Source organism: Lissotriton vulgaris, chromosome 12 (assembly GCF_964263255.1).
Source record: "Lissotriton vulgaris chromosome 12, aLisVul1.2, whole genome shotgun sequence".
Classification (NCBI taxonomy): Eukaryota; Metazoa; Chordata; class Amphibia; order Caudata; family Salamandridae; genus Lissotriton; species Lissotriton vulgaris.
Window position 1 is genome coordinate 93,681,075 of NC_141700.1, and position 129,008 is coordinate 93,810,082.

The following is a 129,008-nucleotide window of genomic DNA, read 5'->3' on the forward strand; positions in this document are numbered from 1 at the left end:
TGATGGACATGGAAGTGGTATCCCGCCCAGAAAGCGACCACAATCCCCTGGTACTTAAATTAAGGCTACCGGGAACGAAGAGATTGGAAGGTCTTGGTTCCTCACGGACAGGGGATGTGTTTATGACTAATGATCGGAAACGGTTAAAATGGTCTAGTTATGTGGAGGATGAGACCTTACAGGAGAATGTCAACAATGTGGTTTTAAAAATGTTTAATGAAATGTTGTCAAATGATTTGCGGGGGGAAGCCCTGAAAACACTAATATGGTTATTGACCTGCACGAATGTTTTTTTTGATCAACTTAAGACGCTACTATCCATTCGGTGCAAGAAGGGAACTATTAAACCTAATGTCCCCCGCCAGAAATGGTACAATAAAAAGTGTAGGGAGGCCCATAGTAACCTTATTAAGGCAGTTAAATCCCGGAATATGGTTTTAGTTAAAGCAGCTAGATTGCAATACAGGAAAATACAGCGGGATTCCAAACGGGAGTGGGAGGATATGTATTGGTCGGACCTTTTAGATGCTTCCACCTCGAATAATCCGACCAAATTTTGGGATCTAGTAAAGTGGGGAAGGACCCAGATTCACGTACCCCCTCAAACCATGTCCCTCCCGAAGCTTGGGTGACTTTTTATTCGGCACAATTTAGTGTTGCGAACATTAACCCCCTATGCACATCGGGTGAGGCGCTTCTGCAATCCACCTGCGTGGAGAAACTTATTTTTTCCGAAACTGAAGTAGAACTGGCACTTGGCCTGACCCAGCGGGGGAAAGCGCCAGAGATGGATCTCATCCCTGCCGATCTGTTTAAAGGTAACCCCGCACTTTGGGTGCCCTATATAACTAAGATTGCAAATGCAATCGCCAAAGGAGCCAAAATTCCTAAGTCGTGGAAGGGGGCGGAGATACTGCCAATACATAAAAAAGGTGATAGGTCTAATCCGGGCAATTATCGCCCGATTAGCCTCATCGACTCAATTCAAAAAATCATTGCACGCATGGTTCTGGGCAGGGTCCAAGGTTGGATTGAACTAGAGGACATACTATCTCCTATGCAGGCGGGCTTCAGATCGGGAACAAGCACCATCGACCAGGTGTTCAGATTTTGTCTGATCTATTGGAAGGTGGTCCTGCTTGGCGGTGGTATTATCTTTGCAGCGTTCATCGATCTGAAGTCCGCCTTCGATCTAGTTCCAAGGGACAAATTGTGGGGTGTCTTGAGGGAATTAGGAATACCCTTGGAGCTACTTGATCTAATAGTTAAAATGCATGAAGACAACTATGCTAGGGTGAGGTGGGGTGGTCAGGGACAAGTGACGGAACCTTTTCTCATAACCCGAGGTGTCCGTCAGGGGTGTGTCCTGGCGCCTACACTCTTCCTCCTATTCATAGATCAGGTGGTCAGATTCTTTGCGGATACTCCGACTGATGCCCCTTTGCTGGCAGGGACAAGGTTCCCAATGCTCATCTTCGCCGATGACACTCTACTTCTCTCAAGAACACGTAGCGGACTACAGCGGGCGTTGGACCGCTTTGAGGAGTTCTGTGTCATTAACGATCTCAAGGTAAACGTGGGCAAAACCAAGTTCATGGTTCTGACAAGGAACCATCCTGTCCGGAGCTCTGCATGCATGAGTGGAGTCAACCTGGAACAAGTCGAGACCATGACATATTTGGGGGTTACTCTTGATCGTCAGTTGAGATGGAAAGATCAAGTCGTTGCCCAACAGCTTAAGCTTGCCCGACTTACTGGTTGCCTACTAAATGAGCAAAAGAGATCAATTACAAAACGTGTTACCCCAGCACTTAAGATTTATGACACCAAGATTAATTCAGCAATCTTATATGGTGCTGACCTCTGGGGATACATGGATCTCTCCAGTCTATTTAAAACTCAGTGTAAGTTTTTACGGAACTTGATAGGACTACCCCAATCGACCCCATCCATCCCCCTTTGTTTAGATCTGGGGTGTTCACCCATCAATGAGATGGCTAGATTTAGACTGGTTGCCTTTTGGAGGCGCATATGGACCTCTCCCGACCTAACCCTTTTTGCAAAGGGATTGGCTGAAGTCAAGTCAATTGGGGGTTCTGGGAGAATTCCATGGCTTTATACGGTAAAAAACATTCTAGTAGACATGGGATTGGAAGAGTTGTGGACATCTCCCAGCACCAGCGCCTTTCCCTCCAAACCGGAATTCAAGGCATTGTATTGGGCTTCGATCCGCCAAACGCGTGTTTCTGTCTCCAGCGCCTCTAGTCTCACGGGAAGGTTTCTGACCTTTAAGTTGGATCCCTCCTGTGAGTCATATTGGGATGTTATTACCAAACCGCTGGACAAGAAACTCTACCATCAGTTTCGGGTAGGAGCTTTGCCATTAAATACCTTCACATATAAGTGGACTCATGGTGCCACTGAATTCTGTAGATGGTGCCAGTGAGACTTGGCCCTTTCCCCCAAATTTTTCGCCTTTTATTTCCCTTTTAAATCAGAATGCCCTCATGGTAACAACAATGTATAGGCCTTGTGTAGTGAGGAAAGCCCTGTGTACTGTGAAACTGATGTTAAGATGCAGGTGTCTTATACCCCTAACATGGCTGCCACTGACCACTGCTGCTGCAGCGGGGTTTAGTGGGCGCATTCTAGTGGCTAGGGCCTGGCTGGAACCCTCCAAACAATGTATCAACTTAGCCTGCCAGCCTGCCCACAGGTAGAATGGTGGAACCTCCTAGAACCCCCTGGAACCTTCTGGAACAGGTAAGGTGACACCAACTGCCACTGCCAACTGTCAACTGGCACTGTATAAGGAAAGGAAGGTAAATTTTCCTGTCAGAGTGACTGAGGGAGCGCAGACCTGGGGGAGAACCTACGCAGGAGCTTTAGGCGGTGGGGCCTAGACAGGAGCCTATGACACTGGTAGAGACAGGGCCTAGGTGCTGCATATCAAGTGTTGAGGTGTCCTGAATTTGCCCTTCTGACCTGGCCCGGCGGAAGGGGAACCCCCGGTCTGCTTGAAGGGAACTGGCTGAGGAGATCTAACACCAGCCACAAACTTAACCCCCTTCAAGGAAACAAGAAACCAACTGAAACTTACAAGGGCGCAAGAAACATCACGCCAAGAAGAAACTAAGCCTCTATTTACAAGGGCGCAAGAAACATCACGCCAAGAAGAAACTAAGCCTCTATTTACAAGGGCGCAAGGAACCTAAAGCGCTAAGAAGAAGTTAAATCATCACAGGACTTTTGAAGAAGCAATCAGGTATTGGCGCTGTACTGACCCTGCGTTTACTGATGTCACCTGGGGTCTCTTTTGCTAACCTGCTACTGGGGTGTCACCTGTCCTGTATATCTAGCGCTGCCCTTGCTGACCCTGTGAAGAGCGCTGAAGTAATGGAGGGGGTTGCTGCCTTCTGAAGCGCTATATTTGCCTGAACTGCAGCACCCTGAACTGAATGTTATTAGACCTGCTGGTCTTGCCCCCACCTCGTGTGGGCCAAAGCGCTATAGCCCTGCACCCTGCTGTCTGTGAAGCGCTAGAATCCGGGGCGTGATTCCTGCCTGAAGCGCTATATTCTGTGGTGCCCTTCAGCAGCGCTACCTGGAATGAACTGTCTGCCGAGCGCTACCTCTGCTGTGAATTGCCTGCTATATCGTAGCGCTGTGAATCCTGAAAAGCGCTATCCCCCTGAAGCGCTGTGTCACCAAGAACTTCTGTGGCTCTAGAAGTTGCTGCCTTCTGAAGCACTGTACCTGCAGGGTGCTATTATCTAAACCTGATTGTCTGCTGAAGCGCTGTCCCCAGCATTGCCTGTGGCCAAGCGCTGTCATGTGAGGAACTGAGGTAGTGCCCAGGGAAGCGCTGTAATTTCACTCCAAGCGCTTTCTTGAATGTCCCATAGAAGCGCTGTAATTGTGCCTCCAAGCGCTCTCTTGTAGGCCCCAGAGGAACGCTGTATTTTTGACCTTAAGTGCTCACCTGTTGGCCCCTATGTGCCTCTAGTGACGTGGAGGCCATTAAGTTACTGTTTATGCCTGAGGACAGGCTTGCCATTCATTAACTGTTTGGGCCCTGGTTCCGGCGTAGGCCTAAAGACATACTGAGTTCACCTGCGATGGCTTAGCCCTGCACAGGGGAGTCCAAGGCATAGTAAAATGCTCATTGAGAATGCTTTACTGAATTGCTTATTGAAATGTTCACCTTAATTAACAGAAATGTTTTACTAGTCTAAAGCAAGGCCTGTGCTTGCTTAATGAGATGTTGCTCTCTAGCAATTAGTAATGTTCTATTTATAAGTTACTTAATGAAATGCCTATGCCTGATTCCTTCCCTGTAATGTTTACTCCTGATTAGGGGGATGTTACCTATGATTGGGGAAGAGTTTTGAAGTGGTTATTCCTGCTTGGAACCAGGATTATTCTGAACTATAGAAGTTTTATTACACCCCTGCCCCAGTGTTATAACCTCTACTTATTTACAGGATTACTCTTAGGTGCTGAAAGGTTTATGCCTGCTTAATGTAGGAATTGGAATGTTGATTCTGGCCTGGGGGTGGAAACGCCAACAGCTGCATAATGAACTGTGTCTGCTGACTAATGAAACATTTATTCATGTTGGTTGAAAGGTGGAGCACATGCCCACAGTTATGGAGTGAGGTGCTCCTTGCTTTAAAGAAATGTTTACATTTACTAAAAGGCTTTACATGCATAAACCAAGTCTTCTAAGCTCAGGCTTGCCTGTTAAAAATGGTTATCTCTGCCTTGAAGAGTTGTTAACTGTTGATTGCTGAGTAGGGGAACGTTAATGCTATAAGGATATAGCTACACTGCCTAATGAGATGTTTTATCCGCAGTGGCGTGTTTTTATTCCTGCCATAGAAGTTTCATTCCTGCCTAAGGAAATGGTTAATGAAATGTTTTACCTGTAAGCTCCTGATTAGTAGGGGAAAGGCCCTGCCTGTTCAGGCATCAGGTAATGGGATGGTGTGTTATGCCTAAAGAAATACTTTATGCCTAATGAAAGGTGTTGTCCTCATTTGAGGCAATGTTTACTCCTGCCCAGGGAAGGGTCTCATGCCCCTGCTATAACAGAGATCTACTTACACCTGCTCAATGTAGGGATTTCTACTTCCCTGATGGAATGTTGGTGTAGCCCTGATACAGTTAAACCTGCACAAGGGGATGGGTACCTAGATTGCAATGTTTTCTCCTAGTTAGTGCTGGCTAATGCAATGCTTATCTGGGCCCAATGAGAAGTTCTCCCAAAGGGATGCCCAACCTTGTTATATGGAATAATTATTCTTAATGAAATGTTTAATTCCTATTACAGGAGGAGAGTTACGTCCACATACTTTTGTGGCAAATGAAATGTTTCATATTTAAGGAAATGTTTGAACTACACTTAACGAATTGTTTATTCCTACAGCGGGGAGATGTTTCTGTTATGGAACTGTCCCTTTGTTTACCTGAGGAAATGGATATTGATGCTTAATGCAGTGTTGTTCTTATGACTTTGAGATGTATTCCTTTCATGTACTGACCAAGAAGCAAGGCGTAGGTCGGGCCTGTGTTCCACTAAAGATGTATTTAACTATCTATTGATCCAATATTTAATATTTATTGCAGAACGGATATTTATTCATCCAATATTGATTGCAAGTTTTGAGACACATGTATTTTAAATGAATTTATGATTTCCCTGATCCTGCTCTATCTATCTGATTATTTATCTTAATACAAATCACTTGTTTTTATACAAGCTCTGGAGTGGAGTCATTTATTGCGTGCCCAGGTTTCTGTCTCAGTGTGAGTGTGTGCTGCATGATCGCTTAACACATGTGCTTTCGGATGCCTACCCGCTCGTGCCATGCTACCCTAGGGGACTGGTGACCCCAGTTCCAACAGTGCCCATGTCACAAGGAAACCGAGGGCCATCTTTTGTTTGCCTGCCCTACTTATTTGGCACCGCAAACTAAATGGCTAAAACCCCTGTTCCAGCGTCTCCCTCTTAGAAAGTCTGCAGAGGCTATTTGGGTTTTAAGAACCAACCCCTCCCAGGTGATTGTGGTGAGCCTAGCTAAATTCTTAGGATGGGCCTGGATTATCAGGTCAAAACGCGGATAAACTCTTAGATTGAATCTCCGCTCTTCCCACTATAAGTCCAACCGTTTTCCTCCTTTAATAATATAGGATAATAATAATATATTCTGTATCTCGTATTGGGAACGGTTTTGCTCATTGGTATACTTCTTTTCAAATGTTATGAATTTTATAAAAAATCTTTATGCTTTGGACAGGTTTGTCTTTGCATTTTATGTAGTTTAATAATATTTTAATTCCAATTTCCTCTAAACGTGGTCTTGTTTGGTTTTGTTTTGTTTTGTTTTGCTCTGTTTAGCTTTATTTTATTTTGTTTAGTTATTGTACTAAGTTGATGCCGTGGTGTTCTTAAATTTTAACTATTACACAAGTACATTGTCAAGACTGTTTAAATATTTTAAAAATTTGTCATAATGTGTCTTTTATGATTGTTTTTAATCGAAATAAAGACTATAAACCTGAACCTGATTGGAACAAGATATCTTATAAAATCCACATCCAAAGCATATTCTTCCCAAAAAATGTTTCTTCTTTATTTCATATATATATATTTTTAATTATGATCTAGATCAAGGCACAGCCGACGCGTTTCGTCCTTATCGGAAGGACTTCTTCAGGGCGAGATGTCAGTTAATCTGGCATCATTGGTAAATAAATTGTAGGGTAAATCAAGAATGTAGCAGCCAGTTGCCTGCGTCCTTAATATGTTAGAGTAAAGAGAATTTTGATTAACACCCTTGATTTATTAGGGTGAAAGAAAAACGGGGAGTATAATAACTCGCAATAGGAATAATCCAAAGTCCCAGTCAGGGAGCTCGATGAAATATGACAAAAGGTTGCTCAATTACAACACCGACCGGAATCACTTGACATTTTCTTCATAAATGGAGAGCCATTTATGGCACATTTATGCCAGATTAACCTCGCCCTGAAGAAACCCTTCTGATAAGGACGAAACGTGTTTCTTGGTCCTGAGCTTCCAGGAGAAGAGATGACGCCCGAGGGAGGACGACATCGCGTGGCAAGTTAGAAGAATGGTACAAGCCAGCCGCCACTGCTGGAAACCTCTATTTGTACTTCTTGGAGTCTCCCAGACCTTTGTTTTGTTAGTGTATAAGTGCCTTTGTTGAAGGGGTGGAGCCTCTCCAGAATTAACCTGAAATGAGTCTCTTAGTTATGACAAGGGAAGAAGGCGATAAACATTTTAAGCTCTGTTTTAGTGTTGATATTTATTTAACACAGTGCACTGATGAGGCATGTCATGGAATTCACCACAAAGCACTACCCTATCTGAATTCCACCCCCTGAAACGAAGAAACACAATCGATCCCGGCTCCACCACGTGAACAAATTACTTTATCTCAATGAACCTCCTTTTCCTCCATCGCCACATTGGGTAGCGCCTGGAAATGCTCCAGTTCAGCATGTGCAATGTACAAAAACTAAAAACCTTGCATGGGTATTGCTCAGTTGAATGCAATGCTGCTCCACCTATAAAAACACCCAAGGCCACATATAGGGTGCACATACCAACTGCCTGGCCTCCTGGTGCACTCATGACATCGTCATCGGGGCGGGCCGCAGGGGCGTGAATGTTTCCCATTTCATGTTTAGGAACCATCACTTCTAATGAATGACCTCAAAACAGTGATTACACCTAAAAGTACTAAAGCACACCCTTTCGCATATTAGAAATTCACTTTTTGAATTTTGAAGAGTCTTTATCATATTTTTACATTGTGTTTGACGTGGCAAATATGTTGGGAAGTTGGCTCATGTAATGGCTCCCTCAGCCAAGCCTGGCCCTTGGCTCGGCTCCATATATTAATTAGATGGCTTGCCCTCTTTAACAGCACCATCTACCTTGTTCCACCATCTACCTTGTTTAGGTCGCAACTTCCAGACAAGTTGCTGGTAGCAAAAGAGCTATTGTCAGTTTACCAAGAACTCCATGATAGTGTCTGTGTTTTCCAGCTGTCTCTCTTGTGTGCTTCTTATCTTCACCCGCGCTCCCTGTTGCTCTCCCTCATCAATGTGCTTCTCTCCCCCCTGTGTTGCTCTCACCCCCTGGGGTGCTTCTCGCCCAGTGCCCATGTTGCTGTCAACCTCATGTGTTTCTTCACAGCGTTCTTTGTTGCTGTCTCCCTCCTGCGCCAACCACTCCAGTTGCTTTTCTTCAACGCGCTATGCTATTACCCTACTCGACTCCGCCACAGCAAATTACAGCTGTCCACCGCAAAAGTGCTTTTGCGCAATTACAATTTATTTTTATATTGGCAATCTTGGATCAGTCAATAAAAAAATAAAAGCTATTTGCACTTGTGTCATGCTGTAAGCGCCTGCATGCATGATGACACGTGCATGTGCCTAAGTGGAGAAGTGTGGCTCAATGATTAGAGCGGCGGACCCTGATGCAGAGGTCTAGCCCGGGACCAGGGTTCAATTCCCCGCCTCGGCGGGTCTTTGGCTCAAAATTCCACGGACCTGATCATTCTCGCCTCGGTGCCTATTACAATCATAGAGTCCCACTCTGCAACTCTGGACAGTAGCTTGCTTAATCTTCACACCGGCCCCCACAACGCTAAGGATGCCTGGCCTCCACCTTGGGGGTGCCCAGGAGTGGACGCCTCACAGGGAAAGCCAGGATGGGTTCCACAGCGGTATTAGTATAAGCGCCTTGAGACCCTTGCGGGTGAGTAGCGCGCTATACAAGTATCAATTTACATTTAATTTACATTTACAGAGTGACGGTGACGAGACTGCCAACAGCAGCTGCGTCACCACACTTGACAAAACAGCACTGGGAAAAAGCATGGATTTTATCAATGCTGTTTAGCATCACCAAAAAGCACTGACAAAGCCACTGGGTCCCAAGCAAAGGTTAGACCTAGTGGCTTTGCCAATGCTGTTTTTTTCTTTTTCCCCTCTCGTGATCCGTCCTCTTTCTTCCTCCACCCTGTCCCTCGCCCCTCTTAATGCCCCTCCTGCCCCAGCTTCAGTCCCTTTCCTCCCTCCTTTTTGCTTCACTTTTCTTCTCTCCCATCACTCTAGTCAGTTCCTGCTGCTCTCGCGGTCTCTCTTCATGCAGCAGTCCTTCCGAATCCATTTCTTCTCCGGCTTTCTTTCTGAGGTCTGATGGCCTCCTTTCCCCTTTCTCTGTCTCATCTCTTCCACCCTCGTTGCCTCCTTCCCCTCTCTTGCTTCTGCCCCACTCCTCTCCTGGCACCCTCCACTCTTCCCAATTCTCGCTCTTAATACACTACTCTCTTCTCATGCTGCTCAGCGTTTCTCCTGGTCCGGCTCCCTGTTCCTGTCCCATCTTCCTGCTTACCTCCCTTCTGTACCAGTACCTCACCCTCTGTTTCATTCATTCCTTCTCCTCCTCCTCTCCTCCTTTCCTTCTTTGTCTTTTCAACACTATCCAAGCCCTTTCTCCTTCCCACTGTCTCTTCTTCCCTCACTCTTATGCGCCCCTCTTCTCCCTCTCCTGCACCCCTCTTCTCCCTCTCCTGCACCCCTCTTCTCCCTCTCCTGCACCCCTCTCCTTCCTCTCCTGCACCCCTCTTCAGCCTCTCCTGCACCCCTCTTCTCCCTCTCCTGCACCCCTCTGCTCCCTCTCCTGCACCCCTCTTCTCCCTCTCCTGCACCCCTCTTCTCCCTCTCCTGCACCCCTCTCCTTCCTCTCCTGCACCCCTCTTCTCGTTCTTCATCGTCTCCCCTACACAATTCTCCCCTCTTTCTCCTTCCACCCCCTTTCCATTTCACTTCCCCTTTCCACTGCTCACTCGTCCCTTCCCAGCCTCCCTCTCTTTCAGATTTACTACCTCACTTCCTTTTCACACCCACACACACCCATGTCTTCCTCAGCACCACCTCCACAATGCCACCATGGTATGTACACCCAGTGTATTCAGAGTATGGAACACACGTGATTTCCCAGAATCCCCCTGTGTGCATCCCAGTGTGTAGAGAAATACGTGCAATTGTGTGTTTTGTGTGTCTGTGTGTGCGCGCATGTCAATGAACATGTTCATGTTTGTGAGTGAATGTGTGTGCATGTGAATGTGTGTTTACATGTGTGGGTATGTGGGTGGTGTGTGGTTGTTTTAAAAAAAGTGTACGATTGTGTGTCAGTGGGTGAAAGTAAGAATGTGTGTTTCTGTGCATATTGCATGTCTATGTGGATGTGCATGTGAGTGGGTATGTGTAAGTGTGTACATGGTTGTATTTATGTGTGTCTCAATCTGGATGTGTGGTTATATTTGTAGGTTTAAGTGCTTGTCAGTGTGGGTGGGTGAGACCATATGGTTGTGGCTGTGTGTGCGTAAAAGCGTGGTTAGGCCTCGTCACCAGCCGACTGGACTACGGCAACGCCCTCTACGCCGGTACCACCGCCAAGCTCCAGAAGAGACTCCAGCGGATCCAGAACGCCTCAGCCAGACTCATCCTCGACATCCCACGAACCAGCCACATCACCGGACATCTGAGAGACCTTCACTGGCTCCCCGTCAACAAGAGAATCACCTTCCGCCTCCTCACCCACGCACACAAAGCCCTACACGACCAGGGCCCGAGCTACCTCAACAGCCGGATCAACTTCTACGCACCCAAACGCCACCTCCGATCAGCCAACCACGCCCTCGCCGCCGTCCCCCGCATCCGAAGAGCGACTACGGGAGGAAGGTCCTTCTCCTACCTGGCCGCCAAGACCTGGAACTCCCTCCCGACCGACCTGCGCCTGACCCAAGACCACCTCTCCTTCAGGAAGAAGCTGAAGACCTGGCTGTTCGAGCAGTAGCGGCACCCGCCCCCCCCTCCCCCCCCCCCCCCCCAGCGCCTTGAGACCCTACGGGTTGGTAGCGCGCTCTACAAGTGTCACTGATTGATTGATTGATTGGTTGCATATTCACAAAAGCATACATTTCTAAAGCAGACATGCTGTTTCACCAGTATGTCAAACAGAACTGTCCCTAACACCAGCTCTTCCTTCACACCGCTGCATCTTCACCCTCATGATTCAGAGGCTCTCAGAAGAGAACTGATTCTCCAGCAGCAGGGGGGGGGCAGGGGGGTGAGGACAAGGAAGGGAGGGGGGTGTGTTCATGTTCATGTTCCCGCTCTATCTAAGCATCACGTTCCAACCGCCATGTTTTAGAAAGAGTCAGAATTGTATATGTTCAATTAAAAAAAATGTAATGAGTTTGTTTTGTCAGAGTTTTTTTGCTGATTGTGAAATTTGTGTAATTTGCTTTTGCATAATTATGTGAATTTTCGCCAGAATTATGCGAAATTAGCAAATGCAAACCTAGCATTTGGTGCATTATTTTTAGGGTGAAATGCGTATGTGAGGATGTATTTCGTCCTGAAAAATAGTGCAAAAATACAACACCACTGCGAGCCACAGCCGCTCGCTCTCTAATGTGTCCATTGTTCTTGTGCATTTGCAGTCAAAGTTGACCATAAACAGTGCATAGAGGCGTGCAATTAGTCTATGTGGCTCAATAGCAGAATTTCTGGCATTTTCTGTAACAAGAGTACCATGAAATTAGTGAACGTGTGCTAATTATGGCAGCGTAACGCAAATGTAGTCCAGGCCTCTTTTATTGAGATATTGTCACATTTAGCACTGTAAAGGGATTCTTCTTACCCATATCACGTCCTTTTTTTCTGACCATCTCTGGAAGGCTATAACTTTAGATCTTGGCTCTTTCTCTAATGTCTTCCCACGCCTGTCAGATGCCTTCTTCTCCGTTCTTCCACCTATTTCCACTTGCGGTGGAAGGCGGCCGCGCCAATGGTGGCGCTGTAGACGCATCTTCCGCTGGAGACCATGAACCTGGCGAACGAGATGCCACTAGAAATGGTTTCAGACCAACCTGACAATTGTGGGTTGCCAACCCGCCCAGGGCCAGTTCTAGGATTTTTGGGGCCCCGGGCGAAAGGGAACGTGCGAGGCATTTCTAATTTACATATGTGACACCTTCAGGGCTCCGGAAGCTGCTTTGTGCAGACTCCTCCTGGGCCGAAGCTCCCCTCTCTGCCACCTACAAGCACCTCTTTCAAAGTTCATATGGGCTGAAGGTGTGAGAATTGCTTGGGGACTGAGAATTAAAACTGTGCAGACTGTAAAGTGCTGACAATGGGTGTCCTGCATTATCTCTCAATGGGCAGCCAGACAGGAGGCCTACCTGCAAAATGTGTCTCCTTGCAACTGGCACAAAATGAAGTGTCTCCCTCCCCTAAGCCTTCCCACACCATCCCTGAGGGGCCCGGGGAGGGCCCCCCCCCCCCTGTAAGCCCAATGGCAAACAGACACCTTTCTTCAATGGGATCGGAAGAGGCAGAAGAGGTTTGGTGGTGTGTTGCACTGGTGCAGGGCCCGTGCTGGTGGGCTGAATGCGAAGCCCTGGGCAGCTGCCCATGCCTAGCGCCGGCCCTGAACCCGCCCACTTCTGGCTGTGTCGCTTCTGTGCTACACCGCCGTATAGACCATTCTCGTTACGCGGGCAGGCTCCAAGCAGCAGCAAGTCCTTTCCGCAGTCCTGCGATTTGTTTCCAACTCATCCAGTGCAGCCAGCCAAGGTATCCTGCCTCTGGCATCAGCCTCACTGCTTAGGAGCACAGAGCTCTTCCAGGCCAAAAGGTGAGTTCTGAATTAACCGTAAGCGCAAGCTCATAATTTAAAAAGAGTCGCAGCAGGGCCCAAATCAATTCACCCCCTCAGATTGAAAATTGTCCCAAATCTTTTGTAGAAAACCAATAATTCAAAATTGTATATTTTTTTCTAGGTGTTCAGTTCCATGACAAACACCTAGCAAAGCTGCACTGAATCCCTTGTTTCCTTGAGGGTGGCAAATGTCCCATCCTGTCAGATTGCTGTCATATGAGCTATAGCCAATCAGATTTTGCTGCAGGGCACGTTTTTCTCTAGCAGCTCAGGACTCGGATGCAAGGGATGAGCAGGCAGCCCCTCGCTTTTGAGCAGACGCGTAGCACTGGCCGTGCCCTCAGCCACATTACTGTGAACTAGGCTATGCTGAGATGCTGGGCTATTTCCGTAGTGAGATTTGTGAAAGGCGCAGAGCACTTTGCGTCCGATGCTCTCATTGGCTGGTAGCCAGGGCAGGGCTTTGAAGGTTTGATGTGCTGCTGCACGAGGTGATTAAGGTCCACCCTGACTTCCTTGTTTTGTGGCCTTGCAAAAGTGGCAATGACCATCTGGGGGGGGGGGGGGGGGGGGGCAGATTAGATGATTTTGTAGTCAAGATGGGACAAGACAAAGGCTCCGGGTGGTGCCACCATGACCATGAAAGAGTACTAAGGCTATTTAGGAAGATTAGAAATCAGGAGACTGGAATGTGAATGTGGCTGTTTACAAATTTGTGTTTATTCATTTATCGTTTAGACAGGACCTGTTCAAATAGGAAATTTACTCTCAAAATGGGGGACATTTCTCACTCTCTCGTCTTCCCTCCGCCCTTCACCTTCTTCCTCCCCCTTCCCTTCCCTCCCCTCCCTCTAGCTCCCCCTCCCCTAGCTCCTCCCTTCTCCTTTCCTCTCCTCAATGCACATCATGTCTGCTAGCTTGAGTAGGACATAGGCTGCGCGTTGGTTTTAGGTGAGGGCTTACACCTCTAGAATCATATCCTAGATGATTCAATGTCTGAATTATTGGGCATATTTTGCCCTGGTACAAGACATATGTCTTTGTACCACAGGCAGAATTTTCATGTTACTGTCGTTATGCCTGTCACTATCCCAACGCAAGTCACTCTTACCTTGCCCATCACTGAAAGGACAGTCTGTGCTTTTCACTGTCCCTTTTCAAATACTTATGCTGTCAATTGAGTGGGAATGTCCAACCGCTACGTATTAATCTTCGCCTGAGGTTCTGAATTTTAGGGTTTGCAGACAATCGCAACATCTGCAATAGAGCTAGGAATTTCACAGTCGGAGCAAGGTAGGAGCAAACCTATGTGGCATGGGAGGTCTAGACATCTGAAATTGTGTGGTATCTGACATATCGGGACACCATTGGCCAGATTTGGGTGTGCACGCCTGTCTTCAGCCGAGGTTCCTCCCACTTTGTGTGAGGGCCTAACCATATGAAATTGGATGAGGACCAAGATATCTGAAATGGGCATCCACACGTGATGGCCCTGTCAGACTTTCACTGAGTTGTGGCCTACAAGCCAGAAGTGGGGTGCGCCACTTATCCGGAACAGTGCCCCTACTTACTCAGAACTGAATGAAGGCCCACGTATCTGGAATTGAGCAGTATACATCTGGAATGTGCGAGGCCTTACTCATAGAATTTAATTCGAGTTTGCACATCTATCTTTGGTGACGACCTATAGATTTCGAAGAGGGGCATATTACAGTGCTGCGGGTGCTACCTGTTTGCGCTGGAAGAAGGGACCCCATATCTGAAATGAGATTACCTACTACATTTCGAAAGAGCAGCAAAGGCTTAAATATTCGCAACACATCCTGGAACAGGATTTTGGCAAAGGAAGTCGTCGCTGTGAATGCCTTCATCATTCTGCTTGTCACCGAAGCCATTTGTACACTTCTCGCCCGCCCCCAAAACAAAGAAACAAACAAACACACACAGGCACCCCCCACCTCCCCCACCCAAGCCCAATTAGCAGTGTGACTGCACGTATGTCTTATTTCACATCAGGCCCGTCTTCGTGAGAAGGCTAAAAGCGTGCGTCCCCGTTGGCGCCCTACGTCCCACGGGCGCACGGCTTATGATGTCATACGCAAGTAAAACTCGTGCAACATCCAAAATAATATATTAGGTAATCGTGCACTGCATTGAAGAAAGTGTGCACCTCATTTTCAATTCTTTATTTACCATTTTAAACAGATTTGAGAAGGCCTGGCGGTGTTCACTTTTAAGCAAAAAGAAACTCTTCAAAGCCATGTATTTGGCAAAGCCGTAATACCAGGGCCAGACTGGCCATAGTGGGTACAATAGTGGGCGTTTCCCTGGTACGCCGCTAGGGTAGGAGCCGTTTTTAGGTCGAGCTGGTGTTAGCGCGAAGCGTTGCGTCCAACGAAAGACCTTATGTTATCCACTTGCTGGGAATGTTGGACAGGGGAGGGGCACGCGCCGGGCCGTCGGCGATTTCATCGCATGTACGCGCACGTACAACCATGCGCCGTGCACATCTCCTGTCCCAGATTTCCAGCAAGTGGATTACACATACACAGACACACACACGCACTTGCACCCGCACACACACACACACACCCCGGGCACACACGGGGCTTACATACACACACAAATGCGCACACGCACACACACACACACCCCTCCCTCCCCCCTCCCCACCCCACTCACCGGGCACATGCGGGGCTTCCCTCCAGGGAAGGGGCGGGCACCGGCAATGTGCCTTTAGCCTCCTCCGCTTCTCTCCCCAGACTCATCGCGGCAGCAGTCCAGGGCCAGCAGCAGGCAGGGCTCTCCCTTAGCACGGGAGCCTCGCTGGGTCACAATCTTGCTCCCTTCTCTTCACAGGAGCGCGGGGTAGGCTCCCGTCTGCTTCCTGTCTGTGCTGGTGGACCCACCCTCAAGCAGGCAGTACCGCCTGGCTTCCTGTGACTCGCGCAACTATAGGCGCGCTGCTGGGGTGATTTTAGTACTCCGGAAAGGTGTCAGACTCCAAGTGCAGAGAGGACCCCACCTTCCACAGCCCTTCCAGCTTGTTGTAAAAGGTACTTGGAGATAATTGGCTGATAGCTTCATCTAAAAACCTCGAATAAAGTGTATTTGAAAGAAACAGTTACTAGTGAATAGCAGGATATCAGCGAAGTCGCGAAGAAGGCCCCCAGTCCAGGGACCGCGCGGCCATGTGTGGCTGCTGGCTCTTCAGCCAGTCCTGGTGGTGTAGGGGGAAGCCTTTGTTGTGGCATGGAGTAGTCTGTCTATGTTTCCCTTTGGACCTCAGAGTTGAAGGACAATGCTGGCATCGAACCCTGAGATGGCGACGCTGTTTTTATTTATCGCTGGTGGCGTCACGCTTGATGAGCACACGCCACCCATATAAGGGCGGAGTTTTGACATCCAATGAGTGCATCATGCCCCTGGGACCGTGGGACTTTACACTCATTGAAATGTACTCAGCTGCCTCTCCTGGGCTATGACGTGTGTCCACCAGCTGCCTGGAGGTGAAGCCAAAACAAACAGCAAAACCAAGCAAGATACTCAAAACGCGAGGGTGGCCAAATACGGGACTATGGGGGGCACCATTCATGCAAGTTTAAATGTGTGTTGGAGAGGCGGAGACATGCCTAGCAGTGGGTGGTGTGGGCATGGGTGGGTGACGGTTATGAGGCTTGAGAGCAAAAGCATATCCATCACCAGGGTTACCCGTGCCAACTACCTACACCAGGAGCTGGCACGTCACTCTGGGCTGTGTCAGAGCAGAGGCATTTGCCAAGTACATCCTGTAGATAGGTTTACACATGGAAACAGGATGACGCCCGCAGTCAGATCCGGAGATACGTTTGTCTCCCAGTAGATATTATGCGTCAGTCACCCACTAGATAAGTCTGAATGAATCATTGATTTGTGAATCGGGGGCTGTGGGCATTAGTGCTGGGGTGGAAACTCTTGTGATTAGAGGTATGCATCAGTGCGTAGAGGAATGCATGGATGGAAGCGAGTAACGCGAAAGAAATCCTCCCCCTTCACTTTGAACCAAATTTCTAATAGCACAGAAGGAGCGACCCCACGCGCCCCGACGAGAGTGGTGTGGGAATGGGAGATGGGCCTGAATCAATAGGGCCAAATGGTGAGTATGGCACCACCGTTTTCAAAGGGTTTAGGCCAAAAATTACAAGAATTTCACACAGTCCTGACTTATGAAAGAATTTGAAAAACAAAGGACTGCCTATGAAAGCTAACCTCCCCAAGAGACACAAGAAGGGTTCGCCATAATATTGTAAACAAGCATTTGCAATGCAATTGGTCTCGCATTTACGTGAGTTTCAGCTATTGGCGTTGTAAATGAGAATGCCTTTTCTTTATGTTTTCATTTTTGAAACATAAATAAAACGCATTGTCATTTACAATGCCAATAGCTCAAACTCGCTAAATGCGGGACCTATTGCATTGCAAATGCTTGTTGTTACCGGGGTCAGCAATATTGGCCCCCTGTAACAAAATCGGCCGAAACCGGCCTTCCCAAACTGCTCAGCAGCACTCCCCCCTCACCACAGCTGGGGTCGGATGAGCAGTTTGCCAGTGCCGGTTTCTGTTCCCAGTCCGGCCCTGAGTAATACTCAAAACAGGGCAAGCCACTGCCCATACCCACAGAGGCCCATGAAGAACAATAGAAGAGATTAGAGAGCACGTCCATGCTTCCAAAGTTATTTATGTGGTGGCAAAGCAACTCATTCCAACGCTAGCAGCCCGGCAAGCAACAAGCACGCGTTCCTGTGAAAGGAGACGAGCCTCTAAGTTCCAAGGTACACTTCCTCTGACACATTTCAAGGTGCCCTGCACCATGCACAACAGCTCTGTGGTTGGAGATCATGAATATCTGTGGAAACTGGCAACCAACTCCACAACCCTCTCATGGCCTAGGAGTACCCTCATAATCAGCAGGGAGCAGTTAGCTCGCTGAGCCACCCGACCTCCTTCATATAGGTTTTGAGCTCCTGGTAGTGGCGGGGCTGCCTTATCCTGCTCCAAAATGGCTGTTCTGAAGCGGCTCGTGTCTCCTGGAAGAGCTCTGATCCTGTGGTACATTGGTGTATCCATCTCCTAATTTCCGGATTTGACTAGTAGAGTCTGGAGGTCAAGCTGGGTGCGTCTTTCATCAAAATACAGTGTTGGGAGTGAGCGTGGACATGCAACCGTGTTACCTTTAACCCTAATGACCTCTGGCTGAAGTCTCCGACTGATGAGGTTGAGTTTGTATGAGTCTTCACTTTCTTAATGCCTTCATTCCCTAATTAGAGGGCAGTCCCAATCACATACAAAAGGCTTTGATGATAGCAGGGTGATGGCGCTAAGGGCTGACCGTGCTGGCCCCATCCTCTATTGTTGCACAGTAGACCTAGTTTTTTAAAACCCTGCTCACTGAGGGTGTAAAAGCTAACTATGTAGATAGACAATGATAGATGTTGTAATCCATAACAGAAGAGACTGATAATAAACAAGTAATAGTTTATTAAAGGAGTACAGAGATCAAGCAGTACGCCCACTGCAGGCAATCCAGATCTCTGACAAACTACAGTTAAGCAATAGAACCACTGTGTCATGGAACTCTAGACTAGCATTAGAAGATGCAAGACTTTAAAGGTACATGTATGCATATATATATACAAGACATTTAAAGCTACAGATATGCATATACAGGTATATACATATTCTTAAATATTATATTTAAGAATATAACAATAGAATGCCACAGGCCGTCCTTTGCTGCCCCCACCCTGGGCATGAAAGCAAAAGACACACAGATGATGGGCAGACTGCAGAGCAAATAAAAACATTCACCCGCAGTCAATAAATATGGCTTAAATCCATCGTTCTTTTGCTCACCATGGCACCCCAGTTCAGACCCAGCCATATGCAAATCAGTCAATCAATGTTCTTTTTGCATTTATCATCCCGAGTGGGACGGGTATGCCCAGACGTGGGTCCCATGCTCTCCATGCCACTGGAGTCAAGCTATCCTGGGTGATGAGGGCTAAAAGCCCGAAACCGGTCCTAGGATGCTTGTTTCCAGTCTAGTAAGGACCTGGCTTGGCAGTTCAGGCTGGACTGTTCCCAGGAGGCACAGGGTCACAACTGATTTGCATATGGCTGGGTCCAAACTGGAATGGCATGGTGAGCAGAAAAACAATGGATTTATGCCTAGATCTCTGTACTGGGTAAATGTATGACAGCGTTTAGCATTCTGTCCATCAATTGTTCTTTTCGCGTTTCCGACCCTGGGCGTGGCTGGGAGCATAGTGGGCGAGCCAAAAAATTAATAGGGCGAGCCGAGCCAAGGGTCTGGCTGGGCTCGAAGAGTCTGTACACGAGCTGAACCTTAAACATAGTTGGTATCTAAATCATAAAACAAGCATCATATGCCAATATGATAGTTTCGCTAAAATGTATTTAAACATTTTATTGTTTTAGACATGCAGAAACGTTTCACCTCATCTGATTAATTTTGTACAGTGCATATCTCGAAATCCAGTCTTGGAAGTTGCTCTTATATCTGATAATGAAGAAAAGGGAGTCTCTGTGAAATAATATATTCGCCTAGGATCACACAGTTTGGTCAGGGGAGGAATCAAAGATTGATTGCAGGTATTCTTGTTTCACATTATGCAGTTCACTCACTACATGGCTACTTCTTTCTCTCCTTTTTTAATGCCAAAGGCTTATGCTTTGTTTTTGATTCTTGGCACATAATGGAAGAGCGTGGGTGGCAGGCAGAAGTCACATCCAAGAGGTCTGGATTATTCAATTTTTCCCCTGTGAATGGCACCTTTTAAAAGTTATTCCTGTAGTGATAGTCCATTACAAAACCTTGCAATTAATGAATTTGATAGGTAACTTAATGTAACAATTATAGCCAATTAATTATATATACGTAGGGTAGAACTCACAGAGATGTTTTAGTACCGCTTTGCTGTTTACCTGGGCAGCAGAGGAGTGTTATGGAGACCTCTCCAGCCAATGGTGCAAAGACCCCTTCTTTATTCCAGTTACAGGTGACAGGATGGGTACAATCAGACTTTATCATGAGCTGTCATCTTCGGACTCTGGTCACCCTCCCTAGTATCAATGTGCACAGGACAGGCTTGCATCATATTCATAGGGTCTAAGCTTAGATCTTATGATAGCCCCCACCAGGTGCAGCCTTCTTACTGCTCCGCCCATACTCCAACTGACACTCCCCACCTCACAGGTGCCCAAGCATTCCATTGCATCATAATGCACTCCAACATTCCACACAGCACATTCATTCAGGTTGAGCAGCACCAGGGAAGATGCATAGTACAATAGCGGAACATGGTACGAGACCGCTCTTCATCAGGAATGAAGTCAGCAAATACATTCAACAAAGGAACCTCCTCTCCAGATTGGCACCTCGCCTCAAAACCCCTCAGTACAAGAGATAAACCATGGGTGCACATTCTCTGTTCAACAGCCAAATTATGGAACTCTTTACCCCCCAAACATAAGATCCACCGACAACCACCTTATCATCAGAAGAATACTCAAGAAGTGTCTTTTCCCCAAATAAGCACCATACGCAAACAGAAATATATAGCATATCCTTCTGTATATAAGTATTTATTTGTGCTATACATACGTACCTATATACATGTATTGCTTTGTATAAACATGTAGAATAGTTATGTTTTTAAAGCTCTAGATACTAGTTAGTTCTGCTTAACAAAGGCACATATTACTTATAGTTACATTATTCTATGTTTATCATGTATATAAGTGATTGCATAAATAAGTCAATCTTTTATCATAACTATTGATCTACAATAGGTTCACTATTGAATTACAGAAAAAGCAACACTTGAATGTCTGAACTTATTAAATGCAACTTTAATCTACATATATCACCTTCCTTATACATATATACCTTCCATGTACTTACGATATACCTTCTGTGTACTTATGTACCTTTATATGTATTACTTTGCTTCTAATTCAGCATACCCTATACTCACCCTATATCTCTCGCAATATAGCCTCTGCCCCCACTCTGACCCATCTCAAACCTCATTCCACTACTTTCTCCAATGCACTTCCCTATTTCTCACCCTATGCCTCTATCAGTATAGCCTCTACCTTCACTCTCCCATTCATCCCAAATCCCATTCCACTACTATGATCCCCAAAAGAACCTTTTTAGACTCTTCCCTCCTTGTATCATCTCATACCTCTTTTACTATTCAGATCTCCAAACCAAGCCTTTCTAATACCTTCCCTATGATTCTTCCCACTCCACCTCTCTTTTACTCATGCCAAACTCCCTCTTGTTGCTATGAACTGTAAAAAAACAACTTTCTAGACCCTTCCTTCTCCTATCCTTCCACTATTCCTTTTACAATCCAAATAACAGACTAGCATGTCCACCGCTCAAATCAAATGAATTTCATATTTCCCTACACTAATTCATCACTTATCCTTTTTGGGTTCCAGAATACCCTGCTGCTCGCCGAAAAGCGTTTCAACATCTCATCAGGGGAGCAAACGCTATATAAATGCCAACCCGCCCCTCTTCCATGCCTCCACTATCCTTTTCAATCCAAATAACAGACTAGCATGTCCACTACTCAAATTAATTTAATATTTCCCTATACTAATTCACCACTAATCCTTTTCTGGTTCCAGAGTAGCTTGCTACTCACTGAAAGCGCTTCAACGCCTTGTCTGGGTTAGTAAGTGTTATATAAATGCAACTACAATACAATACAATATTCTCCCTTTCAAATGAAAGAAGTGCAGGTACTCAGTACCGGATAGTGCCTGCCCATTTATCCTCCATTTAAGTTAGTGGAGGGGTGAGAAAATCATGAACCAGGGGCTGAGAGAGTTATATAGGCAGTGAAAGGCACTTCATTCCCAGTCATATGTCAGTCACTGGTATACTTGAAGGGACAGTGACCAGCACAGGCTGTCTCAGCAGTAATAGGCACAGACCAGTAACAGGCATAGGGATAGTGACAGACCTGTGTTCAGCAACATGAAGATTTTTCTCCTGGTACATAACCGTATGTCTTGTATCAGTGGCATCATAATTCGAATCGCCTAGAATATAATTTATATCGCCTAGCAATGCTGGACTCTAAAAACAGCAAGCTATTTACATGTATAGCACGAGATAGAAGGTCAGGGCACTCAAGGCCTGCACCAGTAAGTCTTACGTTTTGAGAAATCGGGCAGAGAGGGTAGTGCTGAAAGCTGAGAACTTGACCCTCCTAGTTCCCACTAATTTGGATGACCAAAAACACAAGATACACAGTAGCTCAGGACCTACCTGAAAAGTCAATGTGTAACAACAGAAATAATGCAGTGCAACATCTGGAATACTAATCAAACGTGAAATGATCTCCCAAATGAACGAATCAAGTCTTCAAATTCTTGTGAGAAATAATTTTCCTTTTTTATTTCTTTATGTGATATTTCTTCATCAAATTTTTTAATAAAAAATACAATGCGATGTTCATAGCCATAGCCGACGCGACGCGTTTTGTCCCCACAGGACTTTTTCAAGGCTATAAAAATGCATATATAAAATATACAGAACATATATTACTATTTATGTATAAGCAAAAGTACAATTGCTTTATATATATACAAAAACATTTACATTAAACACCACAAAGAAGAGAAAAAAAAAATTTGAAACACACATTGGGAAATAATCTTTAGATATTACAGCTAAGCAGCTATTTATATGTTTCTATCTAATCATTTATGGTTTATATAGGGACACTTCCAATAAGAGCTTGACTCTTAGAATTGGCGCTATTTCTCATTTTCTCTCCCTGCCTCCCTTCCCATGCATGTACTTCCGGGTGCGCAGGCGAAGGATGCGACCAGGCCTAGCTGCCATTGTCTAGTGAATGCAATAAAGCACCCTATTCCTCCAGTGAGCATAAAATAGTTTGTGCTGCCAGGCAATACCACAACCTTGTCTGCCTGGCTAGGGAATAGCAGTCCTGCTCTCCAGCTGAGCAAGCGCCCAGAATCTTCTGCTCCTAGCCAACGACTAATTACCACATTAGCCCCGGAGTTCAGTTGGCCTGTGTCTGGCACAGCCGCGGCCGGTAGTGGGAGTACTGGCCGGGCGGTGATGTGGGGAGGGGGAGGGGAAAGGTGGGGGTAGTAATGTATGGATTACGGAGTTTAACAGGTAAGTAAACATACAAATAAATAAAACAAATTTTGTTGCGCGTGCTGCATCGCATTTGGTGATGCAGTGCATGCAACGAAATTGGCTGCGGCCCGGCCGTGGTTGGTCTAGCAGCGCCTAGAAGTCTTAGTTTGCAGAAAAGGTTGTGACTCGTTAGGTGCTGTTTTGAAAGAATACCCTTTTTACACAGTTTTTGGAACTAAGTGACAAGGGACATTAAAACTATCCTCAACATGACCAGACGAGGTGCAATGAGGTTGTACACTACTATCTTCCTGAATGCCCAGAGGTATCATATGTAGATCAAGGAAGGCCAGATCCATGCCAGATTTTCAGGATAACCGTAGCAACATAGGTGAGTTCCATTGATATTCGTTGTATGTAAATGTTTGTTATATAGCTATGTACATTGAAAATATGATCTAGGTACAGCCCTCTTGGGCTTACGTTGGATGCCAATGGGCAAACTGCTCTTCCAAAACCGACCAAATTGATCACTCCCGAATATATTGTTAAAGCACCCTGCTGAAGTTCCACGAGCTACTTAGGAGCCGAAACCTACCCGCAGGAATGTCTAAAAAATATTTCTGTGCTTAAGACAGGACCCCCTTCCTGAAAGTTGGGGTCATCCCAGATTTTAGAAGGCTCCTCTAGTAGTAGGCGGGTTGAGATTGCTTCCGTTTCCTTCTAGTCTGGTGCTGTGTTTTTAGTGTTGGATGAAATGTTCAGATTCCAGAGCTTTCTCGACTCGGCTGAGTGTCCACAGCCCTGCAGTCAAGGCCGTTGTTTCAAATAGGTGGTGTGAAGGTTGAGGGGAGAAACAGTTTATCAGAGGTGATTCTTTTTTTTACATAGCACTAAAGAACATTGAATTCAATATTTTCAATTGTATAAATGGCATAATTTATTTTTGGGATACTTTGCAGATATGAAACTCTGTACAAAATGTATCAGGCCTTTTGCACTTGCCCCAAATTAAAAAATAAAGTAAAAGTCAAGTTGCTGGTACTTGAAAGAACATAAGACCTCCTTATGGACGTCAAAAAGGAAATGTCCGATTTTAAAGGAAAAAGTTTTGCCAAGCCTAACGTGCAAAAATGCTCCGTCCATTTGCCACTCTGTGGCAGCCCAAAGTACACCTTCATCCTCTGAGGCCAGCTGAGTCTCTGAAGGCGCGCGCCCCGCAGCAGACCCATTGATGCTGCCAACGCCTGGGCTTTCGAGCATCCTGTGGAAAGCGGGGAATAGAACAGAACCAACTTGATGAAGTCTGTTTTTGAGTCAAATCTCTGCAAAATAGTCCTGTTGCTTTGCCTTTATGGTCAAGCTGAGAGGGATGTGGGGATGTGAAGTGGAAATGGCATGGGGGTGCAAGAGCAATAAAACACATGCGTTCCCAGGGACTGGACAGAAAAGATTAACCCCTTCGCTGCGGCAGCTATTCCGCAGCAGCGCTAAGGGGGAGGCGGGGCCGCGCGGCGGTCCCGTGCTCGTGACGGAACCGCTCCGTCACGGCCCGCGGGTGAGCTGTGCTTGTGACGGAACGATTCCATCACGGCCCCGCCCGATCTTCTGAACGTCCAGCGCAGGCGCGGAATTCGTGCGGCGAGCGGGCCATGACGGAACCGTTCCATCACCAGCACAGCCCACCAGAGGCTCGTGACGGAACGGTTCCGTCACGAGCATGGGAGGGGTTAAATAAGTAGTTCCCTCATACGAGCCTGGAAGGATACAAGTAATCCAATCAAAAAGAAGGTACAGAAGATATGCTCCAGGGGAGGGACAAACACAAGAAGAGGAAGGAAAACCACTGAATAGAAAATAAGCAAATCTGACTGATGCGAAATCCAGCCAGTGACCAGCACCGGGCTTACCAGAAGGCCACTATAAATTTTGCTTTTGGCACAAAAGATCTTTGACAACACACTGTTAAAACTGTCTGTAGGTAAAGCCTAAAAATAGCAGTAAAAATAGAGAACAGTGAACATTTGGAAAGGGGCGACCTTTCGGTCCCCCCGAACGTATGGCGGAGTACCACGATCCCCCCGGGAAGCCATCTTGGGCGGGGGGCGAGTCTCGGCTGGTATGCCCGAAGCGGCGTAGCCGGGGCGCGCCTTTTCCCGCCCTGGAGGGGGCTGGCCTAGACACTGACGCGGCCGGGCCACGCCCTCGGGGCAGGCCGGGGCGGGTTTACGCCCGCCCTGAAGACGGATAAAAGGAGCAACAAGCCAAGGAAGCATCCTCTTGTTCCTGTGCTCTGAAGCTGCACCACCTCGCTGCACGTGAGCTCGAGACGGAACGAAGAGCCAATTTTGAGCGTTGTAATCTTTCTTGTTTGTTTTACAGATACTCTGTCGGAGAATGCCTAAGAAGGCGGGAAAGCGAATGACTACCGACCAGATGCTGCGTGTTCTCATGAAGGAGGTGACCGACCTAAAGAAGCGAATGGCGGAGAAAGACGAGGAAGGGGGGCCGAAACGTCCTCTGGCAGGAGCAGCTCCAGGAGGAAAAGGCAAGAGGCCCAGAAGGGGAGCAGCTGGGGGAGATGTCCCAGTTCCCTGTACCCCACTCGAAGCACCCACTCCTGTGCCGGAGGAAGGGAATCCGATTCCCGTGGTGGTCACCCCCGTGTCCGGGGAGGATATGCCGCCCGAGCTGGCAGCACAATTGGTAGCGTGGTTGGGTAAAGGTAGCAAGGGCGCCACGGCTGACGACGCGCAGGTGTTGATGAAGCAGCTGCGGGAAACAAGGGAAGCGACGAAGGCACCATCGCCGGCTGCGGCAGTAGAGAAACCACCTGGCTCAGGTCCAGTCGCAGATACAGCTTCCGGTTCAGGTAAGCGGCCATTGCCGATTGAGAGGGATGAGTCGGCACCCTCTCGAAGGGAAAAGTTGGGTCAACATGTCCCTCTGGCTATCAAAGAGAAGATATGGGCAGGGGAGTATATAAACATCTTCTCGTTGCTTACTGATCATTATGAGATGGAACATGTTAAGAGCCAGAAGGAGCTCATGCATCCGAGTGTTTGGCGCGCAAAGATGGCCGCCTTTAAGGTAAATGAAAACATTGGTAATTGGGGCAAAGCATGGGGGGTTTTTACATCCATCTTGGGTGAACGTAGGCCCGAATTGCTGCCCGAATTGCCGATTTATCAGTCACGGATCATGGGGTATTCAGTCTCTCACGAGGGCAATCATTGGTTTTGTTACGACAATATTTTCAGAAAGGCGAAAGAGCATGATAAAAACTTAACTTGGGATTGTTATGATTCTGTGTCCTGGTCCAAAATGGAGGATTCTGGTATGTTGAAGGTGCCTTTGGTAGGGAGTAACATTGGGGAATCTTCCCGCCAATATGCGGGGACGCCCTTTCGATCAGGTACGAGTAACGACAATCATTCGAGGCCAATCGGCAACGCAGGTAAAAGGGGGGTTTGTTGGAACTTTAACAGGGGGAAATGTACGAGGCCCCAGGGGTCATGCAAATTTAGGCACGAATGTGGGGGGTGTGGGCAATCATCCCATCCTGAGTCCATGTGCAGAGCCAAAACGGGTGATAACGGGGGTAGAGGAGGCGCCAAACAGGTCTGACATAGTCCGAGGGGCGCCTTTACCTACTCCGATTGATACCATGGCAATGATTCCCTGGCTCAGCGAATACCCGGATCACGCTTCCGCTGGGGTGTTGCGGAACGGATTTTCATATGGTTTCCGCATCCCAGTGGGGGAGTTTCAGGGTATAGCAAAATGTAAAAACCAGATATCAGTCTTACAGCATACGACCGTGGTACAGGAAAAGATCGGGAAGGAGGTGGCTCGAGGTCGAGTCGCCGGTCCATTTAATGTGCCACCAGTTGCTAACTTTGTTTGTTCCCCTTTGGGGGTGGTCCCCAAGAAGGACCCGGGTGAGTTTCGGCTGATACATAATTTATCAGCCCCACGTGGTCTTTCCGTAAACGATGCGATAGACCCGGAAGTGTGTTCGGTGCGGTACGCATCCTTCGATGAGGCCGTAGCCATATTGAATCGCCTGGGGCCCGGTGCGCTGATGGCAAAATCGGATATCGAGTCAGCGTTCCGGTTGCTCCCGGTACATCCAGACGATCAGCGTCTCCTTGGTTTCATGTTTCAGGGTCACTATTACATGGATAGGTGTATGCCGATGGGGTGCTCTATATCGTGTGCATATTTCGAAAAGTTCAGTTCCTTCCTGCAATGGGTCTTCACAAAGAAGACGGGGTTTCAACATGTTATGCATTATCTCGATGACTTTTTGTTTCTGGGGGCAGCCGGGGATCCTGAATGTGGACAGGCTTTGACTGCATTTTGTGTCTTGATGAACCAGTTTGGCGTGCCATTGGCACCAGGTAAGACTGTGGGTCCCTCGACTTGCCTCGAGTTTCTGGGGATCGAGCTCGATTCCGAAGAAGGTTGTTTTCGTTTACCAGGTGACAAAGTGTTAAGATTCAGGGCATCCCTGCAAATGTGTATAAGTGAGTCTAAGGTTAAGCTACATCAATTACAGCAATTGGTGGGACAGTTGAATTTTGCCCTAAGAGTTATACCGATGGCCCGCCCCTTTTCTCGCTCGATCGCTCAAGCCATGGTCGGCCTGAAGGAGGGTCATCATCGCACAAGGCTCTCGGCCGAGGTTCGCCAGGACATGCGCATTTGGTTGGCATTTCTGGCGGATTTCAATGGTCGAATTGTCTGGAACAAACCGGCCGTGTCCTCTGAGGAGCTGGGGCTGTGGACAGATTCGGCAGGGAGCATTGGTTTTGGTGCCATATTCGGCACTCAGTGGTCAGCACAAAAATGGCCGTCATGGTGGCATGATAGTGGTCTGACAAGTAACATTGCTTTCCTAGAACTTTTTCCCATTCTGGTGGCCCTGAGAACTTGGCCCGAGGGGTTCAGAGATCACTCTGTGGTATTTTGGTCTGATAACATGACCGTGGTTGAGTGTATCAATAGCCAGGCAGCACGATGCAAATGGATTCTGAGATTGCTCAAGGAGATTGTGTTATTGTGTATGCAATTGAATGTCCTATTTAAGGCAAGACATGTCCCGGGGGTGATGAACCAGGCGGCTGATGCGCTTTCTCGTTTTCGTATGCAGGCCTTCTGGGGTTTTCTGCCCACAGCGGACCCGGTGGCAGCACCCTTTCCCGAAGCTCTCTGGTCTCTCGGTGCCCCGAACTACAGAACCTCGTGGGAGAGAGTTTAGCACCCAGGACGAGGAAGGCATATGAAGGGGCGTTCCGTTCCTATTGGGCCTTTTTGGGGGCGGCTAGAGGGGAGCTTTGGGGCCAGGAGGAGTTGGTAGTGAAATTCCTGCTGTCTTTACGTCAGGCAGGCAAATCAGTGGCTACGGCCCAGAGGCATCGGGCCGCCATTTCCTTTGTGGCTAGGGCTCATGGGATCCAGGACCCGACAGCGTCTTTCGTTGTGCAAAAAGCGCTACGTGGGTGGCAACGCCTTGAGGGTCGCAGAGTAGATGAAAGGCGCCCGATAGGTTTGGATAGGTTGGCCCTGTTATTATCTAGACTCCCTGCAACATGTTCATCCCAGTATGAAACAGTGTTATTCCGAGCCGCTTTTACGCTGGCATTCCATGGGGCTATGCGGGTAAGCGAACTAGTGGCGAGGAACAAGCAGGATGTGATGGGGGGACTGTGCCAAGAGCACGTTCAGATCAGAGGGGAGACAATGACTGTCTCGTTCGTCAGGTCCAAGACCGACCAGGGTGTGATGGGTGATTGCATAATCATACAAAGGATCCCCGGGTCCTCCATGTGCCCGGTAAGTTGTGTAGAGGAATATTTAGCACAAAGGGTGGCATCATGGGGGGGGACCTTGTTAAGACACGCTGACGCCACCCCACTGATGAGGTTTCAGTTTCAGCGGGTGCTTGCGATGTCGATTACGGCTGCGGGCTTGAACCCGGGCGAGTTTGGGACCCATTCCTTTCGGATAGGGGCTGCTACAGAGGCTACAGCCAGGGGTCTGAATGTTGAACAAGTTAAACGTGTGGGGCGTTGGTCCTCCAATTGTTATAAGAGGTATGTGCGGTTGCACATGTTGTGAAGCTGTAATGATGTACTCACGCTTCTTGTTTTTGTTTGGTTTCAGTTGCGCAAGCCTACGAGGCGGGGCGGACTATGCAGTCGACCCAACACCGGGCCAGCGGTCAGACTTCACCGGCTGTGAAAAAGGAGGTGTGGGTCGTGGGCCACTCATATGTGAGGCGTGCCGCGGACGTATTCAAAGCAGGTGACATGATTCACGTGGCGGGGGAATACGGGTACAGTGTGTCCTTCTACGGAAAGGGCGGACTCTGTATTGACCAGTTTCAATCATTTTTTGAGGGTTTGCTAGGGCGGACAAGATCACCGCCGTCTATAGTCCTAGTACATCTTGGGGGCAATGATTTGGTCACCACTGGTAGACGACTTCTTCTTGAGGCGATGCTTTCCACTGTAAGTTGGTTGGCGAGGAGAGTTCCAGGGTGCACGATTGCATGGTCACATATGATCCCACGAAAAGTATGGCGGGGTGCTATTTCTGTTTCTGCTCTGAATCATTCAGTAAGAAAAATTAATAACAAAGTGAGTAGATTGTTCCGTTCCAATACACTGCATTCTATTTCGCATGGTTGTATTACTGGTGACAGTATGTATTTGGGGGATGGTGTTCATTTGTCCCGGGTGGGGAACGAGTTACTCATAGGAGACTGTATAGCTTGGCTAAAGACTTTAAGACATGACCTTTAGGTAGGAGTGTTGTGGGGGGTCCGGATAGCCGGTCAACTATCCGGCCTGTGGCGGTAAGGTCATGATCGGTGAGCACTAATTGGAAGATCCCTATGAGTGGGCGTCACCCATTACGGATGGGAGCGCTCGAGGGAGGTGGCCATTGGCCCCTCCAAGGGGAAGGCGGTCCCTTCTAAGGATGGGCCGCCGAAAGGAAAGGAAAGGCGGTCAAGGCCCCTTCCTGGGTAGGAGGGGCTACAGCCCCCTCCTGGAGAATTTCCCGGGGCCAGGACATCTGCGACGGCAGATGTGGTAAGTTGTGTGGGGTTTGGGGGGGGTCTACGCTACCTTCTAGATTCCTCACACGAGTCCTCGAACGACCTTTAAGTGGCGTCGAGTTTATTGGGGCCCCCGTCAAGTCAAGGGAAATTGGTAGTTGCACTCGAGGTACACCTCTGTGCGGTCGCCCCTCACAAGTGAGGGGGATATTTCTGGTTAGGGATCTTGACACCGGTTACGACCTTGCCGTTGGCCCTTAAACGTTAGGATGTACAATGTCAAAATTTCAAGTTAGATGTTTTGTAGGATGTTAGTTCGGCTAGGAGAACCTTTGTATTAGAGAATATGTTAAGGTTAGCCAAACATCGCAATGTGGTAATGAAATTGTACATAATATGAAACTGTTATTTTAATGTTTTAATTTTGTTTCATATTTTAATAAATACGGCCGGGAGGGTCACTCCCTCCCGTCTTCCAAAAGTTCAGAACTGTTTCCGGTTTCCCATCCTTGGGGATTGTGTTGAGAGGGGGTGGCGGGTATCTCAGCCATATGGAAAGGGGCGACCTTTCGGTCCCCCCGAACGTATGGCGGAGTACCACGATCCCCCCGGGAAGCCATCTTGGGCGGGGGGCGAGTCTCGGCTGGTATGCCCGAAGCGGCGTAGCCGGGGCGCGCCTTTTCCCGCCCTGGAGGGGGCTGGCCTAGACACTGACGCGGCCGGGCCACGCCCTCGGGGCAGGCCGGGGCGGGTTTACGCCCGCCCTGAAGACGGATAAAAGGAGCAACAAGCCAAGGAAGCATCCTCTTGTTCCTGTGCTCTGAAGCTGCACCACCTCGCTGCACGTGAGCTCGAGACGGAACGAAGAGCCAATTTTGACCCACCCACCAGCCCCTGAGGACAGCAAGTGGTTTTGAATAAAGTTTGATGTAGTAACTCTTTGGTTTGCAGGTCCGGATTATTATCGTGATGACTTTGAATATGCAATAAAGAAATAGTCACTTTGTGGTATGTTTTGCAAATAAAGTAATCCTGCTCTAGTGTTGATCAGTAGCATGTTTTAATAAAGTTGTGCTTTTAACTGTCTTTTAAGTAATTTAGTCATTTAGTTTAGAACTGTCGTATTTATTTTGGTCGGGCGGTAAGGTCATGATCGGTGAGCACTAATTGGAAGATCCCTATGAGTGGGCGTCACCCATTACGGATGGGAGCGCTCGAGGGAGGTGGCCATTGGCCCCTCCAAGGGGAAGGCGGTCCCTTCTAAGGATGGGCCGCCGAAAGGAAAGGAAAGGCGGTCAAGGCCCCTTCCTGGGTAGGAGGGGCTACAGCCCCCTCCTGGAGAATTTCCCGGGGCCAGGACATCTGCGACGGCAGATGTGGTAAGTTGTGTGGGGTTTGGGGGGGGGGGTCTACGCTACCTTCTAGATTCCTCACACGAGTCCTCGAACGACCTTTAAGTGGCGTCGAGTTTATTGGGGCCCCCGTCAAGTCAAGGGAAATTGGTAGTTGCACTCGAGGTACACCTCTGTGCGGTCGCCCCTCACAAGTGAGGGGGATATTTCTGGTTAGGGATCTTGACACCGGTTACGACCTTGCCGTTGGCCCCTAAACGTTAGGATGTACAATTTCAAAATTTCAAGTTAGATGTTTGTAGGATGTTAGTTCGGCTAGGAGAACCTTTGTATTAGAGAATATGTTAAGGTTAGCCAAACATCGCAATGTGGTAATGAAATTGTACATAATATGAAACTGTTATTTTAATGTTTTAATTTTGTTTCATATTTTAATAAATACGGCCGGGAGGGTCACTCCCTCCCGTCTTCCAAAAGTTCAGAACTGTTTCCGGTTTCCCATCCTTGGGGATTGTGTTGAGAGGGGGTGGCGGGTATCTCAGCCATATGGAATCTCTAACCGTAACTGTTGCAGAAATATTTGATTGAATTACGTTAGGATTCCGGTTCTGACATCTCTGATGGTGCCACCACTTTTCCTCAAAAGCACTGATTACAAGCGCCCAGAGAGCCTGGTGCTCTTTGTCGCACCCTATAAAATTGGCGACCCTGTGGTTCTGAATTTATCCGGTGCGATAAATTTCACCTAATGTGAATTTTTGAGGAATAACATGGATTTTGGTGCTTACCGCACGAAGATCCGCTGGTCGCGGTAAATGCTGTGCTACTTTCCCCAGTTAGATTCCAGCAGGTTTGATATGCCGAAATGTAATGACAAGTGCGGACTTTATTGCACCAGGTAATTTCCAGTTGCAGTAAGAATTCTGGCTCCTGGCAGACTGTGGTTGGTGCAGGGATTGGAAAACTCCAACCAACTCATAACCAGTTATGATCACTAGGCACAGGCTATTCTCTTTGGATATAAAGACAATGTTATCTTATGGAGACTTGGCACCATGTAGAGAACTGGTGCTGTCCTTGCTGCTGAAACTTTATAACACAGAATTTTATGGTCCATCACTGGGGACGCAAATGCTCGCTTCTGGAGGTGACGTTGTTATTGAAGGCGCAGTCCAGGCCATTTCTCCATGATATTTTGTTTTACTTTTCACTGTTGCTCATGAAGAAAGCCAAAGTCCTAAAATATGATATAAAAGTAAGTGTTCGTCCTGTTTTTTTGATCATGGTCGGAGTTTAGTGCTGGCTCCTCCGCTAAGGCAAAGGAGCGTCGCCCCACTGAGAAGGTCAAAAAGGTCAAAATAAATTGCTAACTCATTGCTGTTATTATCTTTTTATTTTTACATCCTTGCTCAGGTGGGGCGGGCTTGACTGCTCTGCTCACCGAGCAGGGCAGGGGAGGAATTGTTTGCCGACTCCTAGTGCGCATGACGCTTTGGCCGGTCCACTCATGTGGTCATACCGTAATGCGCACTTTGTATTATCTCCATGCAGGCTACATTACAGCCTGCATTGAGAACATGCCCAACCTCCAATTCTATGTCTGAGCGCCAATCCACAGCGCTCAGACCAGTCACAACGCTACATTACTGCATTGTGATTGGCTATCGGGAGGCTGGGAGCCGGTGCTTCCTGCTTCCTGCCCTGCGGGCAAAGAGGACCGAGAGAAGAAGGCGGTGGCCTCAGTGGTGGTGACAGATGGATAAGTGTAGTTTTATTTTCAACTCATCTCCCATAACCCCTCCTCCACGACCCGCCCTCCCTCTGCCAGTAAATACCAGCCGCCACTGCTGGAATGTCCCTTTTCTTCCTGGTTCATGGAGCCCTGGCTGAGTTAGGCATTCTGGGGGATGTTCCGCCATATTTCAGGCATTTTCCCGTCATGCCAAGGGGTTGCTAGTTGGCAGCATAAGCCCTTAGCTTTGGGTCTTGTGCAAAGGACATTTTTCCTTCCAACTCTGGCTCCTTCTTGAGTATGGAAGATGAGGAGGGAAATGGACAGTATCATTTGGGGTAAAAATACCCACTGTAAATCAGGCAGCGTGAAATTCTCTGAAGAAAGTTTGCTCTTCCTGACTTTAAATTAGGACATAGTCTGTGCTCTCATGTGTTCTTTAATAAAAGTGTTTTGTAAGTTTTTACATGTATTATTAATTAATAGTCTACCTGTCGAGGGAAACAGCCATTACAACGCAACTAAAACAACGCACTACCATTACAACTAAACTTTTACAACGTAGGATCCATTACAACGCATGCCATTACAACGCATGCCATTACAACGCAGCTGCTATTACAACGCATGCCATTACAACGCAGCTGCTATTACAACACATGCCATTGCAACGTAAGCATGGGTAAGTATTTAATAAAATTTTAACCCCTACACCATCCAACACTTACCCTACTATTACGCCCCCCTGGAATTAGAATAATAATTTTAACCCCAACACTATCCAACACTTACCGTACTATTACACCTCTCTGGAGTTACCATAGTAATTTTAACCCCTACACTATCCAACACTTACACTACTATTACATTCCCACTAATTAAAAAAAAAATACTTACGTTGTAATGGCATGTGTTGTAATAGCAGCTGCGTTGTAATGGCATGCGTTGTAATGGCATGTGTTGTAATGGATCCTACATTGTAAAAGTTTTGTTGTAATGGTATGCGTTGTGAATGTATGCGTTGTAACGTCATACACCCCCTGTCGAGTGTGTGAGGTGCAGGACTGGTCCTTCTTTCTACCTGGCTTCCTCCACTTTCAATTTTAATGTTAACTCTTACCTATGTAGTTTGCCTTCCGTGGTTACTTTTTGTTGGAACTTATTAGTGCCTCTTTTGCTCTTTGTCTCCCTTGTCTCAGTGCTGGTTGGCTGTTTATGTTAATGTTGCGATAAATATAGGTTTGCTTTTTCAGTTAGCTCTAGACTGTTAAGGACTTGAGAAATACAATTAAAAGGTAGAGGGTGCTTTATTGTATGTCTAAAGTCAGTTGTAATATATTATTTTTACAGAAAGCACATTTGTTGGGAGAAGATTTGAAGATTGGTGATGTACTTTCTTTCTCAGCTGTCAATACAGAAATTGGATTTCTTTTCTTTTTCACAGCAATGTAGATGTTGGCATCTTAGACCAAGATCTCTGTATAGGTGGAATGATCTTTATATAGGTTATTAAGGTACCTCTGTGTGTTATGAATATAGATAATGGGCTTATCTAAGTTGATGCAATACAGTATTGATAATTTCCTTCTTGAGGTAATTGTAACCAACACCTTGATCCCTTCTTGGACAAAATTCTAAATTGAAATATGTTGCAAACAATACGCAAAAAATGTTCAAGTGTTAAGAGTGATTACCTAAATATCCATAACTGTCAGTCTCTAACTCATTTGTTTTAAAACAAAAATTCGAGCCAAAGTCTCTTAAGTGCAGAAATTAGGTATATTCTAATATCTGGGCATGCTGCCCCTTGGAGTTAGCGAGGTGGTTTACTACTTCCTTGTTAAATTCCAATACTTTTGTTTCAGCATGTGAAGATTTCACTAAGGGTTGTTTTAATTTCAAACCCATATTGTTTTGCCCCCATATTATTTCGATCACATGCGGTAAACCTCCCAAGTCCCAAAAGATGACCTTGTCTTTTCAGAGAAGAGGACAACTGACAACTGTCTCTCACTCCTCTCCTGCAGAATTATACACTGATAGTTGGGAGTGTTATGAGTGGGATAAAACTGTCAAAGAATCTCTCATCTGCAGGTAGTAGATACAAAGCTCCCTCCCACACCCGGAAATAAGTATGCACACAATAGTTGGTACTTAACACTATTAGAAAAGTTGTATTCCACTATTCATCTACAAGTCATGTGTATTTGAATGACTGGAAGCATTATAAACAACTCATCAATATTCATACAAGTTAGGACAAAGGTCAAATTGACCCCAGCAATATTTTATAACACATCCACACCACATCAGTCTACCAAAGTTTTAACCAGCTGTCTAACAAAATGGTTGGCCAAGTTCTACACATTGTGGCAGTTCATGTAATCCTTCCTGCATGCCTCATTGTGCCTTCAGGCCTAAAATCGCAGCTCCATTTTTTTGCATCTCCTCCATCTCTTACTCGCCACTTCCATTGGCATTTTAAATACCTTTCTTAAGCATGGTGTTGTTTGGAGGAGGGAGGGGGTCACCAAAGCTCCGCTCCTACTTCAAAACACAAGATATTTAAGCAATGCTTCCTGTTCAACATATGTGGAAGCTCAGTGATACTTATTTCCTTCTTCCTAGGAGACTGTTCTCTGGTGTGCACACTGTTCATGTCAGCTGCGATGAGGCTACAAAGGGAGATGACCTTGTGTGTACAGACATTTTCCTTCTTTGATTTGTTAGCATAACTTACGAAAAACGTAGCAATTCAAGCACACGTTTTCACAGCTGGAGAAATTACAATCAAGCCTAGTTTCTAGACACTGTGCGTGCAACGCTCAATGCACTCCTTTTAAATACATGAACAATAATCATGTTAACATACAATCAGGCCTATATTGTTTGCTACTTGAAAAGTACATTTAGAAGCCTTGCCACAGCAGCCGCCTCTGCCACTTTTATTAATAATGTTTGGGATACTTGTAAAGCTGCCACAAAAATTAAAAAGGAGAAATCACAAATACATTTCATTATTGATGATAGAGTTTCCCAAACATTCTTGAGTTCAAATGTATATGTTTTGTTAAAGTTTATGAGGCTTTATACATCCCTGAATTTTTTTTTATAAGTCTGAGTTTTACTCCTAGTTTTGAAATATTGGAAGGAATTCTAATGTTGACCTGTCTTCAATGAATAATGATATATATTTCGTTTTGAGAGTCACAATGTTATTGGTGCTTCACTTTTTAGGCAAGGATCTCAGGTTAATGTGGTATTTTACTAGGACTTTTCAAAACTTGTAATACCAAAATTGATTGAATTACTTATTTCATAGTTGATAGTAAAGTGGAGAAGACGTTTCTTGAAGCCATGTTAAGTCTCTTTCCTAAGAAAGATTGAGATCTGACTTATTTTTAGAACTATTGTCCCAGTTCTTTAAGTTGGATTCTAAATTGTTTGCTAAAATTTTAGCTTTGAAATTATTGAAATGTATTCTTCATTTATTAAGCCTGATAAGTATAGCTTTGTTAAAAGGTATGTGATTCTGAAAAATGTTAGAACTTTCCCCACTCTAATACAACAATCTCATTGTCTCACGTCTACCTTTGTTGCAACCACTCTGTATTCTGAAAAGGCATTTGATTTGTTTGGTTGTTTTTTTTTGTCACAAGAGCTTCTCCGCGGTGTGGGACTGGTCCTAACTTTTTTAAAGATGATTTGTCTTCTTTATTATTGCCCTAAGGCATGGATTGTTGTTATTAGCATTACATGCCCTGTTTTATTTCTCTTCTTTTATGTGTTTCATCAATATATCACTTTCTGATAAGGATTAGATTTAATAATTCTATAAAGATTCTAAATGTATTGATGAAGACACAAAATTATCCGCATATGCTGATGAAGAAGTGTGGCTCACTGGTTAGAGGCGGCAGACCCTGAAGCAGAGGTCAGGCTCGGGACCAGGGTTCAATTCCCGACGCGGCAGGGTCTTGGGCTCAATGTCCGCGGACTCGATAATTCTCGCCTCGGTGCCTACTCTAATTATGGGTCCCACTCTGCAACTCTGGGCAATAGCTTGCTTAATCTCCACAACGGCCCCAACAACGCTAGGATGCCTGGCTTCACCTTGGGGGTGCCCAGGAGGGGGCATCTCACAGGGAAAGCCAGGAAGGGTTCCACAGCGGTATACAGCGCCAGGATGCCCCGAGATGGGGCGACAGTGCGCTTTACAAGTATACACACATACACACACAAGATGTGTCTGAGAAAGAAGTGCTTTTAGTTGTTTGGGTATACAAAATGATATTTCAAGCCAGAAGTTTTTATGTTAAACAAATTCTGTTATTGAGCAGTTTAATTTAAAGGTCTATCATAGAATAACACAAAACACACCCACACACACACATATATATATATATAAGAGGTGAAAAGAGAACGAGAGAAAAAAATCGAATTGAGACATTGATCCCCCCAAGAGAATCAAAACAAGAAATAACAGCAAAGGAACCAATCAGAATGATACTGACCTACTCGAAGGAAAGCCACAAAATAAGGAAAACACTACAAAAATACTGGCATGTCTTGCAAAAAGATCCGGACATAGGAAAGGAAGTGGGTCAATTTCCACAGATGACATTCAGGAAAGCCCCGTCACTGCGGGATAAATTGGTCAATAGCCACTTTGAAGGAAAAAAGAAAAAAAGCAATAACTGGCTGGATGAAAAGCGCAAAGGCTTTACGAAATGTAGCCAATGTAAAGCCTGCCAAGTAGGACGTAATTTATCAAAAATCAAGGATCCTAAAGGAAAAATCTTCATGGTGGAAGGGAATATCAATTGCAAAACAACACATGTGGTGTATTTATTACAATGTTTTTGTGGAAAAAGGTACATCGGAAGTACCATTTGTCCTCTACATAAAAGGATATTAGAGCATATCCGAGCGATTGACAATGGTGATCTAAGCTATGCCATGGCCAAACATATGTTAACTCATGAAAAGGAAAAAAGGACATGGAAGGATATGACTTATAGTGGACTAGCTACAGTACCTATAAAAGAAAGGGGTGGAAATAGACTGATGACCCTACGTCGTTTAGAATCAAGACTTATCATCCAATTTAAAGCCAAGATTCCTGGAGGGTTAAATGGAGACGAGGAACTTTATGTGCACCTATGATGAACTGTGACCAATCTTGGAAAATATTCTGGTTACTTAGTAAGATACTTGTGGGTCAAATATGTACAACCTGTACAAAAATTTAGAACATGGACACTGAGTCCTAAAAGCTGGATGAATACGTAGTATAACTCTACAAAGGCGCCTAGTTGACAATATATAAAGCTTGTGTATATGACCATGTATTCAAACTCACTTAGAGGTTATTTGGTAATGAATTGATAACATTTGAAACATTTGAAATATACACAATGCGTGGCAAAATGGGCATATTAAGGCCAAAATGTCTTAGTAAATCATAATAGCATTCATTTGTATTAACTCACTGAGAGGATATGAAATGCTTAGAAAAGCGAATTTGAATATAACATAGACAGGTGTACTGACCAATACCAGTGATTTAATGCAATATTTTTAACACTGTAAAAATGAAAGGATATAAATGGATAATGTAACTACCAGTACCATAATGGACCATGATAATGAGACTATGACTTCCTGGTATATAATGATGAAACTGAGGAGGGACAAATGTTTGTAACCATGATCAAGATCTGAAGATTGAAACGCGTTGGTTAGCATGCTGTAAAGGCATGCTGTTAAAATAAACCTGCTACATACAGAATCCTGGTGGAGTGCGAGTATAATTGTGTTGGTGATCATTTGTTTATAGGGAAAGCCCGTCCCTGAAACTCGCACCGGCTGTGAGAAAGCAGTGCTCTCTGTAACGGGAGTGAGTTGGTGGATAAATATATATATATATATATATATATATATATATATATATATATATATATATATATATATATATATATATCCGTATCTGATTTTCATTTTTCAATCTTTATTCGGTTTAAAAAACCTTGTAAGATACAATACATAAAAAATCACGGTACATCATTATAATACATAGCAATTAGCAACAGTGGGTAAAAAAATTTATCATCACATCTTATTTGTGCAAAATACGCAAAAATTATCCACGCCGGGATTGACTAGTTCCTGGTCGGTCCCCTTTCTATGAGGAACACTAACTAATTGTACACAAAGGTAAAACCATAAGATAAATATCAGTTATGTTTAAAAAGTGATATACACCATAGCAATAAAACAGGCAGCGTTATACTAACAGACAGTCAATAACATGGTAAAATAGCCCCTTTATATTTAAATTCTCTGATTTTTCTTTTTCCTAGTCAAGGCAACACATATGAAAAAACGACTTAGGCTAAACACAATCGGTTGTGCAGTATCACTTTTAAATATTCTTAGACCAACCTTGGTTTGTCTAAGGCCTAGCCTATTACAAATCGGCTTGAGCCATTTTTTCCTTGCTTTAAGGTATGCTGGGCATATAAATAAAACATGGGACTCATCTTCTTTCACCCCCATTTCACATGACTCACATAAGTTAGAGCCCGCAATCCCAGTCAACCCCTTATTACATTTCCAGCCAGTTGTTCTATCTTTTAGTGGCAAAATGCCATAGCGGAATTTTAGATATAGGCTTTTAGCCAATGGAGGGTGGATTTCATCCATGAAGGGCTCTAATTGCATGTTCATTTTAATTTAAAAAAATTTTGAAGTTAGAGTCCCTGTTCTGGGATTTGCAAGCACTGAGTCTCTAATATAGTCCCAGTACCTTTGCTTCAAAATGTGTTTTGAACTACTTGTAAGGGAGTCGGGGTCAAACCAAAAATCGCTTAACCCCAATTTTTCAAACCATTTTTTGACGTACTCTAGCCATGGTAAAGGCGTGATGTTCTTTATTGCCAATATCTCTTGTAAAGCTTCTCTATAAACAGCCAGCTCCTCCGTGGACCATAAACGGACCCAGTATAGTAGCGGGCGAAGAGAAGCGTAGTCATCAGTACGCCTAAAATTGAGGTCCCATAATATGGGTGTCATTGGAGTTGACCCAGGTATCCCTAGAAGTTGCCTAATAAAGGAATTTTCTCTCACTCGGAAGGTATCCTTTAAAGCATAAGCCCAAAGGTCCGCACCATAAAGTGAGGAAGATTGCACTTTATATTTGAATAATTCAATAGCTGGTGAGACCGCTTTGTAATGGCTATTCTTGTGTTTCCTTAGGATTGGTGCCTGGTTTTGGGTTAGCCTTAGTTTTGAATTCTCCAATTGCGTTTTCCATGTGACATCACTGTCTAAAATAATGCCCAGGTATTTAAAATTGGGGACTTCCTCAATAGGTTCATTGTTTATTTTAAAAACCTTATTAAAACCTTTGTGGGGGTTGATTGTCATGATTTTAGTTTTTGATGAGTTAATTTCTAATTCTTTATCATGACAATACAAACTGAATGTATTTAAAAGGTTTTGGAGCCCCCTAGGTGTCTGAGAGATTAAAATTGTGTCGTCTGCGAATAATAGTGCCGGAACGGCTTGCCCACTCAATTTGGGAGAGTCATGCTCGCAGCCCAAAAGAGTATCAGGGATGTCATTGACATATAGAGAAAATAGGGTAGGTGCCATTACGCACCCTTGCCTTACCCCTTTTGCTATCTTTATTTTCTCAGTGACTTCTCCATTCGGTCCCCATCTTACACGTGCATAATTGTTCTCGTGGAGTCTAATTAAAATCTGAAGGATATTTCCAGGGACACCCATTTTATTTAATGTCTTCCATAGGGCTGCCCTAGGAACCATATCAAAAGCTGCCTTCAAATCAACAAAAGCCACGTATATATGGGAACTCCTTATAATGGTATATTTCCAGACTAAACATAAAAATCTAAAAACCTGGTCAACAGTACTTATCTTACATCTAAAACCTGCCTGATATTTTGTAAAAATAGAGTGCTCTTCAATCCAGGCGGTAAGCCGACCAAGAACCTGTTGTGCAAAGATTTTTTGTAGCACGTCAATAAGGCTGATAGGTCGGTAATGCGAAGGATTTGACCTATCACCCTTCTTGAACAGAGCCACAATCTCTGCCCCCTTCCAGGTTTCCGGAATAGCAGCTCCTTGGGCGATTTCGTTAGATAATAAATTGATATAAGGAGCCCAGATATAGTTTTCATGTTTCCAAAGATCACCTGGTATTCTATCAGGGCCTGGTGCTTTCCCTGGCTTAACTGCCTTAATTGCAGAAATAGTTTCTGTTAAAGAGAATACAAGAGGTGCATCATGCGCTACCAAGGGAGCCTGCAGATTATCCTGTCCTCCACTTTCACCTGAGCTTGTGCAAGAATATAGCATAGTGAAGTGCTCGACCCATATCTTTTCCTCTAAAAATTTGTCTTTGCATTCTGTCACTCCCCTGGTGCCTCTAGCAATGAGGCTCCAAAAAGTGGTCTGATCTTTGCATTTACATGCATCCAGTAAATCGGACCAAACCCTTTCGTCCCATTCCTTCTTGGCCTTTGATAAAATTCTTTTGTACTGTGCTCTCTTAGTTCTTACGATGTCCGTTGAACCCCCCCTGACTGCTATAATTAGATCTGTCTTGGCTTTCCGGCAGTCCTGGTTATACCAGGTAGCCCCGGTTTGTTTGTTCTTTTGGGCATTGTGTGGTCTTTTTATTGCCCTAGTCAGGATCCCTCCAAGTTGGTTAGTTAAATGTTCATGGGATTCTATCAAACTTAAATTTTTAATGATCGTACTATTACCTAAGAGAGAGGACATGTGGTTCACAAAAACATTATAGATTTGGCTAATGATTTTGGAATTGTCTAGTACTATTGGCCATTTCAGGGATCTGCGATTATTTGCCACTAGAGGATCTTGTGGCAAGGACATTGTACTATTAGCGCTTTTGTCAGGGGCTTTAAAAGTCTGGGTTTTGACAGATAAAATCAGAGGATAGTGGTCGCTTTCCGTGCAATCGTCTACCAGTAGATCGTTAGTCATAGGCCACAGGTTCAAGGAGACTAATAGATAATCTAAATGGCTGGAGTGTGCCCCTCTAGTAAATGTCGGTCTACTGGGACAGTCTGAGGGCAACCGCCCGTTACATGCACGTAAGCCTGATTCTAATGTCAAGTTCAGTATTTGTAAGGCGCTCACTGAGCAGGGTGCTTTATAATTTGTATCTACTAAGGGAATGTTATTTACCATATCCTCATCCCTGTGGATGTCTTCTAGTCCTATTATGGGTTCAAAACCTCTGTTAAAATCACCGCCTATAATCATTTGTGCATTTTGATCAAATCCCGTCACAAGGTTGCTCAGCTGAGTTACAATAATTGATTCTTTGCATGATCGATGTGGTCTATTGTAAACATTGATCACGTAAGTGCAGCGGCCCTTTATGTCTTTTAACTCGAGCAATAAAATGTCGGGATTGTTAATATCAATTTGCTTAATGAATAGGCCACTCGTGATTTTCACCCAACTTGTTAATCCGCCAGAGGGTCTCCCCCCATTTGTGTTTACTGCGGGTATAAAAAAGGATCTATAGTTCACCTTATAGTAGTTTTCAAGCCCCCATGTCTCCTGGAACATGATGATATCCCCACTTGAAATGTAGTCGTGCCAGGATGGGTCTAAAAGGTTTTTTTTCAGACCAGCTATATTCCAGCAGATGATTTTTATGCTTCCTAAAGCCCCTTCTGTTTCTGCTACCTGACAAGGTGGAATTGCCCTGGGTATCTTTGGGAGCATTTGTGTTGTTGTATCAACAAGATGTAACGACTGTTGCAAGATTATATTAGATGCAATATGTTTTGAATTGGTTTCAGGACATGAGCTGGGGTATGTGTGGTTGATACTACTTGGCGTTGTCAGGGCCCTACCCTCAAGTCAATCGCAGTCAGCTAGACCAGCTAGAGCTGCAAACCTATTCGACGTGCTAACTCCCAAGTTGTAGGATGGGGCCCCAAAGCCCCAGCCATTTGTGGGGGGATTCCATCTAGGTACAGGTGTAATGGGGAGGGGTGGGTTCTGAAAAGGGCCCAACCATCCTCCATTAAAGTCGATATTACCTATGGGTGCTGGGGTATTAGGATACAGTACATTCTGCTGCATACCTGGCCATCCTCCATTATATTTAGCATTTCCTGTAGGCCCACAATTATTAGTTATAATACCAGGCCCTCGTCTGCCCATTTGATTCCAATTTTGCCCTGGAGTAGTGTTTTGAAAAATATTGTGATGATTTGGTAACCATGGGCCTGCCCTACTTTGGGCAGCATAATTCATGTCAGGGGCTGATGAACCCCCTCCCCAACCATGATCTCGCATTGACCAAACAGGCTTCCGGGGTTTTTGGTTATTGGCTTTTTGTGAATCAGTATAAAAGAATTCTAGTGTGAGAGGGATTATAGAGCTACTTCTTTTTTGTGGTGGAAGGATATTTTGCAAGATATCAGGAAGAGCAGCTGCGGTAGAAAAGTTTAGTATCCCACAGTCGCCCTTCCATTTTTTTTGTTTTTTCCCTATCCAACCTACCCTCCTTGCTGTTTTGATTTCATCAGCTAGCCTCTGTTCACCCCCCTGTGCTAGCCTCATATTATTTGAGAGCCAATATAATGCCTTACTTTTAAGTGATGAGGCTGACTCAGTTTGGTCCGGTAGTAGGGTTGGTGCATTGGCTAACACTAGCACTAACGGTGCAGCTTCAACTGCAAATTGTGTCTGGTTATCATCAAAACTAGTGGGCACTGTAGCGTGTGTTGAATCAATTTGTCGGGCAGTTGGGGCTTCTAGTGGCAGGTTGTTAATGTTTTGGCTAGAAGTTTGTGGGTCTTCTGCAGGGATTACCCCCGAAGGGATAACATCTGATGTTACCCTAGATTCACTATCATTCCCTGGGGGATCAATTCCTTTGTTGACATTACTTAAGGCATTACCTATTGCATCTACTAAAACATTTTGAGTGCTTCCAAATTTCTTTATCTCTGCAGAGAGTTTGTCAATCTTGCTAATAAGTGGCTTAACAATTGTCTGTATCTTTATTTCTAACAGCTCCGCTATTTTTGACATTAAGTCCTCGTCCAAAAAGTCCCTCAAGTTATTAACCTCCTTGGTCTTGCAAATGTTTTTGTCCTTTGGTGGTGATATAATCTTGTTTTTTCCAGAACGTGCCCCCCCACGTTTACTTTGCAATCTACGACTGGCTCTAACTGCCCTTGAGGACTGTTTGGCCGGTGGATCATCCTCCGCATCTTCTTTGTCATTGTTTTCTTCATCCTCAATGACTAGCTGTGCATCTGAGTCAATTACCGCATGTTGTTCAGTGTCCCCCACATTCACTATACTGACCTCAGTGTTGATAGTGACTGGGGAGGCTGGTGCGTTTAAGTCGGTGTTAGAGTCTAGCAACAGTGACTCATTGATTTGTGAGGAAGTGGGTGGGCTCATGGGAGGAAGAATAGGGGACTGGGACAGACCTATAACCTATATATATATATATATATATATATATATATATATATATATATATCTGTATCTGATTTTCAGTATCTATGTGTAATGCAATAACTTTCAATTTAAAGGATATGGAACAGAAAGTTAATTCATTATTTGAAAGGTTCCCCATCAATTGCTTTCCTTGTTGGGAACAATGGATACAGTTCATAGAGTGTCACTTCTAATTATAATCTGTTACTTATCATAGTGCTGATTACACTGCCATTTTCCTTTTAAAAATATAAAATTGATTCAATTTTGCATAAACTCTTATGGAATAATGAAAAATTCTGATTTTCTTTAGATAAACTCAAAAAAGAAAAATCCATTAGATTGGTCACTTGTGCTTACATTCTATGTAGCTTAAAGTAAAATAAAATGTTGATATTACCTTTCTCTTTTAAAGAAAAATTGTATCCGGCACATCTTTGGATAAATATCGCAATATTCCTAGGTTAAGATATGTGGCTGATTGTTTCTTAGAAATTTTTAATTTAAATGTATTGACTGACCCGGGTGCCGCTTCTTTGATCCCAAAAGCCGAGCTGAAAGCAACTTTTATGGCACATCAGGCTGGGAAACAGGGGTCAGTAAACGGTTCTCTGTCCACAGTCAAGTTCTTTAGCAAATATAAAATCAATGAAGGTTTTCCCAGATATTTATGTTTGGTGACAAGACCATCCCATTCCGTCATGACCACACTCGCGAATGGAATGTTTAGCACCCGGGGAGAATCGGCGCCGCAGGCAAAGTGTCAATGGGAGAGTGTAATGTAATTCACAAAGGAGCCAAGAGGGAAATAAGGGTAACTGCGGGATAGCCCTCCAGTCAACAGACATCAAAATCAAGAACCCCTGTACCCTGGACATTGGTTAGCATTCATCTAATAGGCGTCAAACTACTGTGTCCTGGAATGATATACTATCTAAATCCAGTCTTACACTGAAAAAGGAGATTCCGGGCGGAATTCAACTCGACACATCCACTGATGTCTGCTCCACTGAGACAGTACATCCACCCACACTTGAAATGAAAACAATGCAAAAACAAAATGTGTGGCGATTGAGACAACTCTACTGTCAATTGTTGCATCAGTCGTACAGGGATGCAACCGGAACTCTCAATCATCCCAGGAACCCTGGGATGATTGAGAGTTCCGGTTGAGTCCCTGTGCGACTGATGCGACAATCGACAGTAGAGTTGTCTCAATCGCTGAAAGAGGCTTGTACTGAGAGCCATCCCTTACCAGCTGGTATGAGAGGACGTGGCTGTATAAGGTTCCCAAGGCTACGATGTCCAACACTGGTGCAGTGACCGAGTGGTGAGCCCTGACGAATCTGCCATAAAGTACAAAAGGCAGTGAAACATGTTGGCTACAGGTATTGGTATGCAATATTAAGCTACCAGCCTTTTTATTTCACCAGTACACACCAGATTTAGGAATAAAGTTGTGCCATTGGTGTGTCTGTTGATTTTAATCACTGATTGTGTCACATCAGGGAGTGATTCCTTGAGTTTTTATTTTGCACCTGTCTCTCTTTTCAACACGTATTGTTTATTATGGACACTCTTTTTCTTTATCTTTCTTTGAAAAGGAATGACAACCGATGATGAGAAAGGGGCTGTAAATCGGTAACATCTGCCAGATGCCCCGAGGGTTGTTCGCCCGTGAGGAGTCATTCTTTTTCGGCACACATTTTTTTTTTTTGCATTGCTTTCATTTCAAGTGTGGGTGGATGTACTGTCTCAGTGGAGCAGACATCAGTGGATGTGTTGAGTTGAATTCCGCCCGGAATCTCCTTTTTCAGATACAAACAATGGTTTGATTTGGACGGTATTGGCATAGATATAGCATACCCAGCTACACATAGAGGGAGTGCAAGACTGGATTTAGATAGTATATCTTTCTAGGACACAGTAGTTTGACGCCTATTAGATGAATGCTAACCAATGTCCAGGGTACAGGGGTTCTTGATTTTGGTGGTTAATGGGATAGTACCAGCATTTCTCGGAAGGGGTGCAATTTTTTTACAGGGAAAATACCAGGATTTCTCAGAAGGGGTTCAATAGTTTTAATGAGAGAGTACCAGGATTTCTCTAAAGGGGTTCATTAATTTTAATGGGAAAGTACCAGGATTTATTGGAAGGGGTTCGATAGTTTTAATGGGAGAGCACCAGTATTTCTCGGAAGGGGTGCAATAGTTCCTACACTAACCCCCACGCAAGGGCATACAAGACACTCTAAAAAAAGCCATCAAACCCAAACTCACACCCTCGCTCTTTAAGAAAGTCCAAGAAAAGCCAGAAGGGCAGCAACGTGTGACTGCATGCCACTTAAATAGCAAAGTAACTAAATATCATTTTGTATGATTTTACAAGAAGCAGTTTGGAAAACAATGCATAACACACAGTTTTGTAAATTGAATTTTCACTGTTGGGCCATTTCGAATTTTGTTTTCCCCCAGCTCAATGGTACTCGTTTTATTGTCCAAGGAAATTTCACATGGACGTCATTCAGGGTTTGCAGCTGCGACCCTTGGCTTACCCCTTCTAACCCCTGGCAATGTTTTGCGACCCCTTGACTCAAAGGTGGCACAATCCGTGCCAGGAACACCGTGGCATCTCGTCCTCATGGACGTCAGTTGGGTCGCCACCATCTTTGTTTGCTTTCAATTTTTTTATTACAGTAATAGTGATCGTGTAATATAAAAAGATGCACAATTAGCTGGAATATGACCTTCCCTAGCAGCAGAGGTAAGTAAAAAAATATGCTTTTAAATGTATGATGTGTGTATACTTGAGGATGAGTTTGTGTTTACGTGAGGGTGTGCGTCAGTGTGAATGTCTATGTATGTGTAAGCATGGGCGAATTTTGCGAATCTCGCGTTCGCGAATTTTGCGGATTTGCGAACTCGCAATCCGCAAAATCCGCGAATTCTCGCGAATTTGCGGATTTTTTTTTTTGTGTTTGCGCGGGTTTCTGCCAGTTCGCGAGGGTTTTGTACAATGTCGCAAATTGCGAACTTACCTGTCGGGTCGCAAGTTTCGCGAACTTGTTGTTTCTACGTGTCCAGCCTGTTTGGGACACTCTTCTTCATCACTGCCACTCTCTGTCACCACTGCCACTCTCTGACTACTCATGCCACCCTCTGGCCCACCCATGCCACCCTCTGTTTCATCACAGCACCCTCTGGTTGTCCAGTCAGTGTACATTATTGTGGCAACGCAAGCACACCTTCCCTGCCTCAAGTGACCTGAATTAATTTGGGGCTGATTAATGTGTCACAGAATATTTTTTTAGCTGGCACCTGCTTCCTTAGTGCTTCCTGATTAGTGATCTTTTGCACTTGCTAAGTGCTTTCATTGTTGCAAAATTAGTTACAACACCTGCCCTGCCCCAACTGACAATAATGAATTAGGGGCTGATTAATGGATTTGAACCTCCAGCCTGGCTCCTGCTTGTCTCCCTTAGCTGTAATTCAGGACCTTTGTGGCATATGTGTAACTATTCTGAGGTTCAGAGCAGAGTCACATAATAGTTGCAACTGGCAACTGAACTCTGGAGGGGCCCCTCAGGAAGCACTACAGGAAATGGCTACTAATGATGAGCCTGAACTTTTGAACCTGGTAAGTAGTTTCAGTTTTGCTAAGATCGTATTTCTGCAATTTTGCACTTATTCGCGGGGCGCGAAGTTGTACTGGGAAGCCGCGAACTCACGCGAACAGTGCGAGCAGTGCGAGCAAAATCCGCTGCTCGCGGATTTGCGGATTTTGCGGGAGATTCGCGAATCTCGCGGATTGCGAATTTACCGAAAATCCGCAAAATCCGCGAGCGAAACGGATTTTCCGCCCATGCTTATGTATGTGTAAGGATGTGTGTGTGAGTGAAATTGAGGGTCAAAGGGTGTTTGATGTCACTTCTGCTACCCCTGGCATTTTGGTGAATTGACTTTCATGAAATTATTGTTGAACACTTACTGGTGTCCAGAGTTGGTTGAGTGAGCCCTCGTTGCCTGCTTACACCTGCTTATGTATTACCCTCCTGGGCGAAATTGTCCTGTAATCTGTGACCATTCCTGTTTTTTCTCTCTCCTACTTGATATGGATATTGCATTTATGTCCTTCCTCCCATCATATTGTAAAGCGCTCTGATATCCCTCGGATCTTGTTCGCGCTATATAAAACTTTATAAATAAATAAACAGAGAGGCAAGTATTCATGTGGCAATTCAAAATTCAAATTCAAAATGTATTGTTTTAGCTAGTAAAAAAACATAACAATTTGCGATTAAACAGTTTTTAAAAAGCACCACTGCTTTCCAAATATGGAGATAAAAATATACAATGGTAACAGAAAGCATGTTTGCATTCTTATTAAAAATGACTAAAGCCCCAAAGGAATAAGCAATAAACGTGGGGAGGTGGGTAAAAACGTATTAAAGTGTGGGGTGCAAGTGTTGATGTCCCCGAGGGGCTTTGAGTGGGGTCTAAGAGCAAGTCGGGGTGGGCCTATACAGAATGCGTACAGTTACTGGGAGCGAGAATGGTGGTTGGTTTGCAGTGAGCCCCCCTTTCCCTCCCAATGTACTGTACTTAACCTAGGAGGCCTAGGGTCAGGCGTCCCTATGCACGAATGGTTAGCAGACTCGACCACAAAAAAACATTAGGTGAATCTATAGGATACTGGTTGCAAAAGGTTCAATTAATGCTTAAATCCCCTTTGTCTTTGTTGTGGGCACTTGTCAATTAGTTCATTCTGACCTCCTCGTTGAATGCAAACTTGTAGTCCTCTTTCTATGTTTGTGGAATGTCTCGGTGTTTTCCGGTTTCAAAATCTGGTCACCCTACCACATCCCAACCTGAGACATATAATGCACGACGTGTGTCTCTATGCTCTGTTTTGACTCACTGTTTCTAACTGCAACACGCTCTGACGTTGTCCAAGACGTGGTCCATGCTGCATGAATGCATAAATAAGTGAGGCCCGTTTTTTCACGGCTGGCTCAGAGGTGTGTGCTTGTGGGAGGGGGGGGGGCGGGCTGACAGGCCGGGGGCCTCCTCTTGTGCAAGCAGGAAGGTGGGGGCGGCGGGTCTTAACGCAGGAGGAGCCGGAGGGATTTGTGGTTGGGAGTTTTGATCCAGGCACATCGGTACCCCATGGCTGTCCTGTGTGGTGATGCTGCTCGGTTCAACCGCGACTGTGGGGAGTGTTGTGGTGATGGGGCACCCCTGCTGTTACTGCGGGGGGGGGGGGTGAGGGGGTGGCAGTGTGTGTGTGTGGGGGGGGGGACATGCATGCCCTCCCAGTTATGGGTGATTTATCTTTACATTACGTTGTGGTAGTGGTGTGGGGCGGCAGGGTGCTACTGCCCCTTCCACTGCCCTGGTCGGTTGTGTGGATGCCGCCTCTCCCCCCTCCACAGTGCCCCAGATGTGTATGTGTTCATGCTGCCGGGGGCAGTGTCCCGGGTGGTGAATCTTTTACTCCGTCCCCCCCTGCCCCCGCCACACGAGTAACTGAGGTACTCTCTTCCCCGTGCCTTTCCTCCCGGGGGTGTCTGCCCATCCCCCTGTCCTTGTCCGGGCGGGGGCCCGTGTTCCGTCGCCCCCTCCCTCCCGCTCGGCCTCCACCTGCTCTTCAGCACCGCGGAGAGCTCCGAGCGGCGAACAATGAGCCCGGGGCAGGGACCGTCGACAAACTCCGCACCTCCAAGGGCAGAGCTGAGCCCCGCCCTGCAAGGACTCCGCCCACGAGCCAGATCCCAATCCTGCCCCGTTCCGCAACATCCCCCTGTGCCCAGCTCAGCCAAGACTCCGCCCCCGGGCCAGAGCCCTGCCCTGCTCCGTCCCACCTCCAAGGACAGAGCTGTGCCCAGCCCTGCCCCGTCCCGCCTCCAAGGACAGAGCGGTGCCAAGCCCCGTCCTACCACCTCCAAGGACAGAGCTGTGCCCAGCCCTGCCCCGTACTACCACCTCCAAGGACAGAGCTGTACCCAGCCATGCCCCGTCCTACCACCTCCAAGGACAGAGCTGTGCCCAGCCCTGCCCCGTACTACCACCTCCAAGGACAGAGCTGTGAGTCTCTAGCCCAGAGCCAGAGCCCTGCTCTGCTCCATCTTACCACCTCAAAGGACAGAGCCGAGCACAGTTCTGCCCCGTCCCACCACATCCAAGGACAGAGCTGAGCCCAAATATGCCAAGTTTCCACCCACGATCCAAATCCTGCCCCGTCCCACAGCATCCACCTGTGCCAAGTCTCAGCCCCTGGGCCAGAACCCTGCCCCATCCCACCACCCTAAAGGGCAGAGCCGAGCGCAGCTCGGCCAAACCTCCACCCTGGGGCCTAGACTCGGCCTCTGGCCGTTCCACCCCTTCACCACCGATCATTGGTGACCCCCCCCCCCCCGCCCCCCCGCCCCGAAGTCTTGCTTTAACGTTGGTTCCCAGGGTCAAGGGTGGCCCTAGGCTCGCCCAAAACCCCGTCCTGACCCCACCCATGCCGCCTCAGCATCGTTGCACCCCTTACCCCCGCTGCAGCCCCAGGAGGTGTGGCTTCACTAGTGCCCCACTGGCCCAGGTGTTTGAGGGGTTTCTTGCACCCCAGTGATAGCTGTATGTTACCGTGCAACTCTAGCTGTGAGTGGGGGGGGGGGGGGGGAGGTCCCGGCATTGTGGCCCCTGGCACCCCTTGCCACCAGATCCTGCTTGCTGCGGCGTTAAGGCACTTCATCTCTTTCAATTGATAAGGGTCCCAGCCCATTCGGGCCCCCACCAGAGAAGACTGGACCTTGCTTCTTCAGGGGAAGTCAGGCTGGGACCCCTCATGCTATACTTTCGCCCCACCGAGTGCGCGCATGCTCGGCCTGATTCTAGGTTATTCTGGGGTTGACTGTGGTAGACTCCATGTGGTTCTAGAGTCATCTAGGCACGATGCGAGTCAAGCCTCGGCGTGGTCCTGGGTGAGTCTGTGTGGTTCTAGGTTAGTCGAGGTGCGGTTCTAGGGTAATCTAGGCGTGCTTCTAGGTTATTCTGAAGGTGGGTCTAAGCTAGTTTAGGGGTCATTCTATCCAGTTTCGGTGTGGTTTTAGGCTAGTCTAGGCGTGGTTTTGGCTAGTCCCGGCATGGTTCTAGGCTAGCCTGACAGCGGCTCTAAGTGCAGTTTTAGTCTAGCCATAGTTCCAGGCTAGCCTGACAGAGGTTCTGAGTGTGGTTTTAGTCCAGCTGTGGTTCTAGACTAGCCTAGCAGCGGTTCTAAGTGAGGTTTAAGTCTAGCCTTGGCTCCACGCTATCCTAGCAGCGGTTCTGAAAGCCGCTTTAGTCTGGCCAGGGTTCTAAGGTAGCTTAACAGTGGTTCTAAGTGCAGTTTTAGTCTAGTCTGGTTTCTACCGCTAGTCAAGGGGGTCGTTCTACTCCAGTCTAGGCGTGGTTTCAGGCTTGTCCCAGTAGGCTTGGTCCTTTAGGCTTGGCCCTAGTGTAGACATGGTTTGAGTTAAGCCATGGTTTTGGGGTATCCTAACAGGAGTTCTAAGTCCGGTTTTCGTTTAGCCATGGTTCTAGGCTAGCCTGACAGCGGTTCTAAGTGCAGTACCATAGTTCTAAACTAGCCTGGCTGAGGTTCTCAGTATGGTTTTAGTCCAGTCTTGGTTCTAGGCTATCCTAGCAGCGGTTCTGAGTGCGATTTCAGACTAGCCATGGTTCTAGGCTAGCCTAACAGTGGTTCTAAGTGCGGTTTTAGTCCAGTCTTGTTTCTACGGCTAGTCTAGGGGTCGTTTTACTCCAGTCTAGGCGTGGTTTCAGGCATATCCCAGTAAGCTTGGTCCTTTAGGCATGCCCTAGTGTAGGCATGGTTTTAGGGTATCCTAACAGCGGTTCTAAGTGCGGTTTTAGTTTAGCCATTGTTTTAGGCCAGCCTAACAGCGGTTCTAAATGCGTTTTTCGTTTAGCCATGGTTCTAGGCTAGGCTAACAGTGGTTCTAAGTGCGGTTATAGTTTAGCCATTGTTTTAGGCCAGCCTAACAGCGGTTCTAAGTGTGGTTTTTGTTTAGCCATGGTTCTAGGCTAAGCTAACAGTGGTTCTAATTACGGCGTTCGTTAAGCCATGGTTTTAGGGTAGCCTAACAGCGGTTGTAAGTGCGGTTTTAGTTTAGGCATGTTTGTAGGCTAGGCAAACAGTGGTTCTAAGTGCGGTTTTAGTTTAGACAATGTTTTAGGCCAGCCTAACAGTGGTTCTAAATGCGATTTTTGTTTAGCCATGCTTCTAGGCTAAGCTAGCAGCGGTGTTAAGTGCGGTTTTCGTTTAGCCATGGTTCTAAGCTAGGCTACCAGTGGTTCTAAGTGCGGTTTTCATTTAGCCATGGTTCTAGGCTAGGCTAACAGTGGTTGTAAGTGCGGTTTTAGTTTAGCCATGGTTCTAGGCTAGGCAAACAGTGGTTCTAAGTGCGGTTTTGTTTTAACCATGGTTCTAGGCTGAGCTAACAGCGGTTCTAAGTGCGTTTTTCGTTTAGCCATGGTTCTAGGCTAGGCTAACAGCGGTTCTAAGTGGGTTATAGTTTAGCCATTGTTTTAGGCCAGCCTAACAGCGGTTCTAAGTGCAGTTTTAGTTTAACCATGGTTCTAGGCTAGGCTAACAGCGGTTCTGGGTGCGGTTTTCGTTTAGCCATGCTTCTAGACTAAGCTAACAGTGGTTCTAGGTGCGGTTTTGGTTTAACCATGGTTCTAGGCTAAGCTAACACCGGTTCTAGGTGCGGTTTTGGTTTAACCATGGTTCTAGGCTAGGCAAACAGCGGTTCTAAGTGCCGTTATAGTTTAGCTATTACTTTAGGCAGGCCTAACAGCGATCCCAGGGAGGACTCAGCATCTAAGGACTTCACGGCCACTCTCCTCTGTCTCAACCTTAAGTCTCACGTCCTGGTTCCTACCCACAAATTCGGACACATCCTGGACCAAGTCTGGTCATCCCAGGACATAGTCTCCCCCCCCAGTATCCTTCCATGTACTTGGTCTGATCATTCCCTCATCTCCTTCTCTATCACCACTGGCTCCCCTCACAAGCCCCTTCGCCCCAAGAATGTTTTCTCCCGTAGCTGGAATCGTGCTGACTTGGCCTCCCTCTCTCACTCCCTTGCTTCTTCTTCCCCAGACCTCACTGGTATTCCCCTTGACTCACAGGCCGCTGCAGTTGGTACCTGGCTCTCTTCTGCATGTGACTTAGTAGCCCCCCTCAAGCTAGTTAAATCCATCCGCCCTCACGAGGCTCACCGTTGGTTTAGCCCGGAGCTCAAGACTCTTAAACTGGACCTAAGACGCTCAGAGCGCCTTTGGCGCCGTAGCTACTGCCCTGACCACAAGGCCAAATACAAAATCCTTCTTAAGGAGTACAAGCAGGCCATTTTGGCCACTAAGACCAAGTACTTCTCTGAACAAGTGGCGCTCTCGGCCAACAAAGCCAAAGAAATTTTCTCTCTGGTAATCAACTTGGCCACCTCTGATCGTGCTTGCCCTCACTTCACTCCCTCCCAGGCCCTCTGCTCTTCTCTTAACAACTTCTTTATCGAGAAGATTGTAAAAATTAAATCTAACATCTTGGTCACTCCTTTTACTCTTCCTCACTCTGTTCCCTCTGCGCCTAAATCCTCCTTCTCTTCTTTTCCCCCCCTCCCTTTGGACTCTTTCCTAGCTCTGCTCACCAAAATCAAGTCTGGTTCCCCCTCTGACTGTGCCCCTGCCCGTATTCTTAAAACCCTTTTTTCTTCCTGTCCTGATACCCCTCTCTCCTTTCTCAATGCCTCTCTTTCCACTGGATTGGTCCCTTCTTCATTTAAATCTGCTATTGTCTCTCCCATTCTTAAAAAGCCTGGTCTCGACTCTTCTCTTCCCTCTAACTTCAGACCTATCTCTCTTCTGCCTTATCTTGCTAAAATTCTTGAATCCTACGTTACTTCCTGTCTCTCTGTTTATGTTGAACGGAACCAGCTCCTGGCTTCTCACCAAGCTGGTTTCCGTTCGGGTCATTCGACCGAAACCGTGGTGTTAGCCGTCCTCGACGAGCTTAAGGCCAAGGCCGACGTCAACTCCCCCCAAGCTTTGATCCTCCTCGACTTGTCCGCTGCGTTTGACACGGTCGACCATAACATTCTTTTGGACCGTGTCAGCGCAGCGGGCATACGAGGTTCTGCCTTCTCCTGGATCACCTCCTTCCTGACAGGGCGTTCTCAAGCCGTACACCTTCCTGGCTTCTCTGCTTCTCCCCTCCCGGTGCCCTGTGGGGTCCCCCAAGGTTCCTCTCTCTCTCCCCTTCTTTTCAATCTCTATATTCACCCTCTTATCTCTTCCCTTCTTGAGCTGGGGGTCTCTGTGTATAACTACGCTGACGACCTCCAGCTCGTCTTTGATCTTTCCTCTTCTTCTCATTCTCTATCCTTTTTTCACTCCACCATGGTCTTTATCTCTGGGTGGATGAGCGCCAACCACCTCAAGCTCAACCCAGATAAGACTGGGCTTGTCCTGGTTGGCGGCTCATCCAGTCCCTGGTCCCCTGCTTTCTGGCCCCCCATCCTTGGCCCCCCTCCCACCCCCGTTCCCTCTGTTAAAACTTTGGGCATCAAGGTCAGACAGGACCTGTCCATGCATGGCCAGGTCAGCGCCGTGGTGTCCTCCTGTTTTCTTTCCCTCCGAATGATCCGGAAAATCTCTCGTTTCTTTTCTCTTGACTCCCTTAAAATCATTATTTCTGCCCTTATCACTTCCCGCCTTGATTATGGCAATAGCTTGTTCGCTGGCATCCCTGCCTATGAAACCCGCCGCTTACAAGCTATCCAAAATCAGGCCGCCCGTCTTATCTTTCACTTGCCCAAAACCCATCACATCACTCCCGTCCTCAAATCCCTTCACTGGCTGCCCATTTTGCAGAGATCTCTGTTTAAACTAGGGTGCCTTGTTTATCGGGCCCTTGATCACTCTGCACCGGCTTTCATCAATTCTTTGATTTCCCGCCACACCCCTGCCCGCACTCTCTGTTCATCATCTTCTGCCCTCCTCACTGTTCCCCGCTTTCACAAATCTCGCACTGGTGGAACCCGTTTTTCTGTTCTTGCTCCCCGGTTCTGGAACTCCCTTCCTCTTTCTATGCGTTCGATCCCTATTTTTTCTCATTTTCGTAAAGCGCTGAAAACTTTTCTGTTTGCCCTGGCCTACCCTTGCTAAACCTCCTGGCCCTGTCTGTTCGGTTCTTCAGAGCTCCCAGCGCCAGGAAGCCGTTTTGGCCATCGTGCGCTCTACAAATATTTTTCATTCATTCATTCATTCATTCATTCATTCATTCTAGGTGCAGTTTTTGTTTAACGATGGTTCTAGGCTAGGCTAACAGCGGTTCTGGGTGCGGTTTTGGTTTAACCATGGTTCTAGGCTAGGCAAACAGCAGTTCTATGTGCGGTTATAGTTTAGCCATTGTTTTAGGCCAGCCTAACAGCGGCTCTAAGTGCAGTTTTAGTTTAACCATGGTTCTAGGCTAGGCTAACAGCGGTTCTGGGTGCGGTTTTCGTTAAGCCATGCTTCTAGACTAAGCTAACAGTGGTTCTAGGTGCGGTTTTGGTTTAACCATGGTTCTAGGCTAAGCTAACAGCAGTTCTAGGTGTGGTTTTGGTTTAACGACTGTTCTAGGCTAGGCTAACAGCGGTTCTGGGTGTGGTTTTCGTTTAGCCATGCTTCTAGACTAAGCTAACAGCGGTTCTAGGTGCGGTTTTGGTTTAACCATGGTTCTAGGCTAAGCTAACAGCAGTTCTAGGTACGGTTTTGGTTTAACCATGGTTCTAGGCTAGGCTAACAGCAGTTCTGGGTGCGGTTTTCGTTTAGCCATGCTTCCAGACTAAGCTAACAGCAGTTCTAGGTGCGGTTTTGGTTTAACCATGGCTCTAGGCTAAGCTAACAGCGGTTCTAGGTGCGGTTTTGGTTTAACCATGGTTCTAGGCTAGGCAAACAGCGGTTCTATGTGCGGTTATAGTTTAGCCATTGTTTTAGGCCAGCCTAACAGCGGTTCTAAGTGCGGTTTTGGTTTAACCATGGTTCTAGACTAGGCTAACAGCGGTTGTAAGTGCGGTTTTGGTTTAACCATGGTTCTAGGCTAGGCAAACAGTGGTTCTGGGTGCTTTTTCAGTATCAGTGATAGACAGGGACCTCTCAGAGATGTACAGCAACCACAGGCCTGCTTTGCGCTGCTGAGGGTTCCCAGTGAGGTGTATTTTAGCTGCTTTGGAAGCTGTGAGGCCTCTGTCTGGTTAATGAACTAACCCCCTCTCTTGTTCCGTTGTGTACACACAAACGGAGACACCCCCCATTGTCACGTGCTGTGGACGCGACTCAAGCCTCGGTGCAGCGCGCTTTACCAGTTCCTTCTTCATTCACACATGCGTCTGTGGTTCTGTGGGCAGCAGATTCACTTCTTTGTTCATGTGTGCAATGCATTAATTATCCACCGCGTCATTCATTCTTCAGCTCACTTGTTCGAGTCAAAATGTTTTCATTCATTCATTCATTTATTCACTCACTCGTGTGGATGAAGGTGGCTGTTGTGGGATGAGACGCCTTGGATGACAGAGCCCTGCGGGAGCAGCGCTGTCACGTGGTCTGATCCGGGTCTGGAGGAACATGTGGATAGATGGACGAATGATGGATTGAGGGACATTGGGTGGATGGACAATGGGTGGATGGACGGACGGTGGATGGATGGACATTGAGTGGATGGACGGACAGTGGGTGGATGGATGGACAATGGGTGACTGTTATGTTATGTTATAACGAGTTTTAGGACCGAGTGTCCCGGCGCTGTCAGACCCAACACAACACAACCATCACGACCAGGGGAGTTAATTGCAGAACAACCACGAAAGGGTCCCGCATTTCCTAAGAGACAGTGGCAGTGCATTCCAGGCTCGAGGAGCAAGATAGCCAAAAGAGCGGCCCCCGATACGAGCACGCCTGACTGCCGGGACAGAGGCCAAAGAGAGGGACGCAGAGCGAAGTGCTCTGGATGGAATATGAAATCTCAGCCGCTTCCTTAGGTAACCTGCACCAGAGCCATGGAGTGCCTTAAATGCCAAGGTCAACGAGGTCAATTGAATGGACAATGAGTGGATGGACGGACAGTGGATGGATGGACGATGGATCAAGGGACATTGGGTGGATGGACAATGGGTGGATGGACGGATGATGGATGGATGGACATTGGGTGGATGGACGGACAGTGGATGGATGGATGGATGGATGGACGGACGATGGATCAAGGGACATTGGGTGGATGGACAATGGGTGGATGGACGGATGATGGATGGATGGACATTGGGTGGATGGACGGACAGTGGGTGGATGGATAGACAATGGATGGACAGACAGTGGATGGATGGACAATGGGTGGATGGATGGACAGTGGATAGATGGACAATGGGTGGATGAATGGACGGACACAGTGGGTGGATGGATGGGTAAATGGACGGACAGTGGATAGATGGACAATGGGTGGATGGATGGACGGACAGTGGGTGGATGGATGGACGGACAGTGGGTGGATGGATAGACAATGGGTGGAAGGACAGACAGTGGATGGATGGACAATGGGTGGATGGACGGACAGTGGATAGATGGACAATGGGTGGATGAATGGACGGACACAGTGGGTGGATGGATGGGTAAATGGACGGACAGTGGATAGATAGACAATGGGTGGATGCATGGACGGACAGTGAGTGGATGGATAAATGGATGGACAATGGATGGATGGATAATGGGTGGATGGATGGATGGACTTTCAGTGGGTGATGGATGGATGGATAAATGGATAGGCAATGGATGGGTGGATGGAAAATGAATGGATGGTTAATGGGTGGAGTGGATGGACGGACGGACAATGGACGGACGGACAATGGATGGATGGATGGACAATGGATGGATGGATGGATGGATGGATGGACAATGGATGGATGGATGGATGAGTAGATAGAAAGATGGTTGGATGGATGGATAGGTGAACAATGGACGGATGGATGAGGGGATAGATAGTTGGGCAGATAGATGGGTGGATGGATAGATGGATGAGTGGCTAGATAGATAGGTGGGTGGATGGATGGACAATGGATGGATGAATAGACAATGAATGGGTGGATAGACAATGGATGGATGGGTGGGTGGATTATGGGTGGATAGATAGATGGATGGGTGAACAATGGACGGATGGATGAGTGGATAGATAGGTGGGCAGATAGATGGGTGGATGGATGAGTGGATAGATAGGTGGGCAGATAGATGGGTGGATGGATGAACAATGGATGGATGGATGAGTGGATAGATAGGTGGGTGGATGGATGGACAATGGATGGATGGAAAAACAATGGATAGATAGATGGGTGGGTGGTTAGATGGGTGGATGGATCGGCAATGGACGGGTGGGTGGGTGGGTGGGTAGATAGATGGATGGATGGATGGATGGATGGATGGATGAATGGACGATGGGTGGATGGACAATGGATGGGTCTGTGGGTGGGAGGATGGATGGGTGGATGGATGGTGAGGAGAATGTGGCTAACGGACTCCCTCGCAAATAGGCTCTGAATCAATGGAAAGCAGGGAGTTGGTGATGTCTCTACGGCACTATATTGCGTTGTTACGTTTTACGAGGTGGCGTCGGGTTAGGTTCCGCTATGCTGTGAGGTCTAGGCTGTGTGTGCTATGCCTGTGTTTTTTAAAATGTTTTATGTTGAGCTAAAATATAGTCTTTTTTTCTTCATGCTAGATTTTTGAAGCAATTACATTATTTACATTATTTTCATCGTACTTTATGATACTTTGTTACACTATACCATATTCTTTTAACTTGTATTATGCTAATATCTTGTGTGTAAATATTAGTATGATATGTCCTTATCTAATCTAATGTGCATGTCTACCCTCATAATGTGCTGCTAAGCGTTGACAGCTCACCCCTGCGAGCGGTACCCCCCGCCCTTCCCAAGCTGGTGCCCACGGATGCCAGGGGTCGATTGAGCCGGGCAGCCCCTCCTCTCCCCTCCCCGTCAGTCTCTGCGTGGCTGGGCGGCGCCGACACTTTCTCCCCGGCCCCTAACTCTGACATCATTATTTCTCAGGCAGGAGGCGGGCCCCGGAGCAGGTCTTTTTTGGGGTAAAGGGAAGATTTGAACCAGAGCTCCGGGCGCACCGAGGGAGAAGCCATCCTTCCGCCTGCAGACCGCCGAGATCCTGCTGGACAGGAGCGGGTGGGGGCGCAAGTCATCAATTATTGAGAAAACACGGGTTTAACTGGTCCCTCACCAAGCGGCGCGATCGATGGACGACTTAAGTGCGCCGCGAGCGGGTAATTAATAGAGGGGCGGCTGGGCGTCCGGAGACGGGGGGACAAGGGGCTTGACAGCTTTCGGATCATCTGAAAAACTGCAGGGTGCGCCTGAGGTCAGCTGGGCCGTTATTGACGTTAAAGCCCGGGACAAGAAAGAGTTGTACAGGGGGACAAAGGAGCCACGCATCGTCCGGGCGGAGAAGGGCCGCTGTCCAGAGCAACACAGTCCTGTGTCTGTGGAAGCCTAGTGCTAAGAAGGCGGGGTCCGAGGAGAGGCGCTTCGGCTTAGGACCCTCGAGAGAGCTGTCATCCGGAACATCAGATCTCACGCTCCCCCGGACATCGACTGGTTACACTGCACAGGAGAGGCCCCGCAGTCAAGGCGCCGAAGTTAGGGACCGTCCGGTCAGCTGGCAGCCGGAGTATTTGATTTACTGCACCCGGGAGGCCGGCCGGGCCGTTATTGGCAATAAACCCCAGCTGCGAGGAGGAAGGCTGCCGGAGTGGCATCCTGTGGTCCCGCGCCCGGACTGGGCACAAAGTTCCCGGCCGCAGGCTTTGAGCGGTCCTGATTCCACCCCCGATCCCTTCGGGGTCGCCAGCCGGGCGCCTGCCCTCCACCGTCCAGACCATACCGGCCGCCTCCCGCCCCTGTGCCCACCTCGCCCCAATGAAGGAACCGGACGCCATTAAACTCTTCATCGGCCAGATCCCCAGGAACCTGGAGGAGAAAGACCTGAAGCCCATCTTCGAGCAGTTCGGGAAAATCTACGAGCTGACGGTCATCAAAGACAAGTACACCGGCATGCACAAAGGTAAGGGGGCGGAATCCGGGGGTATCCAGGGCCCGGGGCAGGACTGGGGGGATTCAGGGCATCCACGCAGGTCCCACCCGAGCGCAGGGGCCACCTGCTCCAGCGCTAACCAACCTTTGGGGATAATTAAGATGGCCAACCTTAACTTGTTCTCTTTTATAGATCGCTGGCGCCCAAGCTCGAGTCTTCCAGGCGCTGTAAATGGCATAGCTAACGCATTTGTAGCTATTTCATTGGCATCGGGCGGATGATGAGCCAAGTTACTCCTGCTGAGCCTCAAACTTGGCAGTCTGGCTTGGTGTGATGTGAGATGAGAGTGAGTGAGTCAGGCAGAGGCCAAGAGTTGTCTCACTGACAGAAGGTCGGAACCAAAAATATTGTGTGGACAGAATATTGTGTCAAAAGTAAAAAGGAACAATATATCAAGAAGGTCAGTGCAAATAGGTAAGTATAGATTTACTATTCCTAACTCCACCCCTTATACATGCCTTGAAGATATAGCTATCGTCAAGGTACACATATATATATGTGGAGTTATATATAGTAAAACTTTACCCACCTATAGAAAGTTACCTTCAGAATTTTTTTGTCATTGTGTCAAGACTATCAAAATTCTTTCTCACGATATTTTGGGCTCGGATGTTCTGTGTAAACACCCCAAGAGTTGAATGAGCCTGTGAGAGATGACCTGCCCTGCCACAGGACGTACTCTTTCGTCAGAAGGAACCGAAACGGTTCGACCCTTTTGACAATCCTGTCCACCAAGAGGCCTGTGAACGAGGCTGCACATGTACATACCCCTCCAAAGAGTACATGCTGTCCTGGGGTTACAAAGGGGCCTGAGCACCCCGAACCCTACAACCCACACTCTCCAACCGCCCTCAAGACCCCAGCGTATACCTTATCCAACAAATAAAATGGAAGTAACCAGGGGAAGGGAGATATCCTGGGGGTGGGAAGGCGGCTCAGTGAGGTACAACCAGTTGGACATTACAACCACCCCCCCCCCCCCCATCTGTTTCAGGACCTAGGGTGTAGCGACTGCCGGTAGGAGGACAGACTGTGTGCTCAGGAATATGAGGTGTCTGCAGAGCTCTGTCAATGAGAGTGTGGGGGGGGGGGTCGTGTGTTTACATATTACTTGTGCGTACGTTAGAAGTGAGGGCATAATGTGTTATGATAGAAGCATGCGTCTATATGTGTATAAATGTGTGTGTTCAGGATACATGTGTATATTGTGTACATGTGTACACCTACACACATGGCTTAGTATAATGAGTAAATGAGTGTTACATGTGAGAGTACATCTAGTTGTGTGTGCACATAAATGTATTTGGTGCCTCATTGTAAGTATGGATGCATGTTATGCGTGCCAGTGACGTGTGGGTGTGCATCTCTGTGTATGAATATATGTCATGGGGTTGTATGCATAATATTGCAAAGTGGGTTTGCATTAGTGTACCTAGGTGAAGTTGTGGCTTTCTGTGACTATAGAAGTGACATGTATGTAGACACCTGCATTGTACACTTGCGTCTGTATATGTGTGTGCTTGTGTGTACTTCACGGTATCTTTGAATGACTATATGTGTGTGTATATCCATACATACTTGTGCACATGGCTGTGTGTGCATGTCTTTGTGTTAACCTGGTCGTGTCTTGATGAATATGAGTGTGTAAGCATGTGTGCGTACATAACTGTGCTTTTACAAGGATAAGCATGTGTGCTTGTGTACTTTGCACACATGTGTATATCTCTAACTACGTGTTTATAAGAATTTCTGTGACTAATCATGTGCAATGTATGTTACCTAGTACATGCGAGCGAATGTATGTGTTTTTATTAAACTGGCTGTGCCTTATGAATGTATGTGCCTCCATTGTACACGTGTGTATAACAAACTGTGTGTTTAATGAATGTGTCGGTATACATGCATAGTACATGTGAGCATCTATCTGTATTTGTCTGGGTCTTTGTATACATTTTGTGTGAGTGTGCATGCGTGCATTATGTATGCAAAGTTACAAAGTACGGGAGTATAAGTGTGTCTATACATATATCTTTGTCTTTATATGAGTGTGCAAACAAAACATACATAGTACATACTGTATATATGCGTGTAAATATCTAGCTGTGGTTCTGTATGAATTTATGTGCATGCATACATTGCATATGCGTCTTGGAATATATCTGTGTGTGTGTGTGTGTGTGTGTGTGTGTGTATATATATATATATATATATATATATATATATATATATTCACATATATATGTGTGTGAGTGTGTCTGTCTTTATATGAATGCTTATGTATACTTCTATTGTACACTTGTATCTACTTTCGTGTGTGTCTGTTTATACGAATGTGTGTGTATTAGTTGTACGCATATAGATTTGCGTACGAGCCCATATATATTCACCTATTCGAGGCGCCAGGGATGCTTTTTCCGCCGTTGCTCACAACAACCGGCGCCCTCGCTTCTGTCCCTCATATGCACATCTCCAGAGCAGCAGTTTCTAACCCCGGGATAAAAGCGTCCCAGAGAACACGCGTTGTTACCAGCATCGCCGGGACGGGGCTGCGCGCGGATAAAGGAGCTGTGACAGATGGCCGGGAGGGGGAGGGAGCGAGGGAGGAGGGAGGGAGAGAGGGTGGGAGGGAGGGGGGAGTGGTACCCAACAATGGAGGGCGCTGAATACACCAAGATCCCGGTTTAAACATACACACAGCAGGCCTGGCGAGGCCCCGCCAGATGCCCCGACCCGGGGGACCCGGCAGGAGCCGGAACGCGCAATCAGAGAGCAGCTGGGGGCAGACCACAGCCAGCATCTAGATTTCAAATACGGCTTCTATTTACAGCACCCTATTGTGACCCCAGTGCGAGGCACGCCAGGGGGAAACAAGTGTGTCTAAAAAAAAAAAAAATTGTTTTAATTCTGCTCTGCCTAATTCTCTGCCTGCCACCATCGAGGGGCTGAGGGCCGCTGGGACTTGCGGAAGTTCAAATAGATCAAAAGAACAGCCTGGGCTATTAGCAACAGCGGCAGCAGAAATAAAAGGCGTTCGCCTTTTTATTAAATCCATCAGCTGACACAATCCAGCGAAACTATGCTTTGAACAAAATGTGGAAAAAAAACAACGGCTAGAAAAAGCGAACCGTCAGTTTCACAGCGTGACCATTAAAGAGTTATATAGGGGTCGGTAATGTGAATAGGGCGTATAAAGGGTGTATAAAGTCGGGCTGTCTCGTGTGCCTATAGAGGGGTGTATGATCTGTGACGTCAAAGGGCTGTCTGTTTCAATGTCAGGTGAATATGGTCTGTGAAATGAAGTGACCTCAAAGCATGTTTTGTGCGTATTTAAAAAGTCTGTGACCTCGGAGGGGTTACTGTGCCAATACCTGGTGTGTCTGTGCAATTAAAGGGCCTTCTCGACCAAAGAGGAGTGTATGGGGTCTGTGGAATGAGATGGTCTTTTATGCCAATGGGGGAGGTCTGTGAGGCCAGAGCGTCTTTGTGCCAGTGGGAAATGTATAGGGTCTGCAAACTAAAGAGGTCTCCATCCCAACGGGGGTTGTATATTGTCTTTGAACCCAGGTGTGTTGATTTGAACCAAAACTATAGGGACGGTGTTTCGGGGCCTGTAGTAACTTTGTTGGTGTCGGGATGCAAGACCCGTGTCGTGTGTGGGATTTTCACGAGGTCGGTAGTACTGTTTCGTGACTAATTTCCCTCCTACTTCCGCTTCCGGTAAGAATACTCCTTAGCTGACATTCTGACCCTAAGTGTTGCCTTTAGTTTCTGACCTGGGCTCAAATTTCCTTTCCCCACTCACAATCCCTACGCCAACCCGCCTTCCCCTTCTTTTAACATTTGTAGTGTACTTACTATTGATATTCTTGTTTATTATTACATTTATTATTTAGTATTCTTAAACAACGCACACTCTGAATGTTCTCCTGGCGTCTAAATAAAGATGTTGTTAGTACAAAACCGAGTGGCGCTAATTTCTTTGACCTTCCAAGGGAAGGCGAGAACACGCCCTGCTTATGTTACTGTTTTTCGAGATTGAAAGCTGTGTATATGCAGAGCTCAGCAGCAGCCACTTAACCCACTCAGCTATCTCTCTAAGACTGACACCCGGTACTACAAGGCTTTGTGTAGATCTCCTCAAGCGTCTTAGAGAGATTGAAGGAATTGGCTTGCTGAGTTGGCTTACATCTGCGCAACAATGGCATTAACCTGCTGAACTATGTTCATGACGTGTAAACGTTTGACCTGTTACTTTGCGCGTGTCCTCGCGTTAGGTGTTCTCCGCTCCCCAGGTTGTTTCAATCGAGTTCAAACATAGGTGATTCGGTTCACAGAAAATTCCCAGGGACTGTCACAATAATCATCTATCTATCTATCTATCTATCTATCTATCTATCTATCTATCTATCTATCTATCTATCTATCTGTCTGTCTGTCTGTCTGTCTGTCTGTCTGTCTGTCTGTCTGTCTGTCTGTCTGTCTGTCTGTCTGTCTGTCTGTCTGTCTGTCTATCTATCTATCTGTCTGTCTGTCTGTCTGTCTGCCTGCCTGCCTGTCTGTCTGTCTGTCTGTCTGTCTGTCTGTCTGTCTATCTATCTATCTATCTATCTATCTGTCTGTCTGCCTGCCTGCCTGCCTGCCTGCCTGCCTGTCTGTCTGTCTACACATATATATATATATATATATATATATTTATCATGTATATCGCTCTACAAACATCGAATAAGAATAAGATATATTCTCTTCAAAAAGATTTTTTTTCCTTTTACCTGTTGAAGCATTTAACCCTAGCACATCAGATTATCTCAGTGTATGGACTTTAAAAAATATATTTAAATGTGATAATTATTAAATATGGACTAAAAACACTCCTGCATCCACCCCCGCCCAAATGTCAGTGCCATTAGTGAACTGAGGCAAGTCAGCGTTCGTGTACCTTATATGTGACCTATATTCTTATAATGAAGGGGGCATATTCATAATCTAGTAAATGAACCACAAGGTTCGGTTTTTGTAGAACATGCTTCCCGAACAACTATTGCAAGGTGCTCTCTTATGGAATGATGAATTAAAAGGAGGCGTGGTCAGGCACAATATTTACATATGGTCAAGGCGGTCTGTGGCTAGTCTTTGCTTCGTTTTTACCAAACACCTCCCTAGTAAGGTCGAACCCACACCCAATGTCCTAGGATGTGGTCTGATTTTTCTGACATTGGCCAATCACTATGCCAAGAATATCAGTCCAGCCTATAAGAAGATGTCCCACTTTCGGAACACGCCCAATGCCACTGGAAGGCAACAATGATCTGGCAGTCATAGGGTGGGACAGCCCTTTCAGATAATCTCCTAAAATCTCTATATCTGTCTCTCTCTTCTGCCAAACAGGCGGCCTTCTCGAACCATCTGCCTTTCCAGAAGGTCTCATCAGGCCCGATATTGGCCATTAGGCCATCGGAGCCCGTTACAAGCACGTATGAGCAGGGCCAACAACTCTACTGGGACCCTGAGGGCTCCAGTTGCCGTCTACTTGGTCCTGGTGAGAGCGGTTCTGCCTTGGACACACCAAAAAAGTTTGAAAAGTTGATGTCAGCCCATAACCTTTGGGATCAAGGTGGTACATAGTCCAGACTAATTTGCAAACACTCTGGTTTGTCAATACTGTTTCCCTCTGGGCTTCTATCTCTATATTTATATTTTTTTTACTCAGGGGAATCAAGGCCAATGGAATAAGCGGAGTCTCCTTGGATCATATAGTTTGGCCAGGGTGGGAAGTTTTGATGGGTGGGTACCCTGGACCCACAGCTGGTATTGTAATCAGTAGGCCACACTGCCAACTTTATGCCATCCCTTACTGGCTGATTGTCCCCAGACCCCAGCCCTGTATTTCATGAAACCATTTCACGGCCCACCTTGCGTAGTAACATAGATCAAAATAAAGAAAATATATTGGTGGAACCCTCAGATGTCCACTTCCACCTGGAACATGTAGAGTCTAATTATAATCCCATTGGTACAATTCTGAAGAAATGCATAGTTTTGCACTTCATGGAATTGCAGACAACATTTTTTTAAACTTTTGTAGGTAATAACCATTTTACAGCTTTTGTGTGGAAAATGATTCCATAAAAAAGTTGGGGGTTTGCATGCAAAATTAAGAAAAAAACAAGCATGTTTCGTTTGTACAAGAGGTCTGCAAACCTGCAAAGTTAATTTTTTTGCATTGCAATGCATTTTTAAAGTTGTTCGTAGAATTGAATAAACTGTACATTTTCTGAATTTACATTTTTCCATTTTCCATGCCATAAAAATGCAGTTTTTAATCTTTTGTGGGTGTGGCAAACAGGAAGAACACCAGTTGAGCGCTTCTGCAAATACTCAACAAGCCCAGGTAAAACAAATAGGAACTTACAGAGACGTTCTTTGGGGGAGACCTTTGAAAGGTTTGCTTTTACTGTGCCTTGAGTTAGTAAGAGTACAATATTCAGACGAGCCGGATGCAAGGAATAGTGAAGGTCTGAGCATTAGCAGCACACTCACCAGAGCTCAGTGGGCAACGCCCGTCGACACGTTTCGGTCTCTTTGGGCTTCCTTCAAAGCTTCTAGCAGGCCTCCAACTACAGGAGATGATGCATTATATATAGATTAATAGGTAGATTTATAGCTCCAGCTATGTATTCTCTCCAGGGCAGGGATACGGCACCTTGAACAAACAAACAATTTGTCTTTGATCCTGAAGCTTCAAATGTCATTTCGCTTTGTATTTTTAACGCCTCTGGGATCTTTTCAGAGCAAATTTTCCCTTTCAACTTCTATCGACTTGAACGTTGCCCAGGTTCCGCATACTGTTTGATTTCTTTCAATCTTTTCTTTTTTTCATTTTTGAGTAAATATATATTCTTTAAACCATACCCCTGGCTTTTTATAACCGCTTTTATCATTTGTAAAATATTAAAAGATTTCTAACGAAGAGCTGAAAAATGTTTTTTTAATAGACCTCTTAAAAAACATGGGTTTAAAGGATCAAAATATGGCTTCCCCTCCCCTTCCTCTCCCGGCATCTCTTCTTCCCCAAACACATCACTGGCCAATATCGGATTAACCGTCCGGAAAAGGGGATTTCTTTTTATATCACAAACAGTTACATAATCCAAAGCTTTTCCATCAAACAGATTTTGTTATTTGCTCAGAAAGAGATAAAAAAAAAAACCCTCCAAAAATAAACGGGTAAACATGGCGCGCGAACATCAAATATACTCTGCGTGGAGGGAGCAGCACACAGGCAAAAAAAAAAAAAATGAAGTGCTGGAAAATGTGAGATCTCTGAGGACATCATTATCGCCATGATACAGAATAGATTATGGGAAGAAAAAAGCACTTTTCCTTTTTTTTTTCTTTTTTTTTTATACCGATGCTAACAAGAACCACTGAACCTGAGCAGCAGAAACGAACAAACAAAAAGCTGGAGACCAATTCTGGTCCACAAGGTTGTAGCAGGCATGAAATCTAGGTGGGATGCTGTTAAAAAATCAAAATATCTCAGCCGGTTAATGCGCCTGTTGAAGTGATATTAGTGCAACTGACAGGCCCCAGGGTGAAATGGCAACTTGGCCAGTGTAGCTTTCATCCTTCTGATGTTAAAGGGAACGTCCAGTGAAGAGCACAACTTACAATTGCAAACAATAAGGATTCTAGAATGTTCCATTGTTTGATGACGTCTGCTCTGGTTTTGGAAAGTATTGTGACATCATTCGCCGGATTTCCCCTTTAGAATTGGTAACTGTGCATTAGTAACATCTGATCACAGAGCTGAGAAGTTGTAAGGTTGTGAATGTGCAAAAAAATTTGGTGTTAATATAGGGTGCTCCACTGAAAAAAATGTGCATAAATATAAGTTAATAGTTCCTTGTAATATCTAATATTTCCAAATTTTTATGTCTTTCCAGGATGGGATTTTAGGGGCAAAGAAAAAAAATAGACAGGTTCCTGGCTGTTATTAAATACCACATAAAGCTGTGTTTAAGAGAATTAGGATATTTTGAACAGTGTCCCTGCGTTCAACCTTTGAAGAAAAAAGATACCCTAAAAAATTAAGGTAGGGAATAGAAGGGCTCCCAGAAGCAATTTTTCCCCGTTACCGAGGTGATGAGTTTCACAGTTATCTCGCATACCTACTATTTTGAGATTGATTGTGAAAAGTCTTTCGCTGGCGCGAAGGGAGAAGCGTGGAGAGTTCAGGTGTGAAACAAATCCGCCAGCATAGCACAAACAATGATGTCTCCCGCAGGCTATTGTGAGATCACGCCTAAATTTAGGCCGCGGTATCGTTCGGGTGGGGTGGGATTAGTGCAGGTTTACTGGTCACGTATCCTGTTCCCTGTTTTTTGTTTTCTGTTGATTAGGTGGATTGGGGATTTAAATAAATCTACTCTGAGTAGCTAGAACTGTTTCAAGGGTTCGGCTTTGGTTGATCATAAGATGCAAAAAGAGCACACTGTGTGCTTGACCTCTGACCTTTACAGAAACCCGAAGTCTACTTTTGGCTTTGAACGCCTCTCAGATTGGCCGCCAAACCTTCGGAACCCCGCCTCTCAGATTGGCCGCCAAACCTTCGAATCCCGAATATCCACATTATAGATTTCAAAATTGATCGCATTACCATATTTCTATATGATATTGATTGTGGTATGTTAGTGTGAGAGGTGCATTGTGGAATGAAAACATTACCCAAACTGAAGCCCAGTCTTGCAGTACCAGGCTTTTCCTAGAATCAATTTCTTAAACTCAAGCCCCCTTGACTTCTCTGTTATCCCACAGAGTCTTAGCGCACCAATTCTTAAGACCCTTATTGTAAAGCGAGACCTGGGAGAAGATGAGGGACTTCTCTGCCCTTTTTCCGGGTGTGTCCAGTGCTTGGCCATGGGGACAGGATCCAAACCAGATTTTCAGGACAACCAAGGAACATTGTAAATTTCTTATTAACATTTATTGCATGAAAATTGATCCATTGCCGTTATTGTGAAAATCTACCACGGGCAAATGTTGGACCATTCTTTGATGACACCCACCCTTGATCCTGCGTTCAATGGTATTTTTAGAAAGTCCGCGATAAAATTTACTCTACTTTACACACACACGCCACAGTTGTGATTCTCAGGCTACGAGCCGCCACCCCCAGAAGGATTTAAGGACAGGTGTGCCTAGGGAGGACGGCATCTGTGTAGCCACCGTAAAGATTAGAAGCTTATGTACTCAAGGCCGGCTGATACCATTAGTGAAATTACTAGCCTAAAAATACAACTTAATCTGAGCACAGATCCCGGCCTTCCTCGCCTTTTGATTTCCTCGGCCGCCATCTTTTGCGCTGTCTTTGTAAACCGCCCTTGAGCACCGAGTCACATAACTTTGGCTCCCCCCAGGCACATTTTCTATTAGCCCTTGTGATTAAGTCATATTTCCCTGTCCGGGACCTTGGTGGGGCACAGTGACTTGTGATTATGTTTCACACACACTTCTCCGATTAAATCCCATTTTTATTAATTATCGTAAGATGTGATTGGAGGGCCTGTGACCTCTGAAGCAGGAAAGCTGATTATTTTCAGGCAGAGGGGGAGATTAAGAGGAGGCCAGCTCAGCTGCTCCCTACTCTGGTTTTAAGTGACATAAATTGGAAATATATTTCATCCAGTGATCAATTTGTGCCGGGGGTGGGGGGGGGGGGGGGTTACATTGGGCATCAGCACCTATTTGGGGGCTTGGGACTTATTTTTCATGATCAGACTTTGATCCCAGAGCAAGACAGAAAGGCAGAAGAGGAAGAAGGGAGAGAAAAAGACCTGCAACAATAAGATGGAGACAGAAAGTGCAGAGTGGTGGAAGAAAGAGGCATGAGATGGGATCAAGATTGGGCAGCCTCGGCTTTCGGCACTCGGCAGCACCAGTGGCGGGCTCCTAAGAAGAGCTTTGGGCTCCTGCACTTATTTTATTTTATTTATTAGTTTTTATAAATGAAGCACTGATTTAATTTTCTGGGAGCTCTCGAGAGTGTAACTAAGACCACTGCGAGGCAAGAAATTAAGTAATTCATTCCATGTTCCCTTCTGTGACGAATCAAGGAAAAGAGTAATAACACCCAGGTCAAAACACGCCACAGGCACACGCCAATTTACAAAAGATGACTAGGTTGTTTAAATAAATTTAGCTCGCTGACTGGATCTGCCATGTCTTGGCCAGATGAAGACACCCCTATGTTGTAAAACAGAGATTATATTCAAAGGAAAACCACTGCAGGAGCCACAAAATGGCCGCATATTTAGAAGATTTTTATTGCAAGTCACACTTGTCCCAAGAAAGATGTACACAGGAAATTGACTCACCCTCTCCTTATGGAGTAAAAGGGGACTCTTGTCAGGTGAGAGTGACTGTTGGTGTGTTGTGTTTGGAGAGCTTGAAGTCAGCCAGTTCTGTGTTATTTTGTTTATGACACTTAAATAGTGCACAACTGGGCATTAGTTTGGTATCGAGGACTATTCAGTGGTCCCGGATGACTTTCCGTACGGCGCTCAGGATTCCACTGCTCACCAGAGTCGGAGTAGGGTTGTGGGCCAGTGGTGTTGGTAAACGGAGGAAGAAGGTACCTTTGTTAAGTGATTTATCAATACCAGTTGCTGGTGTTTTGCAGAGGGAGGCCTGTTGAATTGATCATGGTAGTTTAGGTATCGTCTTGTAAATATGTGTGTCCATTGGTGTGCAAATGTGTAGTTATTGCAGATAGCTGGCTCTGAGTTTCCTAGGAGCAGGTTACTTGCTTGTGTTGAGTGTGTGATCAGCCTTCAATATTTGTACTTTGTACTGGTGCCCTGCATGTGGTTGGTTTGGTTATTGAAAGAATTTGAGTCTTGGAGATACCTTGACACCTACAGAGCATGAGTAGGTTATCCATATTATGTTGCTGTTATCTATATGCTACAGCCCAGAGTTCCCATAAGTAGTGTTCAGTTTGTGTAGATAGGGGGAGGTATTCTGGTGTCAGATGGAAGTTGGTGGAAGGTCTTTCACTTATGAACACACAACCTCAAGATTAGGCCTGGGCGGTGAACTTTGCTCTGTTCGCAGAGTTTTCTACACTCCGCAGAGCTCGCGGAGTGCAGAAAACTCCACTTCGCGATGTGCAGCAGAGTTTTTTCCCTGCTCGCGAACGGTACATTCAAGATCGGGAACTGTAAGTTCGGGTAGAATTTCTACCCAAGCGGAAGGAATACCAGCACAAACTGCAGTTCGCACTGCACTACGCCACTTGCGGAGTTGTTTTGTAAATTCACTGAGTTACGCGTAGCAAAACTCCACGAACTACGCCCAGGCCTGCTCAAGATGTGACCATCTTGGTTGTGGGTGTGTCTAGTGCTCCGACGATGAGGATATTCTAAGCCATTTTGGAGCCATAGACAAGGTACATATTTTGCAGAGTCCCAGGCGAATTCTTTTTTACATATGAGAAATTCTCCAAATTTCCATTACTCGGACTTCACAACATTTTGGGAGAGTCGTGGGCACAATTTTGTTTTTACATAACATTTGCTTGCATAAGACAACTGAAGCACAAACTGTTACTGGAGACATTTTCAGCAGGAACCACAATACTGCTTGTATCTTTTGACTGTAAAGCCTTGCTCTCAATTTTCACTCAAGATGTCAGCAAGTACATTTCTTGAAAAATTCATGTAATTTCAGATGTGGGCAGTATTTCACCACAACAAATTGCAATTTCACACACCGCTAATCGTTCGTCCGTGTCCATTTTTTAATAATTACAAAGCCGGCGGCCATTGATGGGTAAAGAGCGAGTATTGAGTAATTGCATATTGCGTGTGCTTTTTTTAAGCTGTCAATGAAAATCTAATAAAACATTTTTAATATGATTTGAATCAATACATCCACAAGCGATATTGTCGCGTGTGAGAAGAGAGACTTTTACGTTGCCGTAATTCGCTATAATAGTAATCAATAATAGTATTCTTTTTGGAGCTGCATAATAGCCCATTGTGGCATATTTGAGTGTGTCCTATATTTGTACATCACATGCTAGTGCTGATTTACTTCTGTACAACCTGTTTTTGCAGTTGCAAATGTGGTATTAAGAGCTAAACTGAAATTCCCAGGATCACACAGTTTTGACAGATAGAATACACGAGAATACCTCCCCTCCCCCCGTGTAAGGATTCCATAGTCTACATTTTATAGGTTGGTCCTTTTTTTCTCATGTCTCTACTTTTACTCATAAGCGTGTATTTTGTACCTTTTTTGATTTTCCAGATCTATGTGCTTTGTATTACACACCAGTTTCAAGCTATCTTATCTTCGAAAGGTTGGTTGCACTAAACTTTTCTATTACACACTCTGTAAGGGAAACCTCGTTGAAACCCTATTCTTTGAAGTTTTTGAAGACATGACTGGTGTGAAAATCAGTGATAACTATGATTTTAATTTCTGTAATGGCTTTGTAAGCATGTATTTTATGTCAGTGATCTTTTTCTTCTTGTAAATTGGTTAGTACAAATAAAAAAGGGTTGACTGTCCAGAAAATTATTTGCAGCTGACGCAAAAAATGTATGTTTATTGAATAACGGTTTGCTACCACTTGCATGATAGTGTAGTGTAATAAGAAAGGCCTCTCGGAAACATCTGTCAGTCAAGATGTTAAACTGAAACTGTTTTGTTCTTTGATTGCCTACCTTGAGTAAAAGATATGGGCTTGCTGGGTGGCATGGAGTTAATTGCATGGTAGGCCCAGTGGCCAGAGTGTTCGATTAAAGCTTCATTTTGGCTTACGGTGGAGCAACACAAGTCAGTCGATAACTCATCGCCTAAATACGGTGTGAACAGCGGCAGAAGTTTGAATTCCACTGAGGTCAACTCATCTTTCTGTCCATCCGATGTTGGTCAATTGAATACCATTGAATTGAGTAGTAGTAAAACCTGTTGTATACAGTGCTTAGAGATGGCAGGAGTGTTCTATGAAGCACTATATAAAAGGTAGTTGTTATCATTTTGACTATTATTGGCATCCATCTATGTGCCCATAGAGCACGCTCCAGTGGGGATGGGTTGTCTGGCCCTTTCGGAAGTGGACATTTCGTGTTGCCCTGGCAACCTCCATAGGTCTGGACCGTGACACACTTTGTGACTGAAAAGCAGTTCTGGGTGAGAAAAGACTTGCGCTGTCAATGATAGTGGTATGTTTTTAGAGTTTGGTGCCATTTAATTCAATCTCCTTGTCTTAAAATCTAGATTTCCTTGTTGCAAAGTAGAGAAATCCCAATTCTAGTGCAGTGGAGTTTGTATAGCTCTTCCATACCTCTTACAAGGTTCAAAGCACTAACATATCTGCATCTCCTCTCAGCAGTCGTCCGTATTTGAAAGCAGGGCGCGGAGCCGGGCGAGGCGGATCACGCCCGATGTAAGCAAGAGTCTGCCCTGGGCAGGGGCGATGGGATTTGAAAGCACTTGATTATGAAACAAATGGATTTAAGTAAATTGCTTTCAGGCCTGGAATCAGATTGGATTTGTGTTTGGCCGCACAGACCAAAATGGAAACGGAGGCAGCGGAGGAGGCAGCTTGGTGAAGAGGAGGAAGACCTTTAGGGGGGCTCAGGAGATGAGCCCTCCACGCTGTTAGATTGCACTGAACCTCCCCCACACTATAATGCATTCCTCCCACCCCCTGCTGCCTCTCCACAAAGATGCCCAGAATTACTCAGTGAGAATTTACATATCTACCTCTTTTGTTCCTGTCAAGAATATGGGGTTAAATCGCTCAATAAAGCTCTGCAGAGGCCTGTCTCGAGTGGAAGTGTTTATGGGGAGAGCGGAAATCTTTTTTTACTCACAATACGATGAAACCTTTCTGAATTTTCTTTACTTGCCATACAATTAAAATTGTTTGGTATTAGCTACACCTTGAGCTTTATCGCACTACGCTTAAAAATTTCTTTGAATTGCACAATTTGGCTTCGATTAACTGAAAGCAAAAGTGGATTTACTGCGATCGGACAATCCCTAATTAGATCTCAGCCCAATCTAATTCCTGCTGGAATTTGAGCTAGTTCTGAGGCCTACTGACCAATGAATGAACCCTAATTCCTTTTGTGACCCACATCCAGTCTAAGAGACTATTGACTTGTGAACTGGGATTAAGGTAGATCTGAACAATGTCTAGGGTCTACTGGTTCTGTTTTAGAGCTCTAAACCTCTCAGATTTGAACCAATCCCCAGACCTGCTACTGCAAAGATTCATCGCTAAAGTTTAGCGAGATCAGAACATGGCCTAAAGTCTTCTTCTGTCTGACCCACTTCACTCAGCTGACTCTACGCTAAGGTCCACTCAGACCCTATAAAGCCCAAACCACACTTAGCCGAACTAGGCCTAAGGCCATCTCGTATCCCAAAGCATCCCTGTTACCCCCCTACATCCTAAACAGCCCTTTAACTTTTTATATTTAAACCAGCCCTGGAGGCAACTATCGCCCACCGAGATCTGAATCTTCTTTTGACCCACTGATATATAAATAAGCATTAGGCCCTACTGCTGTATATGAACCAGCCACAAGGCTTGGAGGGGTACAAAAAAGGCAGAAGGCCTACTGAGATCTAAACATGCCTTAAGCCCTACAGAAATATGAAGAAGCACCAAGGCCTTCAGATATTCACATTGGTGACAAGATCTGACTTCAAAACCTAGGTTAAAGTTGAAGATTAGTATTAAAGAAATCAACAAGGAAACAAACTACTCCAAACATCCAGAAAGCAAAAATATGGGATAAAAACAGTAGCAAAAGGGCAAAGAATAAGATAAAAAAAAATAAGGGAACTAATGTGTTATGACGCATTGACCTCTCGTGACTGACTTCCTTATATGTGAGTAAACCAGAACTCGTCAGTACAAGAAAAGACTCAAACTCCATCTTAGATTGAAGTTTGAAGTTTGTTTATTTTTGTATAGTTAATTAAAACCAGTGCAATACATGCTACAAATATTCATAAAACGTCGTTGTTTAAAACCTTTAAAAAAATCAAGAATTAAAAAATTCATTACAATTTAAGAGATCATCAATAAACTGGTTATGACACGCTTTTTCACTAACTGCTGGGAAGAACTGATCCCTGTTTTAGCTTGTGTTCGTCCGTTTCGACCATATGCTGTGTTTAGCGCATGGACTCTGCTTGCACAAAGTTGTCCGCCTGGTGCTAGATGGACATATTTAATTTAGTGTTATTAGGTCCTATTCTCCATTTGGAATTCAGCCTGGCTCTGTAGCGTTTCCCACCATTTTACTCATTCTCTGTTCGACCACCGACAGAAATTTCGCAAATCTGCAATTTAGTTTGGTGTTAGATTGGGAAGCTCAAATAATGTTCCGTGGTCCATCTACCTTCTCGAAGGGCTGGTTATGAGGCTTGTGCTTGTCCACTCCCTTTTTAGAAAGTCATGAAATTTGTTTGGAGATGGAAGAAGTAGCCCAACTTTGATCTCTTCCATTTCATGGTGAAATCATGGACCTCCCTGCCACCTTTTCTGCTTGGTGCTTCGTGTGACTTGGAGAAAAGACCTCACGCGAACGCCGAGATGCCGGAGCAATCTGGGCGATGCAATCAGTCAACGCTCACTCTTCGGATGTTCAACGCAAGGATCGGTGCTATGTTTCTTGAACAGATGCAAACTTCAGCAAGATCTAAGCATAACTCTTGGCCCAGATGTTACACACTATTTAAAATGCGCCTTCCTGCAAATTTCAACATTTTTGCTACCAGGCAATTGTCTCATGTCTGCCTGATCACCCACGACAGCTTTTTGTCTTACGCCTGGAGAAATCAGTCCTCGCTGGGCTTGTTTTCAAGTTATAAGCCTCAAGGGTACCCTGGGGCCATGGCAGGGGGGCAGGGGGCAGTGGGGAGGGCTTTTTGAATCTCTAGACGTAGACACAGATAGCCGCATGGAGGATCTCCTATCAGGCACTCTATTTAATCAGGTGCCAAGCCTATTATCCCAGTTATATTGCAGCCTGACCAGCAGAGTAGGAAGGGGCATGCAATTTGCATAGTTTTCCATAACATTTGCATGCAATTGGCATAGAAACGGAGCAGTATGTCTGCCTGCTTTTAGGCCCGTTAACGTAGACCATCTCTGGTTTTTGTGTGCGTTTGTAGTTTTCGTAATTAACTTCTTTTTAAAGCATTTTGGCAGTCGCGGACTATGATGGGTACCTGAATTGGGAAGGAGGCCTTCTTTCATTGGATCATAACTTATGATTCGATGGGTCGCGCAGTTAGATTGGCATTTAGAGAAATGTCGCGTGTCTGACTCTTCCCAGCCAATTTCAGTCTTTTAAAGAGTGTGTTTCCTTTGTGCCTGGGAGGTAGTATGGAGTATGTCCCCCACCTGAATAAAGGAAATGTGGGGGCGCCCTCTGTACAAAGAAGGGGAAAAAGCGGCAGACCCCAGAAGCCCAGATTCACCTCCGGGACATCGACGGCCAAAAAAGGAGCTGCTCTTCCAAACCAATGCAGAAGAACAGTAAACCAGGAAAAATGCGGGTAGAGAGGGCGGATGGTGGAAAAACTAAATCGGATGGAGAAATCGCTCAAGGATGCGCACCCACCTATTGACCTGCGTCAATATTTGTCCTGCATTAGAAATGCTGCAACTCCTTTTAAAGGCAATGACCAAGCTGAATATATCTGAATGTCCATTTAGTCCTATCCACTGTGTCCAGAGTTAATGACTGTGGACATGCCAAGAGTTAGGGTGGCTTGGAGGGGATACCCTCGATTAGGAGGATGCCTTCGAGTGGTTATGATCGGGATATGAAGCAAACACAGAGATGATGGATGGAGCGTTAAAACTTTTCAGAAACTCACCATTCACAGATCTGGTTTGAATCCATCATCATTCTTTAGCTCACTTCACCACCTCAGTTCAGACCCATCAATGTGCAAATCAGTCTTGGCCTTGTGCCTCATGAGAACAGTCCAGCCCGAACTGTACAGTCGGGATATGATACAGAGATGTAGATGAGATGTGGTGTAGTAGTTAGGTTGAGTTAATGTTAAAGTTAATGCTAAGGAAGCCCAATTACTCAAGACAGCTCTCCACGCACTGGGAATAACACTGCTTTCAAGCTTTCCCCTCTTACCTTCCCAGGTGGCAAAGTCAGGAGAACAAAATCTGAACCTTGGTTCTCAGAAAAATTAAAAACTGCTAAAGCCCGCTGCAAAGCGATTGAAAGAAAATGGAGGAAAAACTATTCTACTGAACTTAAGGAAACCTATAAACTGGAACTAAAATCTTACCAGAGATTAATAAGAGAGGAAAAAAGTCTCTTTTATCAGAGTAGAATTGAAGAAGCCACCAATCCAACAAAAGAACTATTCCGGATCTATAAGGAACTCACAGATACCTCTAGATTAGATACCCAGGACACATACTCAAACGATTTATGCGAACAAATAGCGGATTTCTTTGTCAAAAAAGTTGAGAAAATTCACGCTACCTTTCCCATCCCCTCTACATCCAGAAAGGAAACGTCCCCCTCTCAAAAAACCTTCCTCACCCAATTTAACACACCTGACAAAGAAAACCTGTCTAGCATAATCAATAGTATCCACTCTGGCTCCCCAAATGATGTGTGCCCTCTAGAAAAAAGCAAGGACATCATGGACCATACCCTCTTGGATCAAATAAATCAGATGATAACCCTCTCTTTTAAAGAATGCTATGTTCCGGAAGCTTGGAAAACTGCTCAAGTTATCCCTCTAAAAAAAAAAAACCCAACATCCCGGTTACCCAATTTCAAAATCTTAGGCCAATTTCCCTCTTGCCACAATGTGCCAAGATAATTGAAAAAGTAGTAAACAAGCAACTGATGGCTTTTTTAGAATTAGAAAACGTACTCCACCCTACTCAATCCGGCTTTAGATCTAACTATTCCACGGAATCAGCTGTTTTGTATTCCACGGAATACATCCGCAAGATGGTGGACGAGGGTGAGACAGCAGCGTTGGTCATGTTAGACTTAAGCGCAGCTTTTGACACTGTGCTACATGCCACGCTGCTGTCCCGACTCTCAGACATCGGAGTGAAAGACCATGCTCTGGCGTGGATTAAATCTTTCCTTACGAAAAGATCTTTTCAGATACACTGCCCACCCTTTAAATCATCTTCTCGAGACGTGAGCTATGGGGTTCCACAGGGCTCCAGTTTGAGCCCCACACTGTTCAATATCTATATGGAGCCCCTGGCTCAGGTCGTAGAGAACTTTGGGGTGGGCATTGTCAGCTACGCTGATGACACCCAGCTCATGTTTAAGCTCACTCCTGATACCGAGAAATATGCCTCCAATTTCTCGGAATGCATGGCTGCTGTCGCCATGTGGATGGATAACAACTGCCTCCGGCTAAATGGAGATAAAACAGAGGTGTTAGTGGTAGGAAATAAAACCTCTCTATGGTCGCAGGCGTGGTGGCCCACAACATTGGGCGATTTTCCACACCCCGTTGAAAAGGTGAAAAACCTAGGGATTATGATCGACTCTGATTTGTCAGGAAAATCCCAAGTCAACAAAATAATAGGCAAATGCATCGGTACGCTAAGAATTTTAAGAAAAATCATCGATCTCATCCCTACTGAAGCTAGAAAAACCATTGTACATGCGCTCATCACACCTCATTTGGACTATGGGAATGTTCTCCTATTAGGACTGAACCAAAAACATCTTCACCAGCTTCAATGCTTACAAAATGCTGCCGCTCGCATGGTATTGGGCCTTCCCAAAAGAACATCTGCCAAGGTGGCCTTGTCCAAACTGCACTGGCTCCCTGTCAGGGAAAGAATCAAATTCAAGAGCCTCTGCTATGCCCATAAGATTGCCCATAACAAAGGTCCCACCTATCTAAGAGATCTTCTGACTATCCACCGCCCAACCAGAGACCTTAGGTCCTCAGGAATGTCACAATTCAAAATCCCACGTGTCCACAGAGCGAAGATAGGAGGCCGCTCTTTTCGCTACCTTGGAGTAAAACATTGGAATGCTCTACCTGTTCATTTAAGAATGGAACCCTCAGAGACTCTTTTCAGAGCCAAACTAAAAACCCACCTCTTTCCCGAATAATTGTTTTTTTCTGACCGCCCTTATCTATTCCCTGTGAGTTTTGTTGGCAATCAGCGCGGGGATACACAGTTGTGCAGCCATGCGCTTTACAAATTTTCTATTATTATTATTATTATTAGATGTGGTGTAGTGGTCAGGTTGAGATGTTGTGTAGTGGTCAGGTTGAGATGTGGTGTAGTGGTCAGGTTGAGATGTGGTGTAGTGGTTAGGTTGATAAGTTGTGTAGTGGTTAGGTGAGATGTTGTGCAGTGTCTAATATGTCTTCTAGTGGTAAAGCTGAGATGTTTTTAGTTGCTTGGTACATTGTGATCCAGTGGCTGTACTAAATTGCTGATACGTCATGTGGTGGTAACTTTGAGGCATCGTTCTGTACTTATTTTGCTGTGGAATAAGTGGATATTGAGCCGTTTAGACCGTTTGCTAAGATTGTAGGGTTGCACATATGACCTCGAAATGTGGTGCAATGGCCAAGAGTGGATGTGTGGCTAATTTGAGATTTTTTTAAATCACTTTGGTTCAGGCGTGAGTGATCTAGAGATTGGATTGAGATGCAGTTGCTTGGTCAGATTTTGATGTTCTTTATTGGTTAACTTAAGATGTTGTCTCATGTTTAATTTGATGTGAAGAATAGTGACTAATTTCAGATGTAGTTTAGTGCCCAAATTGAGATGTAGTTTAGGTCTGAAATAGTCATGTGGTCCATGTGAGAGGAGAGTTTGTGGTTTAAATCTAATGTGTTTAAGTGCTTAAGATGAGAAGTGCTTCAGTGGTTAAACTGAGATGTTCTTTATTGCCAAAGTTGAGATGTAGTTTAGAGATTATTTTAAATTGTGGATGAGTGATTTAGTTGAGAAGTGTAGTAGTTAAAGTGAGATTTGATGTATTATATCATTTAAGATGTAATCTTGTGGTTGATTTGAAAAGTAGTATTGGGGTTAAATTGATATGCGGGTGACTGGTTAATCTGACCAATGGAATAGTGAGCATCTAGAAATGTGGTAATTTGGTTGAGTTCAGATGTGGTTCACAGATTAAGTAGTTAGTCATGTTTTGAGTGGATACATTGAGATTTTGACTAGGTAGGTGGAAATGTGGTGTACCTGTTATGCTGTGAATTGCAGAACCACGCAAACTCACTTCTAATCACACTTCTAAACAAGTGATATTCTGTTTTTCCAAGAAATCACTCCTCCTCCCATACGCTCATATAAAACTTGCACTGAATTACCCTTGTAGTTACTGTGTGAAATCCTCGAACTGCTCAACCTTTGTAGCTCCAGGAACTTTCCAGTGCTTGTTAAAGGTGGCAAAGCTCTGCATGCGACAGTTTACTTGGATATCACCATGGCGACATCACTTCCTCAGCCATTCCCAAGTCTCTTTTTCTTTTGCTGCCCATATGCCAATTGCCGTAATGGAACACACGGTTCCCATCGGCAACAGGATCCTAGCATCGATGTATATTTAGTATCCCCTGGGATCAACTTACTTTCCGTTCCTCACTAACCCACCTCATAGGAGAGGGATTGGCTGTTAAACTTGTCCAGTCAAATGTGTGAGAGCTATCAGCGGAGGTAGAAGTCCGATGACGAATAAAGCTAGCGCAGTAGGGGCTGGTAGGCTGTACGTGACTTTGCTTGTCAACGGCTAATAAAATTAACCCTTCTGGTTGACTGCTTAATTTTCTGTTGCCCTAATTTATGGTCGGGCTCCAGGTCCTGAAGAATGCCTTTGAATTCCTCACTGTGCTTTAATATAAAGCTGAAACATGTTGAACACTACTGAGGGTAGAATTGACTCCTCTGCTGTCTTATCCTACCTCTGTGTGACCCCAATAAAGTTTTGTTCAGGTCTAACCTGAGGTCATTTTAAGTCATTCCTTTAAAGATCCAACTGCTTCCTTTTAATATTGGGGCCCAGAACAGTATATTTGCATACTACCAGTCACCTTCAAAGGGACCGCTGAACTTCAAACCCAAGCGATACCAAAGGGGATGATGGACGGAGCGTTTGAGCAAATCAAACACTCGCCCCCAGTCAACTGATCTTGGTTTAATCCATCATCATTCTTTAGCTCACTCCACCACCCCAGTTCAGACATGGCCATATGCAAATCAGTCTGACCCTGCGCCTGTCTTCCCTGGACCGGAAACAAGCATCCTGGGACCAGTTTCGGGTTCATAACCCTCATCAGCCAGGCTATCTTGAATCCAGTGGAAAAGTGAGCAAGGGAACTTCAAGCCCAAGGCTCCAGGTCTCTAACGACTTGGAGAAGTTCCTCACTACTTAGGTGAACCAGAATGTTACACAACACTACACATGGGTGAGGAGCGGGGGCCCTGTTATTCTGCCTGGCACCAATGGTGGTTAGGGCCCAGCATCCTTTAAAATAAATACCCAATTTATTGATACTTCCTCAAATCTCTACTCTCAACATTTGTTGTCAGTTTTAAGTCTTCTTTTATGCCCTCCTAGAGTAGTGACAGCACTTAAGCGTTAAAATACTCACCATTTAATAGTCCCATATGCGCAGCGCATCATCGCATTGCTCTGCGCGACCATCTGTACAACAGTTAGTATATTGGCTCCTTAGATTGTAATTTCAATGCACCTTTCTCTGCAGCGCTTTGACGCTATTGTGGCCTGATCTGTGCTATAGAAAAAAAATCTTAAAGGAATTGTCACGTCCTCCATCAGGGAAGGTAAGTACTCTTTAGCATTCTGGCCTCTGATTGGTTGTCACTAGACCCATGGACCACTCCATGAACATTCTAGGAGGTGGGAAGTGGTCTTGGAGAACAGAAGCTTGGAAAGTTTGTGTCATCTCGGAGGACACTCGTCATTTCTCCTCACCAATCATGGTGCCTACTCCACACAACAGTCTGCACCAAGAAAGATCAAAATGGCGGTTCATGCAACATTTAATGCTCTCACCAAAGGATACTTCCTTTCAAAAAAGGGCTCCACCTTTCTGCAGTACAGTGTTCTATTCTGCAGTAGAGAGCGTTATTCTGCAGTTTACCGCTTTTTTTAGCCATGAATTGTTTTAGTCTGCAGATTAGTGTTTGATTCTGCGATTAAGTGTTTTGTTCTGTATTAAATTGCTTTATTTTTTTTTAAAGCTTGTTTGCAAAGTTTAGTTTCGGAATTCTGGCTTCTCCTCTCCTGCAAATTGAATATTTGATATCCGACCGTGGCCATCTTTACTATTTTTGGGTATTGATTATGCTGTTTTTTCCAAACCGTGGGTGGCAGCAATATTCAGATATTTTGGCATTGTATGCAAGCACAGTGCGATTTTACTAAGCAGGTTTGCTTCAAATTAATCTCCAACCCTCGAAATGCATCAATATTTTGGTGCAGCGTCGTGAATTTGTTTGCATTTTTTTATCTTTTAAATAAAATACATGTTATCTTTGCTAAATATGCAGTCGATCTGTCATTCTGGAGGAAGTTGTGTATATATATTTTAGGCCCAGGTGAGGAAAAATGCCGAATTATCTCTTCCTTTCAAGGGGATCAGTTGACACTTGGTTAAATCACACCTCTTTTATGTGACTACTTTAAGCTACTGTTACAATTCAGTGCTTTATTTACAAGTAGTGTTTGTTTCTGGTTGAGCAGTTTATTCTCCTGCATGTCGTGTTATTCTGCAGTTGAATGTTCCAATCTACAGTGGTGTGTTTGTTCTTTAGTTAAGGGTTTTATGCTGTGGTAGAGTGCTGAATGCTGCAGTACCGTGCTTACACCTTCCGAAAAGTTTTTTTTTTTCGGTGTAGAGTGTTTTATTGTGCTTTTGACTTTTCTTTATGTTGTATAGTACTTTCTTCTGGCGATGAGTGTTTTCTTGAGCGATAGAGTTTTTTTTACCTGTTTATAACTTTTTATCCTACCATAGAGATTTATTCAGTGTAGGCCGCTTGATTTTCGAGCTTTTAGAAAGACTTTAAAGTCATTTTATTTGCTCTCAAACAATCCCATTTCTAGTGGTCAGGCACAATAGAAGTGAACATTTGTTGTCCTTGTGAGCTCGGTTGGGATGTTGAAGGGGCTGTATAATCTACTCCCTACATTTGGATGTTCAAAATAGAGAAGGAACTCTCACTCCTGGCTGGAGTATAAGGAAGTGAATTAAATTATATATTAGATACTAAAAGATTTTTTGCTTAAAAATAAAAAAAAATGAAAGTGTCTTTATTATTAATTCCATATTAGGATGTGGTTAGAATATTATGGTCGCCTTTGAGGTTCTCCATGTGTCAGTGATCTGAACATATTAGTTGAGCCCTCATTGTTAATTAGGGGTATTTTCCTTTTTCTATGGGGCGCGTTGGCTGGTTTCAGCATACTCATTATTGTTTTGTGTGTCTGGTCCTGCACTTCATAGGACAAAATCCTAATTTAGGACAAAATCCCAATTTAGGACAACATCCTATTTTAAGACTGCTAAATACCTTCTGTGAATACCAAAAGTAGTTAGTTTAGGATTTTGTCATACGTTAGTTCTGTGAATCGGCCCCCTAGATCACAAGCAGCTCAATTTTTATCTAGAAGTTTCTTTTGGAGGATCAATGTCTTCTGTTTATCCAGATAGAAATTGATTAAAGTCTGAATTAAAAAAATACTTGGTTTTACATAATATTGAATTTTTAAAAATAAAATGTAGCAATATCTACTCCACAATATCGATCACAAATATATTGTCAACGTAAATTGATGTTGAGTTGGAAGAGTAAATCTATACGTTTTATGTATGCTTACCTTGATGATATTATTGAGATCCAAATTTTGACATACAGCTCTGAGGGGATCGGAACGGGTGAGCTGTTGTATACTACTTTCTGTTTACAGATTATAGGTTTGCTAATTGCACCTATACGTGCCACATAAGGGCATTTTGCCAGGTGACTGACGTCATTTGCACGACTATAACTGGGATGGCCGGGCACCTCTTGAAACTCAACCCTTCATGGCAAAATGTCCTTATGTGGCATGCACCGGTACAATTGGCATACATAAGGAAGTATAGATTTAGTATTCCAACTTAACATCAACTTACATTAACGATATATATCATTGATCGATATGGTGCACTCGATATTGGTACATCAACGTTGAGTATCATCTGCATTTAGTCGGAGAGATATGCGTGATTTATTGCATCTCGGCATACATTAACCACAATAAAATGGTGCCCCCTATGGGCACACCACTTATAAGTGGCATACGAAGCACTCCTGAGTAATCTGATTGGGCACTTTTATGGCTCCCCAGAGTGGTTTACTTTCCTGCGGAATGCTTCACACACCTGCTGGTCATATGTTTCACTGGAGAATTGTTTCATAATATTCTACAATGGTGTGTTCCTCATTAGCTTAAACATGTCCATATCTCTCCAACTCCTAGAAATATGTCTCTAGCTCTGTAGACATATGTGAGTGCTTGTGTTTGCGCAAATGTGGTGAGATTGCGGCATCTTACAGACATATTAGGCTAAGTGGAGACCCAATGAAGGGGAATCCCCCAGTTTGAAGACCTTTAGGAACCATACTACTTCCCTTCTAATAAGTCCACCATACTGATGCCAGATGTTCTACGGTACGCCTTTGGGTGTTTGGTACTCAAGTAGAGTGGTGGGTTTGTTCCATGGTGCTGCAGTGAGTGCTCTGTACGCTGGCGCACTTTAGGGTATGTCCTTTGCATCAACAACTGGTGTTCTGCACGTTCATAGCGTGTGGCGTTTGCTTTTTGCTTCTCGACGGAATATCCAGTACTCCTTTTGGAGTTCTGAGTCTGTTCTATCTCGCTGCACGAACTATCCTGCATTCTTGCAGAGTGCGAAGTGCAGTCTGTGCTACCGCAGTGAGCATTCCGCAATTTCATAGAGCACGGAATGTGTTCGGTGCTACTGTGGTGCTACCAAAGTGAGTACTCTAAATAGTTGTAGAGTACTGAGTAGGGTCCGAGCCACACCAGTGTGTAGTCTGTGCTCTTGTAGAGCGCAGGACATGTTCCATGTTGGTGCTGTGAAGATTGTGTGCACTTAGTATGCATTCTCTGCTACTACATGGAGTATTCTGCACTGTTGTAAAGGGCAGAGTACGTCTAAAGCTGCTGCATTGTGTTAATGTGTCATCTTCTAAAGTGCTGGGTATGCCCCATGCTACTGCCGTGAGCGTCGCCTAATCTTGCGTACATTCAGTGCTGTTTCAGTGAGTATTCTGTACTGTACTCCTATAGACTGCTAGGTATGTTCTATGCCACTGCACTGAGTACTGTGCCATAACCTAGAGCAATGCCAGTATGCTCTAGACCCTTGTGAAGTGTTTGATGCTCCCATAAAACACTTTATATTCTTAGAGCCTGATGACAACTGTTGAGTGTTTACGGCCCTATAGCAACACAACGCGCGCCCCTCTAGAGTATTTTTACTCTAACTGAATGCATAATACTCCTGAGGGGTAATTTATACTTTTGCAACGTTCTTTGTGCAGTATGCTGTACTCATACAGTACCTATACAGTCTTCCATCCTTACAGGATGTCTATAGCGCCCCACCCCATGAAGCTTTATGGTTTCCGACACTGGTTTATACTCCATCGTAATGTGGGATACTTCTGAGTGGTAACAAGTACTCCTGTGCAGAACTTTATACTTTGAGTTATATCACTGCACAGCACACATTTGTACTGAAAGGGTCATCGAAACTTCTACACAAATTCTTTGGGTTGTCCTGGGCTATTTTAAGCTCATGTGGTGTCTTTTTTTACAACTACAGCAGAACGTTGTATATTCACAAACGTGCTTAATAATACTGTAGACAGCAATATATTTTTATACAGTGCTTTATACCCGCAGCAGAGGGATTAATACTCGTGTAGAGTGTGCTATTCTCATGTAAAGCATTCTGTGTGCTATACTCTGATAAAGGCCCTAATTACAAGTTCAGGGCTAAAATATGATCACTGTGCAAACATGAGTTTGCGTATGGATCAGAATTACCAGATGTGTGATAAATATTACACCCTTGCAGTTATCACCTCATAACATCTGGCAGGTTACACCTACCAAGAAATATCATTTAGGGGCAGACAACTGGAAAAAAAGGCTAAATATGGGAAATTTGATGTGTTAAATACAGATTTTGCATGCTATGCCTCATTTTTATGTTAAAACCTTGGAAAATCAGGTTTTTATCACACTTGGCAGGTAATGTGTCCTGTAAAAAAACATGGAGCTGTGGCTTGCTCGTGATAGTGTTAGTTCACAATGAATCTCAAACTCTCTTTGCAAGAAGTTAGGGAAATTGTTGCCCACTTGTATGTGGGTCCTCCGAGCGGCATTTCACTCATCTACAATATTGAGCAAAGAATGATAAAAGTGTGATTATATGTCTCTTGCCCTGGTAGACGTTTCCTGTCTCACTTTACGTGTCCAGATTATAAAGTATCAGAGCCCGCTTGTGTGACGCTTGTGTGTAACCGTGTTTAATTTCCTGCTGTACATTTGTTTCGCTAAATGTGCAAAATTACGCCATTATGCCACATTGCATAGTTTTCATCCTTTTGGTGGAAAATCCCATCACAGCAGCACAGAAGCCACGGAAGGAACTGTACACGAGTGGCTGCCGCTAGCGCCATGTACGATGTAGCACTATTTTTTAGAGCAAGATGCACCCTCTCATCCAAAATGGATTCCAGGATGCACTTTTCACCCCAAAAAAACTGCTAAATGTTGGGTTTGCAGGTCACATCATTTTGTATAATTTTCCTGAAATTTCATGCAATTACTCAAAAGGAAGTTATGCGACCTCAGACACCTTTAATTTCAAGCTCAATCATGTCTGATTTGATTTTGCGTGAATGCATTGTGTGGAATAATAATGCGCGCAGTTAACCATAACTGTGTCCTCCTAGCACATGAAGACTGAGGGCAGGAAATATCCGAGGCAGTAATGCTTGGATGAGCAATGTGTTATGCTGTGTTTTAAAAACAAATGCAAAAAGAACAGATGATGGACGGAATGCAGAAAAAAAAAAACATTCACCCCCAGTCACAGATCTGGGTTAAATCCATTGTTTTTTTGCATGCCACGCAATTCCAGTTTAAGTTCTCTCATATGCAAACCAATCTCGACCCTGCAGTCCAGCACGAACTGCCAGGCCAGGTCCTCCTTGGACCAAAAACAACCATCTTGAGCTTTAACCCCTTCGCTGCGGGGTAATTCCCCTGCGGTGCAGGGGGAGGGGTGCAGGGGGAGGGGGGCGGCGCGCGGCACCGCGGTGTTCATGACGAGCTCGACTCGCATTACTATGCCTGTTTCTGTAGAATGCTAAGAACAGCAGGGGAATTATCCCCGCGTGTGAGCGCCACAGCTGTCATGACGAGCTCAGCTCGTCATGAGCACAGCGCCACCGTGCCTCATGACGAGCTGAGCTCGTCATGAGCACGCAGGGTGTTAAGGAGAAGCAGATTGCCCTGGAGTCTGAGGGAGATTCAAGGATCGTCTCAAAGTGTAGGTGTGAGGTGGGCGCTTGTGCAACCACTGGGAGTGATGGACCGGAAGCAAAGGAGCCATGTAAATGCCAAGGGGTGTAGGCAGTGTTTCAAGAAAGTACAAGGGTCCATAGTTTTTCTCGGGAGCCCCACACCAGTGCTGCAAAATGCTGGTGCTGCCGAACACCGAGGCTACCAGCCTTTATTCCACCTCATGCCTCTTTCTTAACCCCTTCCATGCTGATGACGAACCCCAGCCGTCATGCACTACGGTGCTCGTGTGCTGATGACGGCTGGGGTTCGTCACGGCCCGCCCCTGTTCGTGTTGTTTATAGCACACCAGGGGAATCGCGGCCGCATGGAAAGGGTTAAACCACCCTATATTTTCTGTCTCTTTATCTCTTTTTTGTTTGTTCTTTTCATATTCCGCATTCTTCTTTTGACATGTTCGCCTTCTTTATTTTTCTCTCTTTTCTGTCTCTCTCTCTTGTACTCTGGTTCAAAGTCTGCTGACAATGAAAAATAAGCTTTGTCCCAAAGACGGAGTAGCACTGCCCACTACACATACGCTCAGCCTCACTGTCACTCGTTCATACCACCGCATTCACAAAAGCAGACAAGGAGATCACTTGTTCTCCTACATCGCACCCAAAACATGGAACGACCTCCCTCAACTCACCAGAGCCTCCTCCTCACTTCTAGAGTTCCTGAAGCAGCTGAAGACCCCGCTCTTCGAATAAACACGTGGAGACCACAAGCCTACACTCCTACTCAAGCGCTTGGATACCCTCATGGTTGATTAACGTGTGCTACAAATCGACATAACATAACATAATACCAGCAATTGGTGTAGGCTGAACGGGTGCCTACATAGACCGATGCTGATGCATGCGGTGTTACAATAACCCTCCAGATTGGTCTACCCTCACAGCTCCTTATCAAACAGACCAGCGGCGGCTCCTCTGTTTGAGCCGAGAGGCGTCGCCCACAAGCCCCAAAACCAAAAAATAAAATAATAAAGTATATTTATTACCGTTTCATTTTTCAGCAACCCGTCCTGAACTAAGGGCCCATTTTGATGGCGGGCGGATTGCCACCGCTGAGCCGGCGGTGCTCACCGCTGGTCCGGCTGTGGCGATCTGACCCCTATATGTCCCTGGTTCTCCCCCGCCATATTAGTATGGCGGGAGCACCGCGGCAGACGGAAGGACTGTCCGCCGCTCGAATTCTCGACCGGGCGGAAAAGGGACACAATATGGTGGCGGTGTCTGCAAGACACCGCCATCCATATTATGATGTAGGCGGAACATCACCTTTCCATGGTGGCAATGCCACCATGGAAAGGCATGCGGTGCTTCCTGTTGGGGGCCCATTGCGGGCCCCCAGGATGTTGTGGGGTGGGGGGTGCACATGGGGGGTACCTATGGTACCCCCCTAATTGCAATGCACTATGTGGCAGGCACCACATGGTGCCTGCCAAGTTGTGCATTGCAATGCTGTGCCCAGTCCTTTGGCATTGCGAGCAGGTCTGTAACCAGCAGATCCAGCCGCAATGTCAAAGACCCAGAATGCACCCGCCAGTGTGGCGAGCGCATCCTGATTTGCATGGCGGGACCACCGCAGCATCAGCGGTCGGTCCCTTGCTCTGTTACGGTGGCATCTTAATGATGCTGTAAGTGTCAGGACGGGGCGCGGCCAGCATTGCAAACTGGCAACAGGGAGCTGTGTGCTTGAAAATGCGCATGTCTCTTTGGTCGGCTATCTTGGAATGGCAAGCCAGGCACGCGCATTTTAAACTTCTCTAACCCAGGTGTCTTAGACAGCTGGGTTTGAGAACGTTCGGGCCTCCAGTGCTCTTACTAACGCTGAGTGAGGCCGCACCAACCAATCCTGGTGCTGCTGTGAGAGCAATGCCAGGATTGGTTAGTGCTGTTTTAGGGTTCCGGAGCCTGCCTGGAAGAGAGACGAAGGTGGAGGAGAATATTGCGTAACAGGGAAAGTATTTTATTTATTTATTTTTGCCCCCCCTATACCTCCCCACTACCCTTGTTAAATAGCAGCCGCCACTGAAAAAGACCCTCTGTCCTATTACTCTTTCACTCCATCCTGCCCTCTGCGGATCTGTACCGCCCAACTCCTTCCATCCCTTTGCACCCCACTCTGCTCACTTCAACTGCATGGATCCCAGGCTCACCCATCTCTCCCAACTTAAAAGATCGCTATTAAATCCAGCAGCGATCCGTGCAGGTAACAGTGATGGGGCAGGGTAAGGGGGTATTTCGACTGACGATGCAGAGGGAAAATTAAATAATAGTTAATTTTCTCTCCTCATCGTCCCTCGAAATCCCCCCTTACCTGGCTCCACCACCCTATTGCTGTTCCCAGCATGGGCCACGGCTGTTTAAATCCCTCCTTCCATCCCAACGCACGTTAGGGTAGCAAGCGTCATATGACCCGCTGTCTGCTGACTGGATAGTAAAATACAGTAGTAATCGGGGTTCGTGAGGTTCCTCAGGCCTCGATGCCACTGCACCCGCTGCACCATTGATCGCTCCCCCCCTACAACAAATTATGCGGCGAAAGATAATATGTTCACACTGTGCATTCCCGTTAGGCCACATGGGCATCGAAGCACCCCTCTCGACTCAGAGAGCGACAGATACCCCCAGAAATTGTTGTAAGGCCATGTTGCGATGACTTTGTAAATGATTCCAAGGTTTATCACATTTCATCCTGTGCCACTGCACCTGGTGCACCATGTTGTTTGCATACCTATTGCAGCCAGTGCTTTAAATGGGCCGGTACTGAGTACCAGCACTTTTTTATTTTGAGACAGAGAGTACCTGCACTTCTCAAGAGTGACGTAATACTTTTAATTGGAGAGTACCGGCACTTCTCAGAAACAAGCAGGAGTACCTGCACTTCTATTTTTCCATTTCAAACACTGATTAAAACTGTTGTAACTCGAGTTATTGCTGTGTTCAGAGTTGTCATTTATAATGCTTCTGTTTCGCTTCAGATACAACAAATATGATTAAAAATACCCTCTACAGCGTCATCACGCGATTATATTGATCAGAAAAGGTTTGTTTCTGCAGGTTCCTCCGCAACTTTAAGGCAAGCTCCGTCGATATAGAAGAACGTTTTATAGGGACGGCCCTGGCAGACTTATGGAATACATGAATGTATTTTACATGTCAGTTTTATAGCGCTACCCACACATCAGAGCGCTAAACACGAGAGACATTTGCAAAGCAGCATGCCCCCCCCATCACCTCGGGTAGCCCCGCCCACGGACTTACAAGCGGGCAAAGAAAGCAATGCTTAAATATTCCAAAGCAAAGCAGTCACTCCCTCCACCCCCTCCCCCGCCCCCCCCCCCCCGGGCCGCCTGACCCCATTACTTGGCTCCCCTTGCAATTTGTAAATGGCCTCCCATTCTCATCCACGGATATGTATATTTCATGCACTCTAGCTTTGCATTCTCTCTGTAAAGCGCCTCGCTGCTCCTCGGGGGCGGCACCGCGTTTTACAAACACTCTTATTAGAATATTGAACCGGGTGCCTGCTCTGCGCCGCTGGCCAATCAGCGGCTCGGAGCAGTTCTGGCGCCCCAGTGCCTCCCTCATGCCTCCTGCCTGGTGTGTGCTGCTTCGAAGGGGCGCCCAATGATGGGGCAGGGGGAAAGGGAGGTCGTTTCTTGTTCAGGAGAGTTTATCACAGCCTGTGCCCCCAGGGCCGGGGGAGGCAGCCATGCCAAGCTCCAGGGCCCGCGCGCCTTCCTGTGAACACCTGTCACCGGCGGAGGGCTGCCAGCAGGTGCGTGTGCAGCTGGAAGCAGGAGAGACGCTCCAGGTGTGTCCGTGTGCGCGCGCATTCAATAGCAGGCGGACGGCCCAGGTGTGTGAGCGCGCGCAGCCAATGGCTGTCGGAACGGTCCATGTGTGTGTGCGCGCGCGCGCGCGGAGCAGGGGTCGGTTTATTTGTTTGCGCGCGCAGCCAATGGCAGGAGGCGCGGAGCAGGGGCCTGTTTATATTTATATTTGTATGCCCGCGCTTGCGCGCATCTAGGTCTGCGCGGTCAGAGCGGGAATTAAGTGCAAGGAGCCCGGCGTGGCAGAGCCGGCACGTGTGTGCGCGCGTGCCTGTCGCGTGGGCCTCTCCCTGGAAGCAGGTGAGGCAGGGTGACGGCGCACTTGCCATTCTGTGGCGCGTGGACTGCCTTGGTCCCTTGGAAGAAGTCGATGCGCAGTTTTCCCAACATGTCTTTGTCTCTGGAGGTAGTCAGGGCCCAGGCCTGTCAGCAACAAGCACGTCTTATTATGAATATGACATGAATATGTCTCTCACTTTCGCTCTCGCTCTCACTCTCACTCTCATACACACACACACACACTCTCACTCTCATTTTAATTCTCTCTCTCTCTCCCTCTCTCACGAAGCTTGCAGTGAGTCATGATGCCGTTCCCCCCTCCCTGAACAATAACAATAACTTACGTATTTATACTCTCCATATATGGTATATGCCATGGTATTTTCTTTAAATGAATACTTGTTTTGCCAAAAGTTAGCTAACAAAAGCCAGGATGCAAGGGGTGAAGTTTGTGCTGTATGTTGCATGCAATCAGTGTGGCAGTAAGAAGTGTTTTTCTCATGTCATTTTTTGCTGTACTGTGGCAATAAACTCAACTCTGACCTTTGCACAGTGACAATGGGTGGAAACGTGCCTGGTAGTATAGTTACTCTAAATAACACGTTATTGGTCCGCATTAATTTTCACTGCCATGACGCACGTGCTCTCTCTTTCTCCTCTCTCTTCTTTCACATGTGGTTTCAGCCACCCCAGTATAGAGCAGTGCTTAATTTGAGCTGGTGGTTTCCTGTGCTCGGCACTGGCACTTAATTGTCAGCACCAGCACTTAGGATGATCTGCCACATGTTGGCGCTGTTTATCTAATTTAGAGATGAGCACAACAACAGTTGTTTGTGAATTCAATATACCTTAAAAATGACTAATACCTGCCCCCAAGTCATTCTTATAATTTTGGGGGGCTCGAATAGTCTGATTTGCCGCACCTGAAGGAGTGTAATAGATAGTAGTTGTGTTGGTACTTTCACTGGCAGTGCTGACGGGGGGCTCCCGAGGAGAGCCCTGGCACTTATTTTTTCACAAGTCATGCTCTGGTATACAGCATCAGACAATGAGTCAGTACACTTCATCCTTCAGCTGTTTTGCACTGCAAGCAACTGCATTTTTCCTGCTCACCTGTGCACACCTGACAGAAAAAGAGCATACATCTGTGCCGGTCTAGTGTGCTTCAGCTATTGCTCTGGTCCTTTATTTCTATATATTTTTAAATATATTTCAGTCATATTTGTTTTGCATACTGCAAATATTTGCAAAAAAACAAAAACGATTTCATAGATGCCAAGCCAGATTTAATGGTTTTCTATTGCTTGTTTTCTGTTTATTGCGAGTGTATAAATCACAAATCCATAGTAAAGCCACCATCACTATGACAAAATACTCCCTTTCCACTTTTTTTTCAGGGCAGTGGCCCCAACGCCTCCAAACCTCCTTTCCTCACCACTTCACAACCCCTTCCCTCCTCCACACCCACCTCCCTTCCCTTCTACCTCTAGCCGGCATCACTCCATCTTATATTTTTAAACTATTATTATTACTACTATGGCTGTTTTGTATTTATTAATTGATATTATTTTTATTATTGTTATTAATGCATTGTTATTGTTCTTCTATTACTACGATCACTTCCGTTCTGCATGTAATAATATACATTTATTATAATTTTTATATGTGTTATTACGACAATTGTTATTATACTTGTTTTTATGCTTGCTAATGTGATTGTTGTTGTTATTATCATCACCATTATTGTTGAGGGTTACCTTTGTATTATTCTTAATATTATAGCTATTCTTTTTTAATTGTTTATTAAACATATTTAATTACGAATATATTATATAGTAATACATTCTTATTCCTTTAAGCCCATTGATTTATTAATTCTCAATTTACTCCTTTGTAACTACATTTCTTATTTTCTACTATGTTAGAATATTTATTAGCATTTTTTCCACTTTGAAAGATCATTGTTTTGATTTTACATTGCATTACAACACACAATAAATTATTACAGATCATGTGAGAAGTTGGCCTGATATGTAGTGTTTCCAATTCTGGAACCACTGGGTATCAGTCCAAACAAACCCCAAAGATGTCAGGTTGTAAGTCAACCTTGTAGACAAGCTATCCTAGTGGTAGCATGGACTAAGCAGCCTTAAAGGCTTAACTTAAGAGGTCGTGTTAAGCGAGCTGTTTTACCACATACAATCCTGTAATCAAATGAAAGGACACCACACAAGTATATATTATAAAAATATATGTATTTATTTCTAAATTACTCCCCAGTACTCTTTATGAGGAAAGGGGCACAAGCGTTAAATCAAAAGCACTGTTACACATATAAAGTTGCACGTTTATGGATGAGGGCGGGTGGCCACTCAGACCATATATTAAAAAAGTGGTATAAGTAACACTTATCGAACAATGGTTAGGCCTAGGGCCTAGAGATTCGCTGGGAGCAGTCAGGACTAGCAATGATGAAGTCGGGAGTAGCCCACAGGAGACGGGTGCAACACGGAAAGTGCGGCGCGCACCAATGCACTGTCAATGGTGCGTAAAAGTCAGTTAAAGTGAATTAAAAGATACTTCCGCTGAACCTAGAGACACAAAACTTTAGACACAGACCCTAGAGGTGTGTACCAGTGTATAGACACCGGCGTTGCAATGTTACCTCACCCACAGGCCGTGGGTGCACAGGGTCGAAGTGGCGTCGGGTTCTGACACGCAGGTTCTTGGTGCTTGAAGCTGTTGCAGCTGCAGGCGATGTGAAGCAGAAGTGTCCGGTGGATCCAAGGGTGGATCTGAAGTGGTGAAGACCTGAAAGCAGAGGGGACAATGTTCAAAGTCACTGACCAGTGACCACCGTGGAACCAGATTGGAACCAGGCAAAGTCGGGTGCAAACAGGTGATCAGGGGTTGCTTCTCTCTGCAGCCACGTGGACACGAAGAGGTCAAGGACGTCCAGGAGTCGATCACGAGCTGTCCCTCAAAGGCTCTAGCTGATGGCGGTGTCGGCAACTCGATTGAAGCAAACAAGCCTTGGCTAATGCAAGCCACGGGGAAAGTGAAAAAGGCTTATTACTCGGACCAGCAAGGTCAGAGCGGGTACTCCTTTCTACAGGAGCGAGGGCAGGTCTGGAGCAACCAGACCCACAGTGTAAATCGTAGGTTTCGTCGCCAAGATGCCCGCTGACCACGTGACAAGCGGACGGGATGGCGAGTCGAGTGGCACAAAACAAAAGGGCCCCACGCAGATCGTGGAGATGCTGGAGGGCTGATCTTTGGTGCAAATGCTGCTCGGTTGTGGGGCTTTTCAACCCCCAAAGCACAGAGTCGAGGGTGCCTCGGGTGCTGTGCAGTCAGCGTCTCGGGGGTCTTTCAAGATGGCCGCTCCCACGTCTCTCGGTGCCTCCACGGGTCCCTTCTTTGCAGGGACTGTGGATCGGGCTAGGAGAAGTCTGGGAAGCTGGGTCTTGTCAGGCTCTGCACTCGGACTCCGGCGGGAGGCGGCGGCAAAGCAGACGTCGAGGTGCTGGGTGATGCCTGTGTTCACAGGGTGGCCCCTCCTAGGCCACAAGGGAGATGCTCTTCAGTCTTCTGTCATCAGAATGTCGAAGTCCAGTCGTCTTCTTAGTTTAAAGTTGATTTCAGGATGATCTGAGTTGCATTGGCACTGCTCCCCCTCTTATTCCAATCTGAGGGGTGGATCTCCTGCTAGGTCCCTCCCCTATGGGTGGGACCAGGAAGGGGGGTGGTTACACCCCCTTTCCTTTGTCCAGGTCTCACTGGAGCTGGGGCTGGGCTGCCCCAGAACCGGTTTGACCAGATTATGCAAGGGGAAGCCTTGTGCTCCCCAGGCACTGTCTGGTTTCATTCAAACCTCCCTGCTACAATCCACTATCTCCTGTCTGGGGTGGTGTCACACCTCCCTGTGACAGGAAATCCTTTGTCCAGGCCTCCTCTGCTGAGTTTCAGTCAGCAGCAGGAGGTCAGACATGTGTCTGTGGCAGAAGCATCCATTTTGTGGATCTGAGGCTCTTTTAAAAATCAACCGCATTTTAGCAAAAGTAACATGTCGTCCCCTCTAGAGGGGTGGAATGCTACCCCCGTCGCCAGGACTGGCGAGGGGGTAGTATTCCAATTCGTATGACACCTTACACGACATGTTTTGATAAAGCCAAACCAAAGTTAACATATAACCGCGAGGATTATAATGCACTTAATAGTATATGGTTTGGCATTATCCCGGATCAGCTTAGGGAGTTGTTCCCGACAGCTGCAGACAGGCTCAGCTCATGCCAGAGCACCATCTCACATAAAACCACGCACTCTGCCTCCAGGATTGATGAGGCCTTCCATAGGAGTGGCTTACAGGCTATATATGTGTCCAGATATAGGTTTAGATATAGGTATACTATATCTAAGCAAGGGGTGATTACACCCACTTGCCCCAGCTGAGTGATCAGCCAGTTGTGTCAATTTAGATAGCCAGCCAGGGGTGGCAAAAGATATGCTGCAGCCCCTGGTAGGCCTTGGATGCACCTATGCCCTGGGCACCTATAGTGCTCTGTACAGGGGCTGATAAGGTGACCCAAGCCAATCTAGTTATGCACCTAGGGTACATGGAATCCATTTTACAGAGAGAGCAGATAGCCTGGGGCCCTGATTAGCAGGGAACCAGGCCAACTAAGTCGAAAACCAGCTAAACACAGGGCAAAAAATCTGGGGTAACCATAGTCAGGTAGCCACCTTCCTACATAACCCCCCCCCAAACGAAAGGAGATAAGGCTATCCTTGGCCAGGTAAGCCTATATTGCCTGAGTGGCCATATAAGGAAGTACCTGCACTAGCATGGGTACCCCCTGTCTCATGGTCCACTAAGCAGTCCCTCACCCTAGGGGTATTAGAGGGTCTCCACCATAGGGAATCACTACCTTGGGTGTGTTTATGCAAAGTTAAAGGCTGGTTTGGATATGGAGTATTGAAGTGAGGCTCCACTATTTTTGGGCTCAACTTCCTCCAGTTATCTTCCACCATATGTGCCTTTCTTTCTTCAACTGAGTTGCACTGAGCTCTCAGGGTCAACCTCTGGCTACCTAAAGCTGGAGGCTGGGTCCCTCTGTTTGGCTTGCTGGAGGGACAGTTCAGGTTTGGGCCCTTTGGGTCCCAGGTTTGGCTGTGCCCAACAGAATCCATCTGTGGGAGGTCCCTAACTGTTTTTAAGGGGGCTCCCTCAGGAGTTTTTAAAGTTTTCACCTTACTAGGCCTACTAGTTTTGGTGCCCCTAATCTGTTGATGGGGGTGCTTTATTTGACAGGGGGCCCTCTGGGTCTCACTGTCCTTCTTGTCCTCTGCAGCCCTGGGCTGACTAAGGCAAGGTAGAGAGGGGCAGGTTACCTGCTCCAGACTGGATCCCACCTGAGAAGGGTCCACTGCCATCAGAGGCTCTGTCAGGCCAGGCCTAACAACCTCTGGGGCAGTTCCTTCATCAGGGGTAAGATCAGTTCCCTGAGGAGGCTGATCCTGTCCTAATGTCTGGTGAGGGGAAGATTTATCTTCCTCCTCCATGCTCTCAGTTTGGGTGGAGTGATCCATCATTTCAGGCTTCACAACAACCTTATCTGTTTGAGTTTGGGCTGTGGCCATCACAGCCCCACCAACCTTTTCAGGAGGAGACTCAGTTTGGGTTTCTGCTGTTATCATAACAGCTTTGCTATTCTGGTTTGGAAGAGCTTCTGGTAAAGATGGGGCAGAGAGTTGCTCAGCCCTACCAACCTTTTCAGGAAGGACATCTTGAATTGGGGCTATAGCCAGTACAGCCCCACTAACCTTTCCATTGGAATTTACCATTCTAGAATGGATTTCCTGTTCAACCTCAGCCCAGGCTGAGATTTCCAAATCATTACCCAGTAGACAGTCTACAGGCAAGTTTGGTGACACTGCCACTCTCTTTGGGCCAATGACACCTCCCCAGCTGAGACTTACTACTGCCATGGGATGATTTGTTTGGATGCCATCAATGTTTGTTACCTGGTATGTGGCACCGGGTAAAAGTTGCTTAGAGGGGACTATACAGTCAGCCACCATGGTGATGCTAGCCCCTGTGTCTCTAAAAGCTTCAACTTTCAAACCATTGATGATGGGTTCTTGTCTATATTTGCTCAAGGTATTTGGGCAAACAGAGAAGTTGGCAAACCCCATGCCAGTCTCATAGACAAGATCATTTGGGGATGGAGACCTGGATAGGCCAGGGTCCCCTTGGGCTCCAAAAGTAAACCCACCCAGATTCCTGGGTGTGCTCCCACTTCCTGGGGGATTACTGCTGACAGTAACAGGAGGTGTTGGAGCTGGCTTTGGAGGTATGTTTTCTTTATTGCCATTCTTGGGACAACAGCTGTCTGTTTTGTAATGCCCAACCTGTTTACAGGCATGGCAATAAGGCTTTTTCTCTGTTGAAGAAGTGTCTTGGGACCCACCCCCCTTCTTGGAGTTTTGGGGCCCTGGGGAAGTGTTTTCTTTACTTTTATCCCCACCCTTATCTTGAGGCTTGGTAGACTCCTTCTTCTGGTTATTGTCCTGATTCTTAGGCCTAATCCTGGTTCTGACCCACTTATCTGCCCTCTTTCCCAATTCTTGGGGAGAGGTCAAATCTGAGTCCACCAGGTGCTGGTGTAAGAGCTGGTTCTGACAATTACTAAGGATCTGCTCCCTCATAATCAAATTATACAATCCTGTGAAGTCATGTACTTTGCTGCCATTCAGCCAACCCTCCAGAGCCTTAGTTGCACAATCAACAAAATCAGTCCAGTCCTGAGTCTGTGTCTTCTGGGTATCTCTGAACTTTAACCTGTACTGTTCAGTGGTTAAGCCAAACCCATCTATCAGAACACTCTTCAGGACTTTGTAATTGCTGGCATCCTCATGTCTGACAGTGAGGAGCCTATCCCTCCCTTTCTCTGAAAAGGAGTACCATAAGATTGCTGCCCACTGTTCCTCAGGAACCTGCTGTACCATGCAGGCTCTCTCCAGAGCAGTCATCCATTTGTGGATGTCATCCCCTTCCTTGTAGGGGGGCACAATCTTTGTCAGGTTTCTACTATCATAGGACCTGGGTTTCTCTTTAGGAACTTTGCTGCCACCAGTGGCATCTAAGCCACTTAATTTCTGTTCCCTAGCCAAGGTAAGTTTAGCTTGAGCCAAGGTAAGTTTAGCTTGAGCCAGAGCTACCTCCTCCCTCTCTATCTGGAGTTGGACAGCCCTCATTCTGGCCCTATGCTCTTTTCTCTGGGAGGAAGTCATTCCTCTTTGAGATTCTCTTGAGGCACTAGAAAGATGAGAATCCCTTGATAGAGATCTCACCCTCCTGTTACCTGGGAGAATGTGGTTATGAGATCTGGAGTGGTGCTGGCCCTCTCCATTCCCATGTAGGTCCAAGTTGGCCTGGTTAAGCCTGGCAACCTGTACCTGGTTTCCCCCCTGATCCTGATCTTCAGGCTCTTCTAAATCAGAGTCTTCCTCTTCCTCCTCCTTCACTACTTCATTGTCAGGAAGATCCTCATTCTCAGGGGAGTTTATCCCTTCACCTGATTCTAAGGGAGCCTGGCTCACCTTATCTAGGTCATCCTTTTCTAGGAGAGCTACTAGGGAAGGAATGGTAGGGCCTCTGCCCTTTTTTAGCCCCCTGGCTGTGCACAAGGCACTCAGGTCTTTGTGGCTAAGGTTGTCATATCTGGATGTTGTCCCTATAGGATCAACTATTACAGGAGCAGAGCCTGAGGCTCTACCTGTATCAGACATGACTGCTAGTGAGGTGTAAGTGATGCACTTACCTACACTAAGTGGTTTCCTACTGTACCTTGCTAGTGAGTTGTAGTCAGGGTGTGCTAATCCCTTTAATCTACAACTACTAAGTTCAGTAGAACTTAATATGCTAAGCTTTTGATTTATATGTACCTAGAGGTACTTGATGTGATCTTTCAATTTGATAAAGATTGCAATGGTAAAACAAACAGCAAGCTCAAATCCGCACCGCTGCACACCAATGTGAGAAGTTGGCCTGATATGTAGTGTTTCCAATTCTGGAACCACTGGGTATCAGTCCAAACAAACCCCAAAGATGTCAGGTTGTAAGTCAACCTTGTAGACAAGCTATCCTAGTGGTAGCATGGACTAAGCAGCCTTAAAGGCTTAACTTAAGAGGTCGTGTTAAGCGAGCTGTTTTACCACATACAATCCTGTAATCAAATGAAAGGACACCACACAAGTATATATTATAAAAATATATGTATTTATTTCTAAATTACTCCCCAGTACTCTTTATGAGGAAAGGGGCACAAGCGTTAAATCAAAAGCACTGTTACACATATAAAGTTGCACGTTTATGGATGAGGGCGGGTGGCCACTCAGACCATATATTAAAAAAGTGGTATAAGTAACACTTATCGAACAATGGTTAGGCCTAGGGCCTAGAGATTCGCTGGGTGCAGTCAGGACTAGCAATGATGAAGTCGGGAGTAGCCCACAGGAGACGGGTGCAACACGGAAAGTGCGGCGCGCACCAATGCACTGTCAATGGTGCGTAAAAGTCAGTTAAAGTGAATTAAAAGATACTTCCGCTGAACCTAGAGACACAAAACTTTAGACACAGACCCTAGAGGTGTGTACCAGTGTATAGACACCGGCGTTGCAATGTTACCTCACCCACAGGCCGTGGGTGCACAGGGTCGAAGTGGCGTCGGGTTCTGACACGCAGGTTCTTGGTGCTTGAAGCTGTTGCAGCTGCAGGCGATGTGAAGCAGAAGTGTCCGGTGGATCCAAGGGTGGATCTGAAGTGGTGAAGACCTGAAAGCAGAGGGGACAATGTTCAAAGTCACTGACCAGTGACCACCGTGGAACCAGATTGGAACCAGGCAAAGTCGGGTGCAAACAGGTGATCAGGGGTTGCTTCTCTCTGCAGCCACGTGGACACGAAGAGGTCAAGGACGTCCAGGAGTCGATCACGAGCTGTCCCTCAAAGGCTCTAGCTGATGGCGGTGTCGGCAACTCGATTGAAGCAAACAAGCCTTGGCTAATGCAAGCCACGGGGAAAGTGAAAAAGGCTTATTACTCGGACCAGCAAGGTCAGAGCGGGTACTCCTTTCTACAGGAGCGAGGGCAGGTCTGGAGCAACCAGACCCACAGTGTAAATCGTAGGTTTCGTCGCCAAGATGGCCGCTGACCACGTGACAAGCGGACGGGATGGCGAGTCGAGTGGCACAAAACAAAAGGGCCCCACGCAGATCGTGGAGATGCTGGAGGGCTGATCTTTGGTGCAAATGCTGCTCGGTTGTGGGGCTTTTCAACCCCCAAAGCACAGAGTCGAGGGTGCCTCGGGTGCTGTGCAGTCAGCGTCTCGGGGGTCTTTCAAGATGGCCGCTCCCACGTCTCTCGGTGCCTCCACGGGTCCCTTCTTTGCAGGGACTGTGGATCGGGCTAGGAGAAGTCTGGGAAGCTGGGTCTTGTCAGGCTCTGCACTCGGACTCCGGCGGGAGGCGGCGGCAAAGCAGACGTCGAGGTGCTGGGTGATGCCTGTGTTCACAGGGTGGCCCCTCCTAGGCCACAAGGGAGATGCTCTTCAGTCTTCTGTCATCAGAATGTCGAAGTCCAGTCGTCTTCTTAGTTTAAAGTTGATTTCAGGATGATCTGAGTTGCATTGGCACTGCTCCCCCTCTTATTCCAATCTGAGGGGTGGATCTCCTGCTAGGTCCCTCCCCTATGGGTGGGACCAGGAAGGGGGGTGGTTACACCCCCTTTCCTTTGTCCAGGTCTCACTGGAGCTGGGGCTGGGCTGCCCCAGAACCGGTTTGACCAGATTATGCAAGGGGAAGCCTTGTGCTCCCCAGGCACTGTCTGGTTTCATTCAAACCTCCCTGCTACAATCCACTATCTCCTGTCTGGGGTGGTGTCACACCTCCCTGTGACAGGAAATCCTTTGTCCAGGCCTCCTCTGCTGAGTTTCGGTCAGCAGCAGGAGGTCAGACATGTGTCTGTGTGCAGAAGCATCCATTTTGTGGATCTGAGGCTCTTTTAAAAATCAACCGCATTTTAGCAAAAGTAACATGTCGTCCCCTCTAGAGGGGTGGAATGCTACCCCCGTCGCCAGGACTGGCGAGGGGGTAGTATTCCAATTCGTATGACACCTTACACGACATGTTTTGATAAAGCCAAACCAAAGTTAACATATAACCGCGAGGATTATAATGCACTTAATAGTATATGGTTTGGCATTATCCCGGATCAGCTTAGGGAGTTGTTCCCGACAGCTGCAGACAGGCTCAGCTCATGCCAGAGCACCATCTCACATAAAACCACGCACTCTGCCTCCAGGATTGATGAGGCCTTCCATAGGAGTGGCTTACAGGCTATATATGTGTCCAGATATAGGTTTAGATATAGGTATACTATATCTAAGCAAGGGGTGATTACACCCACTTGCCCCAGCTGAGTGATCAGCCAGTTGTGTCAATTTAGATAGCCAGCCAGGGGTGGCAAAAGATATGCTGCAGCCCCTGGTAGGCCTTGGATGCACCTATGCCCTGGGCACCTATAGTGCTCTGTACAGGGGCTGATAAGGTGACCCAAGCCAATCTAGTTATGCACCTAGGGTACATGGAATCCATTTTACAGAGAGAGCAGATAGCCTGGGGCCCTGATTAGCAGGGAACCAGGCCAACTAAGTCGAAAACCAGCTAAACACAGGGCAAAAAATCTGGGGTAACCATAGTCAGGTAGCCACCTTCCTACAGATCAGAAATTCAGCTGCGGTACAAAAGGGGGTGGTGATGGACGGAGCATCTGAATCAATCAAACACTCACACCCAGTCAAAAGATCTGGGTTTAATCCATCACCGTTCTTTAGCCCACTCTGCCACACCAGTTCAGACATGGCTATATGCAAATCAGTCTGACCCTGTGCCTCATGGGAACAGTCCAGCCCGAACTGCCAAGCCATGTCTTCCCTGGACCGGAAACAAGCTTCCGAGGACCGGTTTCTGGCATTCCACTTTGAAAGATCGTTGTTTTGATTTTACATTGCATTACAACACACAATAAATTATTACAGATCAGAAATTCAGCTGATCTTTTATTTATTGTTATAACCATGTGTATGTTATAATTATCATAGATTCTTTGCACATGGATATGTCTTTCTTTGATATGTTTTTGATATTTTCCATAATACCTAAATATTTAGTTGCACAATTCGTTGTACAAAATTAGTTCACAAAAGAAACATGAAATAGGTGTAATCCCTCGTGATTATGTTTTTGAATTCTGCGCTCAAACATAAGTCCCAAAATGAGCAGAAGGAACAGATAGGGGGGAATCAGGGAGGTACTTAAGACTGAAAACAGTATCACAATATGGTTACAAATTATTCTTTTGCTCTGAAAAAGGGAAGCCATAGTTAATCCTCTGTGAAATCCAAGGACGTTTTTCTGGTTCTTGGTTTTAGTTTTCTTTATGGAGAAAAAATGTAAAAAAAATGAGTTTAACTGAATTATTAGAGTTAACTTAGGGGAGAGGAATTGGCCTAACGGCTAGGGCGGTCGACCGCGAATCTGGCGAAGCGGGTTCAAGTTTCGGCAATGACGTTGAACATCCTGGGCAAATCACTTAATCTCCCCGCGGCTAACAAAAAAAATGAATGTGTCTGTTACGCAACTGGTGCTATGTAAAGCGCTCTGATACCCAATACTTTTGGGTCAAGTTTGCGCTATATAAAACTCTGTAAAAAAAAACTAAAAAAAAAACTACCTCACAAGGGGTGTGAGTAACATTAACCTGCTGGGGTTATGCATGTGGTACATATTGCCTAGAGCCCATAACTTTAAATCTCATTAGCAAGGCACTGGAATTATGCGTCAGGAGAGGGCCAAATTATGCAACATTTTTGGTAAGTATGCGACAAGGAAAGTCAAATTATGCTGCATAAAGTGGCACACTTTGTAATAGTATTACTTCATTTATTTATCATTTTTAAACTTAGTAACACTGTCTGGGCATTGGTTGCACCCCACTAGTACCAATTTAGCACCCAAATTTAGCAATATGTAACATAAAGTTGACCATTCCAGCTTTGCAAAGGGCCTTCCACCACGCAGCAACATGTGTCGCTGCATTTTTAGTAACTTTTGAACCGTTTGAGCTAGAAACAGCATTTTTTGTTAAAATCTGCAGATAATGCGGCAGATGATGAATTATGTGGAAAATGAGGCAAATGTCTAACTATTCTAAACTCTCCGCTGCCGCCCAATCACATAATTCCAGTGACCTTTCTCATTAGTCATTTATCCTATGAAGTCCAAAAATGGAGAACGATTGAGACGAGGGGCGCATAGCAGTTGAATTCCAATAAACGTAAATTAATTTAGGTTAATTCAAGTCATCAACCTTTTATAATAATGTGTTTGTTAAATTTTTTTTTTAAAGTTTCCCAATTGAACAAAATGTATTTCAATAATCTTAATCTTAATAGGAATTAATTGATTCTCACATTTATTTTATTGCTCTGAGCAATCATCAACGTTTTAAACGCCACTTTATTTGTAAGCATATGTATTTCCAATTAAAAATAGTTATAACAACTCAAAATGAGACACAGGTCCCATTTCCATCATAGGAGATTTATGTGCTGTTACCATTGCCTCCGTCATAACAGCTAACAGTCAAGATTGCGGGGAATGAGGAATAACATAACATGTACTCCAGATATTATGCTCATCTCCCTGGTCTTACAAGATATGATGCAAAGTCCTTATCTATAAAGGAAAAAGATGTATTTGTAGCTACATTCAACCGGAAGCATCTTAGGGCCCGATTCCGATCCTGGAAAAAGCGCTCCGAATCGTCGTACGGAGCGTTTTTTCCATATGAATCGTACCCGTAACCGTCCCCGTACGAACGACGTAGTACGATCCACACCCAATGCAGCTATCCGTACGAATCGTACCAGGGACCGTACAAATAGAATTTCCATACGAATCACCCTCGGAACCAAATGAACGCGACGTTTGTAAGGTTCGCGGCTGCTTTTTAGGACCCGGCAAGTACGATCCGTGTTGGGTACGCTCCGTACGACCCTTTTTCTACGGAAGCTGGAAACTGCAGTAAAAGCTGAGTTCGCCCCGAAACAGGTACGGAACGGCCCCCCCTGGGTATGGCACGTACCTCCCATGATCGCAGGGGTACGGCGCGTACCCCTGCGATCATGGGGGGTACGCACCATACCCCGCGATCTCGGGGTGTACGCACCGTACCCCATGTTCGCTGGGTGCGTACACCCTGCGATCGCGGGGTACGGCACGTACTCCCCATGATCGCAGGGGTACACGCCGTACCCCTGCGATCATGGGGGTAGGCGCCGTCCGGGGTGTATGTGATTGTGTGCTTTTCCGTACGAATCGCCCTTACCTGACGTAGACCGTACGAATCGCGTCCTGATTCCCGGGTCCAGATCGTACTCGTCGGGTCGTACGGCGTGTGAACGAGTCGTATGGTTCACGGTTTCAGCCTTGCAATACGTACAGATCGCGACAATTTGGACGGATTCACGGAATGCGTATCGTACTTCCCAGGTCGGACGGAAGTTTACCATTCGTACGGATTCGGCTATGAATACGAATCGTACGGCGGAATTTTATTCTGGATCGGAATCGACCCCTTAGTGTAATTTCAGACAGATCGCTTCTCCATCATTCTGTGCAAGCCACACATGGGCCTCGTAGCCCAAACCAGTAGCCACTTTCATCGATTTATGCTTCGCTAAGAGCAGTTTTTGCTTGAACCAAATTCCTATTGCACCATTTCTATGCGAGGCACGCTCTTACTAGACAAATCACGTGAAACATTTAGCCAAAACTTGTTTGTTTACTTTGCAAAGTTTAAAATAACGTTCCAGAAATATTTCGAAATTGTAGGTAAAAATAAATATCAATCAATCAATCAATCACGTCATTTGTATAGCGCACTACTCACCCGGAGGGTCTCAAGGCGCTGGGGGAGGGGAAGGTTACTGCTCGAACAGCCAGGTCTTGAGCTGCTTCCTGAAGGCGTGATGGTCTTGGGTTCGCCGAAGGTGGGTGGGGAGGGAGTTCCACGTCTTGGCTGCCAGGTAGGAGAAGGATCTTCCTCCGGCGGTGGTTCTGCGGATGCGTGGTACGGTGGCGAGTGCGTGGCTGGTCGATCGTAGCTGGCGGGTGGGCGTGTAGAAGGTCATGCGGTCGTTCAGGTACTTGGGGCCCAGGTCGTGGAGAGCCTTGTGTGCGTGGGTGAGGAGTCTGAACGTGATTCTCTTGCTGACAGGGAGCCAGTGCAGGTCTCTCAGGTGTCCGGTGATGTGGCTGTGTCGGGGGATGTCGAGGATGAGTCGGGCGGAGGCGTTTTGGATGTGTTGGAGTCTTTTTTGAAGTTTCGCTGTGGTTCTGGCGTTGAGGGTGTTCCAGTAGTCCAGTCGGCTGGTGACGAGTGCCTGGGTGACGGTCTTCCTGGTTTCCGTGGGGATCCATCTGAAGATCTTGCGGAGCATGCGCAGGGTGTTGTAGCACGAGGATGAGACGGCGTTGACTTGTCTGGTCATTGACAGGGAGGAGTCCAGGATGAAGCCCAGGTTGCGTGCGTGGTCCGTCGGTTTGGGAGCAGTGCCCAGGAGTCGTCCCAGGCAGAGGGTGATGATCCCAGGATGAGGACTTCCGATTTGTCCGAGTTCAGTTTAAGGCGGCTGTTCCTCATCCAGTCGGCGACGTTTTTCATCCCTTCGTGTAAGTTGGCTCTGGTGGTGGTGGGGTCGCTGGTGAGGGAGAGGATGAGCTGGGTGTCGTCGGCGTAGGAGATGATGTTGAGGTTGTGCTGGCGTGCGATGGCCGCGAGGGGGCTCATGTAGACGTTGAAGACATTGGGCTGAGTGAAGATCCTTGTGGTACGCCGCAGATGACTTCGGTGGCCTCGGATCTGAACGGAGGGAGGCGGACTCTCTGGGTTCTTCCGGTGAGGAACGAGATGATCCATTCCAGCGCTTTTTCTCGAATTCCGATGTTGCTGAGGCGCTTCACTAGAGTTCGGTGGCAGACGGTGTCGAATGCCGCAGAGAGGTCTAGGAGGATGAGGGCCGCTGTTTCCCCATTGGCGATCAGGGTTCTGATGTTGTCGGTGGCTGCGATCAGGGCGGTCTCGGTGCTGTGGTTGGCCCGAAACCCGGACTGCGAGGGGTCGAGGGATCCGTTCGTCTCAAGGAAAGCAGCCAGCTGTTTGTTGACGGTCTTCTCGATGACTTTGGCCGGAAAAGGAAGGAGCGAGATGGGACGGTAGTTCTTGAGGTCGGTGGGGTCCACCGTTGGTTTCTTCAGGAGGGCGGTCAGCTCGGCGTGCTTCCAGCTCTCCGGGAAGGTGGCTGTGTGGAAGGAGGAGTTGATGGTGTCTCGGAGATGGGGTGCGATGGTGGCGTCGGCTTTGTTGAAGACGTGGTGTGGGCACGGGTCGGTTGGTGATCCGGAGTGGATGGATTTCATCGTGCGGGTGGTGTCTTCGGTGCTGATCGGGGTCCAGTTGCAGAGGGTGGTGGTGGCGGGCGTTGGTTCTGTGGTAGGGTGCGTGGTCTGTGCGTCGAAGCTGTTGTGTATGTCAGCGATCTTGCGGTGGAAGAACGAGGCGAGTGAGTTGCAGAGGTCTTGCGAGGGAGTGATGTCGTTGTTTCCGGCGCTGGGGTTGGAGAACTCTTTGACGATCCTGAAGAGTTCCTTGCTGTCGTGGGTGTTGTTGTCCAGTCGTTCTTTGAGTGCTGTCTTCTTGGTGGCGCGGATCAGCTGATGGTGTTTGCGGATGGCGTGCTTGAGGGCGGTCCTGTTGTCTGTGGTGTGGTCGAGCCGCCAGGCTTTCTCGAGGGTGTGGCAGTTCTTCTTGTATTCCTTGAGTTCGTCGGTGAACCAGGGGGTTTTCTTGCTGCCGTGTCTGCTGGGAGGGTTCTTTAGTGGTGCGAGGTCATCGGCGCAGGCGGTCAGCCACTTGGTGAGGTTGCTGGCTGCTTCGTTGGGGTCCGTTGTGCTGGTGGGAGTGTTCCGGCTGAGGGAGGCGATGAGCTGCTCGGCGGTGATCTTGCTCCAGCATCGGCGGGGGACCTGTTGCGGGTGGTGGTGGGTCGTGTTTTTTTTTAAGCTGAAGTGGACACAGCTGTGGTCATTGTAGTAATATGTAAAGATTATAATTTTCACCTTTATTCTAATACAAATCAGGATCCATTGCATCCAGTATACCATTGTCACTGCTTCAAAACACTTTCTAGGTGATCATGTAGGAGGCTATATCTTTAACGCCTTAACTGCGGCGGTTTTTCCGCCGCGGTGCGGGCGTTCTACCGAGTGGGAGGGGCCCCGTCGGCCGTTGGCCGACGGCAGCACCCGCGAGGTAGTGCTCCCGTCGGCCAACAGCCGACGGGAGCACGGAACGGGATTAATTGTGCAGGTTTGTTAACATTCCTGTTTAGGAGGAATTGGCTGCTGAGCCTGTGGTTTGGATGGAATTGAAAGGGGTGTCCTAGTGAACTCGTAGCACTTGTTCTCTAGAGCAGTGGTTCTTAAACTTTTGACTTCTGTAGACCTCCATTGAATCATTATTACAATCCAGGGAACTCCCCATGACCCATTATTGGAGGCCGGGAACCCCCAGCCTAAGAGATTTCTATAGTTTGAACCTCAAAACAATTCACAAAAATACACAACGTTTACACTAAATGCATGAATATTGAAATATTTTGTTTAATTCATGATCAAATATATATTAGTTTATTTCCTTATTTATATATACCTTATTCATTTTAATTTAACAGTTTTAATATTATTTAATTTTGTAAAATAGTCATGGGCTCCCTGTGTAGGCCTCATGGACCTCCAAGAGTCCCCGGACCATAGGTCATCAATGTAAGATAATATAAGGATGTTTGTATACCCCACTTTCTGTATCTAAGAATTGGGCTATATAATATAACAAAGTGAACCTAGATAATCAATTACACATAGATCAGTGATACCATAAGGCTTCACGAGAGCAAAGATTAGTGATAATGTGCCATCGATAATTAGTGCAAGGTATAGGGACTAGATTAAAGAAATATTCCTGCTTTTGGCGACTAAATTAGCCTTGAATATGTAATACTTTACATCAAGATCTTTCAGAATAGCTTATTTTACTGTACTGTATCTATTTAGACCAGTGCTTCCCAAATGTTTTAGAACCATTACCCACTTTATAGTATGACAAACTATTGCGACTCATCTAACTTTAGTGGGCGTAGCACATTGTAATTTACAGACATTTTCCATTGATATGGTCACAACATTTTCACAGAAATACAGTTTTACTGGTAAATCTATTTTGCACACATGATAATGTATATAGTCAGGTTTCGGTGAATATCTATGATTTGTATAGCGCGTTGATTTGTTCTGATCCTATTAAAATCTTTATTTCCATCACACTACAGAATTACGAAAAATTTGCTTCATTTTTTTATTTTCTTACTGATGAATGAGTTCATTTACAGATATTAACATTTTGTTGTGTTACGAAAAAATGACATCCTATCTCGCTTCATGTACCCTAGCAAGGTTGTCACATAATTCCCTTTAGTTTTCTTTCTCTAACTGCGAAGTGAGAGGAATTTGTAGACCACAGTCCCCATGAAAGAAAACATACACCGCAGAAGTCATAGCCTGTCATTTGATCTCTGTATATGAATCAGCAAATGTGACAAGATAAAAACAGAATTTAAAGGCATCTTTAATTATTGCTTGGACTTTCATGATAACCCACAAGTGGGTTGCGACCCCAGTTTGGTACACACGGGTTTAGACAGCAGGCATTGAGACTGTTTATACACGATACAGAAAAAAGGGTTGTTTCATTTTCTGTAGCATCCATTTTTCAGATACTTTTGTCAGAGCTTGTTTCCCAGTGGTACCGGGCCACTCTCTGACTGCTTTTTAGAGGTAATCTTGACCCTCATTCCTTCAAATTGAGGTGGAAGGACACAGAAAAAAATGTGATAAGGAAATGCTCTTCTGGGCCGACCAAGTTGGGATGAACATGTCTCAAGCCACAGGCTGAATGTTTTGTTTCAGATTCTGTCAATGGCAATGCAAAGGGTATCCAAAACTTCTTAAAGTTTACATGGTTTACAATATGTTCACCACAAATGGTGCAAGTGGCATGCAGTCAATCCTAACAATTTGAGTCTTCAATGGTACAGATTAGCACAATTTTTCACATATGTTGGACTGATCACCAGTGGTCGCTTTCTAGGAAATTTTGTATTTTGGAAACGTTAGGAATTTAATTCTCAGAATATTTGGACAACACATATTTTCCCTATGTAAAGCAGAAGATAAGTCAGCCATGTATGTGTTGGCTAGATGAGGGCTGGGAATTGACTTCCGTTCAAAACTCTACGTCATAACTCCCTTTCCTGACTCTTTGATATGTACTTTAACCTACGTTAAGCCTGAATGTGCCCTGGAAATCTGTATCAATAGATCTTTTTAGAAGCCTGCTGTCATGGCAACGTGTCATTTGTTTTTTGAAGAATGTGACATTTTCATGAAGTAACTTTTCTCTGTAAGGATACCGATTACAAATAAAAATTGCACAAGATAGGCAGTAGGTGTGTTGGGTTTGTTCAAGTTTTGCAGTTTATTTTCCCTGGAAACAGAAGGTTGAGGTTGGTTTGTTTGGACGGGGGTCAAATTTGGTCAATTGTTGATGGCCTCGGATTTAAATTCTTTCCTTATCTCAAATAGAGCTGGCACTGAAATGCATGTGGTTGATCCTGTATTCCCAAGAGTGTTTTGAGGAGAAAATGTCTTCTTCAAGGAGAAATTGTCTCTTGATGAGACATTCTTCTTGACCCATCTCAAGTTATGTGAAATGGTGAAAACTGGGCCAATTCACAAAATGCGAATTTGGGGAATTACATAAGATTATACCGGCGGAACAAAAAATAAGCTCACACCTACACAACAGTTGGTTGACGATGTGCTGATGTGAGCTGAGTAAAGTAATTGTTAAAGGCCTAAGTGGTTGTTTGGGGCCCAGGTGATAAAACAAACTGTTAATATTCTAAGAAAGATATGTCCAATGAAAATGATACGAGTAATGGGATTCCATCAGTCTCCTTGCAGTTAATTGCAAGACCTGATATTCGATGATACAACCAAAGCTCCAGGGATCGCTTCCTTGACCGGTCTCCTGAAATTATTACATCTATTAATTAGAGCATGAATTCTAATTGAGTGATTACATTTAGTGAGATGACGTCCATGTTCTATAGATAATGACTTGTTTGATAACAAGATGGCAAGGCTGCCATGGCCATGGAGAAAGCAGGTTCACATTGCCCTAAGTCGTCCCAAGGGCTCAGCATGTGGGGGATTGTTCGCGAATTTTGTAGGTTGGTGGTGTGCGTCACATTGAACAAATATTGGAAACTGAACAAAAAAAGGGAGTGTGAAGTTGATAAAATATCTCCATCTTTCCCATTGATTATATTTTGAAGAAGCAGAGGGCGCTGAGGAAAATTTAGAACACAAACTAATCTCTGATGGTGTTGTCATTCCCAGGTGTGATGGTTCCTGTGGTCTCTTGCCATAGTTGTGTATATTCTCGTGCTCTCTCTATTAATCAAAGGTGTGTTGGTTTCTGCTCTCTTGTTGTTATTCTCAGATACGTTGGATTGTGTGTTCTCCATCATAATAATAAGTGTGCTGGTTCTTTTGCTTGTCCCGGCTGTCCCTCGCATGTTGGTTTCTTTCCTCTCCATGACTGTCCACAGTGTATTGATTTACGTGTTCTGCCTCACATTACCCGGATTGCTGGTTCACGTGCACTTTAGGAAAATTCCTGGCGTGTTGACTCCTTTGCTTCTCCAGACACTACCAGGTGTGTTTGTTCATGTACTTTCCAGGGCAATTGCTGTTGCTCTCTACAACAGTCCTAGGAGTGTTGATTCCTTAGCTCTCCGTGACTGTCCGTGGTATGTTGATCCATGTGCTCTTCCTGACACCGCCAGGTGCGTTGGCTTGTGTGTTCTCCAGGATTATCCCTGTTGTGTTGTTTCCCATTCTCTCACTGACAATCTGTGTTGGTGCTCGTTTTGTCCATTATAGCCCTTGGTGTGTTCACTCCTATCCTCTCTCTAGGAGGTTTGCTTCCTGTGCCCTCATTGACTTCACAGGTTTTTTAGTTCCTGCACTCTCCCTGATTGTCCCCGGTGTGATAACCTGGGTGCTCTTCCCATTCCAGATGTGTTGGTCTCTGTGTACTTCATGACAGTCCCCACTGTGCTGTTGCGTGTGCTCTCGCCGACAGCCCAGTTGAGTTTGTCTCTTTGGTCTCCTAGATTGTTTCACGTTTGGATCCTGTGCTCTACCAGGGTAATCCATGGTCTGTTGACTGCAGTGGTCTCCTGGGTGGCCCAGGAGTTTTGGTTTCTTTTGCTGTTCCTGACTGTCCCTGGTGTTTTGTTTCCTGAGCTTTCACTGGCAAGAGAGGTATCCGTGTGCTCGCCACGATAACCCTTGGTGTGTTTTTACTCGTCTATCTTTGTTTTATTGGCATCTCTGAAAAGTCCCAGGCGTGTTGATTTCTGTTCTTGTCCTGGCCGCCTACTGGTGGTGGTTCCACTGTTGCTCCTGACTGTCCATGGTGTGTCGATCTGTGTCCTCTCCAGGGCACTCCCTGGTGTGTTGTTTCTGGTGCTCCCAGTGCCAAAGCAGACTGGTGCTTGTGCCCTCCATGATAACCCTTGGTGTGTTTAGTCCTGTTCTCTCATTGTCGGTGTGAAATATATTGATTCCTGCACCCTTGTGTTTTCAGGTATGTTGGTTTCTGTGCTCATCCTACTATTTCAAGGTGTGTTGGGTCTCGAACGCTCTCCTCTCTTTCCTTATGTGTTGGTGCTGGCACTAGAATGTGTGTGTGTATATATGTGTATATGAATACACACACACACGCACACACAACTTCTAGTCCAGCTGTTGGAGCAAATATTTTAGTCGGTTGATGTCAAGTTAAGCATAGTAAATGTATACTTGTATAAATATATTTACTTTGACAATATTATGATGGGCAATATTTTTGTCAAGATATTTGTGCTCCGTATTCTAAAACACAAATAATTCCAGGTGTCTCGGTTCCTGTAATCACCTTGACAGGCACAGGTGCTTTAATTCCGGTGCTCCCTTGCCATTACTGGGCGTTTGTTCATGTGCTCTCCCTGATCTAGCCAGGTGTTTTGATGCAGAGCTTTTGCTGATGCTACCAGGTGGGCTGGTTCTTGTCCTCTCGCTGTCGTAGCCGTGTAGGTTCTTGTGGTCTTCGAGGCGGTCTCTGGTTTGTTGGGTCTTGTGCACTCTCTGATCCTCCCAGTCACTTTGGGCCTTGCGCTCTCCATCATATACCCAGGCGGATTGATTCCTGTGAAGTAGACAAGAGTCGAGCATGTTGGTTCTTTAGTTCTTCTTGATGGTCATAGCTGTGTTGGTTGCTGGACTGTCCCTGTTATATTCAGGAGGTAGGTGGTTGTTCTTCTTTACCAGTCTCAGTATGCGGCAATCCCTTTGCCTTCTGTCATATTTCCAAGTGCTTTGTTCCAGGTTCTGTCTCTTGTATGTTCCGATCGGTTGCCTACTGTTCGCACTTCACAGACTCAGGGTAGTTGGTTTCTGTGCTCTCTTTGACATCCTCTTATGTGTATGGTCCATGTGTGCTCTCCCTGATATCCCCAGGTCCTTCCTTGGAGTTGATGTGCTCTGTCTGACATTCACAAGTGTGTTGGCCCATTTGATCTCCCTGATATTTTCAGATGTTTGGTTGCTGTGAACTCAATGATATTTCCATGTGTTTTGGTTCCTTAGCACTCATGATTGTCCAGTTGTGTTGGTGCCTTTGCACTCCTTCTTGCTCCCCGTGGAGTTAGTTCCTGTTTTCTCCCTGATAGTCCCAGTTGCGTTGGTTCATGTGCGCTCCCTAATATTTCTAGGTGTATAGCGGGTTTTGTGCTCCCCTTGATATTTCTTGATGTGGTGGTCTTTGGGCTCCCACTAATATTTCCAGAGTCGTTAATTGTTGTGTGCTCACTGTTGGTGCTGCTGCTTGTATTCCTAGGTGTCCTGTCTGTGCTATAGCCAATGCTTAGAGGTGTTAACCTTCTCTGGCACTTTCAAGTGTGTTAGCTATTCTGTGTATTGATATTCCCTGGTATGTTGGTTCCTGTGCTCTAGCCAATGCCTAGAGGTGTTTTTGCTGCACTTCACGGGTTTGTTGCATTCTATGCCCGTTGATGTTAGCAGGGCGTCTTACTTTCACTGTTCTCTGACATTCCCTAGCGTGTTGGTTCCTCTTCTTACTGATACTAATGGGTGTTCTTGTTCTCCCTGCTGGTCACAGGTATGTTGGTTTCTGTGCCATCTGATGTTTGCTGGTGTGTTTGTTCCTCTACTCTGATATCCCCGGATATGTTGGTTCCTGTGCTCCTAATGTTTTCTTAGCTCTTCAATGGCATGTTGGCATCTGAGCCCCCTCTGATATGTGCAAGTGTTTTAGTCCCTTTTGCTCAGTAGTGTCCGTAGCAAAAGTGATCTTTTTTATGTTTCTCGGTGTTCCGATTTGTGTCGCCGGTACACTTCACGGGAATGTTGATTTCTGTCCGATCTCTGACACTACCGGGGTATGAGTTCCTCTGCCGTCGAATACCCATAGTTGTGTTGATTCCCGTGTGCTTCCTGATATTCCCAGACGTCCCTGTTCTCTCTGCTGTTCACGTGTATTTAGGTTTCTTTGCATATTTGCTGGTATGTTGGTTGCTCTGTTGTCTGATATCCATAGGTGTGTTGATTCCTGTGCCTTGCTCATACTAATGTTCCTGTCCTCGCTGCTGTTAACAGCCATGTTGGTTTCTGTGTCCCCCCCCCGATGTTTGCAGGCCTGTTAGCTCTTTTGCTGTCTGATATTCATAGGTGTGTTGGTTCCTGTGTTTCTGCTGTTTCCAGGTGCTCGGGTTCTCTCCGCTGTTCACAGGTATGTTGGTTTCTGTGTCCTCTCTGGTGTGTTAGTTCCTCTGCTTTGTGACATCCCCAGGTGTGCTGGTTCCTGTGCCCTTTCTAATGTTTCCAGGTGTGCTCCTTCCTGTGGTCTCGGTGGCTCCTTTGCTTTCTCTGGTGTTTCCGTGTGTGTTGGTTCCTGTACACTCTTGTGGTTGGAGTGGGTCTGGCTGCTCTATTCTACCTTATTTCACCTAGTGTGTTGGTCCCTTCACTCTCTTTTTTTGCTTGCAGAATTGGTTTATTTTGCTTGGTGGTTTGGGTGCTCCCCCCCCCCCCCCCCCCCCGTGGTGTTTCCTGATGTGTGTACTCTGTCCTAGTGATGTGTGCTTGGTAATAGTAACTGGTGGTGTGCGTCTCAGCCTTTCATTGTGTACCTATGCTGTAAATGATGTACCCCTAACTGTACCTCTAGTATACTTTAATTACTCTCTTTATTGGCGTTGTCTGTGTGTGATGCAGGCTGTAAGCCTTTGAGGCACAGCGTGCTTGTGAGACACATTTTGTACTTGTGATCTGCGGTGTATATTTGTGACGTTCATTGTCCCTGAGGTGCCCGCTGGGTACAACAGATGTGCACAATATACCCGCAGGGTGCATTGTGTACCTCTGACTGTCATTGGATGGTTTTGTAGCGAGCGCATTGTGCGCCTTTAACACGCATTGTGTTGTTGTGTATCTGTGATCTCTGACGAGTGCTTCCCATTTGTATTGTGTGCTTGTGACTTACATTGTGAGCCTATGATGGACAGACTCCACCAGTGTCATATATTGTCTACAAATGTTGCTTGTTGTTAAGTTGTTGTTGTGTACCTCACCTCTTCATTGTGTGCCTGCGATTCAGTGTGTACCTGGGTCATGCATTCTGCATATGTGACGTGGATTGTGCTCCTTTAAAGAGTATTGTGGCCCTCTAGTGTGCATTGCACACCTCCTGGGTGCATTGCGTGCCTGCTACGGGTGTGTGTGTCATGTAGGTATTTTTACGACAATCGGAAAGGCTAAGGAAAACTTCACAAATTTGTGTAGTTTACAAACTTTTATTTTAGAACGTCATTCTGAAAATCATGGCTTTTGTGACAGTTTATGTCACTTATATACTTTTAAGGCTAAAAAAATGGTTCCGCAGAAAATATATATTGCAAATTATGAAGTAGTGTTCGCCTCTGCAAAGCTCCCGTGCCCAAGCAAGCCAACAAAATGCAAACTTACGGGGAAATATTCTGCATTCATTTTACTGCGCGAAGCTTTGACGCAAATAGTAACCTAAGACATGACACACTATGTTCTGTATTCCATTGTGCATAGCTGCAGTGCTTAATTTGTGGGAAAACTATAAGTGAAAAAAGACCCAAAGTTTTTCTTAGGAGCCAGTCGCTGGTACTTGCCAAAGCCAGACATGTCTGAAATCAGGGCTAGCTAGTCTTGACTCCACCTCAGGTTTCTTTCTCCACCACCTCAAATTTCCTCTCTCCTCCTCTCACGCCAACAGATTCTTTTTCATCCTGCTTTCTCCATTTGTCTCTGTTTTCCTATGTTTTTCTCACTCCCTATTATTTCCTTTTTGTACCTTATTCCCTCTCTTACTCTGGGTCGGAGTATCTGATAGTGAAAAATAAGTCCAGATCCCCAAAAATGACTTCCAGTGCCAACGACCTGCACAAATTAAGCACTGCTCACCAGACTTCCATAAGCTGAGAATTGACATCACTAAATTAGCCAGTGCTGAGAAAAAACGTCAAACTGTTGAAAGAAGACCTGGGAACTTTGCAAACATTACTAATCGTGAATGCTGGGAACGTTGCAAATTTCACTGGTGAAAAAAAAAAGCTTCACACACCTCCTTGCGTGATTGTTTATCAATGATGCATATTGTCGGTCTGTGATATTGAGTCAACCTGTGATGTTGCTTGTGCTTGTGTGATGACTGTTATGCATGCTAGGCCTGGGCGTGAAATTCTGCTCCGCTCGCTGGGTTTTTTCCACTCTGTGCTGCACGTAGAATGCGGAGTTCCCAAAAACTCTGCTCTGCTGATTTTTTTCCGTGCTCGCGCTCACCAACGTTAAGTTGGCGAGCGATAAAAATCTTATTCCAGACCACCTCCCGGCAAGATCTCTCTATGCAGGCGGTCATAGATTGCTGCTACCGCTCGCATTGAGAAACCTTCCATTCGCGTTGAGGAAGCTGACGCTCGAGTAGAACATTTGCTCAAGCGGCAGAAAGAAGCAGCGTCCTCTTGTGCTGCACATGGTGCCGTTCCCTTGCATTTTCCAACATGGAACAAAGACCGGCGCCAAAAATTAGCACGAACGGCATGACCTAACTCTGCTGCTTGCAGAACTCCACGTAGCGTGGTGGAGATTTTTGGTAACTTAATGGAGTTCCTCCAAGCAGAAGTCTGCTAACTCCGCCCAGGCCTAAATTGTATCCATGATGAGCATTGCATGCCTGTGCAGTCAGTGTATAACTGTTGTGCACCTAGCCCCTTCGCTGCGCCTATCGGCCAACAGCCGTCACGAGCACTACCTCCGTATTGCTGTGCACGTCCGTTGGCCAACGCAGCCCCGCCCACCTAATCAAACCACTGCACGCGGCGGAATTCACGCCGCGGTTAAGCGGCTAGCTAACATACGCTGTGATTTGTGTAACTGCAGTAAATATGAGATGTGTATTACACAACTTTGGTGTGTATTGTGTGCCATGGGGAATATTGTATGCTATATATATATATATATATATATATATATATATATATATATTTTTTTTTTTTTTTTTTTTTTTTTGTTGGATGTGATGTTTTTGTGCTTGCCTCGTGTATTATTTATTTGAAATGTGTTTTGTGAGCCTGTGATGTGCATTGTCCGTTTGAGGTGTTTATTGTATAGATGTTCTCTGCATTGTATACAACTTTTGAAAATGCCCCTCTGTGTTTCGCATGCCTGTTTTGCAGGTTTCATATCTGTGATTTTCTCTGTATACTTAAGATGTGCCACCTGAACACATGATGTGCCCTGCCCACCTGCAAAGGACATGGATTACTTGCATCGGGCGTGGTGTCCCTGTGACGTGTAGGGTTTATCTGTGATAGGTGTTGTGTATCTCTGATACACACTGTGAACCAGTGTTGTTCATTGTTCCCCTTCGATGTGTTTGAAGGCCTGTGTTGTGCATGGTATATTTGTGATGTTTGTTGTGTGACTCTGTTGTGCATTACCCCCCAGTCATCTATTTTGTCTTCCACTGTCTTGTGTTGTCTAGCTGTGAATTAATTGTGCCGATACAATGTCCCATGTGCCCCGCAGGTGCGTATTGTATACATGTGCCCTACATTCTGAGTCCGGTGCGCGTTGTGTACCCGTACCGTGCATTTTTAATATGTGGTGTGTGTTGCGCACTTGTGACGCGCCTGTGAAACCAGCGATGTTCATTGTTCCCCTTGATGTGCCTTGAGGCTCTTTGTTGGGCCTTGTATACCGTGATGTGTGTTGTGTGATTATATTGTGCATTATGATGTACATTTTCTGCCTCTGAGTTAAATGATGTACCTGTGAATACATTGTGTATCTGTGATGTGCAATGAGCCCCTCTGATGTCCATTGTGTCCTTGTGCTTAGCAGAGTGAGTCTGTGGTGCTAATTGTGTCCTTGTGATGTGTATGTGAAGCTTGTGCTGTTCACTGTTCACCTTTGATGTGCCTTGAAGACCTGTGATGTGCATAGGACACCTGTGTTATATGTTGTGAGACTCTATTGTGCACTATGCTCCTGTGATGTATTTTGTCTACCACCGAGTGGTAGACAACCTGTGAATACATTGTGTATCTGTGGTGTGCAGTGTGCACCCTGCTGTGTATTGTGCATCTGTTCTCTTGAGTCTGTGGTGTGCACTGTGTTCAAGTGAAGTTCTTTGAATACTTGTGGTCTGCAATATTTGCCTCTGATGAGCGTTGTTTACCTGTGTAACTTTCATCTGCAGGGTTGTGTCATCAGCATGACATACCTGTGACGTGTCATGTGCCTTGTGCTTTGTGTACCTGTGACTCTCAGGATGTGGCTGAGGCATGCATGTTGGATGTTGATTAGCAGCGTGTTGCATGTTGTGTTGTCAAGTGTATTATGAGCTGTGACGTTCAGTGTCTACTTGTGACGTCCATTCCCTGTGACGTGCATTGCAGTTTAGGGTCGCTTATTGTTTCATTGTAAATTGCGCTATTTGACTCCGATATGCCCTTCGCAATTGTATTGTGCATTGTGAGGTAGATTGTGAAATGTTAACGTGCATTGTGTACCCGTGGTGTAGACGGCACGTTATTCTTGTGTGTGTAGCGCCTAAGTTTGACCTGCATATTTTATCTGTGACCTTTGGAGCGTTCTTCTGACATACGTGGTTCAAGTGTTATGAGCATTCGACACGTTTATTACTCCTAGTTTATCTGTGAGTGAATACTTTTTCACGTGCATTGATTTCCTGTGACGTGGATGGATAACAATTGATGTGCACCGTTTACCTTTGCGCCACCCGTGTAACGTTGTATTTTATTTGCTTATGTGTTGTTAACCTGTGGTGTGCATTATTATCACATTTTGACATGCTTTTTTAGCTGTGACTAGCGGTGAATCGTTTGACCTACCTTGTTTATTTACTTGGGACGTGCGACCAACTTGTGCATGACTTACCCGTGTGCACTTCCTACTTTTGGGGTGCTTTGTATATCGAGGCGCTTTACTGCGTGCCACTGATGTGCATTGCACTTTTTGATTTATGATGTTTATCTGTGACGTGACAACGTAATTTTTTCGTCCCTTATTTGGCTGCAATATATATTGTATAACAGATGTTCCCCCGCGCGCCTTTGACACTACTCTTTTGATGTGCGTAGTCTTAATGTGACGTGCGTTGTTGTTTACATCTAGTGTAAAACTCCGTGTCATTCGCTGTTTGCTGCAGCTTGTTTTGCACCGGTGTCTAATGCCTTTTCTCTCCTTGCAGGATGTGCGTTCCTGACGTACTGCGCCCGAGAATCCGCCCTTAAAGCCCAGAGTGCGCTGCACGAACAGAAGACATTACCGGGGGTAGGTGGCCTCGCGGCTTCTTCTCTTGACGCTAAGGTTCTCTCACAGGCTCACTGTGCTGTGTTTCTTCTCTGTGGATGTATATATGCTTGTTTCCATATGTGAGCTCCGAACTATGTGTGCACTCTGTCAACCTTTCTCTTATGTGCTTGCATGCACTATATATAGATAGATAGATAGATAGATAGATAGATAGATAGATAGATAGAAAGATAAATATATTTTTTTTAGGTTTATATAGCGCGATCTAGACCCACGACATCGAGTATCAGAGCGTTTACATGAGCGCCATTTTCATTTCATGAGCACACATTCATTTTTGGTAGGCACAGGGAGATTAACCCCTTCGCTGCTGATGACGAACTCAGCTCGTCATCAGCCACGGGTGGCGTGTGCTGATGACGAGTTGAGCTCGTCATGTAACGCGGCTTTTTAAAAAAAGCCGCACAGCGCAAAAATCGCCGCAGCAGCAATGCGGTTAAATGCTTGCCCAGAATCACAGATTGTTGAGCGTCGTTGCCGAGACTCAAACCTGGTTCCCCAGCTTCGATGTCGGCCTCTCTAGCTGTAAGGCCACTATAGGGGGCCTGTGTTCGACATAATGGTCACAGGTTCAAATCCCCGGCTAGTTCACTCAGCCTTTCACCCTTCTGAGGTCCATGAAATGACTCCAATTGAGTTGGGTAACAATAAACATCTTTTATTCAGTGCCGAGATACCCTTCGGGGAACGTGTGTTGTACAAATTCACATTGAGTTATGTGAGCGGCGTTTCTTCCTTCCCACTCTCTTATGATAAACCAGTGTGGAGGGGGACGAACAGGAAGGCCAGATATCACATGACAGGAAGTACAGATGTCACATGACAGGAAGTCCAGAAAGCAGACTTGCCTAAACTCACGGATGCCACGCCCTCTTACATATCTCTGGAAGAGTGTATGACATCTCAAGATTTTTGTGACTGTAGAATGGCAAGTAGAACATTCCACTGATGCTTCAAAGTGATTGGCTGTGAAGGTGTTGCCGGCCAATCATAGGCGGTGTAGGTGGAGTTTCTGAGGCAATATTTGCTGGCTCTCATCTTGTTGCGGAATTGCGACATGCATTCGGAGAGGATGAAAGCTGGGGAGACCCGAGGGACCTCTGCTCTAGCCTGCTCTCTGATTGGATGTGCCACATAATGATTGAAAGAAAAACAGGCAAACATTAATGCCGGGATTGGCGGCCATATGCCAACTGTGAGTTCTACTGAAGAACTACAGTAAATTGCGGTTCCAGCATTGGGATGGGTCTGGCGGTTGGGATCTGTTACTTTGGCTTGGCACGTTACTACTTTCTGCCTCATTCTAGGGGTCTCACCAGAAGCAGACAGTAACTCCAGTGTTCTAATCTGCTGTTTTTCTCCTGCCTTCCCAGCCCTACCCTGCTGACGTGTGAGGTCCTAGAATTTTTGGGGTGTCACTGTGTGGCTAGATAGGCAGAGAGCAGACCGAGCAGAGAAGAAGGCACACCTACCTGGTGGGACGCACCTGTAATTAACCTGTAATCTATTATTATTATTATTTTTAGTTTTATATAGCGCTAGCTAGACCCGAAGGTATCGGAGCGCTTTACATATAATGTGCCACCCTCTACCATATGCAACAGCAGTGTGTGTGACCCGTAGTATCTCGCGATGTCCCATGTCCGTATTGTCTTGCCCATGCAAAGTTCTCCAGGTACAACCTGAAGGAACTTCCATGGCCAAGAACCCATGGACAACTTGAGTTCAACTTGTGATTTGATATTGCGATTTCAACATGACAATGGGACATGCATTGGGGCAATCCCTAGGCCAGGCTGATCTTCCCACCCAGCTCTCTGTGGGCCATTAACAGGCTGCTGTGCTATGTAGCCTAGCCCTCGAGCAGGCTTAGGGGACCGATGACCCCATGTAACTGCACCGCGTACCCACCAGAAGCACCACAATCATTTTAAGGGACTGGGGCTAGGGGTGATTTATAGCCTGGATGCTGATGAAACTAGATGGCTGCTGGGATGAGATTGGCTGATGATCACATTAACTAGAATCGAAGATTGCAGGGGAGATGGAAGCCTTCTGAAAGCTGATCTAATCAGGAGTGACAGATGCAGGATGTATATTATTGCTTTCTTTCCTGCTGCATTATATTTGCAATTCATTTTGTACACTGATGCTGCAAGGTAGCAGCTTGTTTCTTCCAGGCAGCTGTTTGTTCGCCAAAGGGGGAAGCTGTGGTGGCCCTTCCTTCCACTGTGTTGTAGTAGTTGCAGGCATTAAGCTTAGTCAATAGTTACATGGTTGTGAAGCAAGTGGCACTAGGATGACTTCTAGGTCTCCTCGTTCTGCATGTTTACTTCCTCACATGTTCTCCTTCCTTTAAGCCTACGCTACTGTTCTTCAATAGTGTTACAGGTATTACTTGCACTTATGCAACTATTAGCAATATAATGACTTGCAGGTTTTCTTTCCCTTGCCCTTTTGCGCCTCTATATGACCCATTATTTAGGCCTACACGCCACTGTGAGTCAAGTGTAACAGGTGTAAAACATCATCAAAGTTAAAGGTGGGTGATAAATTCTGCTCCGCCTACTCCACATTTCGGAGTATTTGCTTGCACGGCTCACCAAAGTTAAATTAGCGAGCGAAAATTGGCTGCTACCGAACATGGGTGGTGAGATTGGGGGGGAACGGAGTGGGAGGGAATAAAAATGCACTTACCTGGGGCCGGCCAGCGCCGCCCTTCCTCCGTCTTCTCCAGTTGCAAGAAGCACACAGCCTCCCAGAATCCCCCTGCCACTCACAATGCTGTGTGATAGCCGCTTTGTGATTGGTCTGAGCACCGTAGTTCAGCTGTGCAATACAGCCTGGTGGAGAACATGCAAAATGTTGGGCCGGCACAAGACGGCCGGCCGGCCAAACTGTCATGTGCACTTAGAAAATGCCTCCCACTCCTCCCCCCAGCATTGCCCAGTGCCCCCAACCAACTGAGCCATTACGGTAAATTAAACTGATAATAATGTTGCGTTATCATTTTATTTTCCCGTTTTGAGCTGCTCAGTGAGCAGTGGGGCAATGCTCCGCAGCCTTAGCGAAGGAGCAGCCGCCGGTCCCTCGTGCCACTCCATCTCCCTGTGCACAATGAAAAAAAGAATCTCTGTATAATCCCCACTTGATGTACATGATCTTGTAGATCGTCTCCATACCCCTTATGTAATGTATATCGCACTGTTGCATCCTGGCTAGGTTTGCAGTATATTCATACAAAAGCATTCCAACCCAAGCACGAGAGATGCTATCTTTAGATGTTTGGAAATGACGGTTCATCATGAACTATTGGATGACGTGTCTGTAACCATGGCGCAAGTACCCGCCTCCGGCGCTACCGAATGCCAGACTTACTGAATACCATGCTTGCCAGGTCTTAATTCCACCTCGTTGCCCCCTCGTTCCTCACCATGCACTTCATGTTTTATCACTTTTGTTCTTTGTTTCATCCCTATTTTTTCCCCACTGTCATCTTTTTTCCATTTTTTCTTTCTCCTTCTTTCTCTCTTGTCTGCCTTTCTTCCTCTTGCTCTGGGCCAAAGTCTGATGATGAAAAATAAGTCCAGTTATCCAAAAATGTATGCCGGTGCACATCAACTGCAACCATCAACACAAATTTAGCCCTGTTATGTCATCGAAATAAATATGGAAGAATAATTGTTGGCAACTTTAATTTTGTCATGTAACAAAATATTATCTGAGTAATATTAGAATAAATATTTGGAAATATTTGAGTAAAAAAATGAATACATTATGATAAGAAGCACAAAAAATTATAGATGGAAATGAAAAACAAAATCCTCGCCTGACTTACAGTCCTCAATTTAATATTAGTCCATTATTGACCAATGTGACCGGTCCAGCGTGCTCTAAAATGCAGGATTTTCCAGTCGCCGCGTCGCAGGATTTTAAGTGAAGACCCGCAGCGCTCTGTTAAAGGGTCTTTACGTTCCATCACAAGCTGACCAATGTCAGTAGCTAAATGCATTATTGGACTATTGCCAATAGAGTCCGCACCAACTCTCAGTTGTGAATTTGCAGTTATTGGGGTGTTAGTTGCCCGATTACTTACTACAAAAACATAGAGAGGTGATGAGCCTTCTTTGCAGAAGGCTTGGCTTTTTCTATTTTTTTATTTATTTTTGGATAATTTTTATTAGTGCATAATTAACAATCATATATACAATTATTAAATGTCATTGATAGTTGAACACAAGAACAGACAAAATAAATAGAAAAAGGAAAAAAGTATAGGAATTATGCACATTTTTTATTAGTTTATGCTTTTTCAATGTACTTATTGCAAACATAGGGTGAAGATGACAAAATATTTTCGAATTTGAGTTGAAGGACAGAAATGAGTTGACCACCATTTTTTGTTTGTTTTTTTGTTGGGATAGAAGAAATGGAAGATATAAAAAGTAGAATGGGATTTGTACACTCGTGTAATGTCGATTTTAAATAATGGAGGGGTACAGTAATGTTATAGTTTGTTGTAGTTCCTCATTTTGAGTTATTGCTCATTTTTCTTTTTGGGAATTTGTGTACTTCTGCTACATGCTAATTAATAAAAAATGAATGCTCTTGTCAGACCCATAGGACTGACTTTGCCTCATACATCCAAGTTTCACAGGACTCCGTTCCTCCGTAAGGCTTGGTCGTCATGTGACGACATTTACGCTATATACCACCTACTTGTTTTCTATCTCTACCCGAAGACTGGCTGGCTTTCTAGCACAAGTCTCAACGAAAATAGAGTGACTAAAGTTTAAAACCCCAAAACCTGGGCATTCCACAAACATAGCGGGTGGGAATACGGTTTTGTACTGACGCAGAATGACTCGATTGACAGCGCAAACTAAGGAAGTAAACACACAATGAGTCACTAAGGGGCGTTAAATGCAACTGTTACACACAATATCCTCTGTATTAACTAAATGTCTTTCTGTTAGAGGCTGCTAACTTATCCTGCACTGAAACATGAGGGATTTGCCCCGTGTATTTTGGATGGGCTCTTAAAACTGGGATATGTGCTAAATTTACTGAAATTGGACCGAACGCAGGCCAGGACACACGGTCGCTGTACTACAAATGCACTAATCATTTCTTTCCTATACCTCCCAAGACCGTATGGTAGTTAATAGCCCTTTGCCCCCAAAAAAACCCCAAAAAACCATAAAATAATTAATGTGCTCTAAAAGGCACCTTCCCCCGTGTAATTTTCTGCGTAATTCCCTTGAGTAGTCCTCAGAACCTTCCTACACACATCGGTATTATGTGACTAGTTTAAAGTGCTTTAAAATGCAACGTTTACCAGCAATTTATCAACAATTACTTGGGGGCGGCCTACCAATCCTCCCCGTAGGGTGGAATTTAAACCCTCTCATCACTGACTAATGTTACAGTCCTAATGTGCTTTGCGGCTGTTTTCTGTCTCTTCTTCACATAATCCTCACTGACATCTCAAAATGTATTCCGTGCTGGGGAACATATTGTTAAAATAGTTCATAAATGTTTTTGCAGAGACGGTGGAGAATGAGTGTGGTGCTACAGCATGTTTGTGTATGTTGAGATAATGCTGGATGCATAGCCATTTTTTCTATGAACCCACCTTTCCGACAACAGGAAGAACTCAGATGAAGCACTCTTTACTGCCTTGATGCCTTCCCAGCCAAGCAAATCATACAGAAAGTGCCATTTTCACAGCATGTCTGTTTGTCTGTCTAATTCAAGCATGCTGTGGTGCCTGTATAGGTACTATGACATGCATGTGTGGTTTACAATTTTCTTCCTGTACTAAACTGATGGCATGGAGAGAGAGAGAGAGGGAGAGAGAGAGAAAGAGAGAGAGATTATAAAACAGTGATTCGTGCAGTGAAAAGGATAAAAGAGTGATTGAAAGAAAGGAAACCATACAAGATGTTTATAAGGTGTCAAAGGGTAAACAAATGTCTCAGAAAGGTAGAAATACAGGACATGCTTACAGAAACAGAGGCTTAAAAAAGGACAAACTAAAAAAAGTGAATCTAGAGGGCAAGTCGACCGAGAGGCTCACCAAAGAAAAAGCATAAAAGAGATTCTCACAGGAATCATAAAGGATAGAGGCCTACAGAAATAGAGTGGAAAAACATTTCTCTAAAAGAGAAATTGTAAAGAAAGGCTCGCAAAATTAAAAAAGCTAAATGAAGACTTGGAGTACGTCCAGAGACACTGAAAAAGACTCAAAAAGATAGAATGAGAGACAGCGAGACAGTGAAAGAAATTGAAAAGGCAATGCAGGAATTCTGAACTACCTTTATTGCGAGCAAAAATATCCATACATTACAAATGGTATTCAAACTGAACAAACAAAACAATTGAATGTGGATACATTTAGAAGAATTTCTCCACTCAGACACACAACAATATCTGATTGTGATGAATTCTTTCCTTCTGCAGATTGTGTTTTCATTAGTTGCCTGTTGGTTACTTGCACTTATATTTTTCCATTACAAGCAGTGCTGTAACTGCTATTTGTTTGTGCAGATAGTGTGTGTGCATTTGCACATATGTATTTGGCTGAGTGTGAATGTGTGTAATTGTGTCAGTTTGTGACTATGCATTCCTGGTCCCTGAAATTGAGCAAGGTGGGTCTAATGTACAAATGTGTTCAGAACACCTACAATTTACAAACCATAAGTCACAATGGATCAGTGGCACATTGCAGTTCACAAACCTCTCGCGACTCACAATACACTGTGACCCATTTCAAATTGTTATGAAATCTGACTTTAAAATGGGCATGCTCTGGTCACAATGATCCACTTCAGTTGGGTACCAACACTGTAAGAGGGATGCTATTACAATTCTACTTTGTAACTATGGGCGGTGGGCAAGCACAGCCCCACCAATGCCAGTCGCATGATTCCAATTTGTTTCTCATGGCAGTCCTTCCCCTTTAAAGGGCCAGGCAATCCAACATAAATGTCAACGTGTGACTTAAGAGTACAGTCCCATGCTGTTCCCTGTCCTGCATTCCAAGTTGTTTAGGTAGGATTCGCAAACCACCTCATTCACATTTATGGAGCGGGATTTGTTGACTCCTCCCAAAAGTAACTTTTGCGCTTCAGTAGATCCGTACTTCCGTCGCGGCATAAAATAATCCCAGGGTCACAAATCAGTGGTTCTGCAAGCACACAACACACAACACGGGGCTCTGCGCTTCAAGTCCGCAAAGCCCTCGCACATTTGTGCTCTCACCTTGGAGGCGTGTCTTGCCTTGGCAGTTCCCTTGCCCGGTGATTCTGTTCCCTGGAGATGGTGGGAAACAGATGGATCTTTATTATCAAATCTGGACTCGTAAACGCGCTTTACAAGCTGCCATTAAAAGCGCATACACATTTTACTGGAGATTGGTTTACGATTAAATGGGCACAATTTAAATTGCTGACCAGAATTATGGTGCCGGTCCTGCAATGTTCGACCCAATCCGAGAGCCTGAATTATTGTTGCGTGGTAATAGAAAACATCTCATTTCTGGAGGCAGGATATATATATGCAGCGGAGAAAATTCTGCTGGTGCGATCCTGCCTGGATTCGGGTAGTGTCTTAGAAATTGAAGGCATTTCTCTTACAACCCAACTATGTAAAAATATTCACATCTGTCTTCAGGGTTATATCATCTCCGTGTGTTGCGTTGCTTGGATGCATTTTTCCCCCAATTCTGTTCTAGTTCTGTATCATCAACTGTGCTTGTTGGCTTCTTCATGAGATGGGTTGTGTTCTTCCATAAAATTTTCTGGTTATACCCGATTGTCTGGAGAAGAAAGTTGGATTATCTCGCGTAACAATATGGTGGTATATCATTGTTTTGAGTTGCTTCGATCCAGGCAGTATGGTTTTGATTCTCCCACCCTCTTGTGTAATTGTATTTCATCATCGTGGATTGTTCCCTCTGGTTCTAATGTGGTGAATTTTTCCTCATGCTCTTCTGTTTGTATTCCTTTTGCTTGTTCTGCTCTTGGGAAAATGTATCCATGCCTTCTTCTTCTACCAAATAACAGGTCTTGAGTTGGGTAAATCATGAGCTCGTAAGTCAGATTCTTCCACATTCATTGCTGGTTATCTTAATTTTGAG

General features: G+C 45.7%; 1 protein-coding gene across 1 annotated transcript; it reads left to right on the plus strand.

Annotated features, from left to right (window-relative positions):
- Window positions 1-59,821: 59,821 nt before the first annotated feature.
- On the plus strand, window positions 59,822-120,931 carry LOC147673481 (CUGBP Elav-like family member 3-B). The gene is made up of 2 exons (XM_086945512.1): window positions 59,822-60,797; window positions 120,744-120,931. The coding sequence occupies exons 1-2, from the start codon at window positions 60,653-60,655 to the stop codon at window positions 120,929-120,931; spliced, it is 333 nt and encodes a 110-aa protein (XP_086801638.1). The 5' UTR covers window positions 59,822-60,652.
- Window positions 120,932-129,008: the final 8,077 nt, after the last annotated feature.

Bases quoted from the DNA above. Each gene is read 5' to 3' on its own strand.
- LOC147673481 (XM_086945512.1), top strand. From the start codon at position 60,653: ATGAAGGAACCGGACGCCATTAAACTCTTCATCGGCCAGATCCCCAGG. The intron at 60,798-120,743 runs GTAAGGGGGCGG...CTCTCCTTGCAG, and splicing joins GTACACCGGCATGCACAAAG to GATGTGCGTTCCTGACGTAC.